We start from the raw sequence: 144179 nt of genomic DNA, 5'->3' as shown, positions 1-144179 counted from the left end.
ACAGCCGAATCGCCGTTTATGGTCGGAACAACGACGGTATGTGATCGTCTTCGAACCTCTGACTTTAATTCTTGATGAATGAAAACATGTGTCTGTCTTGCACCGGTCAAAGAAATGTACGGTGCACACGGAGGCTCATAAATGTAGTGTGAAAACGCTTCGCTTTTCCAAAACTCCTTGTTGTCCCATCAATGTACACCGTCCCTTGAAAATAAATAAAGGAAAAAGAAAGAAAGAGAAGAGAAGTAGAACTTCACAGTCACAGTGAGTGGCTGTTTTCTGGAAACGCTGCAGAACACCAAACACTCAGTCTATTGTTTTTATTGTTTAAATTTTTTATACAAAAACGGCCCAGAAAAGTTGTATATTTGTGCTCTGACAAGAAAATAACGGTGTCTTAATGTTTTTCCTATTTTCCAGAGGAGACAAGTTTCAGGTAGCAGGTCTTGGGATCAGCGGTGTTGACCCAGCTACATTAAAATTCAGTGAGATTATTTCTATTATTTGGGGGGGAATTTTATCTTTTATATTCATGTGTCAAAGCAAAAAGTGTCATTATTATTCACGTTGGTGAAAGATGAAAACAAAGTTGTCTTTTCATTTAAATATTTCAGTTCATCAGTGTTGTTTTACTTGAGTTTTCAATTTTATTGGAAAAACGACACAAAATAGTTTATTTAGAATTAATTAACAAGACTTATTCATTTTTCTTTTCTTTAGCGGATCAGTTTCCAACAAAACTTCAATGTCTCAACGATGTGTCTGTCGTTCATTGTGATGAAAAGAGTGTTAAAGGTTACAAACGTCCACGCCTACCATATGAAAATGCTTTCTGTGCCCAAACTCCAGGAAAGGACACCGCTCCAGTGAGTTGTCTTTGTTTCTAAGCCGACGTCTTCTGTTTTGCCTCGTTTCATCCCCTGAAAAATGTTGTCATCATGATCTGTATTTCTGTCTAACAGGGCGACTCTGGTGGAGGAGTACTATGGAAAAACAAGCTGTATGGTACCGTCATTGGTGGTGCTGGGGAAGCATTAGTGGCGCCATTTCATTTCTTGAGAGTCTGCAAGTACCTGAAGTTCATTGATGATACTATTAAAAAACACTGAACCTCATATTGAACATTCATAATAAAGAAGCCATGAAAGTTTTGGCTATTCAGTGAACCATATGTGATGCTGCTGTTGTTGTTTTTTGAATCAAGTTTTAATTTTCTCTCTGACACAGAAAAGTTTTAGATCTCCTCATCTTAACCAGGGTTCAACAGTCTGAGTCTCTTTCTGTCTGGAACTTGGAACAATAAAGACCACACACATACAGTACAGGAGACATTTTAAAACACAAAATGATTTTTTCATATACCTTGTGTCTTTTGCAAGAAAAACCTTTGTGTATTCATTGTGTATTTACTGTAATGAAAACACCACTGCAGTGCTCTGTATCATAACATGTGATCATCACTGCCCCCATGTGGTCACACTTGAAACATACAGTCTGATGTGGACGTAGGGTCCACATAATGCATTTTATCTTTTGGTTAAAGCAGAACAATGCAAGTCGGCCGGAAATAGCTCGCTCCTTCGTTGGTTTCTCTTTTTTTCCCTCTCCGGAGCTCCCCCACAGTTCTGGTAGGCACATGTCACTGTCGTAAAAAAAAAAAAAAAACTCGCCGCCACCACCTCCGCCCCCTACACGTGCTTGTGTTTACTGCTGTTTGCTAAGCCCTGCTAACACCGAGCTAATGCTAACACGGAGCTGACGGAGCTAATGCTAACACGGAGCTAACGCTAGCACAGCTAATACAGCCACACACAGGCACAAAGACACAGACATACACACAGATGAATAAATGTTCCAAAACGCGAAGATGTGTGTGTGTGTCATGATGTATTACATTATCTTATAAAAGACCCATGGTGTGTGTGTCTGTGTTAGCATTAGCTCCCCGTTAGCCACAAGCTGAACTTCCTCAGTACAAACATTTCATGTTTCCATGGTTTCCTCCGACTTTCCGAACTCAAACCAATCACGATTCATGACATGCATGACGTCATATGCGTTCTTATCTCGTACTGCCGTAAGGCAGTTTCTCGCGATACTTCTATCCATTGACGAGATTTGTGACACCGAGACGGACGACTGATCTTGCAAGTGCGGTTTTCAGCCAGTGGGGGGGGTGAGCGCATTGGCCTAGACACCATTCACTTCATAACAGGTCACTCAACCATCACAGTGACTCTGAGCCACAATAATTACAGCCCAAATCCTGCATAGTTCTGCTTTAATGTTTAAAGCAGATAACAGCGGCACGGCCGTTTCGGCTAATGCTGTGTTCAAGGCAGGCTTTTGAAACCGTAAGTTACAGCTTCAAGTCACAACTACGACTTGGTAGCGTTCCAGGTAACCCGTAGCTCGTGTTTTTACCGTCCTGTTGTCTGTGAAAGTTCCCTATAACGGCCACTCGTAACTTCCGACCCGTGAACTCGTACCAGATCGAACTGGTATGACTTCACAGGAAGGAAAAACACAAAGTACGAGTTTCCTTGAACGCACCATGAGTTAGCAGCCCCCGCCCTTGTCAGGCATCAATTGGTCCTCGTGCTACGTCACCACATTCACGCGCATCCCTTGGCTGCACACACAGCCCTTCATGCCGTTCTCTCCCCTCATTGGATAACACTTGTATCCCACAAGGAAAATTTTCTCCTCGGGTTACAGCAGAGCAGAGTGACGGAGAGACTCGTGTTTAGGCTGAAATACTTCATGTAAGTGATTGCTGACGGAAAATAGGACTATTTAGGACTTATATTAACAAAAACATTCCACTGATATCTGCTTTAACCAATGAATTCAATTAAATGTCTGCTATTTTTTTTTTTTTTTTTTAGAGACCCTAAACTTCAGTGGACATAAAATGCTGAATACAGTAGAGAGCAGAGTTTTTTAATCAAATGGTCACTAATTTGATTTCTTGTCTTCATGTTGAAGAGTCAGACTCTCTTTGATGTTTATACACCTGTGTGTTTGAGCACTGAAGCAGCACTGCCCCCATGTGGGCACACTAAAGCACTGCAGTCTGATCTATGAGCCACCTACCTATATGGAACTGGTTCTATCCACTGTTATATCCAGTGTGTCCACAGGAGAGCTGAAGCTGATCCCAGCTGACAGAGGGTGAGGGCCGAGTATCACAGAATTCACACATAGAAGCAAACAACATTTACAGGCAGTTTAGAGTCACAAATCAACATAATGTGTGTGTGTTTAAACACTACAGAACCCATGAGAAAAAACGGGATCAAACCCAAGATCTTATTTTCAACAAGTTATTTTCACCAAATTCGTTTTTGTCATCTACAGCATTAATCCCCAGACCAGCAACCTGAATCTCATTTCCTCTGAAAAATGAGGAAACCATCAAAGCTACGGTTGGCAACAGTTATTTAGTCATATTTGCTGGACCTGCCAATATTTTCTGGTACTACTATATGAAATGGGTAATTTAGGAAAAAATCCAACTCCTCTGAGGACAATTCTAGCCTGAACCTCAAATGTCCTCACAATAACAGTTTCAAACCATATGTCCTCACAATAACAGAGAGGCATTTACACACACACACATACTTGTCTTTCTATACTTGTGAGGACCCTGTTCAACAGTGTACCCCTTAACCCCTAACCTAATTCTAACCTCACCAACAAACCAAAAAGAGATGAGATCTTCACCTTTAGAGTGTCCTTTGACGTCATACAAGAATGCCCTTACAACAATCTAAGACTGACGTTCGTCAGTTAAATATACAAATAAACACACACACAGCCGATTAAGTGACCGATCCACCGACTGCACATGTCTTTGGACTGTGGGCGAAAGCTGGAGTATCCAAAGAGAACCAACACATATACAAACTCACAACATACAAACTACACCAAGTTAGACTCCAGAGCAGGGAATCAAACCTAAATCCTCCTTGCTGAGAAGCCACAGAGCCACACAATCTGAACTTGTTGTAGAAAGAGAAAGGGAAATCAAAACTTACACTTTAATATCAGTTTTGATCCATCTAGATCTCTAGATCCATTGCTGTACTCAATGTGACACCTGGAAGAGAAAGTGGTCCACCAGGTGAGTGTGAGTTAGAAAATAACAGTAGTGAGTGGCCACAAAAAGTCAATGAATTCATGCAGATGCACATTTAGCTCATCATCCAACCCGGAAAATGGGGAGACGATCATCGATTATCAGAGTTTAACAGTTATATTGTAGGAAGAAGTGGACGCAGCAAAGGTCCAATTTAAAGTGACACACAGAGCTGATACATTAGGCTGTAATGTTTCTGTGTGACCACATGGAGGCAGCGATGATTAAATGTTATGACAGAGACAGAGTGCAGTTGCAGTCAGTGCCCAGGCAGCAGTGGTAGCACAAATCATCCTATTAACCGTTTTCTACCACTTGAATGAGTTTAGAAACAACATTACACATCTTGAAGTTGAATGTAGTGTCCCCCAAAACTCCCCAATACACAATCCAACGACCGGTAACTCTTTATATATATATATATATATATATATATATATATATATATATATATATATATATATATATATATATATATATATATATATATATATATATACATATATATTTCTTTTATATATTTATTGGACATTTATTTTATATATTTATTGGACAGGAAAGTCGAGAGAGAGACAGGAAATGGGAGTCAGAGAGCGGGGGAATGACACGCAGGATAGGGGCGCTCGGCGCGGGATTCGAACCGGGGTCGCCTGCAATGAGGACTATAGCCTCAACACATGGGGCAGGTGCTCTACCAACTGAGCTAAAGTTTAGCTGCTAAACACCGCCCCAACAATGAATAACTCTAGGACAGGGTAGGCAGGTGATCACAGACCTCAGCTTATCACGCAAAAAAAGTCACAACAAATAGGTTTTCTGCAATGGTTTGCATAGATACGTCTTTAAAATGTGTGCAACATCTTCTCATCACAATCCATGCCATCCACACGGTCCTGACATCAGCTGTTAGTAAAACCCAACTCATCAATAACAAGATTGCAATATTGGACCACCGCTCACATCACACAACAAACCGTTAACGTGTAATCCACACTCCACAACCTAAGCAACAATGTTAACTGTACTTGTGTTTCAATAAAAGTTATGGACAAATGTGTTCTTTGTTGTGATATTGAAATAAAATAGAATAAATATTTTTTTGTCTGGTCAAATGTGTCCTTATTGTCACTTGTTTGTGTTGTGTTTCAGAAATAGAAACATATTTATCAGTTGACTCTTATGTGGAGAAAGATGTGCTAAAATGTTTATCATGAAACAAATCAGCAAATAATCATTAGAAAAATTACACAGATGATGATGATGATGATGATTAGTCTTTCATTGTGGAAAGTAAAGGACTTAGAGGTCAGAGAGGTGGATCAGCGTCACAATTGCTAATTCCCTCCAAATTTAACTAAAGGTTTTAAAAATTATTCATGCTTGTGAATGAGCAACTTTAAGATTAACAAGAAGAAATCAGAACAAAGGAGAACAAAAAACAACATACATTGCACATGTTTCACTGAAGAGCCAATGTTTAAATGGCTTATTTATTGTGAATATTCAACATGACATTCAGTTTTTAGCAGTAGATTCGATCCATGCCAGGTATTTGCAGACTCTCACAAAATAAAATGGTTCCACAAATGCATGTGTAGGATGACCACCAGCCACAATACCATATATCTTGTTGTTGAACAGTACTCCTCCACCAGAGTCACCCTGTGAGAGACAGATACAGTTCGTAAACGAATGAGAAATTCTATTTTATCTCAAACATCTTCAGATTTATGATGACAGAAGACGTCAGATTAGAAACTCACTTTAGCAGTGTCCTTTCCTGGAGTTTGGGCACAGAAAGCATTTGCAAGTGGTATGGTTGGACGATGACCTAGAATCATACTTTCAGCTGTTCCACATTTAACGACAGGCACATCCTTGATACATGGAAGCTTTGTGGGATACTTCCTCACTGAAGAAATGAAAGAAAGAAATTCTAATTAATTAAGTGTAACTGCATGGTATGTGTTATGTTTATCCAATAAAATTGAAATATGGAATTTAAAAAAAAACACAAAATCCAAAAACATATTCACTGAAATTTTTAAGGAAAACAAAATATTAATCAAAATAATAATATTTTTTTGCTGTAACTGATAATAATAACAACACAATTTGGTCAGACACGTAAACATATGTTCCAGAAACAAGAAAAAAAAAAGAAAGACTCACAAAATCGATTTTTCTTGTCAACCTCATTTCGCCCCTGACCTGCAACCTCAAACTTGTCTCCCCTGGAAAATAGCAAGAGCATTATGACACAGTTGAAGCATCAGTGTAACATTGAAAAAAAAAATCTTCTCATAAAAAAGATAATTCAACACGATGCAAATAATCATACTGCACTTTGGATATTTTTTTCATGTGTAGAGTATACAAAGCCCATATTTTTTCTTTTTTATAAAGATCAATGGAAAAATATTACACTCATCATTTATATTAATTCAAATAATGACTTGTGAGCACAAGATAGTAAGTTATTATCTTGTACAAACATGATCCATATGTGAGCACAAAAATAAAATGTTGTGCATTTGATGTTATTTTAGACTTTGGGTTTCTCTGACTGCAGATTAAATTCAGCTACTACAGATATATCGCAATAAATCATAGAACATCTGACAGAAATCTGCACTTATTGTTGACAGAGAGAGAGAGAGAGAAAGAGAGAGAGATCATAACTCACTCTTTAATATCACTTTTGCAGTCATTTGCATCTGGAATATCTATTTTATTGGTTTTTTGGGGTTTCCTGGGCAGCTTCAGTAGCATGATGTCGTGACCATTTGGTTCCTCAATGACGTCAATATCTGCGATATCCATCTCCTCTTTTTCACCACCTGGATGGACATTTACAACTACTTTCACAGTACTACAAGTAGAAGAAAAAGAGGAACAGCCCTTAAATTAATACAAAAATTGATGGTTATATCAATTATCAATTCAAGTTCATGGATTTAAGATTATTTTATGAATGAGTTACATATGTGTTACTCACTATCCTGGCTCCACACAGTGAGCTGCAGTCAGAACCCACTGGTCTCTGATCAGAGAGCCACCACAGATATACTCATTTGTTCCTTCAAATATTCTCAGCCTGACATGATAAAGACGATCGCTGTCCGGACAGTCATGACCTCCGATGATCCTCTTCTCTAGATCCATGGCTGTACTCAGTGTGACACCTGAAAGTGAAAGTCGAGTGTGAGTTAGAAAACAACAGTAGTGAGTGGCCACAAAAAGTCAATGAATTCATGGAACAGTCAAATCTTTGTGTTTGTCAAGGTCCAGGAGTTGAAAAGTCTATGTTCCTGTAGCTCCATGATCCAAACCAAACCTCCCCCCTCATCACAGCTGGACTCAGTAAATCAACACAGTGTCACAGGATCATTTCTAACTGGTTGAAACAGTAACAGTTGTTTCCTACTCACCGAGCCACAGCAGAAAGTAAAGAAGCGCTGGACGAGCCATTGCTGTTATTGACCATCTAATGACTGTTCTGCTGGTGCCACAGCCCTATATCCTCTAACTATCATCACATTAATATTACTTAACTGCCGGAGCTACAGAGGGCCATACGTTTATGCAAATGTATGATTTCTTATCAACAGTAACTGTCACATGACCTTCATAAAGTTTTAGGAGGGACTGCAACACCGAGGAGGAAAAAAGTCCGTTGACACTGACCAGGATGAATATTCTGTTTCTGTTTTAAGGTGAAACAAAATAATCATCAGTCTGACCTCTCTGCTTGGAAACATGAAAAAGATGTTGGACAACAGTGTTTTGTCCGTAAATGAGAAGAAACAAACGTCCTTCATGTTGCTCTGACCCGTTATTGTAAAGCAATTTGAATTTTGTTTCTTTATCATGACGGTCTTTACACACGGACACCTGCCCATGAAGAGGCGCTTCATTCAGCTTGCAATGTCCCAGATAAAGCTGGTTCAATAACATGGTAATGCTTTCTATCAGGTACAGGTAAAACCATTATGTTCTGCACAGTGAAGGGAACACAGTCTTTACTGTGTGTCAGTCTAGGTCCTGGGTTTAATTTGACTGAAATGAGACTCAGTTCAGTTTAAAAAAACATAACATAGGCAGCTCGAGGTAGGACTGCTCTTTAAAATGTCCCATTTTATCAGAATGAATCAATAAATGTGGAAGCAGCTTTTGTTTTGTGTGTGATGAACAATGATTAATAATACAATCACACTTCCCCATACACAATGTCATTATAACGGTCCAGTTGTCCTCTTTAAGGAACACCATGACTTAATAAGGTGACATGTAAAGTGTAAGAGATATGAGCTAAAACATGATGCCTATTACAGAAATACAGAAATATATAGCTTCAGGAGGACATCAGACTGTAGTGTTTCAGTGTGACCACATGGGGGCAGTGATGATTAAATATTATAACACAGAGCACTGCAGTAGCGATTTCCTTTATAAATGTTTTATAATCTGACCCAGGTATTTATTACATTTACTTTGTAGTGAACACAAACAAATGTGGGCATATGTAATGTTTGTAAAGTGTAATTTTTCCATTGTTTTTTTTTCTTTCTTTCTTTCTTTTTGACTATAGGGTCGATCACATGAAATACCAGAAATTATGCTTTGTAAAAAGGAAGATAGCACACAATTATAATACTTGAGGCATCTAATTACATTTTGATTTACTGAAAATTAAATCTATTTTGGTACCAACTCTTTTAACAGCTGTTTATTCATGGGACATTTTGAAAATAATTTTCTAATGTATACTTAATGCTTACTAACTAGAGGAAGAATTAGATTTACATAAAGTTATTTTATTTAATGACAACAAAGGACAACAAACATCAGTCTTGTGGCTTCTTTATTATGAATGCTCACAGATGTCATTAGTTGTCAATAGTTTTGTTAATCCACTCCAAATAGCTGCAGACTCTCAAGAAAACACATGGTTCCACAAATGCATGTGTAGAATGACCAGAACTGCGGACACCATAAATTCTGTTGTTGAACACTGCTCCTCCACCAGAGTCGCCCTGTGAGACAGATGCACTGATTAAGACAATAATTTACTTAATGAAAGATATTCTTTCATAACTCTTCAGACTTTGAGCTCAGATCAGATCAAAACCACAAAAACTCACATGGGCGGTGGCCCTTCCACCAGTTTGGGCACAGAAGTAGTTTCCCAAGGGTATGTCTGGATTGGTCATTCTCAATCTAACTCTAACAGGCCAGCAGGAAACAACAGGCATGTCAATACACTGGAGATGTGGTGGACTAATATTTACTGCCAATCAAAGGAGAAAAGGACAAAAAAGAAAAACAAGGAGAACAGAAAAGCAAAACATGAAGATTTAACTTATGTCAAGAAGCTGTGTTAATAAAACAAACAAACGACAAAGTAGAAAATATAATATTTAAAAAAGAAAAGGAAAAAATATCCTCACAGAATTCATTTTGTGGTGTCAGACCAACGTCTCCAAAACCGGCGACCCTAAACCATTCGTTTCTGCAGAATAATAAAAACATAAAAGTCACAGTTTATCAGGGGAAAGTCACTGAGCAGTCTTCACATGAAAAGATGTAGAACTGCTGCATTTCCTGCAGTTCATTAAAAGTCATTGTTTCAAACATGAAATTAATATTTCTTCTTGTCACAGTCTCAGATCACATGTTTATGTATTAGAAAGAATTAGTAGAAAAAATACAAATACAACTCACATTTTAAGATCATTTGCACACTGATCTGCAGTTGGAAAATCAAGACTATAGATGTTCCGAGGTTTCCCAGGAAGCCTCAGTAGCATGATGTCATGACCATTTGGTTCCCGATGGACATCATGAGGTGAAATCCACATTTTCTCTTCTTCATAACCTGGGTGAGCATTCACATACACCAAGATGGGCCTATAATTAGAGGGAAAAGAGGAACATAACTGCACTATATATAAAACACGTATTTGAATGTCATGGACCAGTGAACCATTATCTGTCACATGTCTGAGGTGTTTGAGTCTGGCTGATTTTCTTTTAAAACCCTTGAACAGCCAGTGGCACTTTCAGGATCCAACTGGCCCAGTATTAATTAGAAGCAACACGACCCATACGGCAGTGGGGTTGACAAAAACTACCATTTGCTGGGGGACACATCTGGTTAGATGGAGCCCTCTCCTCTCCTCTCCTCTCCTCTCCTCTCCTCTCCTCTCCTCTCCTCTCCTCTCCTCTCCTCTCCTCTCCTCTCTACCTCCCTTTCCCTGCTGTTAAACCTGCCTGCCCTCCCTCCCCATGAACAAGTCTGCCATCCAGTCCTCCCATTAAAGGGACAACGAGGAGTTTCTATTCGGTTATAAAAAAGTCTCACGTTAATGTGGATGAATCTCCGCTACCCACACTTGTTAATGGGCCCATTTTCGATAAATATATCGTTCTGTCTCTATCATTATTTTGTTATTATTAGTGGTGGTGGAGATGCTGGTCGAGCCGACCAGCGTTTCCTTCATGGCGAGTAATCAGAATAATGCAGCTGAATCGCCGTTTATGGTCGGAACTACGGTGGTATGTGAACCTCTCTGAACCTCTGACTTTAATTATTGATGAATGAAAACATGAGTCCGTCTTGCGCCCGGTCAAAGAAATGTGGAGGAGGCTCATAAATGTAGTGTGAAAACGCTTCGCTTTTCCAAAACTCCTCGTTGTCCCTTTAAAGGGATAGTTCAACATTGGCCCATTGCCATAATCCCTATAGTCATAGCAGTAGGTTTGTTACCTTTAATTGTCAGTGCAAGCTATTTTTGGAATGGCGGAGCAGAGCCGTGAGCTGCTCAGAGTTACGCTATGGAGGCTCATGGGATTTCTTGGTTTCCCCCATCAGCGGTGACAGCGGTGACAGCGGTGACGGCAACGCAGCAGAACGATAGGGGCTGTCCATGGTTACTTAACCAAAAGTCTCTTGAACTATCAAACAAACAGAACTATGGACTGTGGAAGTTTGAATAGTCAAAATACAGAAGTTATCATGACGTGAATCCTATGTTGCGGTAAAAAAATAAATTATTAAAAATGATTTGATGGAAACCTGGCTTTACAGGCGGGGGTGGGGCCCCCACGGCATGCAGGGGCCCTCCGCCTCACAGGGGCTGCAGGGGTATACTTTACGGCCCAGCTTCAGAGACAGTTTTTCGGTCCTATCCTGCGTGTCATTTCACCATCTCTGCTTCCCATTTCCTGTCTCTCTCTAAACTGTGCTATCCATTAAAGGCGAAAAAGACCCTAAAATATATTTAAAAGCAGTCTCTGTATTTACCTCAAAAACGGCTCTGTTTCGTAACGTTCTGTTATTATCTCATAGCGTGGTGAATGTGCAGGTGCTGTTGGATTGTGTATTTGATGAGTTTGATGAGTGGAAACCAAGAAATCCCATAATGAGCCTCCGTAGCGTAGCTCTGAGCAGCTCGCGGCTCTGCTGTGCCGTTCTAAAAATAGCTTGCACCGACAAATAAAGTTAACAAACCTACTGCTATGACTACAGTATAGCAATTATGGCAATGGGCCAATTTGCCAAAATGTTGAACTATCCCTTTAAGTTGGCCTGCCCTCCCTGCCTTTCCTTCCACCACAAGCTGCCTTCATCAACTCTTGTTAACATTTCCATGTATTTTCCATATTCTGTGTTATAAACTGTTTTCTTGTCTATAACAACATCTATTGCACGTCTGCCCGTCCTGGGTGAGGGATCCCTCCTCTGTTGCTCACCCTGTGGTTTCTCCAATGTTTCCCTGTTAAAAGGGTTTTCCATGGAGTTTTTCCTCAGTCGATGTGAGGGTCTAAGGGCAGAGGCTGTTGTTATGATGCCATGTAAAGCCCTTTGAGACAAATTGTTTGTAAAAATGGGCTACACAAATAAAATTGCTTTGCCTTGCCTTGCCACATGCTCAGACATAACATTTTCATTGCAGTGTTGTAGATATTCTGGACATAACATTTGGCAATTCTGTCTCAGATATAGATATTTTATTAATGGATTATGTAAATATTACTCACAGTCCAGGCACCGAGCAGTGAGCTGCAGTCAGAACCCACTGGTCTCTGATCAGAGAGCCACCACAGACACCGTTGCCTATTAACATAACATACTGCCGTTGTTCAGCGTTATCACAGTTGTGACCTCCGATGATCCTCTTCTCTAGATCCATGGCTGAAGTCAGTGTGACACCTGAAAGACAAAGTGGTCACCAGGTGAGTGTGAGTTAGAAAACAACAGTAGTGAGTGGCCACAAAAAGTCAATGAATTCATGGAACAGTCAAATCTTTGTGTTTGTCAAGGTCCAGAAGTTGAAAAGTCTTTGTTCCTGTAGCTCCATGATCCAAACCAAACCTCCCCCCTCATCACAGCTGGACTCAGTAAATCAACACAGTGTCACAGGATCATTTCTAACTCGTTGAAACAGTAACAGTTGTTTCCTACTCACCGAGCCACAGCAGGAAGTAAAGAAGCGCCGGACGAGCCATTGCTGTCATTGACCATCTGATGACTGCTCTGCTGGTGCCACAGCCCTGTCTTCTTAAATACCTTCACACCGTCCTGTCCTCCTCTGACACAACCATCATCACATTAATATTACTTAACTGCCCGAGCTCCAGAGGGTCATATGTTTATGCAAATTTAGGATTTCTTATCAACAGTAACTGTCACTGACTTCCATAAAGTTTTAGGAGGGTCTGTGACACTGAAAAAAATAATGTTGACTGTGATCAGGATGAATTCTAACCCCTTAAAGCCTAAACTATCAAATAATTGACAGAAAATTCTAAGTCTAAAACTTAAGCTTTTATTGGACCTTCTGACAGATAAAATAGGAAAGAAAATAGCTATTTGCATATTTTAAAAATGTGTCACTGACAGATGATGTGTTTATATTTTATGTTTTATAAGATTTTTAGAAGAAAAAGTGATCATGAAAGATACGAAGTGATGATTGATGATGATTACTGTAGAGGTCTCAAAAACTATTTGTATCAAATATGCTGACTTGTCAGCAGCAAGCTGACATTCCTGCACAAAATAGGACGCCCACTCCGCTAACTTGATGTGCAAATGAGCAGTCATCTAGAAAACTGGTTGGCACCCTTAATTAAACAGATTGCGCCCACTTCGCCCAAAAGCCGCATATGAACAGGGAGCCGAACAAAGTTGTATTTCAATAAAAGTTATTAGATGTAATCTTTGTTGTGATATTAAAAGGAAATAAAATAATCTTTAATGAAGTCAAATGTCTCAGAATGTGATCAGAATCAGAAGGAGGAGCACTGCAATAGTGATCTCCTTCATAAATGTTTCATAACTGACCCAGGTTTACATTTATTTTGGCAGTGAACACAAACAAATGTGGGTACATGTAATGTTTGTAAAGTGTAAATTTTCCATTTATTTTTTTTATAGGGTCAGTCACCCGAAAGACCAAAAATGATGCTTTGTAAAAAATAAAAAATAAAAAACAGCACAAAATTACTACAAAAATATTGATGAATACTTGAGACATCTAATTACACTTTGATTCACTGAAAATGTAATTCTATTTTGGTACCAAATCTTCTAACAACTGTTCATTCATGGAACAATTTGATTATCATTTTCTAATGTTATACTTGTTTAATAAATGATTAGGTTCATGCTTACTAACTAGAGGAAGAATTAGATTTACGTTAATACGTTACTAAATACGTTAATAAAAGTTATTTTATTGAATGACAACAAAGAACAACAAACATCAGTCTCGTGGCTTCTTTATTATGAATGCTCACTGTAGTTGTCAATAATTTTGTTAATCCACTTCAAATAGCTGCAGACTCTCAAGAAAACACATGGTTCCACAAATGCATGTGTAGGATGACCAGAACTGACGACACCATAAATCATGTTGTTGAACACTGCTCCTCCACCAGAGTCGCCCTGTGAGACAGATGCATTGATTAAGACAATAATTTACCTGATGAAAGATATTCTTTCATAACTCTTCAGACTTTGAGCTCAGCTCAGATTGAAACCACAAAAACTCACATGGGCGGTGTCCCTTCCACCAGTTTGGGCACAGAAGTAGTTTCCAAAGGGTGTGAATACATTCCCCATCATTCTCAATCTAACTCTAACAGGCCAGCAGGAAACAACAGGCATGTCAATGCACTGGAGACGTGGTGGATTAAGTTTCACTGCCAAACGAAGGAGGAAAGGACGAAAAAGAAAAACAAGGAGAACAGGAAAGCAAAACATGAAGATTTAACTTATTTCAAGTAAATGAAACAAACCTATCATCTTCGTTTGCTGTAAAGATATTGTCATCACATAAGGTTTGGAGAGTTTTCCAAACCTTATAAGTATAAAGTACAGTATATTATCAAAAAATGAAATAGTAATAACAACAACAATAATAATAATAAGCAAAACATGTCCTTACAGAATTTATTTTCTTGTGCCAGACCACTGTTTCCAAAACCAGCAACCCTAAACCAATTGTTTCTGCAAAATAATGAAAACATAAAAGTCACAGTTTAACAGAGGAAGGACATAAGCAATCTTCACATGAAAACATGTAGAACTGCTGCATTTCCTGCAGTTCATTAAAAGTCATTGTTTCAATAACTGCAAATGCTGAGCAGTGGTATATATTTGTATCGTCCAAACAGAGAGATATAGAGATCAAAACTTACACTTGCAGATCATCCTTCTTACATTGATCTGCAGTTGGAAGAGCAAGACTATAGATGTCCCGAGGTCTCCTAGGAAGCCTCAGTAGCATGATGTCATGACCTGGTATCTGATAGGTGCTATTAGGTGCAATAGACATTTTCTCTTCTTCATAACCTGGGTGAGCATTCACATACGCCAAGATGGGCCTATAATTAGAGGGAAAAGAGGAACATCACTGCACTATATAGAACACATTTGAATGTCATTTAAATAAATGTCGTTTGAATGTCGTTTAGGAGTCTGGCTGATTTTCTTTTAAAACTCTTGAACAGCTACTGGCACTTTCAGGGTCCAACTGCTCCAGTATTAATTAGAAGCAACACGACCCGTACGGCAGTGGGGTTGACAAAAACTACCACACACTCAGACATAAAATGCAATTTTCATTGCAGTGTTGTAGATATTCTGGACACAATATTTGGCAATTCTGTCTCAAGTGCTTCAGATATAGGTATTTTATTAACGGATTATGTAAATATTACTCACAGTCCAGACACCGAACAGTGAGCTGCAGTCAGAACCCACTGGTCTCTGATCAGAGAGCCACCACAGACATGCCCACCGACTATTAACATAACATACTGCTGTTGTTCAGCGTTATCACAGTTGTGACCTCCGATGATCCTCTTCTCTAGATTCATGGCTGAACTCAGTGTGACACCTGGAAGAGAAAGTGGTCACCAGGTGAGTGTGAGTTAGAAAACAACAGTAGTGAGTGGCCACAAAAAGTTGATGAATTCATGCAACAGTCAAATCTTTGAGTTTGTCAAGGTCCAGAAGTTGAAAAGTCTTTGTTCCTGTAGCTCCATGATCCAAACCAAACCTCCCCCCTCATCACAGCTGGACTCAGTAAATCAACACAGTGTCACAGGATCATTTCTAACTGGTTGAAACAGTAACAGTTGTTTCCTACTCACCGAGCCACAGCAGGAAGTAAAGAAGAGCTGGACGAGCCATTGCTGTCATTGACCATCTAATGACTGCTCTGCTGGTGCCACAGCTCTGTCTTCTCACACCATCCTGTCGTCCTCTGACACAACTATCAGCTCATTAATATGATTTAACTGAAAATTTAGCATAACTGCCTGAGCTACAGAGGGTCATACCTTTATGCAAATTTATGATCCGTCATCAACAGTCACAGACTTCCATAAAGTTTTAGGAGGGACTGTAACACTGAATAGAAAAAAAAAGTTCACACTGATCAAGCTGAAGGAAAGGCTGTGTGCATGCTGTAAAACAGAGAGGAGCTATGTGGCTTTTTGTTTTAAAGAGAAACATATTGAATTATGAACATTAATTGTCTGATCAGAAACATGAAGTAGTTGTTGGACAAAAAAGGAGTTTGTTTCTTTTAGATAGAAGAAAACTCTCACAGTAGCTCCAGAGTTTCTTTTTACATTGTGTCATCCTAAACAGACATATACTATTAAAAATCAATTCTGACCAAACAACAAGAACCAAACTCAAATTAGCAGCCAAACATTGTTGAAAATAATAATAATAAATCCCCACAGCTCTGCAACACGACACTACTGTGCGAGTCTTATTTAATACAGTTATGTCAGTTCATCAGTTAACCATTATTGTTGGCTCATTAAAACAATAGAGCTCAGGTCAGTAGGTCCATAAACTCACATGTTGAATGTTTTGCATCGTAAATTTGACTCACTCTGTGATAAGTTAATGGACTACAGTTCAGTCAGACAACTCACGATTAAAAAATGTTTATTGCAGCTTCATTATACATTTGAGTTTGGCGTCAAGGCTCCGACTTCATCACTCCCTGAGAATAGGATTTCTTTAAAGTATATGGGAGTGATGAGCGACTATCTTAACCCGGAGCCTACAGGTGGATGCTGGGGTGGTGGTGGGGCAGAAAATAGGTTACCGCTGAGAGATGCTGCTGTGTCATAGACGAGCAAAGAGGACGATGGGTAAGTCACCCATCTTGAATAGACTTCCAAATTGAGAGGGTGAATGAATGAATGAATGAATGAATGAATGAATGAATGAATTTATTTATTTAAAACAGGGACAATGCACAAAAAACATTAATCTTGTAAAACAAGAAGAGATGCTTTGAGCCAGGTTATAGCAACAATTGCTAATTTCCGCCTGTAGTCCCTGGGCAGGTAAAGTGGGAACAGATACAATATTAAGATTAATTGAAATAGGACATAATAACCATAATATTTAAAAAAAAATTGACAGAATGCACTAATAAAAGCAGGGAAACAGGAGCGCCAAATCATAAAGTGCACAATAGGGACTAACAGCACATACACTCTCTCTCACTCTCATCACACATTCAAACACATACACATACAATACACAGATAACAATCATCCTCCTCTAATAACCACACTCATAGCCAGACACATACACACACTCTATGATCTCATGAGAGTGATGCAGCACAGCTCGAGTTGGCTGCCTGCACTAGCTCGCAGGCTTCGCTCCATTATATGAGAGTATTTACCTGACATCTCCTGTCAATTTAGAACTTGTTAACTTTCGGGCATGTCAATTAGTCATCATCATCACACATCATCTCAATCCAATTAATACAATACACATGACCGAAAGGGAAAGCGGGAGAAGCAAAAGCTTATCTAGTCCCGCCCCCAATTACTCTCTCTGCAGTGTGTTTCTCCTCTCCCCTTCACACACTGACACATTCACATGCTCTCGTGTAGCTAAATACTCATCCAACCTTATGTCATTAAAGACAAGAGAGATGATCATTGATTATCAGAGTTGTGGAACAGGTGGATGTTGTAAGTAGTGTTTCAGTGTGACCACATGGGGGCAGTGATGATTAAATGTTATGATACAGAGCACTGCAGTGGTGAGTTCACTGAACACTCTTCATTGTTCTATTCCTCCTGGACAAGAGAGAGGACACAAAGCGATTCAGACTGTTGAACTTGGGTTGTCAGAAGATGAGAAGAATATTCAACTTAACTTTGAATGTAAAAAGTATTAGATTTCCACTAGTTCTTTGTTGTGATATTAAGATTAATCAAGTCAAACATCTCCAGAGTAAAATGTTGTGTCTTCAGAGTCGACTGTTTCTATTTTAGTGCTGTTTCTACTGATGTGCATTTTAATACCCTGTTAAAAACATCATCTATCTGAGTGTGCTTTTTTCTAAGCTCAATGCCAGAGTTATATAATAATAACTCTTGGTGCATCACTCTACCATGATATGAGTTCACTTTAGCAAAATAAGAAAAAATGAAAAGTTGGACCTTTCCATATTAACTACATAAATTAAAGAATATATTGAATTGGAGAAACAGAAAAAGACAGCAACATCAGTGCTGTGTTTTGTTTTTGTTGTTTTATTTTCTTCTGGATATAAAACACTGAACTTAATATCTGGAATTTTCTTTCTCCAAGCTGTATACCTTACTGTCCTGTGGCTATTTCGTGTAAAGTTCCAAATAATCACATATCACACCAAGTTTATTGAAGAGCCAAAATCTCATGGCTTCTTTATTATGAATGTTCAACATGAAGTTCAGGGGTTTTTGGTAGTATCTTCAATCCACTGCCGATATTTGCAGACTCTCATGAATGTGCATGGTTCTTTAAATGCATGCGTAGGATGACCACTAATGTTGATACCATAAATCTTGTTTTTGAACAGTACTCCCCCGCCAGAGTCACCCTGTGAGACAGAGATACAGATTGTGACTGTACATTTACAAAATTAAGGAATGCAGTGCTGATTTATCTCAGAAGACATGAGTTTATAAAACATGGCAACTCACTGGAGCAGTTTCCTTTTTGTGAGCTTCAGCACAGAAAGCATTGTCATACGGTAAAAGTGGATCCTCAGTTGCCATCTCATCTTTAACTGACGCGCAGGAAACTACAGGCATATCGAGACAAAGCAGCTTTGGTGGCTCCGAATCCACTAGAAAAGAAAAAAACAAACTATTCTAAGTAACAGTCCATGATGATTTGCCTCATTTCAAGGGACTGTGTTTCGTGTGTTTCCAACAATATTAAAAACAATAATATTTTAAATAAATTATGAAACAGACAAATATATAATCATCATTGTATTACTGTAAATATATGTAAACATTGTCACCACAGAAAACTGAAACAAGTATATTTTATCACATAAATATAATATGAAATTTCCAAAAACAATAAAATGTAATCTTACAAAATGTTTCATCACTGGCATCAAGTTTGTAAATCCCATGACCTGCTGTCTGAAATGTGTCGGTTCTGGAAAATAAGGGGGGGGGGGGCAGAGTTAAGGCATCGCTATGACAGAAAAAAAGGAGCCATCTTCAGATTAAAATGGATAAAGTTCATACAGAATGTGATGAAAGAGAGAGAGAGAGAGAGAGAGAGAGAGATTATAACTCACTCTTTAATATCATTTTTCATTATACAGTCATTTGCATCTGGAATATCTATTTTATGGATATGTGTGGGTTTGTCTTTCAGCTTCACTAGCATGATGTCATGTTCCTTGCTGCTCAATGTGTAGATCTTATGTTGTATGACCTCAATTTCCTGTTTTTCACCACCACCTGGATGGACATTTACAACTGCTTTCATGGTCCTATAAGTAAAGGAAAAGGAGGAACATCATGTAAATGAACACAAACATTAAAAAGTAACAGATCAGTCTGTCTATTATTCATCACAATTTTGTTATTATCAAGACAAAAACACGTACTTCAGATGTCTGTGATGTTAATGCACTCATCAAGCTCAGGAGATTCAGAATATTTCATTGATTATTGATAGCTGTGTTACTCACCCTCCTGACTTCCAGCAGTGAGCTGCAAGTCACAAGTAGCCTACAGTGTGTATTGTCCCTGACCCTTTTTGTTGATACTTGCTATTTTACGTTTTTACTTTGAAGATCCTTTTTTCTGTTCCACTCTAAGTACCTTTTTGTTGCCCGTCACTTTGAGTTTGTGTCTGCATTTGCACCCACATTCTCCCTAAACATCACAGGGGCTGAACAATGTTGTATAAAAGTTATTAACGAATGTGTTCTTTGCTATGATATTGAAATAATCGAGTCAGGTGTCTTCTTATTGTCACTTTTTGTTTGTCCCACAAATGTGATCTGAATCATGTTTTTAACAATTGGTGATTCTTATGTAGAGAGACGTATGTGATCAGCCAATGATCATGAGGAATTAAACAAAGATGATGATGAGTCCTTCATGTAGTGTCATAGAGAGTAAAGGTCTTGAGGTGAGAGTGTTGGATCACAACTGCTGATTATACTTTAGATGTCTGTGGTGTTTATGCAATCTGCATTACAACGTCATTTACATTAAGAATACATCAATTGTCAATTCAAATTCAGAAAATTCAGATTATTTTATCCATGAGTGATAGTTGTGGAACTCACCCTCCAGGCTCCCAGCAGTGAGCTGCAGTCAGGACCCACTGGTCTCTGATCAGAGAGCCACCACACACATACTTCTTTCCTGCAGTATCTTTTGGTATCAAACGAACATGATAGTGACGTTCAGCGTCTGGACATTCATGACCTCCAACAATTCTCCTCTCTAGATTCATGGCTGAACTCAGTGTGACACCTGAAAGAGAAAGTGGTCACCAGGTGAGTGTGAGTCAGAAAACAACAGTAGTGAGTTCAGTCAAATCTTTGTGTTTGTCAAGGTCCAGAAGTTGAAAAGTCTTTGTTCCTGTAGCAGCTACATATATTATTGAGCTACAGTGTAGCTCCATGATCCAAACCAAACCTCCCCCCTCATCACAGCTGGACTCAGTAAATCAACACAGTGTCACAGGATCATTTCTAACTGGTTGAAACAGTAACAGTTGTTTCCTACTCACCGAGCCACAGCAGGAAGTAAAGAAGCGCTGGACGAGCCATTGCTGTCATTGACCATCTGATGACTGCTCTGCTGGTGCCACAGCCCTGTCTTCTTAAGTAACTTCACACCGTCCTGTCCTCCTCTGACACAACTATCATCACATTAATATTTAATATTACATAACTGCCAGAACTACAGAGGTCATACGTTGATGCAAATGTATGATTTCTTATCAACAGTAACTGTCACTGACTTCCATAAAGTTTTAGGAGGGACTTCAACACTGGGGAGAAAAATAAAAGTTCACACTGACCAGGATGAATTTTCTGTTACAAAATAATTCTTCAGTCTGACCTTTCTGATTATTAGAAACATGAAGTAGATGTTGGACGACAGGAAATGAAACAAAATAAACGTCCTTCATGTTGCTGCTGACCTAGAAACACATGAGGACACTGAGGAGTCTGTTTCTCATGATGGAGGAAGACACTCTGTGGATCTAGAGTTTTGTTGACATTACTCTCTTTCATTTTTGTTGCAGCACGTCTGCAAACAGCGTTGTGGTTGCGTCACTGATCAAAGTTTATTATTGGACTGTATCTTCTTCGTGTACGTTGGTTTAGTCACCTGATGGTCAGAGTGGTGTGTGCGACCACCATGTTGGTGTGAACTAATAACGCTCAGTTGATTTAGATCGGAACAAAATCACCAATTTGAGATCCTGTACATCATGGGATATTCACTAATCGTCAGAGCCAGCGATTTGATTCCCAATTCCTGCAGTCTGCTTCTACAAAGATACAGAATCCCAATTTAGTGTATTATTACTATGTGGATGTGTACAGAGAATGGTTTAATGTGTGTGTGTGTGTGTGTGTGTGTGTGTGTATGTGTGTTCTCCATTGTAAAGAGATTTGAATGTATTTTCTTTATCGTGACGGTCTTTACACACAGACACCTGCACATGAAGAAGCACTTCATTCAGCGTCACCGCCTCCAATGTCCCAGACAGACTTGGTACAATAATATGCTAATGTTTTATATCAGATACATGTAAATCCATACAGTACATACACAGCTCTGTCTTTACTGTGTGTCATTCGAGGACCTAGGTCGACTGAAATGAGACACAGGTCACGACACCAAGAGTGTTTTATCTGATAAGAATAAGAATAAAAATAACTTTATTCATCCCAAAGGGAAATTCATTAGTTGGGCACCTCATCTATTAGAAGTATTTTTAAAAATGCATTTGATGTGTTCAGTCGGAGGCAGTTTTTAGTCACTGATAAGTTTTTGTTTTTTTCTTGGTACCTTTTACATGTATTGGTCAGGCTGCAGCAGCGGCACCATTCATCCATACTACTTTAGTGAGTTTAGAAACATTATTTTAAGCTAAAAAAAAAAAACTACATAGTGTTGCTTTAATATTTCAATATTTATTTTTTATTTTCATTATTTATTTTTTTACTTTATTCTTTTTAAGCATATTTTTTCTGTCCTTTATGAAATATACAGGTTGTTTCTAATTCACTGCCCTGTGTGAAGCTCTTTGAAGCTCAAATATGTTGTTTATAATAATATTATAATGATAAAATAAAATAAAAAGAATTAATTAATAATTAATTAATTCTAAATGGTAAGAAACAAGTATAGGTACAGCAGGACTGTGTCTTGAATTGATAAAGGGGGAAGTGATAGAGATCGTTTCATGACCTGTATTAATTAACAGGTCGATAACGTCATTAACATCATACATTGTGTGGAGGGGGAGGGCGGGGGGGGTCTTTCTCTCTCTCTCTCTCTCTCTCTGTCCTCTCAGCTCTGCATCACAACACCACCCCAGTCCAACTGGACTCTCTCTCAGCAGGTTCACAGATGCAGCTTCAGACTCAGAGGACAGAGGTGAGTTTAGCTTTTCTTTCTTCTCCGTCTTCCTCTTGTCTCTTCTCTCCTTCAGTGTTTCCATCCTCACTGTCCACTCGATATCAAACACGAGCTCAAACACTTTTTTTTCTCCTTCTTCTTTTCCTACGTTTATTGTTGCGCTTCGTTGGTCAAACATTAAACATTAACCCGTTGGCTTATCGGAAGGGAGTCGATGTAAAAGTCCATAAATTCACACGTTGGATGTTTTGCATCGTATAGATTTGCCTCCCGCTGTGACAGATAATGCGCTACGTTCACGGACTGTAGTACGGACACTCTGGAGATCAATATTCATTTACATTTCTCATTATTCTTTTATAGGCGACGACGGACTTTGTCCTCAGAGAGACTTTAACGTCTGCTCATCTAACTGACGCACTAATCTGTGTGGTGGGACAAGAATACTCCGGTTTATTAATATTTCCATATCAGGGAGCTGTTATTGTTCTAGCAGCGCTGGTGGATGTTGGTCCCCTGACAAATGCACGTGTGTTCAGGTGTAAGGTGCAGCAAGGTCGAAAGCAGACTTTAGATTTGTTTTATTTTGTTTTATGGGGGGCACAAGGATAAAAAGAAAAGTGGGGAAACCACTGGGATGGAGAGGTTGAGACACTGTGGAGAGGAGAGAGAGAGAGAAAGGGAGTAGTGACATAGAAAGTGGAGGAGATGATGAACAATACTCTGTTTAACCATGTGTTTAAACATTTATATTTTTTTTCCTTTCTTTTATTGACCTTGTACCTATTGAAATCTTGGAGTGCAGTTAAAAACAGAAAGAAAAGCAACACCTCTCATGACTGCTTTCTCTCTCTGTCTCTGTCTCTGTCTCTCTCTCTCTCTCTCTCTCTCTCTCTCTCTCTCTCTCTCTCTCTCTCTCTGTGTCTGTCTGGAAACACAGGAGCTTTTTATTTAATTGGTAAACATCCACTCTAATGTAGCTTTTAAGCCTTTTTATTCTATTCTGTTCATCTGGCCAATTTGGCCTGTAATTACTTGCATTTGTATGGACTGCGTGTGCCGCCGCGCGCTGTGTGGGAAGACTTAATTGTGGCTAATATTGTGTGTACAGAACACAAACATAACATAAACACACTCCAACACAGTTTACTTTCCTCTTTCTTTTCTCTGTGGTTAATGCAAAGTCTTTTATTTTTTTTAATCCTTCTACTTGGGGAACAATGACTCACTGCAAGGTGTGTGTGTGTGTGTGTGTGTGTGTGTGTGTGTCATGAGCACACCTGGACATAACTGTATGTGTGTGTGTGCATGTGTGTGCAAAAGGAAAACCACATTTATTAGCGTCCTGTGAGCACGTTTGTGTGTCGTGTACGTGCGTTTTGCATGTATACTGTAGGATGACAGGCTTGTGGGAGTATTGATCACGCTCACACTAATCTTTGAGCTGTTGTCAGTCTTTGTAATGAAACATGTGGGGGCAGTATTTGTGGGATGAGGGAGGGGTGAGGGGTGGGAGGTGGGAGATGGTGGGGGTGGGCTGTCACCTGGGTCCAGCCCTGTAAATCCGTTAATTGAACAGGAGGAAGTGGAATCTCTCGGGGAATAAGACTGATGGATCGCCAATTAGCTGATGGCGTAGCATCTCTCTTCCACTCACATTTTCTTGTTCTCCAGTGGAACCGTGTCGATCACCTGTCAACTAAACAAACTGCACATTCACATAATTAGTTCCCTGTGTTCCCGCGAGGAGCGTCGAGTGCATGCGACAATGCCGCGATGCTGTACAATCAGGCTGAAACGTCCTTCTGTATGATGGCGCTTTAATTGGGCGGTGTGTGTCATTATTATGGAACTTGTGATATTTTTTTGTACTTCCACCAAGAAGCGTGTCTTATCACCTGTGTCTAGGTTTGTGAATTTGTCAGCAATATAACATGAAACCTATAGTGATTCACATCAAACTTGATGAAGAACAGGCCAGTGAAGAACCCAATAGATGTTGGTTTTGATCCAGTTACAGGGAAAAAATAAGGAATACATTTTTTACAGCGTGTTCTCCTGGTGCCTGTGTGGCCTCTTTCTGGGCTCCTCCCTGAGCCCAAAGACATGCAAATTATGTTAACAGCCCTGTGATAGACTGGCCCCATCCACACGAATACGTGGCTTCACTGAACCCGATCTTTTTCTTAATCGTTTTGAAAAAAATCTCCGTAAACACGGCATCGTTTCCAGAAATATCTGCGTCCACACGGATCCAGTGAAAACGACCCAAAACGCTGTAGTACATCCTCCAGGCGTGTGTGGAGCGTGTGTGGCGCTGTAGCGCTGCCACACATAAACACTTAAAGGGATAGTTCACCCAAAATTCAAATTGCACTCATTATCTACTCACCCTCATGTCGACTAAGGGCTGGGAGAAGTTTCAGAGTTATCCGTGGCTTCTCTGAGGTATGTAATGTCCATCTTGTACTGAAGCCCCGAAATGCAAAATTGTTAAAAAAAAAATTAAATAAGTCTATTTTTCAAGCTTGTTTGTAGCGGAAGCTCCTCTTCCTGGTTCGTCCAAATTGGACGGACCAGGAAGAGGAGCTTCCGCTACAAACAAGCTTGAAATATAGACTTATTTTATTTTTTTCTGAACATTTTTGCATTTCGGGGCTTCAATACAAGACGGACATTACCTACGAGCAGCATGGAGGTATTTGGATGTTTTTTGGTGTGTCTTTTTGTTACGAAGACAGTTGGTATCCATTTGATTAAACAGGCGCGATTCAGCTGCAGCGTCTGAGAGACCCGACGGTAGTCGGTCGTTGTTGTTGTTTCGTCCATAAACTGTGTAGCTGCTGTAGCGGTGTGTGTCTCAGGTTACAGGTAGAGCGGTGGGGGATATGACATCATTGTTTCAGAAAAAATCAGTTTTGGCTGTCCAGATGAAAACACTGGGGCGGCGTTTTCAAATTTTCCCACACTGGGACCCGTTTTCAAAAAATATCATTTTCACCCCCCGAAAAGGCCGTATCCGTGTGGACGCGAGGCAGATCCGATAAAGTATATATCCGGATTAGAAAAAAACAGATTTGTGTGGACGGCCTCTGATAGGTGACCTGCATGGAGAAGCAGTACTGTAATACTGTATAGCTAATGGATGGATGGATGGATTTTCCTTTCCAGTGCAGGGTGAGGGCTTTTCTCAGCCTCAGTTTCTAGGATGATGTTTGGGTCTTGATGTGAAGAATCAGACATAATGATGTTGAGGAGTGCAGCAGGTTCAGACCCAGATAATAATCTGCCTTTATCAGATGTGTAGGATTGTTGTCTTCTCAGAGTTAAGTGACATTTTCATCAGTTTTGCAAGAAATGCTGTTTACATCTTGATGTCTAACATCATGCATATTTATGGTTATGAGTTTGTACAGTTTGTCTGGGTCCACTTAATAACGCAGATCTGGTGGAGGAAAATGATGTGTCCTTTGCTGAGTTATGTGCTCCACTTAGTGCCAGTCCAGCTGCTAATGCGTTTATGAGAAGTATTTTAACTGTTGTGGCCTGTCAGCTCTACATTAATGCATCATACACACTGAAGTGACACTAAATTAAAACAGTCTTTAAGTGCTGTTTCTTAGTTACCTTCCACCACCATCTTAAATCGATTTGCTTTGATTAGCTTTTCTGTCTGTATTACAAACTGTCTCGTCTCAGCCCTGTAATTAATGTTTAAACAGTGCTGTTCAAATGTATAAAAACAGGTGCCACTGCCTAACAAGTCTGGTTATAAGTCATGTCAAGTCATTAACAGTAAAAGGTGGTCTGGCTTTTTAAGACATTTATCAATTCTGCTGTTGTTATTGGATTATTTTTGGTCCAAGTGCTCTGTTGCTCTTTTACACAAGACACAGTTCAGTGATGGGCTCTTCCTGGTGATTAAACATATAAAAATAATACTAATAATAAACACATAACACCCTAAGTGTGAAGCTGGAGGAGCATAAACACCAGTCACAACCTGACAACACAAAAGATTCATATTAATGACTTATAATAACTGATGTTTATTTCATAACAGAGTCATTTTCTGTGGTCGCCAGCTGTCCAGCTGTATTTATATTAATTTCCTCTACAATGATAAAAAGCAATACTCTTCTCTGAGTGCAAGCAAAAAATTGTTATCAGCAGACACACCAGCAATATCTGTTCACCAAATGATACATATTCATAGATGCAGGCCGGGGTGTGTGTAGATTGTGGTTTTATGTCCTTTGGCGTCACATGGTAGTTCAGGTGGTGTATGGAGCTAAAACATGTGGAAACAAGCATGGAAAGATCTTTATCAATGTAAAGAGAAGATCTATAATGGCAGTATGGATATTGTAGGTTAATAAATTATGTGGAAGAGAGGAAATTAAAACTCAGTATTAAGTTGCAAATTTGCAAGAATCTTTCTTCTATCAAGAAAGGAAACACATCTGCAAGGTTGGACAAACACTTGTTTCACTTTTCTTCTTGCAGTGGAAGAGCCTTTCAAACCCTACAGTCCGATAAGGCAAGGATTATTATTGTTTTAACCAGTGCTCTTCCAACTCCAAAACAAGTTTTTTTTCTTGAAAAATGTGTGACGTTAAACTTGAAAATCCTGAGTTTTAAACCTATGATGGCCCAAAAACACCATCAGTTAATTAACAACTCTCTTGAATGTACTTAAATTCTGTTTGTTAAAATGTTATGCAAATACTGTATGTTTCAATGTCAAAAAAAAAAGAGAGAGGTCACCAAATGGGAACAACTTCTAATTAGAAACCAGTGACAATGCCCTAAAACACATTAATTGAAGGTAATAATGATGTTGGGGCGTTTGAATAATTAGCATGAATTAATTCCAAGGACTAAATGTCCAGCAACAGACGGACATTCGTTTTAATGGTGACCTTGTAGTCTCTCGATCACATCAGCAGGTTGTTTTGTACTAAGCGGCGGCTTGAACAATTACGAGGCAATTGCAGAGGCATCAATGGAGTTTTTCAGTGCGGAGGAAACATCCCAGTATCAACCGTGTAATCATGTAGAGACCTCTCAGACTCACTGGATTCAGAAAATTCAGCTGCTGAAATTCATTCAAAGGCCGTGTGGATGTTTGTAAAAGGATGTATTTGTATGTGTTTGCCATCTCTCTAAACGTGGTCCTTTATCTGTGTGAGAGGTTAATTGCTGTCAGTAAAGTGGCCTGTTGGAGCTCAGCTGATGCCTGTGGGGCCTCACAGCACAGAAATGTGTCATTTCTGTAAAACCGCAGCTGCAGAAGCGTCAAAAACTGATGTTAAAGGGGCGCTTCATGAAAAATATTATTCTTTAAATATCAAGTAGGCTACTCAACCCTAGGAGGCTTTAAAAAGTCATCACACTGGTTTCCTTCTGAAGCTCTGGATTCACAGTAGGTGAATAAACCAGTATTGATGTTGTTTGCTCTGTTCATTTTGCCTGTAAATCTGTAAATGCTATACACTCCCAGTGGAGCTCTGGAGTTCGGACTGACCAACATGTTGTGTAAGTGGTGGTGTATTCACAAAACAAAGACTGGCTGGAACACAATGAACATAATTAAATCAATGGCGGGGAAGTGGATCATACTGCAGGAGTGGCAGCATATGGCCCCCCAAGTGGATCTTTTAAAGAGGCAATAACTGTTGAGTGAGCATGAATAGAAAGGTTCAGTGTCACTTAATTAGCCTAAATATTCAAATCAAATCAAATATGAACAAACACTTGCTTTGCTTCAATTAAGTGAAACACAAACCCTGTTTTATTTGCTTTGAGCAGAGTTCAGAGTTCTCTGGCAAAACAGAGACTTCACTAGATTGTTGTGACCAAAGCAATTTAGGTTAATAATATCATTAAGATATCAATAGATGATTAAAAATATACATTGTTGGTCAGATTAATTTTTAACTTGGATTATTGTATGTTTTGTCTATTTTTTTTGCCAAATGAATTTATTGAAACCATATCTGTACAAAAGCAAGCAAAGGACGAAAGAAGAGAAGTTCATCTCAGATCATCGCTCAATCAGTCTTGAATCATGGTCAGACATGTTTGACATTTTTTCTGTGTTAGTCGAACGAAGATTTGACGACTTGTACTTTGCACAGAAAACACACATTAAGGGAAAATCATTGCCAAGAGTAAAGACGTATGTTGTCTTGTTACCTCACTCTCCTCGATCCTGGTGATCAATAGCCTACTGCCAACAATCACACTAAGTAGCAAGAAAATGACTCACACGTGCATCAATCTGTCCGTCCTCTATTTAGGTTGTTTGTGTGCAGTTTGCAGTTATGTATGAATGTAAACGTGCCCGTCATGAGTCATGTGTGATACTACAGTACTCTCCTGTCCGCAGGTGTTTACATTGTTCATAAAAAAACACATGTTGGTGTGAGGCACGAGTTGAGTTACAAATCAAATGCTAATTCAAACGCACCGGTTTGAAGTTGCTCTCAGAAATATTCTATTGTTGAAAGCCCTCGAAACGTGAATTAATTACCAGCTATAATAGCGTGGTTGCCATTGTTTCCACTCATGTGAGTGGGTGTGTGTCAGCGTGGCTGAGGTCACCTGCTGCTGTGGGAACTGACACAGAGGTTGCACTGAGTATTTTTGCACAGCTTTAGCTGTATAAAATCAATGGGTGGGATCCTATCACTAAATATTTTCTACTCGCTAGTGACATCGCCTCGCTGTGGCAAATCTGCAATTTGTGTGATCGTCTCGAGGCTAAATTAGCATTTGCATTAAAGTATTAAAGTAATATTCATTCTCCCCACAAAATATCTGGTTTATTAGCTGGGTGTTTCTTCAGTGCACTTTGGGTTGTCTGATTTTGGAAAAAAAAAAGAAAAAACTTTCAAGCCCATGACAATGACTCAATCTCCTAGCAGTGTTTTTTGTTACAGGGGAATGTTACGGGGTTGAAGATTGGCTAAAAGTAGCCATAAGTCCATAATTAGCCAACATTTTTCAACATTGTTGTTTGTTTTTTCCTAAATGGTTAAGTGTCATAAATTGGAGTTTAAAGGTTGAGCCTGATGATGTCAATCTCTCAATAAAAACAATGAAATAGCCTAGAAGCAGCTCTGCTAAATGTATAAGAGCTATGAATGCACATGTACAGTTGTTCTCTCTGTAAGCAGCTGCCAGTTGCAGCTAGATATGAAGGTAAGAAAAGTGCAACAGAAAAGTGAAGGTCATGTTGCTACAGTAGCAAACATTGCTTAACAGTAGATAGTTTGTTATTAAAACAGAAATGTTGAGAAGAGCGGATTTAAGGTCGTATAAACTTGTTTCAGCAGCGTCACAGAGTTCTGGAAGAAAATCTTGTCATAATACTAAATAAAACAAGACCTTTCTAATGCTGAGGCGTCAATTAAATTGGTATATTAGTTTTAAAATGTTCCCTCCCACACTGTCAGAAATGGCATCTGCTTTGTTCAGGTTCATGCTGTTCTCTGTAGTGTCATTTCACCGAGGAAGAATAATAACTCCCACTCTGTCTGCTACCTTTCAAATCAACCTTTGAGCTTCATTTCTCTTGCGTGATGATGAGAGATGTCTGGTTGTGCAAATTTATCTAAAAAGTCTTTTTCGTAAATGTTTTTTGTATCAGATCTGAATGTTTGGCTTTCATGTTGTAGTAATGGTTGTAAACCACTCTAGTAGTGAATGTCCCAATTTAGCCTCTGACTCAAATATGCAAATGCAGAATTTTAATGTGCATCAACAGAAACAGAAAAACATTCAGTTACATTTCCTGGAATTAACCCTTTAAATAATGTGAAACTGGCAACATCAAACTTTCCCTGACACCTCTAAATCTGCATTATCTGCACTCAGCAGACGTACAACTGAGGACACTTTTCATCACACACTCACATCTGTCCACTGTCGCACAATGCTCGGTCTACGGTATGTCACTGTTTCCTTTGTACCTGAATGCAAAGAGCGGCCGGAGGCTCTTCAATCAGCATTCATTTGGACTCCCTTGTTTATCTCTTTCACTTCCTCAATACAGAGCCTTTTTCGGGGGGCCTTGTTGTGATCATCTGTCACCATGGCAACCTCTCCCAGGAAGTTTCCCTTCGACCTGGTCACATAATGATGGACAAAAGGGGGTGATGCCTTCTGGAAAGACAGATTGTCTGTCTGTGCTTATTGTGTGAATCAGAGATTAGGGTGGGAGGTTGCTGGGAGGGTGAAGTGTGTGATTATGTGAGGCGGCCAGTGTGCGAGGGAGTTCTCATCTGAGTAGGAGGACATTCAGTGGAAAAAACATAACTTTATTGTATGGTGTTTTGAATAGAAAATCCTGGTTGTATATCTGGATTCACATATGATTTAGAAAAATAAATAAATTAATGTTGGACTGTCCATCTCCATATGTACAGAATGTTCCTGAATAATTTACCCATTGCAGATTAAAACAGCTGGTCCCAGGATTCAGGTATTCTAGAGATAAACCTGTCTCTCTATCCTCCAGGCAGGCATTCTCATGATTTATGATCAGCAGAAACCATGCATGCAGCGACTCGCTTTGCATTTTCTATACGTTCCTTTTATCATGCATTTACTCTGTTACAAATTAGGTTTTAATGGAATTTTTTTTCCCCATTATCATCACTGCAGCACTGTCGAGTATGCATGTGGTGTTTCGATGGTATGGTTTTCAATTCGCCTTATTTTTATGGACAGTAGTTGAGGGTTGGATTATTTTAGGTCTCTGGCAATGCATCAAACAAAAGTAATAAAAATGCTTTCATATTAACCAATTCTATTAATCTTGCAGGAAAAATTAAATTCCTTACATAACATAAAAAGTGTATCAGGTCATCTCCCACCTGCACAGCTTTTACCAATTTACATTACATTTACATTTTATAATCATAGCCCTGATTATAGGTACAGTATTACCACTTACATTCAGCCTTGAAAGAAAATATGCAGAAGCTGATGGTAATCAAACATGTAATATTTGATCAAGATATGAAGGGAAAACATGAAAAGCCTCTCCAAACATAGTAATTATTTAACAGAACAAGGTGTATAACATTCCCTTTTATTTGCTCATGTTGATATTCTTTATTTTATCCCTCACAATTTAAGTTCCTGTAGCAATGTTGCTATACTTTTGTTTTTAAATTCTTCTTTTCACTTAATCCTCACACCATCATTAATTCTGTTAAGTCAAGGTTGTTGAGAACATTATTTTTTCCTTCCATAGGTCAGTGCGTATTGTTCCCAACACAGCGCCAATTATTAGCCATCGCTGTGAGGAGTGAAGGTGTGCCGTCGTGCGACCCGGTGGTTATTAAGAAGCCAGTATGGCTTCATAAACAAGTCTTGTACTAATAGAACTAAATGCGTTATGTTTCTGTTCTGGTGAAGGCTTGTTTTTGTTGTGATGGAAAGAAGGTTGTCAAGTTGATTAGTGGTTTAGTATTCTACAAGCCACTGGGCCGAGGTAAAACCAAACTTCTTACAGTTTGTGTGCACCTAATTTTCTATTCCACTTTGTCCTTTTCACTTTTTTTAATCTGTCATTTTTTAGGTCTAATATTGTATTGTTTAGTTCATGTTGTTGAATGAATAGTTTAATTAGATTCAATTTATTGCAACTGTAAGATGAGAAGATGGGTTCTGCTCTTGTGTTTGTTTGGAGGTGGATCCACAAGGCTGTAAGCCTAGCTAGGCTGCTAGCTTGGACTGCAAAAAGTGCACAAATTATCAGGTTATATCTCATTTTATCCACTTAGAAACTGAAATGTTATGTTTAAGGGGAGTCAGAGTTTACCTACAGTAAGAGTTGACAGTATGGAGATGACAGAAAATGAGAGAAGAGAAACAATATCTGATTCTAGAAACCCTGTGGTTCCTAGCTGATGCTTTCAAGCCGTCTTTGGTTGATACATGTAGACCACCACGCTGCTTCCCAACCATAACTTCCAGGTGATATCTGCTGCTATTTAGCCTACATGAAGTTCCCAGTTAAGAAAATGGTCCAGCACATAAACTCCTATTAAGCCATGACTTGTTGCATTAACGTATTGATTTTCTACACGATATTGAACAGATTTACCTGTAGGCTATTACAGGCTTTTTTTAATTTTTTTTTTACCTGTTTCCAGCTAAGCTAAGCTAAACTAATTTAAGACAACAGACCAGACTGCTATCTTAAAACAGAAATAAGAGATTAACCAAGCAAAATACAGCTTGTGCACTGTTAAGGGATAGACTTAAGGGACTTTACTGTGCAGTGTATGGGCCAAAATTTCAAGATGTCAATGTAAAGCAAATTAGTTTTGTTTTTAATTGAAGTGAGCTACATTCATTAATTTGGTTTTGTCTTTCAGGGATATTTACCAGTCACTGATGGGATCTCCCCGACTTCTGTTGCCTCGTACCCCATAACGCCTCCATGGAGATCATCCAGGCCACACAGGTTTCCTTGCTGCCTCAGGAAACACCTCCAGTCACCTGGAGCAACAACTCTGTGGCCCCTTACTCACATTTCCTGCTGCTCTCCACTCCCTCTGAACCGGTTCTCAGCTTCACGCCAACCACCAACGGCTCCTTCCTCCTCAACACTTGTCAGAACTGCACCAAACCTGAACATGGGTCGCTCCCGGGTTTGGCCGGTATCTTCATTCCTCTAATCTATGGGATAGTGTGTGTCGTTGGCCTGCTGGGGAACACTCTGGTCATCCATGTTATAGTCAACTACACCAAGAATGAATCAGTCACCAACATCTACATCCTCAACTTGGCCATCGCGGATGAGCTCTTCATGCTGGGTCTGCCCTTCTTGGCGGTGCAGAACGCTCTGCTCTCTTGGCCTTTCGGCTCTTTAATGTGCCGCGTGGTCATGACGGTGGACGCCATCAACCAGTTTACCAGCATCTTCTGCCTGACGGTGATGTCGGTGGACCGCTACTTGGCCGTGGTGCACCCCATCCGCTCCACCTGGTGGCGGCGTCCCCACGTGGCCAAGGCCATCAGCACCACGGTCTGGGCCGGGTCCTTCGTGGTGGTGCTGCCGGTGGTGGTATTTGCCGACGTGCTGAAGGATGATGGGAACTGCAGCATCGTGTGGCCTGAACCCGCAGAAGTCTGGAAGACGTCGTTCATCGTGTACACGTGCACCGTTGGTTTCTTCTGCCCCTTGCTGGTCATCTGCTTGTGCTACCTGCTGATCGTCATTAAGGTAAAGCTTTTACCCTAACCCAGATGTTTAGATTTGTTTACAGGGAGTTGTGAAGTGGGAGGAAATGTTTTTTTTCTTTTCTTTTTTCTTTAAAAATAGCCTCTTACTTTACATGAAGCAGAGGAAAAGGAGCAATGTAGTATAAAGAGCCACAAAAGCCATGTCAGGATGTGAGGTCAGGGTGGAGAGATGGTTAGACAGGAGACCGGTTTACAATCCAATGCCGAGGAAGCGTAGTGGTTCCTAAAGCAAATCAAGTAGTTTTTCTGCCCCTACCAAGTCATGACCATGTTATAGTAACCATGGTGACAAAGATATATAAGCCATTGACAGCACAGTCTACATGTTTATTACTGTAATCGTGACTACTGAGGTCTGGCAAGGGCTCTATTTCAGGAGAAAGGGTCTTTGGTTCAAGTTGGAGGACTTGTTGCTATGGACACGAAGCAGTGGTAGTTGTACCAAAAGTCAATTTCAGGTTCATATTGTTCCAGCAACCAAGTTTTTTTTTTCTTTTCTTTTCTTTTTTCTTTAATTAAATAAAGCTGGAGATGTGCCTCAACCGTGAGCCACCAGTCAGATATTGTCAATAGGAAAAAGAAATGAAACAGCTCCTCCTACTTTGCAATACCATTGTATAATATTATTTTTCGGTCTACTAGCAAAGGAAATCAGTGCAGAAAAGCCTTTTTAATACAACCGCTTTCATCACAAACACATGGGTAAACACTAATATGTTTTCTAAGTGGACCATTATCTCTCGAGATTACTAATTATGATGGAGGACACTTACACTGTTGCAATATTTGCAGAGAAAATGGAAAAGCACACTGTGCCCTCATCAGTAGGTTATCACTCTGTGGGTAAACATTAAGCGCTCATTACAAACTCAGGCTAAGCTCAACATAGGATTACGTTTTTTTATTACATAAAGAAGCATCGATGCTATCAGTCTCTCGAGCTGTTTACTTTAATATTTTAGGGATCAGACATTTTCTCTCCCTAATCCCCGCTGATATTTAGTGATTTAAATTTTTATTGTATCAGCGTGACACAGCAGCATTGAGATGAGAACCAAAAAATATCTCGTTTTTCTTTCCAAGGTGCGAAGCGTTGGAAAGCGAGCACAGGCCTCGTCCTCTCGACGCAGGAAGTCAGAGCGTAAAATCACCAGGATGGTGGTGGTGGTGGTGGCCGTGTTTGTCCTCTGCTGGCTACCGTTCTACGCTCTGAACATCGTCAACCTCCTGGTGGTCCTGCCGGGGGACTTCAGGGGGCTCTACTTTTTCGTCGTCGTGCTCTCGTACGCCAACAGCTGCGCCAACCCCATACTGTACGGCTTTCTGTCCGACAACTTCAAGAGGGGCTTCAGGAAGGCCCTGTGTCGCACCTCGCGCAGGATAAAGAGCAACGACAGGGCCGTCACCGAGCTGCAGCGGCCCACAGAGGAGTGGGGCGGCATCGTGCTTCAAATGCAAAAATGTGGAGGGGTTGCCAATGCACATAGAGAAGACTGTGGTGAAAATAATGAAGATGAAGAGGAAATAAACGGGAGAGAAGGGGCCGTGCAGATGAGCGAAATACGCAAAATGTCTGAAAATGGAAACAGCGCCTCGAGGACAGGGGGTAAGCCTGAGTCGGAGGATTCTGGCCAGAGCGCCAAACGACTGTCTGGAAAAAGCTTCGATCCGGCCGAGGCAACGTCCTCTCTCAGCAGGAAACGTAGGAACAGCAGGTCACAACCTGAAGAGTTATTGGACAAAAACTCTGTGCTTGAAATCAGCTATCTGTAAAAAAAAAAAAAAAAACACGAATCTGTGTCCAGTAGGTTAAAACGTTTCTTCGAGACGTGAATTTTTCAGATTTGAATCTGACAAACAAGCACCATTTGTGACAGTAAAAGCTGTTTTGCAAGGGAAATTGCTCTGGAAAATCGCCTCAGTGTTAAGAAGATCAATGTGCACTTATCTTTACAAATAGTCTAAAACATGAAGAATCTGTGGTATTGATACTGACAATTTTGTCATTGACATTTACGTGTTTTTTCTTGATGTTTTTGTCTCGAGTCCTCAGAGTATTGTTGTGTAAAACTTGGACTGATAAAAGCCCAGTTTTTTTTTTTTTTACTTGAAGAGACATCAGATTGACGTGGGCGGTCCGGCTTTTCGTGACTTTTCTGAACAAGCTCCAACAGGAAAGATCATCATTAATGTATTTATTGCCGTCATGTTGAAGACGACAGCCTTGTTTTTTTTCTTCTCTCAAAGACAAAGAACATCTTGAAGTGAAACGGCTAATGCACTGTGTGAATCATGTTCCAATGGGAGACGCCACAACCCTTGAAATGAAAAAACGTCAGCTATGTTAACCTTTTACTTTTACTGCAGTGGGTTTTACAGCAGCCCACAAAAGGTAGATTGTAGATGACTTATTTCCACAGAGACATTTCTGAATCTGTTGCTTAAGTGGTTTTTGTGATTTTTCTTCCTCATTGCAAGGTTAACTTGCTTTAGCTCGCTACACAATATGTGCAATGGTAACAAAAAAAAATTGTGTCATATATCTTCATAATAGGTGGTTTCAAGAGGAGGTATGCAGATCAAGAACAACATTTCTGTTTTTTCTCCCAGGTTTAATGAGTTGACATTGAAGGTCTGACTTTTTCTACATGCATGAAACGTGAAGAAATGTAGTTGTGTTGTTGCGCATTTCTGATTTGTTTCAAGACAGGTGTGCCATTGACTGGTGATAGTAAAAGGACACTTAAAATGTGTGGTTTATTATGAAAAAAAAAACCTTTATTAGGCACTGAACTAGACACACACTAGGGGTTTTTGCGGGCAGAGTGAAGGATCTTGGATTAGAGATAATAAAGTGTGATATAGCTCTTTGTATGGGGCTGATCAGGTTGAACTTTGCGCCGCTACTCATCAATAGCTGTTCACTCACAGATCCAGATCAACCACAACATGCTCAGTGGATGTGTCTGTTTGGTTGCCACAGCTGGGATGTTTTAAGCTTCCAGGGATTGTGTAGTACATCACTCAGCAACATGAGGCGAGGTGCAGCAGACAATGGGCCTTGTCACAGTACATCTGCATGTGTGAAGTGTATTTTTATTTAACCTCATGAAAAAATAAGAGGGAAAACAAATGTTTATTTTATATTTTTCTTTGGTTAGTGCAAAGTCTTAGTTTTTATGTGTTACATTTCGATTTTGAATGTTTGCTCTATTTAGTTTCTTTCAATTAAATCTAAAATATGGTGCAAACTACACACCTACACATCTTGTTTAAATGTATGTATTTTGATCAAATATTTAAGGAAATGAGGAAAAAATAAAGATGAAGGTAATATAACGGATTTAAACCCTGACACACTAGACACTGTAGTGTGTGGTGAACTCAGTATTTTATGTCTAATTAAATCCCAGATCGACACATTATAATACAAGGCCACACTGCCTCGTAATTCCCTTTGAATGAGTGTTTGTATTGTGATGTTGTGTTTTCAGCCATGTTGGTCAAGCACTGAAGCAAAGAGTGGTGTGTTCAGAGTGGACTAAATGAATGTTTACAGATGATATTGCTATGTAAATACTTTGTACTTGAGTATAATCTGATGTTGCCTTCGTGTCACTTGAACTCCTGCACATTGTATGAGCATGTACTGTATGCAGTGTGAAATGTCTTCATTAACATCATGCATATTAACTGTGTTATTTGTCATTTTGACCTCAGCTGTATGTTTTTACCAACAAAGACTAAATCCCAATGAAAAATAATCCTTCACTTTATTTCAAAATGCTACTTTTGGTTTAAGACATCAAAGATCTGACCAATGTTGGTGTGATTGTTCAATTTTAACACTCAAGTCTGTTTATTCTCCACCTTGTTAACTAAATACCAATGCTGCCCTCTGGAGGCTAGAAGTGGTAGTAGTACAGAAAAAACTAAAGTTCTCACTGTTGAGTAAAGCAAAATAGGAAATCCTTTATAAAATACAAGTTTTATTCATTTCAAAAAAACAAATTTGTGTCTTTGTAGTGTCCTGGCCCTAAGCACTCAATAACACCGTTACAGATGTGGATGGTGGCGTCTAACCTTGTTGAAGAACTGTGTTTGTCTTTGAAACGGAGGAAATTTCACATTATTTCAGATTCATTTTGACACACATCCATTAATTCTTCTCCTCGTCCACCGGCGCCGCCTCATTCTGGTACGACTTCTCCTATCCACTTCAGGTAGGGCGGGTTGCCCTGGTCGATGGGCAGGCTGATGACCTCGGCCACCTCGTACGGATGGTTGGAGCTGTGGGAAGGACAACCAGCGGTTATGAGTCGACCGAGTGCACGGAACGGAGAAACGGCAGTAATTAAAAGGCGCGCTCTCGGACTGTGTGAGTCACAGCAGGTAATGGAAGAAATGATGAACGCGGTGTTCCTGTGAGACGGAGAGTGTGGTGGCTTACCGCACGTATTCAGCCAGAGCAGGCACTTTGGAACTTCTTGTTTTAATCATCTAAATGAGGAGAGAGACACAAAGTGATCAGACGTGGAGGGTAAAATGCTGAAAAACAACCTTCTTCTCATTTTCTTTTTGTTTTGTCTCTACAAAATGCTCAGCCTGAATATTAAAAACACGTAAATGTCATATCTGATGCTTAAATATGTCTCCACCTAGTGCACACATGTTAAGATGTAACAGAGTGAAACAGACGAGATATAACCCCTAAACACCAGCGTAATTAGACTAAGAAATAATCCAGTTAACTGAAGCAAAAAATTAAAAAAAAAAAAAAAAAAAGGCTGTTTTTAATAAGCAGAAACTAAATAAAAACTACAGCAGCCAATTCAAAACTAACTTTAAACTAAACTGAACTGCAGATTAAATTAGCTTGGTTTGTGTTTTAGTAGAAATGGCCAAAGTTGCAGGAAGCCCATTATTCAGACATAGCTGAATACTGGCACTGTTATTCATTATGACCCCCAGGTAGATGAAGGTAAATGTATCATGATGAGGACTAATGAGAACATGTGGGACCGAACTTATAAGTTTGGCAGAGGTTCATAAAGGGACCTGACGGAGTATTGTCTTGAAATTTCCGACCAAGTCGCAGGGTTTACTTTCACTTTCATCAACTTACCAACTGGAGCTTTAAAGGGAAAAAAACGCCACAAATTTGCAATGTTCATCTTCAGAGCTCTGACTGGGAAGCTTCTACAAATCAAGGCTGTCCTCCTGATAAAACTGTAAAACAAAGACTAAAACTGAACTGAAATAAAAAAGCAAACTGAAAAACCAATTAAAAAATAAAAACTATTGAACATTTTGTAATAACCTTGCTTCACACCCAGTGGATTGTGTTGCTTCTATTACCGTGTTAAAGGGTTAAGAGGGATTTGAAATTAGGGATCATCTAATTTGTATTTCCCACATCAAAGTTGACATCATAGACTGAGCTCTGGCAAGAAAGTCGCCTAACAGCCCACACAGTAACAGGGACATTAACTTCTGACTGATTTAAATATTTAAATCAATCTACAAGAGGTTTTTCTTCCCCAGCTAATCGTTTTTTCACAGTTTTGTTTACATGACTTGAGCAAAGAGTTACACCACCTCTGTTTTTTTTCTGTCTTTCATTGTTTTTAAAGGTTAACTATGTTGAAACTGTTGAATTATGTGTAATTATTGTTTGTTTTTCACACAAAGTTGAAGTAAACACAACATTTTAATTAGAGCGCTCTGAAGAGGTTTGTTAATGAGCAGCATTGACATCCTAACTATACCTGTACGTGCTGCTGGAGCCACTTATTGTTGGTGTAAGCGCTGCTGTGCTCGTGTACATTTGAACGCAGCGTTGCAGAGGTGGAAATCAAAGAACACTGACTGAGCAACATTTAACTCAAACAACAGCTTTTAAAACTTCTCCAGGAAGCAGAGGTCACTCTGAAGAGAACCAGATATTTGATTTAATCAGAGTTGACCATCAAAGCCTCTATCGGTCTGTTACTTCAGCACCACGGACAGCGCCATGGCTTTAATCAACACACAGCACAGTGGGGAGACAGTGGTCTTGACATGTCTATGATTTCACTAAAAAAAACAATCAAACCAGCAGGTTTCTTTAATAAATACACTCACATACACTCCATAAAACTACAAATGGTCTCATTAATTTGAATAAAAAGTAGGGCCCGACCGATTTATCGGCGAGCCGATTAAATCGGCCGATTATAGCCCATTTGAGGATAATCGGTAATCGGCCAAAACACGCCGATTGTCGCCGATATTTTCAGAAATAAAATGCAGGGAATAAGACTTGGTTTTACTTTGAAAATGTTCCCCCATTTAAAAAGATCCCCCGACATTAGGCTATTTATCCTGTAGAGGGCGCATCCTCTCTCTCCACTATCCACCTCACAGCACAGCAGAGTGACTGAGCAGGACATGCTTTCCTTTTCTTTTCTTTTTGCCGCGGTCGGGTGAATTAATTAATGCTCGTGACTCCGGCCGTTTGGGGTCCGAGATTCAACAAGGCGGTCGGGCTTTACCGTAGGCTAATTACCGGCAGTATGCCCGTTTATCACCAATAAACACAGTAAATTTAATACCTAAATGAGGTGGGTGAGTGACTGAGCTGACTGAGGTTGTAACACGGGGGGAGGAGGGGCGGCAGTGCGGGTCTCTGACTGCAGCGGGACTATCATGTCTCTGCTCCGTGAGTCTGACCGCCTGTGAGCGCTGTGGAACCGGGGCTCGCGGCAGCACCCGCTAATGGTTGAAAACAGCGGTGATACGTGCTTCCACGTCGGAGTCAACAAACCAGAAACGTCTGGAACAACATTGGAAAAAGTCGCTAAAAAAAAAAAAAGAGAGAGATAGAGAGAGAGAGACCGCCGTGCCGTGTAAAAACAACAACAAAAAAGTGTCACGTGTCATGACTTCCTGTATCTGGCCCTTCAAATTAAAAGCCCTATAGCCTTTCACAGTTCAGTCATATTGATTTTGACTTAATTTTGACAAGACAGGGCTCCAAATGTTGTTGTTTTTTCCTGCAACCAATTGACCAAGGAAATTTTGGCAGCCCTAATTTATATATTATATAATTTATGTAGATATATTACTTAAATTAATACAATTTTAAAACTTTATATAAAAAAAAAAAAATCGGCCGATTAATCGGTTATCGGATTTTTTCCCCCCTGATAATCGTAATCGGCATCGGCCCCAAAAAATCCATATCGGTCGGGCCCTAATAAAAAGACAAGAAATTAGTCAGAAGGAGGTTTTGATATATAACCTGCGTTATTGTGTTGTCCATAGCTGTTAATTCAACCATCATTACTTTAACTTCCTGTTGTTCTTGCAGCAGATTTACTAACTGACACTAAGCTGTAAAAGTTTCAGCTGCATTTAAAGTGACAGCGCGCACACATGTTAGCAAACCACAAGGCACTCACCAGCAACACCTCACTGTCCTCCTCAATCTTCCCCTGCCACTCGTATCTGAAGGAAGGAGACAAAATGATTTTCATTATTAGTAACTATTATTATTAATAACTATGTAATAAAGCACTGATAGCTGAAGAAAATAATTAGGGATGTATGATAACTCTTTTTCCAATAGTTTATATTCACACCAGAGGTTGAGAAAGGCTAAGATGTAGTGAGTAAAGATGAATTCAACATTGAAACTCTGCCTCTGTATTTTTGTTTCAAATCAACTTAGGACTGAAAATGAGCAAAATCAAGGCAACGTTGACTAATTATAATTGGCTCTAGTAAAGTCATTATCAGACTTATCTGTGTATACTGGCCGATAATTATCAGCCAATATCGGGCCAATAATTATCTGTATCGATAGTTATCGAGCATCCATAACAATAATCATTTTGGTAAAGTCAAAAGCTGCCAGTAGAAACAGACGTCCCAGTCTGGACAACAGTGAAAAAGCAGCCGTCTCTGAACTTACACAGATTTGATGGCTGGGACGATGTTGACACAAGCTGCTAATTTCTTCTCCACAATCCCCCTGAGAGACGGAAGCAGAGAAGGATTCAGACACAAGTGGAAACACATTAAAGAACCGGAGACAATCATGATGTCTGGATGGGATAAATGACAATCCACAGTCCATTAACAAAGAGCTCAGACGCCCTTCAACTTCTCCCTCATCCATCTACAATCAATACGCTATAAAGACAAAGTGAAAGAAGGTGAAGAAAAGCTGATATATCACAAGAGACACTTTGCTCTGACACCTCGACTGTAGCTCAAGTGTCCCACAGTTCTTCTTTGTCATCTTTGAAGTGTTTCTACTCTTTGACTGTGTAGATTCATTTAGCCATGAGGAGGAAGGAACTGCACCTTCCTACAGAGATGGGAGGAACTTGAAGGGGTCTGAACACTTTCAGAACGCAATGCACATTTTTTGTTTTGCTGCATACGAGCTAAAAGTCCATTTGCCCATTTTCATTTTGCCCAGTAAGAGAGAGAATGGGCATCAACAATATAGACTTTGCACTGACTTACGCTTTATTCAATACTAATGTTAAAGGTCCAGTGTGTAAAATGGGGGTAAAACCGTGATGTCTAGCGTTCAGATTCTAGTTTGCAGCACTCACTCACTATTTCAGGAGCATGGAGCGATGAGGTGAAGATCTAAACCATTTTACAATATGTCTGCTGTTTCTTACTCCTTCTTCTTTCCTCCCGCCTTCTTCCTCGTTTGTTTATTTATGAACGTGAACTGTTCAAACATGGCGGCGCAAGATGGCGACACTCTCTAAAGCAAGACCCTTGCTATATGTACCGGTATAAATAAAAGAATAATTATAAGGCTACAAAAACCAACAAATTTTATATTATAGCAATTGTGCACTTACTCAAATATATTCATGGGTTGTATATTCAGATTTTGCCAATTATTACACACTGGACCTTTAACAAGACAAAACACAATTACTTCTTGTATCACCTGGCCAAGTCTCTCGCCACCGTGTCGTTGGGACAGGTGACGAAAGCGGCCGAGTGTGTGCCCGACGTGTACGTCTCAGATGCCATGGAGAACGCCCTCAGTCCAACCGTCCTCAGCAGCTGGAACATAAACACACTGAGGAGCGCCGTCTGAGAGAAAAGGAAACACAGGAGGAGGATGAAATGGAAATCCAACCACATGGCAGCAATGTGTGCAAAATAGAGATGTCATGATTACTTGTTTTCACAATTAATCGTGGTATTAAACGCCACAATTAATTTAATATACAAATTCCTAAATACTGTCACTTTCCAAAAATGATGTCAGAGCCATATAGGCAGATTTGCACCAAAGTAAAAGTAAATGCACAGATACTGGTCTGTTTACCTAATGTAGCTTTGAATTGGTGGGAATTTAAATGTTAGCGTGTCATTTGTAATAAATAAATTAAAAAAAAATTAAAATAAAGTTAAACATTTGATATAGATGACAATTAATGATTTTAAGATTTCAAACACTTCCCCTGGGAGATCGACAATTGGTCCTATATTAACAGATACTTAAAGCAGAAGTAAGTGATATATTTGTGTTAATATAAGTCTTAAATAGTTATATCTTCCGACAGCAATCACTTACGTAGAGTGTTTGGTCTGAAACACGGGTCTGTCAGTCACTCTGCTCTGCTCTGAGCCGAGGAGAAAACATTTATCGTATCCTACAGTTTTTATCCAATGAGGAGAGAGAACGGCATGCAGGGCTGTGTGTGCAGCCAAGGGACGCCGTGAATGTGGTGACGTAGGGACGAGGACTGTTATGGTGCGTTCAAGGAAACTCGTAACTCGTGTTTTTCCGACCTGTGAAGTCGTACCAGTTCGATCTGGTACGACTTCACGGGTCGGAAGTTACGAGTGGCCGTTATAGTGACTTTCACAGGTAAAACAGGAAGGAAAAACACGAGTGGGTTGCCCAACCGCTACAAAGTCGTAAGTTGTGACTTGAAGCTGTAATTTACGGTTTCAAAAGCCTACCTGGAACGCAGCATTAGCCAAAACGACCGGATCGCTTACTTCTGCTTTAAAATATTTTGTGTAAATGATGAGTAATGTAATTATATTTTGACTATATTTGATTTTACACATTCATAGTGTTGTGAAATTAATCCATGCATAATAATCGTGGAAATCGTAATACCGTGATTATTTCTCTGACAATAATCGTACCAAGAAAATCTATAATCGTGACATCACTAGTGCAAAATACATCAGAGCAAAAGCAAGGAGGCAGAAACCGCCCCTGGTGGCCGTGTGGTTGTGATGCGTTAGAGACACCTGCATGCAACGCACACTCACCAGAACCACAACTTTAAAGGATCCACCTTGCAGAGTCTCTGCACTGGGCAGTCCAATCCGCATTCCCTGAGCAGGTCGGACACACAATGGTTAGCACTGACCGCACACACAAACACAAAAATATTGCATTACACCCACAAAGCCGCAATATACTGTATTTCAGCTGCATGCAGGGAAAACATTTCACTGTGCTGACACATTATTCTTCTATTCTACTCTTTGAAAGCAGGTGTTTCAATGTTATGTTTAGTAAAAAATGGGACGAGGGCACCGGGGTGAGTTCAGGCAGATGTTTGGATTTTCATCGATCAGGCGACAGTGACCTCAAATCCACTGCCAGACTCGTCTTTAACCATTTCTTTCTTTCCACACAGAGCATCAATCTCAGCACCACGGAGTCCGTTAGGATCACTAAAAGACAGATAAGACACTGGCAGAGCTTACATCCACTCGTTATAATAAAAAAATCCCTACCTATTTGAATACCATAAAAATGCAAAGTAAAATCATTTGTTTGTGTATGAAAGGTTTGGACTTTGCATGTACAGCACTGTGCATGGATTTAGGCCATTCAAATGAAAGCTGTTACATTCAGGGTGTCTTTACAGTTTTGCACTTGAACAAAACTACAAAATAACATCAAGTCAGTATTTGGCCTTCTACATTTATATTTAAAAACAGCACCACTTCTCATCTATTCACTTTCAAAGCCTCAGGTCTGAAACAAACTCCTCCTTCTGTCTCTTCATCTGATCCCAGACCAGGAAAATCTTGGGGCGCACACTGTAAATCAACTTGCAAAGCCAATATTTACATTTCCTTTTCATTCATGACCCTCACACACATCGGCCTGACACCTTTGATGACAGATACCAGATTCTTTGAGTGGCCTCTTCCACGTTTTACCAAAAAAAGGCAAATTTACTGGTTGCACATGTGCAAGTTGACAAAATATTTACTTGCACTGTCTAAAATTTTAGGTGCAAAATGGAGCTCCTGCTTCCTCTCATCTCATAACCCTGACTGTGTGTTAGTTTGCACAACGATGAGGAAATGGCTGTGTGATTTCTAAGCTGTGTTTATGCAGCAGCTCCTGCTTTGCATGTGTAAACACGGTGGTTTCACTCTGTCATAAAACCATGCTTACATCCATTTAGTCTATCACATTACAGTATAAAGTCAGTGTCTGATAAGTTAATTAAATCAACTCAGCAGCACGATAAAGACTCCAAACATACAACCAGAGTTTAGGCCTATACATTATATAAAACTAATGAGCTTGTGAGGAAGGGGGCGGACGTGCAGACATGCTAACTTACAGCTTAGCAAACAAAACACATGTTAACTGTTGTTCAGTCGGGTTCAACAACAACACTGACGACTCCACAGCTGCAGCGGCGACGAGTTAAAACTGTAGACAACGATTATTTTTGATACGTGCATGAAAACAACAGCAGCTGTTCGGGTTTGTGTGTAGTTTTGTAGCAGTTGTGTAGCTGACTGTAACGTTACCTTCTGCTGTCAGACCAGATGAGACGCTCTGCTCTTCTCCTTCTGCTGTGGTTTTATCAGCGGGTCGCAACACCGCCGCCTACTGTCTGGAGTCTGTAGTACCATGGTTTAAATAATAGAAATTATGAATAAACGAACAAATAGTAATAGTAATATTAACAACAAACGAAATAATTAACATTATAATTATTTATCGTTTATTATGCAATTGTTTATTACTTGACATTGCTCACAGAGACTGGTTAGATTGGTCTTTACACCCATACAAACATTAAAAATTGTGGGCCTTATTTGTTGGTTAATAGGTTCATCTTTTTATTCTGTTTTTCATTGTTAATAATACTAATAATAAAAAAATACTACTACTACTACTACTACTAATAATAATAATAACATTTGATCATATTAAATGGTGTGTCAAGGAAGAAACCGAGAATGCACTTCAAATTGATTTATTTTTAACTTGGCCTTATTACATAATAATTGTACTCGGATGATTGTTTTTGTTTTATCATTGCTATTGTTTTATTGTCTATCACTGTGTTTTATTACTTTCTGATTCTTGATTAATATTGGCATCAATTGTTTGATTTTTGTTTAAAGCACATTTTATGTAAGAAAGGCACTATAAAATTATTATTATTACTACTTCACCTTGATGTTGTATAAGTTCTACCTCTTGACCACTTAATCAGCGCACAAGGGCCCGTCACTGGGTTGCAACACAGTGACAGACCAGTAGAGGACCCCACAGACCTCTAACATCCTCACATTTGTGTGTTAAAGGGGTTTGATTCCTGGCCAAAGCAAATCTGAACTCTAAACACACAAGCACACGCACATGCACACCCAGCATGCCATTATGACCGTGTTACAGATAAGCAAGATACTCCAAGAGTTTATTGGTCGTACAGCATTTAAAGCAGAGTATACCAGTCGTTTTGTGCACATGAGATGCATGTCATGTGCACAGCGCGCGCACACTCACACACACACAAACACACACACACACACACACACACACACACTGATTTTTCACTATTTTGTCACCAACTCTTTGCCCTGATTGAACAGTGCAGTGGCAGTGGACAACCATATGATGGCAGCTTTAATACAGGAGACAAGACAAGAATAGGTTTTATGATAAGCACTGGTAGGCCAGTTATAACACACACACACACACACACACACATGCATTAAATCAGTTCCTGTCACCAGGGTAGCAGCAATGTGTTTGATAGTCTGTCTGCACGCAAATGATGCTGCTTACCCTGTGTGTGTGTGTGTGTGTGTGTGTGTGTGTGTGTGTGTGTGTGTGTGTGTGTGTGTGTTTGTGTGTGTTATTTCAGTGCACGAGACAGAAATCCACTTTGTTTGATAACATCCACCACCTCCCTCATACCACACTCCCCCCTCTCTCTCTCTCTGTCCACCCTCACCCTTGATTAAAGAATCAGACAAGCATGTCACACATACAAATATGCATGACACACACATACACACACACACACACACACACACACACACACACACACACACTTGCGCACACTTGACACGTGCACTCAGAGCAAGACAGATTGAGCTGTAGCTGATGTGAGAGCTCTACCAGGAATGCACGCGGGCACACAGAAAGACGCAGCGAAGACGTATTAGCGGAGCTTGTCAAGCTTTTTGCAAGAGCAATGAGGAGCGATGGAAGGAGGAGGAGGAGGAGGAGGAGGAGGGATGTGGTGGTGGAGGAGGAGGAGGAGGAGGAGGAGGATGGAAGGGGGGGTGGAGGGGCTTGTTCCCATGGAAACTGTGCAGTCAGCACATCTGTACGTGTTATGCGCTGTCCTCTCTCATCGGCATCCCGCGGCCTCTCCCCACCGCGGCTGGACATGACAGCACGCGGCGCTCGCCTCCCTCGCTCAGATGTAGCTACACAACACAGAGGAGCTGCTGGATGGATGGATGCGCATGATGCCATGCACTCGCACGCAAATGCGCACAAACAAACCCGCTTGTCCTGACCCCGTTGCCGTGGTGACCATAGCCCCCCTGAACCCATGGGATGTTATCTTGGAATATGAAACAATGCATATGTGTGTGTGTGTGTGTGTGTGAGAGAGAGAGAGAGACAGAGGCCAAGCATATACACACAAGTTGCTGCTGGCACTGCATGGGCAACTGTCTTGCCCTCTTCTGTTTCTTCACCAGATATCTATCCTCCTCCTCCCTCGTTTCACTCCCCTCCTCCCTCTTTTCCTTCTTTCTTTCCATCTTTCTTTCTCCCCCCATGTCTTTCTTCTTCTCTTCCCTCCGTCTCTCGCCCCCTCTCCCTCCGAGCATGAGGAGAATCAATATGTTTTCAATTTGCAGCAGAGCCTTCCTCCTCTGCATTCTAATCAGGCTCCACTGGCCCTTTAACTCTCACAGAGAGAGAGAGAGAGAGAGGGAGAGAGGGAGGAAGAAACAGAGAGAGAGAAGAAGAAGAAGAAGAAGGTGGGTGAAGAAGACGGACCTCAACCACCACCACCACAGGACATTTCAATATGCAGTAAAAGTGTCAACCTCAGGGTCAGTGGAGCGTGGTGGTGGTGGTGGCCCTGGAGAACATTTTCTGCAGTTTCACCACAGGATGCACCACCGCCATGATGAGGAAGAAGACGACACAGAGAGCACACGTTATGACGTCATGTCCTGTCCAGCAGACGTGATCCCAAAATGTGTCCACGGGGTCCAGGGTTCAGCCATATCCTAAATCTGAAGTGTTTCTAAGATAAATAAATACTAATGCTGATATTCAAGCAGCAACACATCTCAGCATGTGTCATGTATGATTATATTCACTATGTGATGTGAAGGTTGAAAACTGTGTTGAGAGTGTTTAACTATCCATAAAGGAAGACAAGACATGCAGACCATGTGCACTTAGTCCTACAGTACATAGGTTTGAGTCTGACCCAAAGTCCTTTGCTGCAGGTTGTCCACTTCTTCCAAATGAATCTGCTGCTTACTGTATCTGTGCAGGTTGCCAGTCGTATCATATAGAGACAAACAATGTCACACACTCACATTCACACCTAAGGGTCACTAGTTCACCTGTTGTGCATCTGAGATTCAAACCCAAAAGGAGCTTTTTGCTGAAAGGTGAGAGTGAACACTGCTGCACCCCCCACATAAAGGCATAAATGCTCCAAAAAAAAGTTATTTTAATCATCAAATTGTTGTTACAACCAGGAAATGGAAATTTATTTAACACCCCCAATGTGTCTATGTGGCCTTCACTGATAAGGTATTGCCGAAAAAACAAGCGTGCATAGACGTTTACACCAGGACACAGCTCATCCTCAAATTAATTCTGTTATAAAGGTAATTATTATTATTTCTACTAATTTTATTGTCTTTATTATAAAAAAAACAACTCTCATATAATGAGAGCAGAGCTGCAGTGTGTCATGTCTGTGGCAGATGGCATTCAAAGGTATTAAAAACAGGAGTATGAGATTAATAACAGCATCATGTCCCGTCTCTTTTCATCTCTGTCTACAATAATAAAGTGACTCATACGATATTGTGAAGCACAGTCCTGCTCCAGAGTTGCATATTTAGTCATTCACTTCACTACGACACTTCTGAAACAACATCTGGAAGTCTGGCTCCATATTGTAGCTACATACAGTATTTTTTCTGTGACATTACAGTGTCGAAGACGGCGGCAGCTTTTAACATCCTCCGATTTGACAGTTTTTCTCTTTTATGTACATTCCCAGTCTTTATGGACTCCTGTTGCTGTTTGCTGCACTAATGAATAGGTTTCCCCGCAGGGGTCCGTCATTATCATCCCGTCGTCTCGTGCTCGTGGGGCAAATAAAGTCGTCCTCGTTCATTACGATGATATTATGTCTGAATCTCTTTTAATAGTGGTGTAATCTGGTTCTTTCATTATTCAAAAATTCTGTGTGTGCAGAGTAGACATGGCGGGGGTCGAGGGCTTGAGGCCTCTGATTGGTGCAGTGAGTTCTTTACGAGATGCACTTAACAGAGGTTTGCATCAACTTTACTTTTTCCCCAGAGTGTCACCCCTCTGTCCACGACTGACTTGTAATACAGAAGGCCAAAGTTATACACTGGAAAAAACACAAACTGATAATTTAGGAAACTCTTTGGTGCTACGTAGTGGAAATTGCACCTCCTTATGTAGTGGAGGTCTGTGGGTATCCACCTTTTTCCGAACGTCAAAAACGTAAGCCGGTTTTGCTCTTCCGGTGGAATTCATTTCAATTGACGTTCGGAAAAAAGTGGATAGCCACAGTCACAAGGTACCAGTGAGGAGAAGTGACGACGTGTGGCGGTTAGCGGTACTGAAGTTAAACTCACTCACCAATAAAAGACGTGCTAACCCACTTGCCAAGTGGTCATTGACCTCTTGGGGAAACGGTTTGCATCGTCGCCCATTCGAAACCCACTCAGGGCAGACCAGACAACATCCATCACACTTATACAAAGAGAGCTAAGACAAGTGTATTTGTTGAATAATGAGATATCATCTGTGCCAGTTTGACATTTTGGTCTTGAGGCTGCATAGAAAGGCTCAGTCTTGCCCATTATGGTTTAAACATATTTTTGTGTGCAAGTTGAGGTTTTGACCTGGCGGTGGTATTAAGAAGGAAGGTCAGAGGCTCATTAAAACATTAGGGCTCATCCTCCAGGGACCAGGAATATCAAGAAGGGAACTTTACGAGAACCCTGACCATCGGTTTTCAAGGTAAACTGTCACTTTATGTGTTAATGAAGTGGAAATTTTGACCTGATAGTTGCACTTAATTAAATGTCAAGAACTTTTGGCTTCTCCTCTGGAGACCATGAACACTCAAACTTGCCTTTAATTGACCAAACTGTTGTGATTTGTCTTTCTAAGTTCTTACTAGTTGATTTTTTTTTTTTTTAACTTTGTTTTAAAGTTAAAGCAGAAGTAAGCGGAATGTTTGCGTTAATATAAGTCTTAAATAGTTATATCTTCCGACAGCAATCACTTACATAGAGTGTTTGGTCCGAAACACAGGTCTGTCAGTCACTCTGCTCTGCTGTAAGCTGAGGAGAAAACGTCTTGTATACTTCCTTGTATCCTACAACCTTTATCCAATGAGGAGAGAGAACGGCATGAAGGGCTGTGTGTGCAGCCAAGGGATGCGCGTGAATATGGTGACGTAGGGACCAATAGATCCATGACGAGGGCGGGGACTGCTACTGTAACTCCATCGGCTGACAAGAAGTTAGCCAAAACGTCCGGATCGCTTACTTCTGCTTTAACACAACATAGAAATGTGTCTACCCCTTAGATAAGATACCAATCCTACAGGTTTATATAATGCAGCATTTCAACCATCAGTTTGAGAATGTAAATGTCCATTATGTGACTGGTTTCCAAAGCCAAGAACCACATATATCCACATTTCTATTTCTATTTCTGTTGTTTTCCGCTGCTAATCATTTACATCAGGACAGTCCAAGGTGCTCCCACTGTCGGTCACCTCACATTGTCTACGCAGGTGAAATAAAGGCCTGAAAATAAATTTGAATTTTTTTTCTTTTCCTCCAGAACCACCATCAGCCCAAAATAACAGCCCACTTTGCAGCGCTACATGAAACAGGCGTCCTCTGACTAATCGCGCTATACTTGCACTGCGAATACACAATAACTGTAATTAATCTAATGTAGAATAATGACGTGCAGGTGACAGCGGATCAGGTGGGCACTGTGTGGGCTTGCTGTTCTCGGATCTGATGCGTCAGTCCAGTATATTGTCCACACGCACGCTGTGAAAAAACCACATTAGAATTGAAAAGAGAGAGAAAGAAAATGGAAAAAAGCAGAGAGAGACGAACTCTTGATTGAGCTCCTGCCTTTCTCTCCCTCCTCTTGTTCTCCTCTGCCCCCATTAACACTGACTTCTGAGGAGGGAGGAGCGCCCTGGGACCTCCCTCCTTCACCCAGGAGAGGAGAGGAGAGAAAAGTTCACCTCTGTAACAGCAGGGTCTGGGAGACAATACCTCTGAGGACTGAAAATCCACAGCAATTAGCTCGTCTCTCCCTCTTTCCCTTCATTGCACTCATTCCTGCACTTATCTGCTTATTTAAATTATACCCATGGCTTAAGGAAGGAGGCACACATATTGTTCGGTGATTAGCTCTCTGACCTATGGCCTCGACCTCGAGTACGACGGCTTTCTATAGGTGACTAGTCGCTCAGCTGTAAAACTGCTGATCAAGCAGTTACACAGCATTTTAATTATACCTGTGTTTTTTTTGTGTGTTTTTTTTTAGCCTGAAGTCAAAAGAGTCTGCAAGATTTTATAAAATCTTGAAGGATGGTACATGTAAACTAAATAAACTCCCCTAAAACCTTTATACTGGGTTATACATGTTGGTTTTAAGTTAACAGCACACAACCATAGACTACAATGTGATATGAGTTGCTTATGTCCAACAAGAAAAATGAAATGGGCCTATAAGATAAAAATAAATATATGTGTTGCAGGGATGATGTGTACTCTACTGTCCTCTTTTAAAGGGATAGTTCAACATTTTGGCAAATTGGCACATTGCCACAATCCCTATAGCAGTAGGTCTGTTATCTTTATTTGTCGGTGCAAGCTATTTTTAGAACGGTGGAGCAGAGCTGCGAGCTGTGAGCTGCTCAGAGCTACGCTACGGAGGCTCATCGGATTTCTTGTTTTACCTCATCAAACTCATCAAATACTCCATCTCGTAACGTTCCGTTATTATCTCATAGCGTGGTGAATGTGCAGGTCACAACTTGTCCACCAGAGCGTTTTGGAGTTGTTGGATTGTGTATTTGATGAGTTTGATGAGGTAAAACAAGAAATCCGATGAGCCTCCGTAGCGTAGCTCTGAGCAGCTCGCAGCTCTGCTCCGCCGTTCTAAAAATAGCTTGCATCGACAATTAAAGGTAACGAACCTACTGGCGTTCCCTTGACAAAAAAGCTATTTTACAATGGCATTTATATCATTGCAAAAAAAGAGATCACTGTTAAAGCAGAAGTAAGCGGAATGTTTGTGTTAATACAGTATAAGTCTTAAATAGTTATATCTTCCGACAGCAATCACTTATATAGAGTGTTTGGTCTGAAACACGGGTCTGTCAGTCACTCTGCTCTGCTGTAAGCCGAGGAGAAAACTTTTCTTGTATCCTACAACCTTTATCCAATGAGGAGAGAGAACGGCATAAAGGGGCGGTCCTCTCTGTGTGTGCAGCCAAGGGATGCGCGTGAATGTGGTGAAGTAGGGACGAGGGCGGGGGCTGCTAACTCCATTGGCTGACAAGAAGTTAGCCAAAACGACCGGATCGCTTACTTCTGCTTTAATCAGGAAAATAATAAAAACTACAGAACAATTGCATGACTTTAACATCACCATTAACTTCTTCCATTTGGTTCAGTTTAGCTCTTGGTAATAAAAGTGCGAGTACAAGGTTGCACTAGTGAGTAGATCAGTTTTTGTGTTATTAAAATTAAAAAGCCATGGAGACTCATTGGGCTGCTGGTTAGCAACAAGCCTCTTAAAGACATATCTTATCTTTAAAAAATCATGACTGGGGTTTTTACTGACATAGTTTAAGTTGTAAAATAAAACCCACAGATTAAAATGAAACCCACAGGTGCTATAAATGCTAAGTGAATTCCAAGATTTAGGACTCATTCCTCCAGCGCTGTGGAGCTGGAACAGACAAATGTAACATGTACATTTATCATTCAGTGTTATTGTCAACATGTTGGCCTTTCAATATTTTAATAAATCTGTCTTTTGTTTTCCCCCCCTAAATGTCTTGAGGTGAATTTCCTCCCAGCTCCTCTTCAGTCTGATCTTTGTTTGGATGTGCTACAGAGGAGCCAACATCTTGACACTGAGAAAGAACACAAAGGAGTGAGCTATGAGAAGAACAGAGGACTCAAAGTACTGGCACATACAGTAGTACTGTAGGTGCATGCCATCGCCATGCTGAGCATAAACATGAGGACAGAGCAACAACAAAAGCAACAAAAAACACACATTTCCACTCCAGTTAAATAATCTGATGATTAAACAAGTGTGCAGTTTGTGCATTGAGAAAATGCATCTGTGCCTTTTTCATTTTTATCATTTTATATTTTGCTACATGCTTGTAAGGATTGGGATAACTCTACTACAAATGCTGGGCGTGAGTGCATTGATGTATTATTTATTCAATGCAAGTGATTCCTGAGAGAAGGTTTGAAAACAGCAACAACAACAACATCAACAAACAAACAAAATCCTATAGTTGTGACAGGAAAGGTTCTTCTTACCAATAAAGATAAAAAAAACAAAAAAAAACTAATACATGTGCTACCAGAAATAATGTATAGGCTCTTAAAATCCACATTTCCCTTTGACTCCTTTTTGTAAGTGCAGTGAGCAGGTTGCTGTTTATCCTGTGAAGAACCGTGAAGATGTATTTGTCAGCTGATGCGAACACTGGATACTGGATAAAATAAACTGAATCTGCAGAAGAATAATAACAGATCCAGGTTTTGTGCAACACAGTAATAAAGCAGATTCAACATCAACTTCGACCTGTGTTTAATTCAGCCTGTCGTCTCAGTGCCGGTCTAATTTGCTGAGGGGAAATTATAGTGATGTCTGAAAATGAATGTGGACATGATTTATTCAAGTGATTCCATTGTAAATAAGAAAGAAAGCAAAAACAACAGGGAAGTGGAACAACAACTGAGTCCGAATTTCACTTCAGGTCTTTTCCTCCCCCCAATAAAAAAAAAAAGAGTTTGAAAATGAAAGACGAGTGAGAGAACAGCTGGACAAACAGATGTGGCTGCGTCCTGAAAGGCTTTTCAATGTCTGGTTTGTCTTCCATCGCTACAGCAGCAGCAGCAGATCAAAATCTGGGAAAATCCAGAACAGAAAAGCCCGCAGCCCCTCACATCAACGCCTGGCAGGAAATTTCCCATTGTTCTCCCACTACAAAAAAAAAAAACACAAGACAATGAACATCTCGTCCTCTATGAAGTACTGCCACAATGTGAACGCGGGATTGAAGTGCATTCAAAAAAAAATATAGTAGCCTATATTCAAATCTCCACACTTTTCTCCCTTTGCTCCGCTCTTATCTCCCTCCACATTGCTAATTCACCAGCCCACCACCCTCTTTTCTGTCTGGCTGTGACTTTGCTGGTGGCGCTAGTGCAGAAGAGGAGCAGGGGTGGAACTTTCGAAGTAGGCCAGGTTGCAGCAGGTAACGCAGAGTCATTCATGCAGAGTGGAGGCTCGCAATGAGAGCGAGAGGAACAGGACACCCTGGCTCACCCTCAGGCAACAAGGGGGAGAGTGAGAAGAGAGAGGAAGAAAGAGGGAGGGGGGGTGTTGTAAAGGGAGGAGGAGATAGAAAAGGACTTGGGATTATGACAGAGAAAGAAAGAAAGACAGGAATAGTGAGAAAGAGAGCAAAGACAGATAGCAAGAGGGAAGATGAGAAAGAGCCTAAATTAGTACATGTACAAATGGGATGTTTGCGTATTTGAATGGACTGTGTGTGCCTTTAAAGATCTGCTGGTGAAATAATCACAGATCCTCCAGTTTGTTAAAAACCCACAGTAGCTACACACACACATACCTGCTGTGCATGCACACCACTCACACGACACAGCGAGGACCACTTCAACGCCAACATTACTCGCTTCATTTGAAAGGAACAGCTGTGGTTAGTGCATTTTGCTCCCTGCTGCAAAGTTACAGTTGATCTCTTAAAAAAAACACACACACACACACAACTTTGACACATTTATTAATGGTTACTCTGAAGATGTGGAGCATAAAAGATGAAAGTGACCCTTACGAAATGAAAATATATCACAAATTACTGGAATTTATATTGTTATATATTACATAATATGGGAAACTTGCTCTTATATTTCACAATATATGGATGGAGCATCTATTGTGAAATACACTGCAGAGCAAACAAAAACTACATTAGCCTACATTATTGCATATTGAAACATATGTGTTTGTATGAGTTAAGCAAACTGCATCAAAAATAGTGCAAATCTCATTTTGCATAGCACATTTGCTGGGGCCTGCATGATCTGTAAAAAAAACTTCTATCATGTGATCATCTTAAGTGGACACAGAGGAATATATATCCAGTAGCCTAAATATCGAGCAGCATTAACATTCATTTGGAGTTGTGTCTCCTGATATAAGTCCAAAAAATCTGGGGGGAAAAAAAGAAAAGAAATTGTGGCTCACTAACCGCTAAATGGGCCATTTTCCTTACAAATGAATCACTATTTGTCCGTCTCCTGTCTGACGCTGGGCAGTGTCTTTGGAGCACTTTTCTCCTTGATGAGAACAGTGAGACAGAGCCTGAGCGATACAAGTTTTGTTGTGTGTAAAACCAAAACAACGAGCTGAAAGTGCTGAAACTGCTTCACTGAGCTGAAGGGCCTGAACTTTTGTCACTATGAGGACAAAACAGTCCAATGATTGACTGTTGAAGGTGTGAAGTTTTCTCTGCTGGTTGCTCACCAAGAGCTTCAACCATCATTTAGTTTAGAGGACTGGAGGTTGGGCCGGGAACGCACTGCAAGCATCTTGTGGATGGTGGTGGCCGCACAATGTCTTGTCAACGTCATGCATGTATACATCTCCCAGCAAAAATAGACCATAAAAAAAGATTACGTTTAATGATAGAGACATGCAACATGCATGGAGACAGTGCCATCTTGGAAACAAAACAATTTTCTTATGAAAGGAGACCAAGCAGACACCGTACACTTTACACAAACATTGGAGCATTCACTTCACTCAGGACGACTTCTTCATCCTCTCATGCTGGACGAAGGTCAGACTGGACAAGTAAATGATTCACTACCTCAAATGGTATTGGCTGGGGATAGCCAGTTAGCATGCTAACTTTAGCAGAAGAAAATAAGTAAGAAAGTGTATAAGAAGTAGTAGAATAATAAGTAAGAAATAGATGTAAAGCAATGATAAGTGGACTTACTACACTAATATAGCACTTTTCTAGTCTGTAGGACCACTCAAAGTGCTTTCCACTGTTTATTCACCCATTCACACATACACACAGCTAATTTGTACTTGATCTAAGCATCCACACACACATTCACTCACCAATTATAAATTGAGGGCAAGTGTGGGTTCAGTATCTTGCCCAATACACTTCGACATGTGGACTGGAGGAGCCGCGGATCAAACAATCAACCTTCTGGTTAGTGGACGGCCCACTCTACCTCCTGATCCACATGAAGTTCATTAAACACTTGAGTTTAATTAAGTTTCCTCTAGACTGTAAACAGCTAATGATCATGTTGATTATGTATCTATCGCAAAAACCTTTCCCATTTAGCACCTTGAACAGAAAAATATTTATCAATGCAACAGACAATTATTTATGATCAGGCCTGACCTGACAATCTAACAGCCTTTGTGTCTGATCTTGTGTAGTCGAGGCACACGAACCCCCAAACAGATTGCATTTCCATTGAGATGAACCACAAAGGCTATTCTAATTTGATTTGCAGACTGTGAGATGAGGATCAGCAGATTTCGAATGAGTGTCCACATAAAGAAACAAAACAGTTTCATGTTTTTTTTTTTTCTTTTTTCTCCATTTGAAACACTTGATATTTGTTGCTGCACTGAATAATTTCTTGACAAACTTGGATTGGTAAAAGATGAAGTTAAAAGACTTCTGAACGCTGAAAACTGCAACTTGTGCCATCCATCGCTTGCAGCAGAACGACCATAGGCTACATAACGTGCAGCTGCATGCACACAACAATGCAGTAACAATGCCACACTGGTCATGATTAAGGGATTTTCTGTGCCTCTCCTCTCGTCTCTGGCCATCAGTAACCAGAGTGCAGCAGGGACTTGAGGCTGTGGCTGGATGAGAGGAGAGGAGGAGGAGTAGAGTAGAATGTTAAACATGTCCTCTAGACCCCAGAGGAGGAGGAGGGAGGGCGGCCAACATGGCAGACTGTTCTCGCTCTGCCTCCCTCCTCTTCTCTATGGCTCTGTCTCTTCTTTTTTTTTTTTTTTTTTGCGTCTTCTTCTATCTTTTCCTCTCACTTTCTTCCTCCCACTCTATCTGCTCTAGCTTCGTCTCTTCTGCTGTGGAGATCTTTTGTGTCTTTCGTTTTTTTTGGAAACTGTTTTCCACATTTCTCATTCTGTGCGTGTCTTTAGGATTTCTTTTTTTTTTTAGTTTTGTCGCTGTAATTGTAATGCACTTGGTGTATGAAATGTTATTAAGCTAAAGGATTTACGTCACTAAATGAGGTAACGCTCATTTGAAAGATGTAGAATCTGCTCGTTCAGAATGATTGATAGCGCAATATCATAATACCTTGCCGTACTTTTAGAAATTATTCAGGAAACTCAGGCGCTCCCCTCTTAAACAAATCACATCGTTTTGGTGCTCACTCGATCATCATACTTTTTGAGCTATTACCTTTGTCATTGCCTTCCAAAATGACCATATGAGCATTATCTGATATGGTGGCCCTAATCAGCAGGCCAGCATCATTTATTACTGCCCTCCAAGAGGCAAAACAGAATATTTCAACCTGCTTTTTTTCAAAAATGAAAAAAAGGTTTGACTTCAAATAAATATGGTCAGTCAAAGTGAGGAAAAGATTAGGCTATAGTTGTGGCTAAAATAACCAAACGTTGTGTTAGAAGAATGTGCAAATTAGTCCCAGGTGTCTTTTTCTACACCAAAACCTCTTCCAAGGGGTTGTTTGTAGTATCTTAATGTTTCTTCCAGATGTACCTATGGTACAAAACAGCAGTCACCTGTGTAGTTATTTAGGTTTTGCTACTGCTACATAGCCAATGTTAGCATTAAATTAACAGTCTAGAAGACGATGTTAGTTTCAAACATCAAGAGTTGTCTCTAGTGATGTAAAGCAAAAATCTTTTCTGCTTCTATTTTTTCTTTTGTTCTTCTGGTGTTAGAGCTCCAGCCACACTGCATTGGCTTATAAATTTCCAGTAGCAACTGAGACTCTGTGGTGTCCATTCGGCCCTGAACAGGTAGCGTGGAGGCGTGTTTCTTGTCAAAGTCATGATGGCTGAAGCTCTTGGCCGGTAATTAACTCAGTTATGTTGCAATAGCAAAACTTTCTTGCTATAATATAGCAAGAAATATAATAGTATATACTGTATCAACACTGCTCTTTTCTGTGGTGAGGAAACTATGAGGCACTTAAGCCATATTTACACAACAAGACTTTAGCTAGTTAGCTGACAAGATTGATATCTAACCCTGTTTTGTCAATGTAGTTAGCAGCTGGTTAGCTTAGCATAAAGACGGGAAACAAGGGAAACTCTTTATCTTGTTGGTTTAATCCATACAAACTAAGTGTAAAAGCACATTATTGATGTGAGGTTGCTATGTGTAACCAGTGAGACTCCAGGAGCCAGGCTTGGCTCCACTCATCTAAACTTTCTATGGCTGGATGAGAGGAAAAAAATCTAGGCCTATTATGTATAAAATTTAAAAATTGCATTTTCAGCAGTAAGATGTAGAGGCAACTTTGTCTATCCAGGACAGAAGGAAAATTTAGAACAGAGGGGTTTAAGTACGTATAAAAACAACAACCCAGAAAAATCAAACAACCAAACTCCAGCAGTGTCACTACGCTCCATGCATATCGAAGCTCCATGTATCAACATGGACCAATAACAAGGAAAGAAGTGCACTGTAGCTACATATCATTATCCGTAAATAGTACAGCAGAGCCTCCCTCATTACATCCAGATCAAACTAGCGCTGCAGCAGTTATGGCCTTTCAGAGTTTGAAGTTTTGACATTTAATTATAGCATCCCCAACAGGCAACTTAGTGTAATTTGAAAGTGCTGGAACAATCCATTGTTCCAAGTTTCTTCAACAGTAGATGTCTCAGGCATCATCTGACACATGCGAGATGGATGGATGGATGGATGGATGGATGGATGGATGGATGGATGGATGGATGGATGGATGGATAGATGGATGGATGAACTGACAGGCTGATCCAGCTGCCTCTCGGTTTATATATTCACCCCTGCTCTCCTGAACTGCTCTTTCAGGCCTTTCAGGCTGAAGCTGCAGCGAGCAACTTTGCATATCAGAGGCTGCAAATGGCAGCAAGAGATAAGTGTGAAAAATCTGAACTTTGGTACCTAGAAATTGTGAAATACTGTGTAAGAAAGGCACCTCCTCTGTGAGGTAGCCTTTGTACTATAGCCCACAGCTACACTGCTGCTACTGCTGCTGCTGCTGCTGTATATGCAGGATGTTAACTCCATGAAGAGTCATAAACATCTATTTCTTGGTGCCTCGATCCAATCACTCTCTCTAAATGATCATCTTTGCCATTATCATTCAACGTTTCCAAGATTGTGTTAGTAGATGGTTTATGGTATGTTCTACACTTGTGATCTTGGAAGTATTACCATTATAAGTTTTAGTCTTATATTTATTTATATGACGGGAATCTAGTATCTATCCTATAATGATAATTCCATCTTGCTTGCTGCTGTTTCAATGACAGTTTGGTATTTCAGTACCAAAATTTGGATTAATAACTTCCTGCATGTTTCAGCAGACTTTATTTTGTTCAAGCAGTGCAAAGCTCTCATCCAATAATTTCCTCTGTAACAGATTCCAGATTTGTGGCGGAATAACTAGGATTAATATTTTGGGATGTGAGATTGTTTCTGTTGGCAAACCCACCAAGAGTTGTCCGCAATATTTGTTGGCTTGTAAAACAATAGACTATCTGAGATAAAACAATCCAGAATTGCTAGACTTTGGTGCAGTAAACATTTTTCTTTATCCTGTCGATTGTCTCATGAATCCTATAGGACATCCACAACAGTCTACACTCACGTGTACCAGATGTTTCAATTCATATTCATCCCAGTCTACGATCAGACTGACTCTATGATCTATACCTTTAAAGAGCAGGATGTGCAAAGCAAGAATGGAGATTAGCTTGTTTATTTGTTTTTGAAACTATCACTTTACTTTCTTCACCTAAAAATGTTGCACAGTTACATTTACTCATTGATCTAATGTGATACCGATCTCTGTCTCTTTATGCTTGACAGTCACCTTAGTTGAGAGTGATTTGGAGGTGGATATTTTCCTAAAAAAACATTTTTACCTGGCTTGTCCTGTGTAAGAATTTTAAAAAGCCAAGGAGAGAAGAGAAGCAGTCAGGGAAAGAAAAACATCTCAAGCACTTGAGGACAGTGACCTGATGCGTTCACAAACACCACATCATTATCAAACCTCGGCTCCTCTTCACATGACATCGAGTGGGAAATTATAGACTGTGTTTCTCTTTCCACTAGCCAGGCCTGCTGCACTGAGTATCTCTGTGTGTTTGTGTGTGTATGTGTATGTGTGTGCGTGCGTGCATCTGTGTCTATATCCCTGGCAAAACCTCATGAAAATACCATGTGGCTACAGAGCAGCCTATCACAAGAGGGAGACAGTTGCCGTGCTTCTGGATCCAGAGAGGGAGCTGTCCATTTCAGCACCGCAAAGAGGCAGCAGTAACCATGGTGCACCGGGAGGATGAACAGGATGTGACTAATAACAACATAAACAAACAAACTTCTGAATACATTTTTGAGGGGGAAGCTGAAAATATATGGAAAATACATCACATGTGTGCAGATATACGCATTCCTTTTATTGCACGTGACTATTTCCGGCTATACGGCGGCTGACATCGACGTATACACCTACTTTATAAAGTGTGTACAGTATATCAATATTAATTAATGTCTGTGGTAGACGCTTTAATAACCTGTGGAGCAAAGGCCTAAATATAATAAGAAATATATTCCAGTGGTTATGACAGTATGGGAATCATTGTCTTCCCTGTGAGGCGAGGGGATATGAAACATATGACAGAGTCAAACATACAGGCCACGGATCACTGAGCTTTACAGCCTAACCCATCTATTCCTGCCGAAGCCATCCGAGCCCATAACTGCCCGCTGAGGTGTTTTACACTCACCCCTTTCATCATTTGTGTCCCACATCTCTCCCCCCGCCCCTCCCCATCCCCCTGCACCCCCCTCTTCGCCAGGAAATTAAAATACACCGTCAGTCTGTTGGAAAATAATAACCCCCCAGTTGATGGTAATAATGTGACACCTTATTGATCCCTGTCAGAAAATTATCTTTTTTTCACCCCCCCTTCTTCTGTCAAGAGGTCGGAGATCAGAGGTCAGCCGCAGAGCAGTATCCCACAGGCAGGTATGGGGCTGAGTGTAGCGGTGCCTCGCTGCCAAGTGGACTTGAACTTGGGTTAGTGTACTCTGTCAGCATTAGACACATCTGCCTCTCTCTCAAACAAATGAGTAAAATAATAAAATAACGGCCGCCTGAATAAGTCATCTGTTCTAGATTCAGGTCACTGAGGTCGGGGGCTGTGAGGGGTTTAACAACCATGGGGGGAAGCTACACCTCACAGTTAAATGAAAAGATGGACGATTCTTTTTATGCTTATCCCAGATTTATTTTTTAGACGTTGAAGGGGACATATTATGGAAATATCACTTTTTGAAGGCTCTTTAACATGTATTTTGATGTTTGTCTTTCCTTCCGACCCCTTAAGTGTGAGAATTGACAAAAAAAAATCAATAATTTTCAGGCTCCCGAGGTTAAAATCCATGTGGTTTTACGAGCTATTGCCTCAATTGTAGTATTAGTTTTCGGATTTGCATAATACCGCCCCTACCTGTGGGTACTGGTAGAGGGGGCGGGGCCAGGTGAGCAGTGGCTCATTTACATTTAAAGGGACAGGCACTGAAACCAGCCGTTCTGAACAGGGCTGTTTTGAGCAGATGAAAAGAGCTGTGATGTTTGATCCTTGGGGTATTTTGACCGAAGCATGTCACAGACATGTCTTTAAGACACCTGGGAACTATTTTAATTTGTGGAAAAGGGGCAGAATATGTTTCCTTTAACATGTGATTTTAAGATAACTGAAAAAAACAAAGACAGTTTAGAACTAGGACGCCCCACGACGAGTCAGTTTCCTGTGTCTGGGTCATGACGTGGGATTTCGATACCACCGCCCCTTTAGGAGACTAGCAGCAGGTCTTGAGTCTGTTGACTCCAATGGGAGAAGTGAACGTGAGCACAGATTATGGTCGATTCCTTCGCCCCATAGTCACCAAAGCAAATATGTGGTGTTTTTCACAAGCCACATCTCTTCTGAATATTTTGACACAGAAATGGCAAATTTGAGACAGACAGATCAGGAGGAAATTAACTTTTATCAAAACGTGTCTCTGTCTCAGCATCACACTCCCGCGAAATCTGCCACAGATCTCCTAGGAAACGTCAACTAACGCTTGCGAACACCCACCAACGCTAAAAAATTTCCGTAATGCTGGACTGTTAGCTGTGTACATTTAATGTTTTTATAAGAAAATATAAACAGCTCACTTTCCTCTGTTGACAACTTTTATCCATCCACACACCAGGTGGGGGTATGGGTGACCACGCCCACTTAGGAGAAGTGTAAACCAGTTCATATCATTGGTGCAGCTTGTAATGAGCCATCATAGTAGAGTATCTCTGAATAAAAGCAGGGAGGAGGTTTTTCATACTGTATCTTTAACTGGGAAATAAAATCCTCACCTCTTTTTTTTTTTGTAGAGGTCTGTAGTTTCCAGAGAATAACTGAGCGATTATAGCAATTTAATGGAAAACAGAGAATATTCTTAGACAGTTATTAAAGAATAGCTGTCGATTTCCTCTTCCACCTGTTTCAGCTCATTTTAAATGCAACAAAAAAAGATGTAATTGAACAGCTCACTCAATTAATAAAATATGAAATGTTAAATATTTCAAACATTTTTGAGAAGCTATTCTTAGTGTATGGGGGATAATGTTTCTGAATTTTTCTTTTACTTATCTTTTTTTAAGGAGTATTGAATGGGAGGAAATGGACAATTTAACTTGCTTTGAGACAGCTTGTATTTTATCTCATGTTATTCATTTTTATGCCAATTTATTCTGTGTTATTGTATTTTAATACTGTTGTCAATGCATTTTTCCACCTCATGTGTTGTGTTTGAGTTGTTTTATCTTCAATATAAGGTAATAAATAAAGAAAAAACACAAGTTAGATCAAATTAGAGAAGAAAAAAATAGTGGGATCAATTCACCAGGCTGCACGTTTTGTTATTGTTTTGACATTCAGCCATGGATGAACTTACTTGTTGAAAAAAAATGTTGTTGTTTTTTGCAGTGCGCTTGTTTTTGCGTAAAGTGCGGCTGCTGCTGCGCACGGAACATCTCCCTCTCTCTCTCTACCTCGCTCTCTCTCTCTCCTCCTCGCTCTCTGTTGGTTGTGTCGATTTTTTTTCGTCCTCTGCTTCCAACCATCATCCACCCCCTCCTCCTCCTCCTCCTCCTCCTCTCCTCTCTCCACTTCTATCTCAGCTCCGCGAGGAAGAAAAACGAGGAAACCAAGGATTGGTGTGTTGCTCGACTTGAAATTTTATATATATATATTTTTTGCGCACATTACGCCCCCTCCTCCTCTTCTTCCTCCTTCTCCTCCTCCTCTTCCTCCTCTCTCCCCCCCTCGACCACGTCTGACAGCCTTTTGCCAAAGAAAATCATTGCTTTTGGTGATCTCTGATGATTTTTTTTTTTTTTTTTTCCCCCTCTCTGTCTGTGTGTGTGATGACAGTAAACGGCTGTGTGCGTCTGTGTGCGCTCGGCGTGCTCTCCTCCTCCCCGGTTGGCCGTGATATAACCGTCTAGGATCGGTTTTGGATGCCGGAGGAAGAGGCTCTGACTCTCCGGGAAGCTTCGTCCATCCCTCCGTGTCCTCCTCCTCCTCCTCCTCATTCCTGCGACCGGCTGCATGACCGGTGATGCTCGGCCTCTTCGCCTGGATGCGCCTCTCCTCTCTCCGCGGTCTGCCGTCGCTGCCGCTGCCTGTATCCCCCCATAGCAGATTTCCTCTGTCGCCGGAGAAAGGTCTAGGGACCACATATGGAAACTGGGGACCAGAATTTTAGGAAAAAGGAAAACTAAGCAGGCTGTCGTTTGATTTTCACAACTTAATCTTTTTCCTCCTCTCTTTTGGCTTGATTTTTTTTTTCCTTTGGAAAAAAGGGGGTTGATCGTCCCTGGTTGGTTTATTATTTCCCTTCATCTCTAAAGGAATGGCTGGTTTTCATGGCAGTCATGGTACCAGCTGATTATTTGGCATTATTTATCACTCTGTCCTTGATTTTTTGGGGGAGCGCTTGATTCTGCCGGTTTGAATCTGTTCTTTCATTTCTTTCAGCACATCCAGTCCTTATTTTTTTCCTCTCTCTCTCTCCTTCTCTCCCTCTCTCTTTCTCTCTCTCTCTCTCCCCACATATCCTGGGCCCTGCCTGCCTGTCTGTCTTGCCTGTCTCCCGTCACCCTCTTCCCACAGAATACATGTGATAGCCTGATTCCTCAGGAAAAAAGAAAAAAAAAGCCTGAGATGAGCCTCCATAATTCACTGATCCACTGTGTTGCATCAAGGTAGTCACATCTCATCCTGAATTGTGTCATCATCTGTTGGAGGTCTCTTCTTCTTCCTCTTCTTCTTCTTCCTTTGCCTTTCTTTCCTTTCCTTTCTGTCTCTTTCTCTCTCTCTCTCCTTTATTTTTTTTTCTCATTTTGGGGCCATTTTAAAGAAATCAGGCCGCCAACTGTGTTAGTCTTAACCACTCTCTCCGCCCCCACACCCCCGTGTTTCTCCATCCCTTTTCAGTATGAATTAATTCACACTGCATGCATGCGTGTGCTTGTCCATGTACAGGTGTGTGCGGGTGAAAGTTTGGTTCCGTGAGCAAGTGTGTGCACGTCTGTTTGTGTGCGTGTGTGTTTCTGTGTGTGTGTGTGTTTGGGTGTGATTGACAGTGTAGGTTGTATGTGACGGCCTGTGTTGGGGGGACAAGAAGAAGGAGAAGTAGAAGAAAAACAGAAAATCAAGCGCTACGTGCACATCATTCCATACATCACCGTCAAAGCTGTGAGGATTGTAATACATGTAACTGCTGTAGTCAGCTCCGAGAAGCCAAATTCAGGCCTGAGACAACCACAGAGAGACGGAGCAACATCCTCCATCTTCTCATTATCTCTCTGCCTTTTTTTCAGAGTTTGACGTTTAGAGGCCTTCCAACTCAACAAAGTAGGCCTAGATCCCAGACCAGGTCTCTTGAGGGATCTGCTAGAAGCCTGTGTTTTTAGGTCAACATTTTTTTTTTTTTTTTCCAGAGCAGGGCAACTTACTGCCACTTGAGGACTAGAAATTAGGAACCTTTGTAGCTGAGGGTTTCTGTCGTCCTCGCCAAAGTCTGTTTGACCCGTCTGCCGGGGGCCAAACAGCTTCTTATCCTTCACCCTCGCCATCTTTATTTTTCACCTCTTTGTTGGGAACCCCCCCCAAAACCAACCATACGATTTCCCCCGAGCTCCCCTAACTCCCCCGCCCCCCCAGCGGCCCCCCGCTACCGTCGTCCGCCCGACGCCGCCCACCCCCCGTTTTCCGAGCTGGCGTGGCGACGCAAACTCACAAATATTTACTTCCTGTACATCAAGAGGAAAGGGGGCCCCCCTTTCGTGGAATGCGGCAACATGGGCGTGTTTGACCGCGGAGTTCAGATGCTGCTGACCACGGTGGGGGCCTTCGCCGCCTTCAGCCTCATGACCATCGCCGTGGGGACAGACTACTGGCTGTACTCGCGCGGCGTCTGCAAGATCAAGAGCACCAACGAGAACGAGACCAGCAAGAAGAACGAGGAGGTGATGACGCACTCGGGCCTCTGGAGGACCTGCTGCCTGGAAGGTGAGCCGGGGATGCTCCGGACAAAACACACACACACACACACACACTCATAGATACACTGACGGCACACGGGCTGATCGATTCCTACATGCCCACACACACACACACAAACACACTGTCCTGCATTTGCACTCACATGCCTACACATATGCTCACATGCCCACACTGTTCTGTATGTACTGCACCCATTTCCACACATGCAAACCTGCACTGTCTCTAACCTACACTCACACCTCTCACATCTATCTATCTATCTATCTATCTATCTATCTATCTATCTATCTATCTATCTATCTATCTATCTATCTATCTATCTATCTATCTATCTACACCTGTAACCTCTGACATCGTCTTTATGTTCCCCAAGAGCGACTGTGTTCCTGCACATTTCCAAAATGGTACCCTTCATTGACAAATTGCCGCATCCTTCATCCCTCTTCTGTTTTTTTTTTTAGTAAAGAGTAGAAAGACTTAACTACATGTTCAGATGTTGAGTGATGATCACAGCTTCCTCCTAAGAGGTGATGTGGAAGAAGGGCCTTCTGGTTGCCCCCTCTCGTCCAGGGTTGCAGATGTCGTTCATCTCTGCAGATTGGTCTATTTTTATTTATTTTTTTGAATTGTCCCAGCAGAGAGCAGCTGAGCTCACTTTGAATCCCCCACAGGATGCATGAGATCCATGCCAGGTATTCAGCTGCTGTGCTCACCCACCACCCGTCCTGCTAGGAGCTTGTTGTAATTGTTGTCGTTTTACACGTCGTTGAAAGGAAAAGGTGGATAACACTCAGCTATCTTCAAGACCGGCTGATGAACACAAAATCCAGATGTTTGAATCTCCAGCAGGCTGTTATTGGATTGATGATTGATGAGACTGTTGATTTTATGTTCCTTGACTGGTCTGTCCCTTAACCTCAGTAATTCATCCTCCTGTCCCTATTAGCCTTTGCGGCGTTAGCTAACCTCTGCAGCTTTAAATGACGGACAAAATCCATGGTTTGGATTGAAAATGGAACTAAATCCATCCTTGTTTGGTGCATCTGTGTTGGTACAGTGTGTACTTTGTACTGTTTCCAGTGATAAAACCAAAGACGGTAACGGCAAACACCTAGAAGTTGGTAACTTAACAGTTAGTCTGGTTGAATTATCATTTGAGATTCACGCCTGAGTGTGTTGTGAGGGAGGGGGGAAGGATTAGAGACCCTGAACACAACACTGTCTGACTGCACCACGTACAGTTTCCTGCTCAGATTCAATGCCCGACTTTTCATATTCCACCTTCGACTTCATGCATCATCTGATTTTTTCTGTTAAAATCTAGAAATGCAGCCACACAGAGTTTGAAATGCTCATTACGAAAGGGCCAAGACGCTGGTGTACGGGTCTGTCGGTGAGCTGAGGCTTCGTCCCACATAACGTGTCTTTCAAATTTAAATGAGAAAAAAAAAAAGAAGAGTGTTGGGTGCATCGGAGCATATCCGAGAGAAAACACAAAAGCAAAACATGATGTAGTGTGTGATGCAGTGTTTTAGTGCTGTGGAGAGGGGAAAAAAACTGTCAAGTGTCTCTTTAAGTGTGAAAACAAATTTGGAGCTTTGTTAAGATCTTGTAATCGGAGCCCATTCAAGGCCTGAACCCCCAAAAAATCTCTTAACGTCAGCCCTTTGGCCTGTTTTAAAGTCTAACTCGAGCCTCAAGGCCTCAAAGTCCGAGCACACACACACACACGTTGTATAAAGACAACACACACACATCCTTACACCATGCATCTTCATCCTGAATCACACAATAGCCTGCCCCAGATTCACCTGAATCAGAGGACAAAGCCATGTTGCTGCTGCTGCTGCTGCTGATGACGACGATGACACAGATTCAGAGCTTTTGCAGGATTTCTCTAATGATTCATTCACTCTTCATCTCTGATTGCCGCCATAATGGCCACTGTCATTACAGAGAGATGACCTCACTTGTATGTACTGTACACTACTGTGCTCTAACGCCCGTGGTCATGGTTAAATGGATACCTGGAAAAAAAAAAAAAGAAAAGAATATCTAACGAACTAACGATGACGAGGAATGACTCTGGGTTTGATGTACTGTAGGTCACAGCGAGCACCTTCATATTACTCACGGTCTGCGTTTGTGCAGCCATGCGCGTCCAGCCACGGCGTGGACGCTGTGACGTCAATCCTCCGGTCTCTCCGTCCAATCCTGTCACACACCTGGTGTAACATTCAATTCAATTCAATTCAAAGGACTTTATTTTTCCATTAGGAACTTCATCTGTGAAGAGCGACAGTGCATAATAAACAAAATAAATACAAATAGATAAATACAAATGTTAAAATGTTAAAAAAATACAAATACAAATCCAGCACAAGAAAAAAAAAAAAAAACGTAACCTCACCTCAACTCAGTGATCGATCCCTGAACGCAACAGTAGCATGTGTAGCAGGAGTCTCGCCTCATGTTGTTATCTTCATCTGATCTGCATCAGCACTGCAGACGGCTCTTCTTTTTTTTTTCTTTTCTTTTTTTTAAACCTCATGCAGAAGTGGAGCAGTGTGATGCTTAACAGCATGCTAGCTACATTTCCTGGCTCTGACATTAGCACAGAAAATGAGCGAAAAAGTTGGAGCTGCTTGAGTAAAGAACATGACATTTTGAAATCTGCATCTTAATCAACAGGAACCATGGTGTCAAAGTGATGTCAGTTCGCTCGTCTGAAAACGCTGTCTAACCCCATTAACTGGTGCAAAAAAAGAAAAAAAAAATGCTGATCCTGAAGCCTGGGAGGTTCCTCTGGCAGCGGCTCCTCCATCCTGCCAGTTGACTTCATGTCATTAACCTCGGCTTTAACGTGCGTTCTTGCTGCTTCACCATGTTTGATTCCAAGCCGGGTTAAACTATCCTTTTTTTCTGATCGGTGATGTTCGGCAGATGTTGCAGCACGCCGCCGAAGCTTGAGACATTGCAGCAGACAGACAGCTGTAAATCTCAAATTACATCAGTGTGCTCAGTAACCCGTCACTCTTCGCCGCCCCAGAAAAAGGTACATTTACTCTGCTTTCCTAAGTACTAAATCTTGGCCTCCTTCCCTTTGCTACATTACTTATTCTGCTACGGTAGCTAACTCAATTTTTAATACAAGGCTACAACCCCAGAACAGATTGAAACACACCGTGTGTCTTTGCTCTTTCCTGCAAATTCTGCATGACTATTATCATTCACCAGACTTACAGAAGCACATAAGTCACTTTTATCACCCAATGCATTGCACAGTTTTAATATGTTGAGGTTTCAAATCAACATGGAGAAGCGAGGGGACCTGGTTTCATTCGTTCCCATCGGTTTTACAATTGATTTTTTACATTTTTTGTTGGTGCTGCTTAAGCTTTTGTCCCAGTCTTGCCTCTGGCTACATCTTAAACCTCTTGACCCTTTATGGGGTGAAAAGGTCAGGCCTGGGACAGGGTTATCTCAGCTTCTCTCTCTTCTGTGTCTAAGGAAAAAAATATATAGTTTGTCCGATCGTCACCCTGTGAAGTTACTGACTGGCCAATATGATCAGTTCTGTCTGTGTCAAACTCTGCCGCTATTAAATCACAGTGTGTTGTTGTGTTGCAGTCACAGTAATCCACATCAAACTGTGACAAATTAAATGTGATATTAATTTAGATTCTACATTAATGGGAAAACAAGTCAAATATGGCCTTGACATTTGCAAAGGCACGAGAGGTCCTGATTGTTCTGATGATCGACGCGCTCCCAGTTTTCAGCCTACGGTGACAAACCTGGTTAAAACAAAGCTTCAAACTACATAACACCTCGAAATCCCCTCAGTCTGATACACACACGTTGATCATTGACGCAGATAAGTGGGTTGTAACAGAGAGTTACAAATGCAACTGTGGCTCTGTTAACTCTGGATGACCTTCAGAGACCCTCGCTGGCAGCGATGAGACCGTTTTTAGTGGAAAACTCCAACCTCTGCAAGGCTGATCAGGGATAAAACATATAAAAAACCCAAAATGATAATACCTGACACCAACAAGAACAGCCCCAATGTCTGGGTGCTCCATATAAAATGCCTAAGCATCATAAACACACACTGCTGCTGAGCCTCTAGAGGACAAAACTGTAGCTCCGACCAATCGGCTACGATGCTGCTGCCGCAAAAATAGCTAAAGCTAGCTCACGCCTGTGCACATAAGAGTTTGGTATCAGGCTCCTTTTTCAGCTTCTTACATCACCCAGAATGAAAGTGAAATACTGATCACGATTTTTAATGAGAAAGAAAAGGGGAAAAAAAACTTTTTGTGAAGCCCATACTTGTTTTGCACTTGCTACGTCGGTGCAGGTGTAATGAGAGTTAGCGTACACCATGTGTTATATTAAAAGGGAATAAATTTGCTGTCGCTGCAAGTTTTCGGAGCGACTTGGTCGGCCGATCGGTCGGTCAGTCAGTCGGTCGTGAGTTTGAAGTCAAAATGTATTTATTTATTTACGCAAATCTTGGCAGAGGTTGCCAAATTGTGTCAAATCACCAACACATTTGTCGACGTGAACGCATGCCACGCCAACTCACTCCATGTGATATGCTTATTTTCCCTCGCTAAGTGGCTTTACTTTTCACACTCCTCAAGCTCGCTCGGTGTCCTTGGCACCGGAGGATTTTTTTTGAAATGGTTAAGAGCGGAGAGAGAGAAAGAGAGAGAGAGAGAGAGGGAATCTGAGAGGGATCCAGCTCTTCTCTCACTCGCTCTCCTCCTTGTGTGCTTTCGCCTTCAGAGCTACAGTTGCTTTAGAGCTGCGTGGTGCAGAGGAGAGAGGAAGAGAGAAATTGGGAGGTGTTGAGAAAGAGAAAAAAAAAAGAGGGAGAAAAAAAAAAGAACAAGAGAGAGAAAGAGCAGGCAGCCCTGGTTTGCTGTCACACCCCCTCAGGCGTCCTGTGCTATCTTTAACACACAGGCCTACGTTCTATCTAACCTATCTTGCCCCGGCTTTTAACATAATACGTCACGGTGTATGCTTTTATTTTAATGCTCGAGACATGATGTACATTATTTTTTTTTAGATAACAGTGACTGACTGATTGTTGCACCTTTGTCATCATCATCATCATCACAGCGAGACGTTCGAGTCCCAGAGCAGGAGAGATCACACGTGACAGAGCAGATTTGATAATGTTTCTGCTGTCATGGTCGGGCTTGTATACAGATGTAAGGGTGTTTGAGTGTGTGTGTGTGTGTGTGTGTGTGTGAGGCCGGCTGTCTCAGAATTGGACTGCATTACGGCGATGACATTAATTATGCTAATAGCCATCAGCTCCGTTAGCTTTGCGGCGCTGATCGTCAACAGAGCCTCTCTCCACGCTGCCTCTTTATCTAAAGCTCCAGCCAGCGATATACGCCAGGACAGGGAGTAACTAATTACATGGAATCAGATTACAAAAATAATCTGCTTACACAAAGAAAGAAAGAAAAAAAAAAGAGTGAGAAAAGGACCATCTCTTTATCTGGAGCTCCAGTTTAAAAGGTTTTAGTGAATGGGGAGTACAAATGGTATGTAATCTGATTCCTAAAGTAATCTGGTTATAGGTAATGATGGTAATGAAATCGCATGTAATCTGATTGCACACAAAACACACACTGGCAGTTTATCTGAGCCGTCACTGCTGCATGTGACGTGTTGGGAAGTGTTGATTACAAGCAGATTAATTCAAAAGTCGTCTGATGATGTGTGAGCTGGGATGTGAAAGCTGCCAGACAGAGAGGGGGAAAAAATAAAAAGGAGAAATTAAAAGATGATAATTTTGCAAATTCAAATCGCCTTGAGACAAATAATCACCTTGCGGCGGCGTTTTTTAAATTTGCTTGGTCAGATACTGCGACACCTGTGAAAATGTATTTCTTATTTGGCCATAGTGTATTATCCTATATGTTTTCTGAAAATTGTGATTATACTGGAGGATGCTGAAATTCATGGCAGGTGTTTCCTACATTCACCCCAGGTAATTGTGTCTCACGGCTGTTTTAGTAAGTCTGAACTCCTCTGTGCACTAAGGTGTTAGAATGAAATTAACATTTTGGACTGAATACACAGGATGCTGGTGGATTATAATGCTGGGTAAAGGAAATAAGAGCCATTCTTCTCTCCTCTGCTTATTGAGGCTGGAGAAACAGTCAGCATCCAGCGGCGCTCTGTGGGCGGGCTGTTGTTGATACTGTAATAGAAGTGACTGACAGGTCACGGCAGCTGTCAAACCTCAGCCATCAGCTCGCTGCAACCACCCAAGTCCTGGAGACTTCTTCTCCTTCTTCTTCTTGGCAGAGCAACACAACAACCTATTTCTTATTATTTTTAACCTCATAACTTATTTAAATGGAAATTCCAGTTTATTTTATTCTTCCCGGTTGTATAAGGTCCAAGACCACCAGTGTGGTTTTTGGGTCAGAAGCTATCACCAGTTCTCATAGTGCACATCCATGTGATCTGTCCATCCATCCTTCCATCCATCCCTTCATCCATCCATCCCTCATCCATACATCCATCTATCATCATCCATCCATTCATCCATCCCTTCATCCATCCATCCATCCATCCATCCATCCATCCATCCATCCCTTGGACTCTTGGTGGCCAAAGGTCAACATCACTGTGACCTGGGCCATAACTCAAGAACCGATATGTTAATTACGACACAATTCAACACAAATGTCTATTAGTATGAAATTTTAAAGGGATGACATTTTATATCCAAAAGGTCAAAGGTCAACTTCGCTGTGGCATTATAATGTTCTCGCCCATTATTCAACGATATCACTCATATTTCCTGCATCTTATTATCTGATTCTTGTTTTTTCTCACATTGTTCCACGTGTTGTATCTGGAATGGCTCTTATCATTAACCCCTTAATGTACAGCTTCCTCATTTCTGCCCCTTGACACAGAGATAAGTCATCGGATCCAGAATCAGAATAAAGATATATTAATGTCCTGCAGGAAATTGTTATAAAAATAATATAAATATTAAAAATATACCCTGTTAATAACGTTAATGTCCCACACAGTATCGACATATCAATGTTGATACTGTGTGGGACAGTCGTGACGTGATGTTTACACTACGTGAAATATTTGAGGTGGGTATTCTTGTGCATCATTGTGAATTAAACTCTCCAAAACGGAGCTGATGAATCTGGGATTTTTGACAACGTTGGTTGTGTTGAGCTCGATATGCGAGTGTGTGATGATGGACACACTGACTGGTCAGTCTTTGAAGGGTTAGACTGTAAAACAGTTTTGCCGACATGACGAGCGTCGCCAGCAGACACAACTTCCATGTTTTAGCATTAGATGCTAAAAACAGTTAATGAAATGATCAGATAGAAAAAGAAAATGTTACATTAACGCCAACACAGTTGTGTTGTTTTATCACACGTTCTAGTATCTAACTTTAGCTGCTAAGTTCAGCCTTCAACCATTTAATATCAAAGGAAAATGAAATAACTTTTCAACAAGCATAGCTGCTAAATTGGTCATTAACGTAATATCAAGTAAAACATTTTTTTAAAAAGCTGCTAATTTCATCACAATAGACGAATGAAACAATTGGAAGGCCCCATGTTGCGTTAGCTGGTTTTTAACTATCCAATGTCAAGGGCAAACAAAATAAATGTTGTAACAGTAGCTGCTAAAATGGCCATTAATTATCACATTTAGTTGAAATATAATATTTTCAGTAACATTAGCTGCTAATTTGATCAAAGATCTAATAAAATGATTAGATAGCGACTCTGGACTAGACTGACAATTGGACCATCACATTCACAGTAGTGGAGCTGTGGCGAACATGTGGTTCAAGCAACATGTGCACAGCAAAACATCCCAGTTGGCAGCTGAACTCCACATCATACACACATGCACCATTAAACATACAGTGGCCCTCATTTATCAAACTTGCGCAGGATCTGGTGTAGATTCTGGTGTAAATATCAGTGTACGCCAAGTGTCACGTGTGATTTACTAAAAGTGTGTACGCTGCTGATTTCGGCGTAGAACCGGCGTGGTGGTGATGAATCCGGCGGCTGAAAACGAGCGTCATTTAAATGTCACGCCCCGATATATTCCTGCTTTAGAGGCGTCGCCCTGCCCCTTTTACGACAGGGAGACACGGAAGACGGCCAAGAAGAGGGACTTTACTGGCGTTACCGCGTTGAACAGGGAGAGGGCGGCAACATTAAATATCTGGACATTGATAGATTGATAGTTTTTGTGATTGATAAGCGTCATCCCGATGGATGGAGGCTGCAGACGCACGTGTCACCGACCACGTCAGGAAACCCAGCGATCTCATGAAATGCTCCTGCAGTTTACTAAACACAAGTGACTGAGGAGAAATCATATGGGCATATTACTGCTGCGAACGCTACTTTATAACCATCAGCACCGCTGGCATGGTTCGGCTGATGGAGGGATGTGAAACACCGGCCCGATCTCCCGCTGTCAGGTCCCGGTGACTGGGGGAAAAAAAAAAAACACTCCGCCGCGGAGATCAGCTGGACCTGGACAGGTAGTGCCCCCCCCCCCCCCTCCCCCGCCGGCTCCGGTGTCCGGCAGAGAGAGACTGAGGAGCCGTCCGGTCATGCTCTGGTGCTGCAGATGTTGGAAGTTTGTGTGTGTGATCTAACAATAACAGGTCTGTCTGTCATTGACTGTTTCTGTTTAGACAGCTGATTAACGAGCATCTGTCACGTCGTGGTTTTTAATTCATCTCAGTTGCTCAAAATAAAAGTCGAGTTAAATTTTCAACACGGACTTGGTTGTAGCGTTTCTCTTTTTTGGCTACTTTTTAACTTTTTATCAATATAAACAACAACAACATGTGATCCACATCGCTGCGTTATTAGACTATGGTTTAATAATCATTTTGACACAGCGGCACTCCTTCCTGCATGTTCTACGCTGGTTCCAAATGTGCGTACACCTGGTCAGAGCTGGCGTGAGATTTGTGCGTACCGTACGCTCACGCTCAGATTAATAAATGCCGATCCTTGCGGTGAATTTGGTGTACACCCATTTTTTTGGTGTACGCAAGTTTCATAAATGAGGGCCATTATGTGTACATTTGTGCTTATAACAGCATGCACTTCTGAGGATACACACACACACACACATCTCAGCCCTCCCGATATCCACACATCCCATCACACAACCCCGGCCCACACACACACACACACACACACTCCTCCATCCAGCAGCAGCTATCGAGCCCGCTCCAGTTGGATTCACTCAGTGGGCCTGTCAGCCTGGACGGATGGCCCCCGTGTCGGTGGTCCAGCTGTGGAGGCTGCGGCTCCAGAGATCCAGCCTGTCGTGGACTTTTCATGATGGATCTTGCCCCAGGACAGTCTCCCCGTTCCTAGGCACAGACCGGAGCTGCCCTGGGGGGGCCCCCAGCCTTGACAGGTGGAGCTCAGCAGGCTTTAAATGCTGCTATTAATCTCCATCACGGCGGGTTTGAGAGCGAGCGAGGTGCGTGTGACAGGAGATATGTTTCTGGGAATGAGGTGTGAGTGTGTCTGAGAGCGTGCGCTGCGCTGTGTGTATGTGTTTGTAACCGGCATTCAATTTTAGCTTTCATCCCACTCAAAATGATTTTGTTAGTGAAGACATCTGAACCCTCTGAACCTGTGAAAACCTCACCAGCTTTAGTAATTCCCATCTAAGCAGCACTGACCTGGTTTGACAAAACACAAGGTCCTTCATGATTTGAAAAAATGACCTTTGGGCTTAGGAGTACTTAAAAAAAAAAAAAAAAAAGCTAAACTGCCAATTTAAGATCAGTGCACGTTTTTCTAAGCTCTGACAGGGACACGTTGTGAGGTTTGATCCCGACGGTGTAAAGATGAAGTTTCAGCGGTTGTTATTCCACGGAGGTGATGCTGCTGTAATTGGTAGAAAAATATGCACATTTGTTTATGGTGTGTCATATATACAGTACTGTATGTTGTGTGTAATTGTCATTCACCTCCTAATTAGAGCAGATAAGGAGTTTTTTGTTTTGTTTTACTAATTCAGGATTAATTAAAATGTAAGTTGATATACAGTATGTTGCCTTGCTACTTCTCGTAAATTCAAAAGGTGTTGAATTGAAGGTCAGAACAGCCACAATTAAAGTAATAAGGTTGAAAAAAAAAGTGGATTTTCATGAATTAAACTTCAGCATAGTGTGTTTGAGTGTGAATAATGGGAGCATACTGTGTCCATGTGTACATTATTTAAGCTTTGGCGGCGTGATGTTGAGTTAAAATCAGGCGCTCATCTCATCATGTTTGGAAATATTATAGAATTAAGTACGAAAAGTGTGTGTATGTGTTTGTGTGAGGTTTAACTGGTTCCTTGTTGGTTGCATACACGCTTGTGCACATTCAGTGTGTATGTGCATGTGGTATATGATGGTATACATAAATAGCTTCCTGGAAAGCTGTATATATATATATAACATACTACATGAACATACATATACATAACATACACATGTCTTTGCTGCTTCTGCACTTTGCACTTTCATATTGCACTTTATAATTACATCACAATATCATAGGCCATTGTCTTTTCTTGTCTGTCTGTCTGCATATCTGTGCTTATTTTTAAATATCGTTGATGTCTGCGTTCATTTTTATGTGGTAAATGTTGAATGTTAATTGCACATTGGAATTTGGGGAAACGTAATTTCGATCCCCTGTGTAACTGACAGTTACATAGTGTGATTGACAATAAAGTTCACTAACTAACTAACTTAATATCTTTTCGTGATGATTTATGAGACAAACTTTTTGAATTCTTCTCTCAGGTAAATAGACAGAAGAAATCTTTCCATAATATTCATCTTAAACATCATATTTCCTGTTTTTATATTGGGAAGCAAAGACAACACAACACATTATGAACCCAACAGGTGGTCGTCCCACATGAATCACAACTGCAGGACAAATATCTCACTTTTCAGTTGTGTTGTTAACACACATCCTGTCATTATGTAGCTGGACCAACTTTTCTGCACTTATTATTATTTCCACACTTTATAATTTTATCTGACGTATCTGTTCTTGGTTGGTTTTGTATTTAATTCATATCATGTTGTATTGTGAAATATGAACTGTATTTTCAGCCCCTAGTTGTGCTGTAAAATCTGATGGAGTTGTATGAGAAACCATACGACATCAGTCAGCGTAGCGAACATCAATTTAATCATTGAACATGTGATCCTACATTTTTATCCGGTATGTTTTTACTGTATATATACATCATTTTTATTATGCTCTATTACCCACTGGTGGTTAAATCTCTCATTAACTAATTAATGCAGTCACCAACCCCCTCCCCCACCCCCTCCACCTTCCCCCACTTTGCAGCAGCAGCTCTCTCTCCTCTCGTGGCATCTACGTACGGCCACGCGGCGCTGCGTAACTATGGCGATTCAGCGGCTCCATTGGCAGCACAAGGCCGCCTGTCAGGCATCACGGCCTCTCAATCAAAAAGACTGTTTACGAGCACTCGCACACACACACACACACACACCACCTGGGACTGACACACACTCCGCTCCGCACCACAGGAGGGACATCAATCTCTCTCTCTCACACACACACACACACACACGCATATGGATACAGGTGTAGTGGAGACACAAGGACACACTGAGCTAACACACATCAGGCATTTACAACACGTTTAATATAAAGAAATGTGACAACTTGGATGTGAGCTCAGCACAATGTGTTGCATGCTTGTTTATCACTGTACTGCGCTGTATGTGTGTAATGATCCTGGTCCAGGTGCAGCTTAAACATTTATGAGCTTGTTCTATTATTAACACTAAAAAAAGAAGATTGTGCTTTCTAGTCAACTCCCTCAGTGTTAACTAGAAAGCACTAAACTAAACGCTGGAAACAGATGCTGGATCTAAAACCCTTTTTTTTGTTTTTTAAAACTACATTGTGTCCCATCTAGCATTGCGGTTGTATATTGCAAGCAACTCAATTGTATTTTTCATGCTGCATTCACGTGAAATTAGGCAGACGGCAGACGGACGACAGCCGCTGCACGTAACGGCATAAACGAGCCTCTATGTAAGCAAGTGGTCCGTCAGCACGAGGCAAAACAATACACGTGGCAATATGTTGTCATGGCGATGTAGTATTGTTTCCATGACCCACGTTTTACCGGCTTTCTCTCGACTTCTGTGTCTAAAATGACATCTGGTTTGTTACCGACGGCCGTCTGTCCGACTGCACCTGAATGCAGCATCAGTGTAACGCTCCATTCCTCCTCACTGCGTTACCGCGGTGACTTTTCACAGACGCCACCTCCACCTGAGCCGACAGCTCCGGTGTCTCCGCTGAGTTTCCGTGGTTTCCTACCGTCACGCTGCCACTGAACGTAAAAACATGGCGACACGGCATGGCAGCCAGCACCGAGCTTACCCGCTCCATGGAGATATGAATGATATGAACGGCTAATTCAGAGCTGAAAGGAGCACTTCAGTTTGTTGATGGGGGGGGATTACTGACAAATGAAAAACATACTTCTGAATGAAATAATCAATTTCCGTGAATAGATAAGAGGAGAACTTACACAATGTCCCTTTAAATCCAACTTTGATGTCGTTATATATCATTAAGTTTTTAAGGGTTTTGCCCTTTACTCTCCTCCTACAGAAGTGATACATACTTTATAGTGTAGGGGCTCAGGAAGAAGGTGCTGAACAGCAAATACAACATGAAATTTAATATTTTTCAAAACTATTTCAAGTCCCATAAGTACATTTGGTAGGAGGCCAGTATCCAGCGCCAGAACAACCAATAAGGACACTGAGGGCATGTCCTCGGTATACCTGTTTGCAGTTTACACTCTCAAACAGGATGTTGACACCTCCAGTGCCAACAGAATAATACATTCATAAACACGTCCTTATGGCTAAAGTCAAATGTACTCCAGGTTTATTCATTCAATAGAGGCGATGACATTCAACATGGTTTCAATACAAAGCATGAAACTGATCTGTGGTACAGAGGTTGTAGCTGTTGCTAATTTTCCACTCTAAGCTTGTTTATTTTATTTATTTTTTTATGTGCACCGTGTAATTAAAAGAGTCGGTGTTCATTATAAACCAGCAACATAGGCCTATGCAAATAGAGTCAAATACTATATTGAAATGGAATTATTGAGATGTAAAACAACAAACGGAAATAAAACAAAAATAATAAATATCAAAGAGATTCAGTAAGGCAACTAATCAAAATGCAAAAAAAAAAAAATCCAAATGATTAAAAGCATTATATTTCTTACATCATGGATTTGAACATTACATTATTTGTTTATTTGGATCCCAATTAGTCATTACTCATTGTAGGAGTAATGGCTATTTTTTCTGGGGTCACCCACATTCAATTATATAGTAAAACTATACAACAACCTTAAACCACATTACGCATTAAAAAAATCAGGATACCAGAAGAAATAAACAGTTAAACAGTTTTAATGTTTTGCAAATATACGCAACAATAACCAGGCTTATGAAATGCAACAAAAAACGAACAAAAAAACTAAACAAAAAGGAGCCAAGAAGTCATCCTGTTCTTATATAATCCTTATATATATACAGTATACCTATGTAATCTTGGCTCTGGTCCTACTGGTACACATACACCATTTTATTCTGCTGACAGTCAGCAAATCTCACAGTTTATACAGTGATGTGTTCTGTTGTCATAATGTACGTTGTAAATCTTAATTTGTGTGTTTGTGTGCGTGCGTGCGTGCGTGCGTGCGCAGGGTATCAGAAGCCTCCAGTGTTAATCTTAAAATTGCCTTCGGAGGCCGCGGCGGTGTGTCCACTCGTGTGTTTGTTCTGCTGCAGATGCTCAAGTGTTTCACTAACAGGGTTACGCAACAGGACAGAGCTGTTGGCGGTCTGTGGTGTGACAGGAGGCAAGTGTGCCAGAGTGGTGGAGTAGCTACGTATAGCTGGTCGCCCACTGACTGCATACCATGACAACAGTGTCAACAAGCAATGGAAACCCCCCAACACCACCACCACCCTCCTCGAACCCCCACCTACCCCATTGATTATGTACTGTGAGGTTCCCTTGAAACAACAGCTCGTTGTTGAGCTTCTCTCATTGTGGTCCCTTTTTTTTTAAATGCATTGTTTCATGAAAGGTTGACAGTTTTATTTCAAGAGCTAATTGGATGAACACACACTGACTGGCCCTTTTGCTTTCAGTGTTTAAACTGGGAAAACTATGGCAGCTGTTTTCCACCAAAGTTGGTCTTTGAGGCTGGAAATAGGTCATGTGGGTTGGCACCCAGCTCGGGGGGGCCACATGAGAAATCTGCAGGGTTGGAACACAATGACAGAAAATAAGAAAAACAAATGTTTTCTCTTCATCTGTGCTTTTTTTTTCTTTTTTTTTCCCAGGCTGATTTGAAAATGAAAAAAAAAGTCACTCTTGAGTTGAGCTACTTATCACAAATATAGACACACTGAACATAAAGAGCAGTGGTTTCATTGGAAGGGGTCATAAGCAAATATGTTGGATTTACTGAACTTGATCAAAATGTTTTACAGTGAGGTGGTTGTGTAATTATGGTGCAGTTCATTTACATTGTAAGTCGGAAGTCAGAGCTCGGAAATGATGTCACCTCTAAGTTAAGCGATTTCTAGTTCAAAAACAAATACAGAAGTCGGAAAAATGGACAGTTAATATTACGAAACAAAAGTATAACAATATGTCTTACTTGTAAATGTTATATTTCAATGCAAACAATTCATAATTGCTGCATTTTTTAAAAGCCGTACAAACTTACAACAAACACATATAATGCACCAAACAAACGGGCTGGTTTTTACACTTCCAAACAGCATAAATGTCCAGGTACAAGAATTAAACGGTACTATGTACCTGGCTGACTTTAATGTGTTAAACTATTAGGCTATAAATGAAACAAACAGTAGAACTACAGCGTTGATCCGTGTTAGCCTCGTAAACCAGCCTCTCGCGGAAATGCATTTCATTTCATTTCTCGGGAGAGTCTGGCCTCATCCCCCCTGCAAGCGTTTGGGGTGGGCAGGAGCTGGGCGGGAGTAGTAGCAAAGACGGTTTAATATCTTTGGTAGTAGCGTTGACAGACAACCCCATTCAGCCAATCAGCAAGTTGGTGTAGTGACGGGGCTTTGCACCAGTCGGTCCCTGATTGGCCAACGTGCTGTGTCAATCACAGCGGGCGACGCTGATTGGCTCGGCCTTCTGAGGGTTTCAGTCCAAACGCTTAGAATGGGGATGAGGCCAGACTCTCCCTCGGAATGAAATGAAATGCACTTCCGCGAGAGGCTGGTTTACGAGGCTAGATCCGTGTAGCAGCCACCTTGAATTCTTATGTCGGGGCTTGTGCGATTCGTCCAACTTTCCGAGACAGAGATCCGACCTCAGTGAGCGTTCAAGATTAAAACTACAACCTGAGTTCTGATTTCCGAGTACTGTACAACTTGAACGCACCATTAGTCCAGTGTTTTACAGTATAAGAAGAGCAGGTCAGAGACAGGGCTGTGCATGAGGAGGTCACAAGATTTCTGGACAAATGAGACTGGTGTAACTATTTCCCACCAATTCAAGACCAACAAGGTGAATCCTGACTTTAACCAGGCTCAACAAGCCAACAACTTAAAAAGGTTGGGATGGGGGTGTTCTGATTTGTGAGGACAGCGAACACCAAAAATCAATTAATAATGACTGTTTACTATATTTACTTTCTCCTCAGAGATCATTTTGATTTATATTAGTAAATAATAAATTACTTGTGATATTTTTGAGGATGTTTGGAGGTATAATGGGGTATACACTAGTAAGAAAGTAAGAAAACAAATCCCTAGTTTATTTTATCTCTAATTATCTTGGCACTCTCTTTATAATATTTGTTAAAGTGGAGCTCCAGCGTCTAACGGCGTATAGCTGCATTGTGTAGTAGTACGTGATTTCTGCTACAATAATAACAATATGTCATGTGCTGTGTTTCACAGTGGAGTCCGGCGTTTTTACAGTAGTAACAATATGTCACGTTCTTTGTTTTACAGTATAGTAGGCTGAGCGTGGTGAGGCAGGGAGCTGTTGGCACCTCCACACAGTCTGTTTAACGCCTGGTGGGAGAGGTGCTGACAGGCCGACTGCTCCCTAATCCTACAGACATCAGGAGCCAAAGGGAATGACCAGGGAGCTCAGTGTGTGTGTGTCTGTGTGTGTGTGTGTGGGAGCATCATGTATGCTCAGTGTGTGTCCTTCTACACAGATAGACACGCTGATAATTGCCTTGCTGCTCTTGAGCTTAAGTCACTTTGTTTAAATACTCGTGGTGTGCGGTCGGTCGTCTTAAGATGAGGACATACACACACACACACACCAGCCGTGTTTGTATACTGTAGATGGTGTGTTAGCTAATCAATGGATAGATACATGATGTCATCAGAGCCAGTTTCTACGGTGGCCCTGAGGTGCAAATCACAACAGCAAATCAGAAAACACAACATAGCAAAAGAGAAAACACAACGGAAAAAGAGAAAACACAACGATACATTTTCTCTTTTGCTGTTGTGTTTTCTCTTTTGCTGTTGTGTTTTCTCTTTTGCTGTTGTGTTTTCTCTTTTGCTGTTGTGTTTTCTCTTTTACTGTTGTGTTTTCTCTTTTGCCGTTGTGTTTTCTCTTTTGCCGTTGTGTTTTCTCTTCTGTTGTTGTGTATTCTGATTTGCTGTTGTGATTGGCACCTCAGGGCCACCGTAAGTTGGCCCCACCCACCCTTCAGTCGGAGGAGATGAGGGACAAATCGGTGGTGTGAACGCAGGGTAAAAAGCCGCCGCCACTCTATTATAGAGTTTGTATTGGTGGTAACATATGGTCGAACTGATGGAGCAACAATGCTGTCATCTGTAAGCTATGTGAGTCATAAATGTAGAGTGTGTGTGTGTGTGTGTGTGTGTGTGTGTGTGTGTGTGTGTGTGTATTTCCCCAGTCTCATTTGCCTGTGTGTGAAACATTAGCCCATTGATTAATTGATATGCATTAGAGAAAGAGTAAAATACACTTGCACACTCACACATACACCGTTTCAAAACACAATTATGTGCACACACTTACATACTGATGAGGTGGTAGCAATTTTAATTTTACTATCCAACTGTTATGAAAATAAATACACACACTCACACACATTCACACACACACAAGTGCTTTGATTCACTCTGCTTCTCTACTCTCATGTGTTCAGATGTGGTGGATGACCTGTCACTAAAAAGGTCAAAGGTCAGAGGTGAAAAGTCAAAACACAAAAGCATCAATCGCTGACCTCCTATAGATAAAGCATCATCTGATTATTTAATGTATTTATTGAGCATTGAAATCCGAGTTAATGTCCGTATAAACTGTCTTGTCTCTTGTTTTTTACCATTTTGTCAACGATGGAAGTTTAATATCAGTGGTTGGATCAATGAATGACACCATTTTTCATACTGAAAATAAGTTTGTCTATTAATCAATACACAAAAATAATGAAACAATAAACACAGACAGAGGCTGTAAATTAAAACACTACACCACCACCCAGAGCCCTGTAACCTAAACCACCTGGCAGCCGACAGAGGCACATCTAACACCCTGATGTTTCACTATGGTTTTGGAAATTGAGACTGTGTTTGCACATATAGATCTAATTCATACTGAATACTGAATGATATAATGTAGCCTGATGAACAGGTGTTGTGTTTCATTGGTGTTTTTAATCTCCCTGTCCCTGTGTCTGTTTTGTTTTTTTAACCCTTTATCAACCTCGTTTATCTTATTTAGACTTCAGAAGTGTGTAGAAGCATCTTATTTCAGATTTGACTGTGCAGCTTAAAATGGAAAATGTATTTGGCCAGCTTTAATCATGTAAATTCATGTCTTTGAATATTTTTACACTGAAAATGAAGAATTCTCCCATCCAGTAAAACAGATCCAGACGTTTGATGACTCATCCTGCACTCGTGGGCAGTCCTAATCTTGCATACAATTAAAATCAAGTTTCTCAAATGTTTATGTCCTACAACTTTAAATTATCCCAGTCACCGTTTTCGCAACCTCGACACAAGATCTGCTAAATAGTTTGAGAGTATGGAGCTGATGCTGTATTTTCGGTTGTACGGGAAATCACGCCTTCACTGTTCTCTGTCGTCAAACACCACCGTGAAGAATCAGCATCACTGTTAACTTCAGCTACAGGTTCAAGCCTCAAGGATACATGGTATTTCTCCAGAAACATTTCCTGCATCGATATCATCATATCAAGATGTCTGTTACTGTCATATCTCACAGGTGGTGCTTGATGTACAGTCCATGCTATTGGCTACTGTAGATGTCAGTCAATATCAGCAACAAGTTCCTCCCTACCAGCGTGCTTTTATTGAAAAAATGTGATTATTAAGAACTGAATGGCATTCAGAGAGTGATTATCATAACAGTTATTATTATTATACTGCAATAATGCAGACATAGCAATAGCAGATAAACCAGTTTGTCTCTAACTGCTCAAGCATTACAATCCTATAATAGTGTGTGTATGAGTGTGTTTCTAATGTGTTTCAATCACTGGACCAGCAGAGACTCCAGTCACTGTCCGATCCGATGAGACAGACTCTAACCTGGTTGGTGGCTGCTTGTGTATGTGTGTGTTTATGTGTGTGGCATCCAGATGTCTTCATGACACAAAGTGAAAGCCAGCGAGGTGTCGGGTTATGATTCATCATCATCACATTTTTATGGTCGGTGGAATGAGTTTACAGCTACACGACAGATGTGGCTTCCTCACGTTAACGGTAATGGTGCAGCATTAAGCAGGCCATGATGAACTCTGGTGTCTGCGTTTTATGACTCGTGGTCTGCAGTAAATCCTCCGTGTGTTTATGTACTGGTGGTATGTATGTGTAAGTGTGCATGTGTGTGGTATGTATGTTTGAAGATGAACGTGAGACCTTGAAATTGAAAATATTGATACTGTTTGGCTGCTGTCAAATATTATAACATACCTGAAACATGGACTGAGCTTGTTGCATTGTGGTCACAGTGCAACAGTGTGTTTCATTAATTTAACATATTCTCTGAACAATCAGAGAAAAAGAGACAAACATTTTCTCACAACTCTTATTTTGAAAAGGCTGTACAGACCATAGACATTGTTTGCTATTAAAAACAAATCAGGAAGCACTGAGCTATCAAGCGCTCCGTGCGAACGAAGCTCCACACAAAAGTACGGCTGCATTAACAAAGTCGTCACATTAGCTTGTGTAAAACGACTTCTGACATTTCAATATATGTTTATTTCTGAGCAGATTCAAACTGACATTCACTCCAGACACGCTGTATAGGTACACACAGAGGAGTGTGACAACGCAGGCGACAGCGGTTTGATGTTATTTCTGTTGTGATAAAATGTTCCTTCTTACATGTTGGTCCTGTGGGAATAATAATCATTTTGAAGTGACAGAACTATAAATTGTATAGAAGCAGTCTTATGATGCAAGGTTGCATATTTGACCTTTTTCTATCATTAGTGTCGTTGCCATCATCAGTTCTCACTTGAATGTTTTTTTTTTCACATGCAGAGGCGCACCATCAGGAGAGAGAAACCAGGCTAATGCTTAGGGCCCCCGACGGCCCTTATATTGGCATATTTTGCAATGACAACTATTAAATCAAATTAAACCTCCCATAAAGACACTACAGTGGACTGCTGTTCCCCCCAAAACCCCACTAAGTGTTAATGTGCGGCCATCTACCATTAGCCTGCATGTGAGGCATTCACAGAACATCTGTCGATTCTAGTGTCAACCAATAACCTGCATGTGAGGCCTTCAAGGGGCTATCTATAAATGGTCAAATCTGGCACTATGTGTAAGTTATAGCAGCTACATATTGTGTGAATCCGAGGCATTCATGGGACAATTTTAAATAGTAGCATCAGTGAATAGCCTATCCTATAGCGTTTGGTGCCAGTCAAATGTTCAAAATCTTAAACAAAAGCGATTATTTTCAGAGTTGTAACCACAAAGCAGAATGTGCAAAAATATCCCACACCAGAATAACAGCAATAGAAAAAGTTCAATTCAGTCAACAGGAAGTTCATTTCAACATAGTCCGTTAAAAAACAAACAAACAAACCTCCAAGTGACCCCTCTCGCTCAACAAAACGCCTTTGGGTCAGGTACCCCCCTTTTTTTTCCCACCCGAGTAACTCCTCTTCCCAAAAGAAATGCTTAGAGGATCTCTGCGCTAACAACAACATTTTAGTTACGGGACTTACCTGAAACCGGCCGCCAGGCTCCGATAATCCGGTGTGAGTCCAGACTTTACAATCCACAGAACGAGGGCGAAACTCCTCCGACCCGACTCGACCACGGACTTTATTCAAAAGCCAGAGATAGGTTCGGTGTTACAGGGATGGACGCTCCTGCTCCAACACGGTGAGCCGCCATCTTGCTTCTTGTGGCACCATTTTTTTAAAAACAGGTGCGTCGGCGTTCGGAGTGACGTCGCACCTGTTGTCCCGTTCCAGTTGAAAAACAAACGCGGAAGTCGGAAAAATTGACGATGAGTATAGGCTACAAATAAATTAACAATTTAATATTTGTACATGTTAGATTTACAAACAATATACTATATTTACTTTATTTCTTTACCTTTTATTTATCTGTTAAAAGCAGTAGGGGGCATAGCCTAGTTAGTTGTAAGCTACTCAGAAGTGAGATTTTCCTTGTGCATAGGAATTTTATTCTGGAACGCATTTCCAACAGCTCGTTAAATGTTTTTGCTGAAGTTTGTATGGCTTAATTTCAGTTAAATCTTCATTTTTTCTTATTTATGTGTTTGTTCTTCAACTGGAAAGCACTCAACTCGAAGGTGATGATAGTGCCAAGTCATGAGTGTCTTCTTGTGAGGTGTTTGGGGTAGCCTGCTTCTGTAAATTGCAGTGTAAATTGTGCTTCTGCCAGTAGTTCTTCTCTTTGTGGCCGAGCTAGATGTAACGTTCACTGTTGCTCGTTCATTTCCCTGTCCAGTTGTGACTCTGTCCACACTGGCCGCCTCACCTCTCAGCAGGGTGTTAACACCTTAAAGAGAGGAGAGGGCGAGGGTGATTACTGTAATTAGCAGGTGAGTGTTTCCCTGAATTAATCCTCGGTATCCTCCAGCCTTTCTGAGTGCGGTGCACGAGCTTGTGCACGAGAAGGAAATGGTGCAATGGTGGAAATTTATATATAGGAAACTGAGCCCGAAGAGATTAAAATAGATCATTATTCCGATTTTGTGCTTTGCATGAATTAGCTTTCGGATGTTCTTTCACAAAACAGTTACTGTGGCGTAGCCTTTTGGGCATGTACAGTGATCTCAGGTGTAGCTTCTGATAACTTCATTTGCATTTACAGTAGGAGATGAAAAGTGAGTCGGTGCGACTCGGGGAAATTTATTCCGAGCAAGAAACAACTGCAGATAATTTGGGTGACACGAACCATGTCGTGGAGGGAAGCAAAACTGTGGATGTACTGAAGATAATTATAATTACAAAGTTTAAAATTCTGCAGCACCGCTCAGCCCTGCAGGACTCAACCAGAGAGTCACAGAGAGACTGAACAGGAAGCAGCTGTGGACTGAGTCACTTACTGAGACTTTTCACCAAGTATTGATCTAGTGTAGCTGCTAAAAGACCCAGTAAAAGACTGGGCAGGTGTGTGTGTGTGTGTGTGTGTCAACATATTGTGTGCTTATCCATTAAAGGGATAGTTCAACATTTTTGGCAAATTGGCCCATTGCCATAATCCCTATAGTCATAGCAGTAGGTTATTTACCTTTAATTGTTGGTGCAAGCTATTTTTAGAACGGCGGAGCAGAGCCGCGAGCTGCTCAGAGCTACGCTACGGAGGCCAATGGGATTTCTTGATTTCCCTCATCAAATACACAACCCAACAAACGCTCTGGTGGACAAGTTGTGACCTGCACATTCACCACGCTATGAGATAATAACGGTACGTTACCAGATGGAGTTGTTTTCGAGGTACGTAAATGCAGAGACTGCTTGCTGAAAAACTGTCCCTGAAGGCAACGCGCATCAGCGGTTTTGCATGAATTTACCTCTAAAACAACTCTGTCTCGTAACGTTCCGTTATTATCTCATAGCGTGGTGAATGTGCAGGTCACAACTTGTCCACCAGAGTGTTTTTTGGATTGTGTATTTGATGAGTTTGATGAGGGAAACCAAGAAATCCCATTAGCCTCCGTAGCGTAGCTCTGAGCAGCTTGCGGCTCTGCTCCGCCGTTCTAAAAATAGCTTGCACCGACAATTAAAGGTAACGAACCTACTGCTATGAATATAGGGATTATGGCAATGGGCCAATTTGCCAAAATGTTGAACTATCCCTTTAATAGATGAGCATAGTTATAATTTACAGAGAAAAAAAGAAGAGTTTTTCCACACTTACAATTACCTGCTGTGAAGTTAAATGGAAGCTTACGGGACAAAAAAACCTGACCTTTGACCTGTTGCACATTCTGTTGCAAGGAGAGATTGGCAGTTTTTATTTTGAGCAAACTAAAAATACTTTATTTGCATCCACTTTTGGAAATGTCACTCAAAATTAAAAGTTGTGTCCCACTTGTCAACACTAAATCACTAGACAAGAGCAACAGCAAGGAGGGAAGTAAAGCACTGTTTCATTCAAGCTACAGTATACGTGTCCTCAGCTGCCGTTTCAGTTCACGTAGAGCGGTTTGCACTCGGCCGAGGATGCGGTCGCTGCTGCGTGGAGGGGTCAAGGAGCTTCTCCCCTGCAGCAGGTACTGTAGCGCACGAGTTGAGTCAGAATAAAGCGAAAACGATTCAGCAGTTTCCTGAAGCCGGCTCTCGGAGTCCAGGTCAGTGCAGTGACAGCAGCATGTGGACACAAAATGGCCTCCAGCGGGTCGGCCTGTTTGTTGTTTTGTAACTCTAGCTGCTGACAGGCAGGTGACACACGCAAAAAAATAAAATAAAACAACAACTCTGATTTTATTCAGCGCACACTCATGTGTTGATTATATGTGTGTGTGTGTGCGTCAACTCTCTCTACATCACATTCTGCATCCCAGTGTGTGTTTGCTCTTCTCTCTTACACATGTCAGAGCTTTTCTATAGCCACTGAGTCATTTAAAAGTAATTTTAAACGCCGCGAAGGACACGACAGTTTGCACAGAGACAACGAGCTCCGTCGCAGGGACAGAAAGATGATTCAGAAGAAACACAATACAGTACAGCAGCAGGAAGTCTAGAGTTCTGCTGCTGCTATTCAGAAACACCTGCGATCGTGGCTTTTAGCCCCAGATGTAGGAGAGACTTTGGGAGGCTTTGGTCTCGGTGCCGTGCAGCGCCAGCTCAGTCTTCGCTCTTCGGGTTACAAACTCCAGGCTGATTGCAGTATTTTTAGACGCAGGATATTCAAATGTGACGAGGTGGAGAAAAAAATAAATGAATAGATAAGTAAAAAGGGTTCTGTATTCTTCATGTCATTCTCCACCAGAGTTTTTTTTATTCCTGATGGCGTGAAGAAGACTTTAATAGAGCGTTTAGACCTCTGTATTAGGAGGATCAAATGCTTACTTATGAACTTTTATAGGAACTTAATACAAAGATAAATTTAAGATTAATTCAATCACAGATTAGTTGATTGACTTCAGATTTCCAAGCATGTGACTTTAGAAGATTTCCTCATTCGATAAGAAACATGTGCACGTGTTGATTTGTCTCTTTTCTACGACGGAGTATTAGGGCCACATTGAGAAAAAAACAAAACAAAACACAGACTTCGAGAATAAAGTCGTAAATTACGAGAATAAAGTCGTACATTTACGTTTTGTTTGTGAGTTTTGTGATTTTTTGTTTGTGATTTTGTGATTTTTTTATTTGTCAATGTGGCCCTAATACTCCGTCGTACTTTTCCCAGATAATTAAAGCAGAAGTGAGTGATCCGGTCGTTTTCGCTAATGCTGCGTTCCAGGCAGGCTTTTGAAATCATAAATTACAGCTGCAAGTCACAACTTACGACTTTGTAGCGTTCCAGGCAACCCACTCGTGTTTTTCCGACCTGTTTTACCGGTGAAAGTCACTATAACGGCCACTCATAACTTCCGACCGGTGAACTCGTACCAGTACGTCTTTTTGTACAGTCTATGTACCAGATCGAACTGGTACGACTTCACAGGTCGGAAAAAAACGAGTTTCCTTGAACGCACCATAACAGTCCTCGTCCCTACGTCGCCACATTCACGGCATCCCTTGGCTGCACACACAGCCCTGCATGCCGTTCTCTCTCCTCATTGGATAAAAATTGTAGGATACGATAAATGTTTTCTCCTCGGCTCAGAGCAGAGCAGAGTGACTGACAGACCCGTGTTTCGGTCCAAACACTCTATGTAAGTGATTGCTGTCGGAAGATATAACTATTTAAGACTTACATTAAAGCAGATATCAGTGGAATGTTTTTGTTAATATAAGTCCTAAATAGTCCTATTTTCCGTCAGCAATCACTTACATGAAGTATTTCAGCCTAAACACGAGTCTCTCCGTCACTCTGCTCTGCTGTAACCCGAGGAGAAAATTTTCCTTGTGGGATACAAGTGTTATCCAATGAGGGGAGAGAACGGCATGAAGGGCTGTGTGTGCAGCCAAGGGATGCGCGTGAATGTGGTGACGTAGCACGAGGACCAATTGATGCCTGACAAGGGCGGGGGCTGCTAACTCATGGTGCGTTCAAGGAAACTCGTACTTTGTGTTTTTCCTTCCTGTGAAGTCATACCAGTTCGATCTGGTACGAGTTCACGGGTCGGAAGTTACGAGTGGCCGTTATAGGGAACTTTCACAGACAACAGGACGGTAAAAACACGAGCTACGGGTTACCTGGAACGCTACCAAGTCGTAGTTGTGACTTGAAGCTGTAACTTACGGTTTCAAAAGCCTGCCTTGAACACAGCATTAGCCGAAACGGCCGTGCCGCTGTTATCTGCTTTAACACAAATATATCACTTACTTCTGCTTTAAACATCTAGAAAAATTCAAAAATTTTAAAGTTCCCCCTGAGCGGTGTGACTTTACAACGGACAACTTTATACAGTCTGTTCTTCTTCAAAGGTTTCCCTGCACTCAGCCAAAGTGATGACACATAAAGAAACTTGTCGTACAAATCCGTTTTCCTTTTAATTCTTTCATTCAAATGAACATTTTTCTTCATATCATAACATAGCCTATATCTTATTGTCTTAAAGCAATTATGTTTCTGGGAGGTCTATCAAACACTCCTTCAGTGCAAGAGGGGAGTGGTAATAGGTGTAAACCAAACTTCTTTAATACAAATGCACAGAAAAGGAATAAATATACAAAGTTTAAATACACTGATAGTAAACCAGCGAGTAGTCCGTGTGACGTTTGAAATAATAATAAGTTACTAACAGATCGTCCTGCTGACATCGCATCAAAAAGTGTGTGACTTTCAGTGTTGCAGTGACGCGTTACTGTAATCTCATTTCTGTTTTAGTAATGGAGTAATGTAACGTGTTTTCATTTCTAAAATAGTAATTAGATAATTAAAGCCGCAAGCGGCGATGATCGGCCCTCGCTCGACCCATGCGACCGCGGGGGCCTGAGGCGTGCGGGGGCCGTGGCGCGAAGCGAGAATGGCGAAAAAGCGCTGCGGGAGCGGAAAAACGCAACGTGCGGTTCGTCCACTAGGTGGCGCTACGAAGCCAGAAGCGGGTAGCGGCGTTCAGGAGCTGACCGGGATCAAGCCCCTGACGTTTGATGTGAATCGGACAATGTAAATGTAAAACAGGTCACTTCCTGTTACCACCAGGGGGCGCATTTGTATGAATCCAGATGTGGGTAGGTGTGATCAGGGGCTGACCAGGATCACACATGTCAGGTTTGAAGTTAATCGGACAATGTAAATGTAAAACAGGTCACTTCCTGTTACCACCAGGGGGCGCATTTGTATGAACCCAGATGTGGGTAGGTGTGTTTAGGGGCAGTGGCTCATCAAATATGTAAAATTTGAAGTCGATCGGACAAGTTAAGTGTAAACCAGGTCACTTCCTGTTACCACCGGGGGGCGCATTGAGTAAAGTGGGCGTGCCATTCAGCGGAACGTTCAGGGTGGAGCCATCATCATCTTCAGCAAGTTTGAAGCTGATAGGATGAAGTATGTGGGCGTTAGAGCTGTTAGAAGGTGAAATGGCGAGGAAACATGAAGTCGCCAAAAATTGGCAAGGCCGCAGAAGCCACGCCCTTTGACGTAGAGACCTATGGAGCACAAGGTTGGATCAGCATGGCATCTCGATAACCTGTAGGCAATTTGAAGTAGATCGGGCGAAATTAGTGGGAGGAGTTAAAGATTTTAATGTAAAAAATGGTCACTTCCTGTTACCACCGGGGGGCGCTTTGAGTAAAGTGAGATATTGATATATCGGGCGAATCAGTGACTCACCCCCATAATTTCCTTCAAGTTTGAAGTTGATAGGATAAAGCATGTGGGCGTGACAGCCAACCGAATGTTGGTGGCGATCGAGCCTATGTTTGGCGCCCATTGGAAGCCACGCCCTTTGACGTATTGACCTACGGAGCACAAGCTGAACTCAGCTAGGTCTGAAGATGTTGTCTATCAAATTTGGAGCGTGTCGTGCGAACCGTTTCGGACGAGTTAATTTGGCGCCAAAAACGACCAATTCAAAATGGCCGACTTCCTGTTGACATTTCACCATGACATTAAGAGGCTTTTTTGTATATCTGGGTATGGTACATATGTGTACCGAATTTTGTAGGTCTACGCCAAAGTAAGCAAAATTGTCTATGGGACTTTTCAAAATTTGTAGGGGGCGCTATTTCGCCATGTCGCGTCGGACATGTGCGACCACCACATATATCGAATTTCGGATCAGGCCGGACGTCCGGGCAAAAGTTCACGCATTTTCGAAGTCGGGAAAGGGGCCAAATTGGGGCATTTAGGTGACGGAATAATAAGAATAATTAAAGCCGCAAGCGGCGATGGCGGGCCCTCGCTCGCCCATGCCACCGCGGGGCCTGAGGCACGCCGGGGCCGTGGCGCGGAGCAGAAATGGAGAAAAAACCTGGAAGGAGGCCAAAAATGCAATGTTTCGTTCATCCACCAGGGGGCAGTCACCGTATGTGGTCTGGTGCGTTCAGGGGCCGCCCCTCATCACTCATGTGAAGTTTGGAGTGAATCGGACAAAGCATGAGGGAGTTATGAGCAGTTAAAGGTTCGTCCACTAGGGGGCAGTAATGGTATGCGTGCAGGTGTGTTCAGGGTCAGTCCCTCATCACACATGTGAAGTTTCGTGGAAATCGGACAAAGCATGAGGGAGTTATGAGCTGTTAAAGGTTCGTCCACTAGGGGGCAGTAATGGGATGTGTGCAGGTGCGTTCAGGGTCAGTCCCTCATCACACATGTGAAGTTTCGTGGAAATCGGACAATGTTGATGCAAAAAATGGCACTTGCGGTTTCCACTAGGGGGCCACATGAGCGACACCCCTATGAGATGGAAGAGGTCTCCACCCTGGACCTGTCTATCAATTTTCATGATGATACGAGTTCATTAAAGCCATCAAAAAGCCAAACGTATTTTCATGGCGAGGAATTGATGGTAGCCACGCCCCCACAGGGACGCCATTACTCGTAGCTTCACAGTCTTCATAATGTAGCTTCACCAACTGGTTTTGCATGTTTTAGAAGTGGAATGAAGTTGATGGGATCAACTATGTATTTTTAATGAATTTTAGTTCACTTCCTGTTACCACCGGGGGGCGCTTTGAGTTACGTGGGAAGTTAATATATCGGGACGTTCAGGGCGGAGCCATCGTCATGTCCAGCAAGTTTGAAGTTGATTGGATGAAGTATGTGGGCGTGAGAGCCAATCGTATTACATGGCGAGCACGCCAAAGTGAATTGAGCGCTGGCAGCCACGCCCTTTGACCTACGGACTCACGGAGCACAAGATAAGCTCAGCTAGGTCTGACGATGTTGCGTACCTAATTTGAACTTGATCGGGCGAATGCTGTGGGAGGAGTTAAGTTTAGGCGGGAAAAATCAAAACCAAAATGGCCGACTTCCTGTTGGGTTGAGGTCATGAGGTCAAGAGGCTTTTTTGCATATCTGGATACAATACATATGTGTACCAAATTTTGTGAGCATAGGACAAAGTGACCCGACTTCCCTATGGGGATTTTGAAAGTTTGTAGGGGGCGCTATTTCGGCATTTCGCGTCGACCGTGTGCGACCACCCCAAAATATCGAATTTCGGATCAGGCTGGACGTCCGTGCAAAAGTAGACAACTTTTCCAGTTGGGGAAAGGGGCGAAATTGGGGCATGAAGTCGGGCAAGAATAATAATAATAATAATAATAATAATAATAAACAGCGCGATTTCAATAGGGCTTTCGCTGGGCGACTTGCAGTCGCCGCTCGGGCCCTAAAAACAGCGCGATTTCAATAGGCCTTCGCCGGGCGAGTGCTACTCGCCGCTCGGGCCTAATTATGTTTTACCATCACCAGTCTCTCTGCTGCTCTCACCCACACTTAAGCACCCATCCTACTGCTTTTAACTAATTACTTTTGTAATAAACTAACCAGTAGCCTACAGTAGTTTGATTACTTTTAAAAGGAGGAATAAGTAATTTGATAACTTTTCCAGAGTAACTTGCCCAACACTGACTTTATAATTGATGTATTCATAAGGATGTGGAGTTGGTCTTGGACTGTGATGATGTCAGTATAGTCTACTGTATAATGTTCAGGTGTAAACTGTGTTTATCATGTGATAAATTCCACTGAAAATATTTTTCTCCAGCTGCTGCTCTTTCCTGAATAGGTTCCACATATTAAAACAAAAACAGGTTGATATCTGAGTTTTAAAATAAACCCTTTGCTGCGGAACGAGCCGGTGTTTTAATATGCTCCTTGTGATATTAAATGAGAATTATTCTGCACATTTTCCAGCGCCGGCGTTGAATTAGAAAGTGTTTTGAAGTTGTAGTGAGACACTGACGCTGAAGGCTGGCCTCTTGGTTTCAAGATATTTATGGAACTAAATAGTTTATGAACTATAGGAGGGGCAAATATTTTTGTTTTTGTTTTCTAAGCACTTCACTTCACCCTCCACCCCTCTCTCCCTCGTTCTCTCCCTCCTTCACGCTGTCTCTGCCCTCCGGTTCCTTCCTGCTTGTGAAAACGCTCGGGCATTTGTTGAATATTCACAGATAATTTAGACGGCAGAGGACACAGGGGGTGAGGCAGAGACAAGAGGGGAGGAGAAAAGGGAGGATGGATGGATGGATGGATGGATGGGTGGATGGATGGATGGATGGATGGATGTGATCTGGTGGATCCAAACTCTGCACCCATTGGCTTTTTTCTTAAACGAAGGACCGGAGGCGAGAAAAGAGCTGCAGCGAGGCGCTACTCAGAATACTGGATGCTCCGTCCTCCCTCCTCCTTCTCTCTCTCTCCTCCTCTCCTCCTCTCCTCCTCTCCCTCCTCTCTCTCTCTCTTTCAATCCCTCCCACATTCTCAAGGAATCAATAGTCGCAAATTAATCATTCTGCCCAGAGCACTTTGAGAGAGAGGGAGAACCAGAGAAAGAGAGAAAGAGAGAGATGGTTTTCATAAAGATAGCGAAGCAGCAGCAGCAGCAGCAGCAGCAGCAGTGTGCATAATCACACCTTCAGTGCTTTGAGCCTGATTAGATGTTATTCATTGTTGTTTCACTTGTTTGGGGATGAGTAATCATTGTTGTCATGGCGATTGTTGTGGCGCCCCCCTTAGACGTTCTTTATAGCTTCATCTTTTTTTTATGCTAATGCTAACAGGAAGTGATGCATGATAAAATGTCTAAAGGACAAACAAACACTTTCCCCTCAGTTGACATTTCTGTTTTTTTACTCTTTTACTACTTTTAAAGTGAAGACACTTTAGTTAAAGGTGTAGTTCGACACTTTCACTTTCTTCTTCTTCTCCTTGATGCAGCTCTGACATCACAGGAGGCTATGCTAGCAGCAGGTTAGCTTAGCTTCGTCAATGAAATAAACAAAGCGGATATAATGACAGATAATAATATTGATAATAATCATCTATACTAGCTGTGTGCATGGATCTAGTCACTTCCTGGCTTCTGGTTCTGCACTTTCTCATCATCCACACTCTCCAACATGCTGTCGAGAGTTTTTCTTTCTTCTTTTACCCACAATGCATCATCTTCTGTCTCTCTGTGTTTTATTTATGTTCATTTGTATTTTTTTGCTGATGGTCAGCACCCATTTCAAGGCTGATTAATCTATTGATCGCTCAATCAATCTTTCCGTCTATAGAATGTCAGAAATAACGACAAACACATCACACGCAACAGACGCCCAAAAGTGATGTCTTACTCACGATCAGCATGGACAGATATTTACCTCGCAAGTGTGTGTTTGTATTTTATAAATGACTGAAAATAATATCTAATCAATTTAAATAAAGACAAAAAATATCACACATTTTAAAATCTTAAAATCTTCTTAGAAGAGGAAAAGTTTGCATGGTGCCATTTTAGAAAAGGAACATCCTCTTTATTTGTATTTAGGCTGTTCCTAAAAAAAACGATCCCCTAGCTCGTTTGTGCAGTAGCTTTTTATTAAAGATTCAAGATCTTTATTGTCATTATACAAAAACATTTGCTGCTACTCAGAGACTGGCTCGTTAACTCATTGAGTGCCGCGCTGTTTTCCAAAGCTTTAATCCTGGTGCCAGCAATTTAGACCATTGTTGACAATTTTTGTAGAGCCATAGGGTATTCTATATTATAGCTATGGACACATGCTATGGTTCTTTGGAAGGTGAAACTTTCTGCTTCCAATGGGGACAAACTGTTTATTTCTACATGCCTCTGTTCCTGAGCAATCCCAAGCTAAACAGTGGCTGGTTTTCATCAAAATCCCTGCTTGTTTTCTAGAAATGGAGATAAAGCGTCTTTAATGTGTAACGGAGGTCCGTGGGTATAGCCACTAACAGTCACGAGGGACCAGTGAGGTGAAGTGATGACTTGACTTTTTCTCAGATATTTTGCATAAAAACACACACACAAATGATGTCAGGATTGAAGCTGAATATGTTCGCTAACTGGTACCAAGCCGTAACAGTAGATTTTATTCAGCAATGTTTGGCGCCCAGAGGGTTGCATGCGCCACTGATTTGACCCATCAAAAACCGAATTATGATCAAATGTCCAGATCGTGAGTTTTCATGAGTTTTCAATCGATGTTCATCACAGAGTTCCCAAATTTACACATGAGGTGTGTTAGAGTGTCAATTTTTGTAATAAAAACAAACAAACAAAAATACATTTTTGGCATTCAATAAGTTAAAATATGCATTAAAAATAATTATAAAAAACAAACAAACAAACATTTTAAACATTCAGACTACCGGGACAAGACATAGGTACACTCTTGCCAACGTGTGTTTGAAAGAAAAGAGTCTGTGTTCTGCTCATAGTGTTATGTAATAGTGGGTTATTACATATTAATGTAGTGTGTTTGAGGGGTGTGTGCTTTCAGGTCAGAGTTCAGTTTGGGATAGAAACTGTTCATAAACCTTGTGGTTGTGTGTTTTGATGGAGCTGCAGCGTTTCCTGGAGGGCAGCAGGTTAAACCGGGGATGGACGGAGTGGGTTGAGTCTTTGAGGATGTTCTCTGTCTTCTGTAGGCAGCAGGAGGAGAAGATGTCTCATTATATGGCCCATAGTTACGTTTCTTTTGGTTTGGTAACATCTAATAGTGTTGTTTTTATCATCACCATGTCAACAAAGATTGATGACATTGATGAGGTATTTCTTTTAACCCAAATCACATTGGTAACACTTTATAATAAATACACACTATTAAGCATTAGTTAAGCATTAAAAAATACTGAATTATTCATTTATAACGCATGAATACTCATTAGTATGTAGTTTATAAACACAGTTATCAATGATGAGTAAAACATTTTTAACTGTGTTTATAAACTACATACTAATGAGTATCCATGTGTTATAAATGATGTATGCTTAACTAATGCTTAATAGTGTGTACTTATCATGTGTTACCATCACATTTTTAGCCAATCCATAGGCATAATTGTAGTAACTATGGCAACTGCATCCCAAATGTCTGCTACTGTCACAAAAAAAAACAACCTATATATGGTTGTTCAGGTTGTTTGTTCTCCTTTTATTTCGATTTTTTACATTAATGGTGTCACCAAACCTTCAGGGTTTGGTTGTGTCTTCGATTCATCGCAGCGGGTTTTCTGGTTCTCACATACATACACGCACATACACACACACACATGTCTGAGCAACAGCAACATTTTGTGCTCGGACCAGAACTCAAACCAGCAGCCTGGAACCCCTCAGGAAAATCATCTTCAAACACGAGCATTAAGTTGAGGCCGGGGTATAAACATATATACACCCACACACACACATACTTGCACACTCTTATTTTCAACCCTGCACAGCTCTCTGCGCCACACACACTTACACACACACTTCCCCAGCTTGCGTGACAGTATGTGTTACTCTTTTTATCCAGGCTCTAAACATATGACTGTGACAACCCTCCCCCTCCCTCCAGCCCAAAACAACAAGTACTTTTTTTTTGCCTCAGGACACTTTTCAGTTTCATTATCTCTGCAGGAGAGATTGTCTCTGTCCAGAAAACATCTGAGAGAGAGAGAGAAAGAGGAGTGGAGGACGAGGGGTGAGGATGGAGGAGAGAAGCATGGAAACACAGGAGACGGAGAGGTTGAACATGTGGGAGAGGGAGGAAAAGAAGGAAGGAACGAGGGGTGGAGAGAGGAAGGAAGCTTGGGAGAGGAGAGCAGATGGAGAGACAAACAGAGGAGAGAGAAGGTGCAGCATGAGACGGAGCGGCGGGGACGGGGAGGGAGAGAGAGCAGGGACGGGCAGACATGTGCCAAACAACATCTGCGAAGGTGGGAGGACGAGGGGGGAGGGAGGGGAGGGGAGGGGAGCCGTGGATGTGTGCGGGGCGAAAGCCTTCCAAACAACATCTGTAATGAGAGCAACATCTGTAATGAGATGGAGGGAGGAGAGGGAGAGGGGAAGAGAGGATCTTAAACCCAAAAGTGTGGCGAGGTGACGACTGTGAGCGATTCTTAGTCAGAGTTGATGTTGTTGACACAGCGAGCAAGAAATCCTGACACAGGGAAGAAGCTTGATTCACGTTTTGGTGACCACGGAAACACCGGCCGATAGTGACCGACTGCTTTCATCTTGTTTACTCCTCTGCTGGTTTGAGGGTTGGTGGGGGTAAATGGGCTTTTTGGGAAACATCATCCATCACCTCGCTGCGCTATTTCTCCCATCTGTCACTATCAATGTGCTGCAGCTCTTCGGCCGCCATTGCGCATCAGTAGAGGAGCTTTTTTCTGCTGAGACCTGTGTCATTTTAAAGTTTAAAGAGACCAGAAGAAAAAAAAAGAAAAAGAAAAAGAGGAAGAATCAAGTTTTTGTGGAAAAGATAAAACAAGAACGAGAGGAGGGTAGTTTCTCATCAGCAACAGGCTGGAGACAGAAATAATCTGGCAGGTAACCGAGGCCCAGTGTTTCTGCTGAGGGAACTCATTAGGAGGATTTTGGAAGTAAAATCTTCACGTTTATCGGCCGTTGGCTTCGTCTGTACTCGACAGTGATTATGAGGATATTAAAAAATGAACCAAAACAGTGAAACTATGAGCTGCGAAACTGAAAACAATTTAGAACATGCGTTGTCATTTGATTGGAAAAAAGCAGCTTTAGGATCGGCTTCATTGATTTTTGGTTAAAGGTTCAGTGTGAAATCCATCACGGGAAAATGTTTTAAAGTAGAACCAATCACCACCGAGGAATAGATGGACATTGTACATGAGATTTATGTCGTAGAAAGGTGTCATTTTCCTATATGAAGAAAATGTTTTATGGGATCTGGACCAAATGGGCTGAGAATGTAAAACCTGTTAGATCTGATTTCATTTGGATGTATTTGCACTTTCAGTGGTTTGGTTTAGTTTGGCTTATAAGATCCCCATTAGCGTTTGCAGGGCAGCAGCTATTCTTCCTGGGGTCTTTTCATATTCAAAAGTGACAATACAAACCATCTGCAAACGACACAAAGAGAACAAAAATGCATACAGAAGACACATACTTAATACATACACATACACATACACATACAAAGACAAACACCAAACATAAACATTACCAGCTCCTACATTGAATCCTTACAAAACATTTACTATGTATCCTGTCACACAAGGATGCCATGACCCAATTTACAGATTTACACTAATGGTCAAAATTATGATCCAAATAATAATCTCTTAGTTTCATTTTAAAACGAACCATGTTTCTTTGTTGTATAACATAATTCGGAAGGGCATTCCATTCCTTCATAGCTCTTTATAATACTGTACGTTGAGGGCCTACACCCTCTTCTCTTTTCATGTGATGGTTAGATGGTCATAGGTGGTGCGTGCTCCCCTGTCCTGTTGTTCATAACTAATAACAAATGATTCATAATAGAAAATCTCAGAAAAGCAAATATGGACAAAAAAACACATGGACTTTCTGCATCTACCCTTCATTATTTCAATAGGATAAAAAAAGAGGGACAAAAAATGTACTGTGGACTAAAGAACGTCTAAAGTGTTGTAATTTCGGATAAAAATGAAATAAATAATAATACATTTTTAAAAAAGAACGGACAGTGCGGATCATGTGAAGTAGCATGTGGTGCGTGGTGTATTACCTGCAGTATAGTGCTCGACCAGTGCAATGTTTAACCATGTAAAAGCAGGTCCACAGGAAAAAGCCAATATCAATTTCACCGTGCGCTTTATTTTAAAAATTTTCACCTCTGTATTTTGCCGTCACACAGCTGGATTTATTCCTGCACACAGTCGCACCGAGGCTCAGCTGTGTCTGCGTGAAACTGCAGCATCACACACTTCCCTTCTGCATAAGAAAGAATCACATCACCTGAACTATCGCTCTAATGTTTGGGCTTGCGCACGCACACACAAACACACAAAAAAAAGAAAAGCTTGACATGAGATCAGTCATGTGTACATGTGTCTACTTGACAAACCTGCAAAAACTGTGCACAGGGATCATTTCCTGGGTCCCTCTGACCTGTTAATGGAGTGTTTATAACCCAACTACACTATCAGCACTGGTTGCTATGGACCTATATGAGCTTTTGCACAGTCGTTGCTATGCAGAGAGAGAGAGAGAGAGAATGAGCGAGCGAGTTAGAGAGCCAGAGGCCCATGCAGTGGATGAGTCATAGCCCCCCCCAGCCCTCCCTCCCCTCACACTCATATCCCCTGCCTTCCTTCCACTGACTCAATGGGACCTCACACACACAAACACACACATAGTTGGGCGTATACATGCATGTGTGCGAACGCGGCAACAAACACACACACACACTCACACACACACACACACACACACACACACAGAGCTCCTGGTGGTTACTTACCAATCCTCTCAGTGGTAGCCAAACCTGTTAACATGTCTCCCCTGTGGATAACACTTAATGGCTCATATTCATTTGCATGCATGCAGGCACACACACACACATGCACATACAAATTCCCAGATGCACACATACAGATGTGGCCATGCTCATGTAAATGCACACACATACACATTTGCTTCCTGTATGCATGCACACATTTCATGCACACATAGGTACATGCATGGACGCAGCAGCAGATACACTTCACACATATGCATTTACCGGCTCGACTCGGCTCGGCTCTGGTACCAGGTGCTGTTCTAGAGAGCATTTCCTTTACAGGATAGCACCACCTTTAGAGTAGGCGGTCGACATTTAACTAGACTTATCTGTTAATTTAAAAACATTTATCGATGTAAATGTGGTGATTTCTGTACACACTGAGCCCCGAGGCAGCGCTGCTCTTCTGTCCGGTTCACACCTGAAGCTTCACTTTACATTCAAACAAACTAATGTGGCTGATACAGTTGTTTGTAGAAGAGCAACATTTACGGATCTGTCAGAAGAAGCAGTAAATCTCCAGAGAGCTACTGGTAATTTCATCACATCGCTTTCTCCCCGCGATGACGACGGAGGTTGACCGGCCGATCATCTCAGGAGATGACCGGCTTGGTGACGACTCTCTGACCAATCAGCGGTCTGCAGTGTTTACACGGCACATTTTAGTACCTCTTCACCTGTTTTGGAACCGCGGCCAGGCCGGTACTAAAACAGTAATACCGTGTACCAGATTCCAAGTACTTTTACTTAATGGAAACGCAAAAATATCGAGTCGAGTTGAGCCAGTACCACGTAGTGGAAACGCTGCAATACACACACACATACACACAGAGATGCACTGTATATTCTGTTTTAAAGGAGACATATTCTGCCCCTTTTCCAAAAATTTAAATAGTTCCCAGGTGTCTTAAAGACATGTCTGTGATATGCTTTGGTCAAAATACCACAAGGATCGGGGCGGTGTTTGGCTCGGTTGGTGGAGCGCCCGCCCCATGTGTTGAGGCTGTGGTCCTCGCTGCAGGTTGCCCCGGTTCGGGTCGCGCGTCGGGCGGCCCTGTCCTGCGTGTCATTCCCCCGCTCTCTGCCTCCCGTTTCCTGTCGTGCTCTCGGCTGTCCTATCTAATGAAGGCATGAAAAGCCAAAAAATATTAAAAAAATAAATAAAAAAAAAATACCACAAGGATCAAACATCACAGCTCTTTTCATCCTCTCAAAACAGCCCTGTTCAGAACGGCTGGTTTCAGTGCCTGTCCCTTTAAATGCAAAGGAACCACTGCTTGCCCCGCCCCTTCTCCCTGCACATTACAGATTTTTTTGTCAATTCTTGCATTTTAGGGGCCGGAAGGCAAGACAAACACCCAGATATAGTAGGTTAAAGAGCCTTCAAAAAGTGATATTTCCATAATATGTCCCCTTTAAATACAAACACACACACACTCTGCCCTCAATAACCACTGCTGAGGTGTTGTTTCAGGGGAAGTATTTGACCTCGTGGCTGCATATTGAAGGACTGTGGGTGAACTTTGAAGCTCTGAGGTGTGAATGTGTGTAACCGACTGAACAGACACATGACAGCTCATCAGGCAGGTGTTCGCATCATTTTAAACACCCAACAATACGTCGGTGGTGTCAGATATGTGGTACTTGTGGAGTTCTTATGGGGTCACAGATGAACTGAGAGGGTGAGGATGAGGATAGAGGGATCCATGTAGGACACAAGGACGGATGATGGATGTTTAAAAGAGGAGAGACACAGACTTAAGTGCAGCTATGCATGGACAAAACCAACAGCAGGATGAATAAGTGACAATGATGAAATGAAGTGGGATGGAGGAGAAAACATTCAGCAATGTAGTTCAGAGCAGGACAGAGGGAGGCATGTGGGACAAGAAACAAAAAAAAACCCAACAACTATCCATTGTGTGAGTGCTGCACACAGCAGCAAGGATTAAAAGTTTTGTGTTTAAAGTTGGAGAGCGGCTGAAAACTGGTGCCGGCATGCAACGTGACAAATTAAAAGCTGCAGTTCCTCAAATGGCCACTCGAGGCCAGTCCCCAAAGACTACAGCAAAGACACTTGTTTTCAACCTTCTACAAACATGTGGATTTTGGTTTCTACGGCCTTTTTCCTCCTTCATAACTTAATAACTGTGAATATTAGGCTATATAACAAACCGTTTTATACAATATTCTTTTGGGGGTATTTTTGCCTTTATTGGACAGTGGTGATATGATAAAGAACATGGAGAGAGAATAGGGGAAGAGATAGCAGTAAATGATCATCTGGTTGGGAATCGAACCGGCAATCTCCTGCATAAAGGGCCTGAACCCACATGGGACGTTCTCTCTAACCACTTACTACCAGAGCAACCCCACTAAAGTCCGTGTTTCTGGCGGCTGATGAATTTTCATTTTGAAATCTAGAAAATCAAAATCAGGAAACAGCGGATTTCCCAATAACCAAATAGAAATACTTTTGGGGTGTACACAGCTTTTAGTGTGAGCTGGAGGAAGTTCGCTGCTGCTATTGGCTGACCGGCTACTGCAAAAGTTCTATTCATCAAGCTTGGCCCATCGTCCTCAGTGAGCTAGCGAGGCTAACGACTGATTTACATATTCAAATTGATATAGTACTCAGTCACCTATAGGCCCACTAAAAGTAACAAAATAAACCAATAGACAATGCATATACAGTTCTGTTTTTGGTTTTAAATAAACTGCAACAGCAATGTGCAACAACAATTAAAGTTTTTTATAATTACGCAGAATTGACCCTTTGTTGGCCTTCTGATTGGTCTGCTGTTCCACCAATCAGAGCGCTTCTCCCCATGTCACGTGTTGCGCAACATTCTAAGGTTGGACAACCCTGGAATGAAACCCTATGAAACAAGATAGGTAGACAGCAACTTTTGGGCAAAAACTTCTTTATAATTTTTCAATATGGTTAAAATGTGCCTGGGGTTCCTGCAATAGCAACTCACAATATCTGGAACGTATTGGAGTCATTTTTATCCCATTCCCTAAACACAAGACATCAATAAACATACTTAGCCTAACATATAATATTACTTTAAGCTTCTGTTACGTATTTAATTGAGCTTAATAATAGGGTTTGGGGGTGGTCCACTAGGGGGAGCTGTAGGCATAGGTCAGGGGTTAACTGCAAAGTTTTGTTTGTTGTTGTTCCCCGTTTTCCCTGGCTGTACTGTGCTAAGTGCTAAGCTCATTCATTCTCTAGTCCACTCTCTGGTCGTGTTCATAGACAGAGAAGATCTAATACCTTCAAAGTTATCTAGCAAACGTAACATTACCGCCACTAATGTCTTTTTAACTTTGTGAAGTTTTACGAGGAGAAACGGGAGATCGGCGGAGATTAGCTTGTAGCTAACGTTAGCTAGCGCCGTTAGCTACTAGCTAGTGAGTGAGTGACCAAAACAATGATTTTCCCCCCATTTTTCGGAAAAGTCGGGTAATGCCCGTTCAATCGCTCTTTAGCCACGTCTGTCTTCTATCACGGACACCATTTTTCTGATATGTAAGTTAATTCAAATTTCCCTTACTAGCAATTTAAATCTTCCTAATTTTCAATGGTTTCCAATGGGAGTTAACCCTTCCGTGACCATTGTTTGTCCAACCTAGCAACAGTAACCGTGGGGGGCGGGGCCTTGACAAAGGGTCAATTTCTCTATGGGTCGACAGACGTTAAACACTACAGCTTTAAAACGTTAATTGCCCTTTGGGGGGCCCCAGTGGTCACGGGGCCCTAAGCAGGTGCTTAGTTCTCTTATGCCTTTGGGCCGGCCCTGGCTAAGACACATTGGTCCCAATGCACAAACTGACCCATTATTTTCACTTGTACTGTGCCAGCCAATAAAACGCGACTTCAACAACTATGTACTATAGCACCAACTTACTGAGGCTTAATGGGACAGAGTGTTTGTTGTTGTTCAAGATCGAACAAAAATAAACATGCCAGATTAATCTGCAAATAAATCACAAGCTTTTCGAAATTCATGTTGACTCCATCCTATGGAACAAGGAAGCGCAGAGAGAGGGAAACATTATCTGAACGTGGGGAGGAAAAGTGGGATGCTAGAAAGATGTGGGGAAGGATGGAGTGAGAGAAAGAGGGGAAGAGAGAGAGGACCAGTGTTGCTGCTAGTATCTTGGTTATTTATAGTTTAAATGTCCTGGCTCTTTTTGCCTGAATTCATTGTCTGCCCCTCTCTGTCTCTTTCCCCCTCTCCCCCTCTAGCCCTCTCTTTCTCTCTGTCTCTCCCTCTCATTTTTTACTCCCTCTCTCTCTCTCCTTTTCTGTCTCCGTTCTTCCCATCCCTCGTCTCTCGTCTGACTTCACCTCTGCCCCATCTCCATCTCGTGTCGTTCTTTATCTCCCTTTTTCCTCCCTTCCCCTTCATCTCTCTTCTCTTTCATTAGATATTGGGTCAGTGCTCTCTGTTCAACCCCCTCCCCTCCTCCCCACCACCACCTCCACTCCCACACCCACTCCCCCCACTCCCTCCCATCCTCCCCTTCCCCCTCCCCCCAACCCCACTGATGCTGATGCTCACTGGTGTGGTGTTTCTTTAGTAATGTTACGCAATGGCCATCACAGACACACTGGGGGGCATGGGAGGGTGGGAGAAAGAGAGATAGAGGGAGAGAGAGTTGGATGGGGAGGAAAGACGGAGGATGAGCAACATTCAAGCAGAAGAGAGCTAGAGAGATAGAGAGAGAGCTCCTCATTGCTCATTGACCCACTATCTTGCCTGGTCTCGTGGTCGCATCAGTCAAATCTCAACCTTCCTGACCTAATGGCTGATTCTTTCTGACCCATTTTTTATACTCGCCGTTTTCCACTGGACCGTGAATGTATTTTAATTTTAATGTGGTGTAATGTGTGACATTATCACCACAAACATCTTTTTTTTTCATTCATCTTCTTTTTCCCTACACTTCAAATCTCACATTGTAACAACACGGCCTGTTTGAGTGCATGTGTATTTGTGCTGCTGTGCATAATAATGATCACATTTTAATTGCGCTACAGCAGCTGTAGAGTTACTCTGTGTTGCGCTGAAAGTAAGACCTCTCCTTAAATCATTTATTAGATCAATAGGCCACTTCATCTAATATGCAAAGGCACCAGAATATTCTAGGACACATGAAGAGGATTGCTTTAACATTTTCAACAAATCAACATTGAAACATTTGAGAAAGAAAAATCAATGACGACGCTGCTCTCAGAACGCGATTATGCAGAGATAGGATGACTCAGGAGTCGTAAGTGGGGTTAATTAAATGCCAACAATATTTTTGTAAGGGCGGTGTAATCTTCTGAGTCTGAATATCTTACCAGTGTAAACTGGAACAATCATTTCCTTCAGCTGAAACACATTTGAATAAAATCTGTGTAGTTAATAACTGCAGCGCTGATACAGTATTGTATGAGATGATATAGTATATGCAATAACACCAGTAAAACACTGTAAGTCCTCAAATTTGTCCTGTGCCCTCAGGGGTGAATCTTTTCCCCTCCTGTTAAATATCCACTTCTGGTACAGATCATATTTTATGATTTTATGAACGACGCGTTAAATCTCAGAGGAGCCCTGTAAATATATTTCATGTGATGTTGAGCCCATTTGAATGTTGCTGCGTGCTTTTATTGTGAAATATCGCTACCGAATTTACACACATTGTAGAAACTGAGGTAGAATAAGAACATGATTAAGAGAAGATATGATTGGTCCTGCAGTATAAACTTACTGTAAGTGCACATTAATATTTCCATCAATTCAATTTACACGAAAATATCTTTATTCATAAATTATGACTTTCATATTGCTATTATTATAAATGTGTTGCTACTGCATTTAAAGAGTAATGTTAAATGAAAAGTTTATGCAAATCTACTCAATTGGATGGTGAACTACAGAAATATGTGCAGAAATGATAAAAACAACATTTAATTCATTTCCTTTTGATTGAATATTGCTATTCAGATTCATGTTATATTTGGGCATTTAGTGACTAAACTGACTCAGTGGCACAACAATATAAATCCTAACCTGAGCTCACGTCGTATAGCGAAGCTCTGCTGCCCAACATGTGGTAACAGAGAGGATTTTGGGAGGATGTAATGTAGAACTGCAGAATGAGGCCAGGTAGCTGTTCCACATATAGCAGCCCGGTGTAACTTTACACAGGACCAAACATCTTTCCCCTCATTTATCAATAAAATCAGCTTCGGTAGGAACAAACGTCAGCTTTGTGAGTCTCTCACATTTCTGTCACCTCTCTGTCTCTCACATCTCGTCTCTTTCCCTCTCCTCCCTACACGCTCTCTCACTCTCTTCATTGCCTCGTCCTCCTCCTCTCTCTCTCTCTCCTGTGCCAAAGGAAACCATCAGAGTGGGAGGAGGGGGAGGAAAACATTGCAGAAAGTTTCACTAAACAAAACTAGGATAGAGGAGTGAAGGGACCAGAGAGAGAGAGAGAGAGAAAGAGCCGAGGGAATTCTCAAAAGGGGGACAGTGTGGTTGTTTGCAGGATTGTTTAATTGTTTGACCCCGTGCTGTTCTGAATACAGTCTACAAATACATGCAAGCGTGCACCTATAGACGGAGGCCCAAAACTGTCTTCTGATCACATGATATACTTGTTGAACATTGTTTTTATATATTCTACAGTGTATGCACAACAGTTTCAAAGCAGCATTTACACCAAAACAAGCCGCATTTTATTGCTGTGAACCGATGCAACTGCTACTGGTAAATTTGCAAACTTCTTTGACACTGTTGACCCATGTGGGAACAGAACAAAATGGAGAAACTAACAAATAAACTAAATGATCTCACACCATCTAACTTTATATGACCCGGGTCATTGTTGTTTGCATTAATTTTGCACATACATTTCCATGAATTACCTCAATGACCAGCAGCACTTACACTTTTTTCCGTCTTTTTCCAGCATGCCCGGATGAACTGAGTCAGATTATGTGTGTGGGTCTGTTTGTGTGTGTGTAACCAGATGCTTAAATCTTAATAGCCACCCTGTTTTCAAAAAACGCATTTGTTGTCTGATGCATTTTACCTTGGAAAGTGTTGTATTTCCAGCTACATCTGGTCCTGTCAGATTGCTGTTGTGAGGATTAGCGAGGTGGTTTAATGTGCTCTGAAGATCTGCGCCTGTTGTTCAAGAATAGTGTGCACTCAAGTTGTACCACTCTCGTCCTGAGAGTGCTACACGCCGCTGACACACTGCTACTTTCAACAGCTGAGAAAGAGATACAGTTTTGTCCCCCGACCCCCCCTCAAAAAAAAAAAAAGTGTTGCTCTTTTTCCAGCTTTGTGACAAGAATTAAAATGACATTTTATGCATTTTAAAGAGGATCCCTATAATGTAGGAGCTGCATAGAGCGAGATATATGCAGCTATATGGTGGATACATGAAGAATGCATGATGGGTACTTAGCGGATGCATTAACAGTGATGCTAACATGCTTTTACATTATATATGTCCCTAGCTTGGGATCTAAGTGGCCTTTCTTTTGCGACAAGGCGCTTTTCACATGTTCGGCTTGTAAGATTCAGCAGTTTGCTGTCGGCAGCAACACGACTAAAGCCTGGAAAGAGCCAACGCTGAGACGCCACGTTGAGCAGGTTTACTTGTTGTGTTCACTGGTTCCTGTTGACAAGAAACACAGTCGATATCTCACTGTGGGGGACACCTGTATGCCACCAAGCCCTTCAAGTTCTACATAGGCCTGTTTCATTTGTGGTGTACATACTGCGTATAGCCTATAGTATGTTACTGAGCCTCTATTTGAAATAAGCATGAATGTGTTTTGATAAAGCAATCCATCTAGAATCATATTTCTCCAGCTTTTATGTCTAATGCAATTATTAGGGACCATAAATTCATTGATGTCATTGATAATGACAGTATCAGTGGAGCTCGGTGGAGTAAGATGACATTAGTTCACATTGTGTATTATGTATTTTAGTTACCCAGCCTTAACCACAGTATCAGTGATGTTTATAGATGTTGCCAAAAAAGAAACTGTTAAAACATTTTACATGATCCAGAGGTTTGCAGAATCATTACTATTTGTCTTGCATATTAGTCTAAAGGAGCAAATTTACATTTTAGGTAATGCATTCAATATGAAGCTATGGTCAACAGCAGGTTTAGCTAGTGTGACGTGTAAGGTTAATTAAACTGGCAAATCCAACGATTGTTAGCAGCTAATTAGCCAAGATAACGTGCTACATGAGTGCAGACACAGATACCTGCTAACTAGTGCTGATATATGAATAAAATAATCCCACAGTTTTGCTAACCTTAAAAAAAGACAGACACCACAAACATGGCTGAGCAGTCAACCTACGTTCTCTGTCTTTGGACTATGGAAGGAAGCCAGTCAGCCAGAGAATTTGAGGAAACCTATGCGGACACAGGCCTAGAGACAAACCTTCTTGTTGTGAGTTGACAAATGATTCAAAAAAGTTGGCTAAAGAGGAGAAAATAGTTTTGTATCAGGTTATAAACAGGTTTTTCAGCTGTAGAGTCGTACATTTCAACCTGTGAGCCTGTGCGGACTGACTCACTTTTGGAGCAGACCTCAAGTGGCCATGCAAGGAACTGCAGATTTTGGTGCTTCTACGTTAGCTTGATTTTTAGGCCCTGGAGGTTTGCAGCTTGCTCCTACAGCATCGTCCACTCTGTAGGACCTATTTTTGTTAAAAACACTGCGCAGCCCTACCGTGTCATGTTTAGTACTTTTTCACCAGTCTGAAGCATTTTAGCCCGGTTCATTTATTTCAAACACTATGGGACATTTGGGCAGTGATGAACACATTTGGACTGAATGTCTGAACACCTGGCGATGGGACGGTCTCTGACCACCTGGCCTCTGCGGCGCCCTCCACCCCACCACTCATATCGTGCCAAATTACAATTAACCAGCCATTAGCTCCTCTCTGTTGTCTGCCACATGACAAAACACTGCTCCATTTCCCTCAACAATAAAACACAGGATGGAGGATTTTTCTTTTTCAGTTGCAAACTCCTGCAGTTTTCTTTCTTTGTCAACTCCACATCAAACTAATTTATGTGTTGTATGTGTGCACACATGTGCGTGCCTGCTGATAGAAAAAGTAATTGCTTACTCTAAATTGGTTAGAGCAAATAGGCTGAGAATCTAATTCTGCACTTATTACAATTATCTTTAATAGGTCTCTCCATTGTCGAATGTGTTCTGAAATTGTGCGGAAATGAATTGGGCTGTCCGGGTTCAAAGATTAAAATGAAATACAGCTCACAATGAAGTTGTTTAATGAAGTGAATGTTTTTTTTTTTCCAGTCAGCTCTGTTCCTCCATTTTTTTGGTGCAATATAACAAACTCATGTCATGAGTTTTTAATCTGTGTAAATATGTGTTTACAGAAAAGAGTTATTCTGAAAGTTTTTTGTTTTGTTTGTTGAATGTTCGTTTATCCCCAATTTTTACTTGACTTTGTGATGATTCTCAGGGTGTATTCAGACATGTGGCTCAGATCTGATTCAGGGTGTCGTGGAAATTTTGGTCCTGCCGGTGGCGAGTCAAAGAGCAAGACAGGAGAGGTAGCATGCACCCAAGTTTATTCTCCATTCTCCACAGAGAACGGGAGAAGGGGACAGAACACAGAACTACGTGGCAGGTAGCAGTTCAGAGTAGTGCCCCACGAACAGAGATTGCAGTCCCTTCTTATACCCCACTTTATGACTCTGGTTACTTCATTCCCAGACAATAAACCAAGTCAACAGATGTGTTACTCAACGAATGGCTACCCCAGTTGTTGTTGTACCTGTAGGAATTTACAACCTAGATCAGTTAGTAAACAAGGTTGTACATGGGTCATCCTAGTGTCCTTCCTCTGCCCCCAGGTTCATTGTAGTCAGTACACAAATGTCTCCACTAATGGAGTTAACAGGATTGCTACAAGATTTTACTACAACATTTCAAAGACTACCCTACCACTTATTACAAGGAGAATACCAATGGCAGCAATTTTCCACCACAAGGGGTTAAAATATAAAAAAATAGAGTGTTGCATTTTTCTTTTGGGTCTTTGGGTTCACATGGTGACAGTGTAAACAAATGCCATGCGCGAACCAATTGTTCTCTCATTGGTCAGAAGGAGAGAGGGTTACCCCGGAAAAACAAAAACCATGAAAGGTCTCAACGGGCCTGAAACCCAACCCGGCCTGACCCATGCTTGAATCCTGGACCCAACCCATCCCAAGTCATTCGAAGCCTATATATTGGCCCGGTGGGAACCATGGAATATCAGCACACTAGATTACACAAACAACACACAGTACATGACAGTACATACAACAGAAATCTTAAAATACTTTCAAATCGCTCAGGTCGTTAAACCATGAAAACTTATTTTATGTTTTTTTTTTTTTTCCAGTGTGAATCTGCTGTGTTCACTTTATACATGAATGAATCAGCCTCAGCTCAGTGCTGCTGGTTGATTGTAAACAGAAACCATTGGCATCAGCTGTTGGACATAGGCTTCCTGTACCGCCGTGGTCCAACTCAGCACAAAGCTGCCACTCTGTCTCCTTCCTCCAGCTCAGCTCCTTTTGCAATAACTGTGAGAGAGTTGGCAGCTTCACTGTAAAAAGCTGCAACAGCCTCCTCCTCCTCCTCCTGCACCACCTGTTTGCTGCTCGCGCTCTCGTCGGCCTAGCGCTGCTCACACACCTGAGTCCACACCCGCTGTGACCCAAAAGCCTGTAGCTACAGAAAGTAAAAGATTGTTATCAAAGTTGAATGTCACTTATAAAAGATGCAAAACATCAGTGAGTCTTAGCAGCAGACCCTTATAGGCAGCGGTACCCAGGGTCCATAGGTGGAATTGTTGTTTTATTCTCTCCTTTTTCAAGAATAAAGCAATAAGCTGAAGTTCATTTCAGATGCCAGTTTATATTCAATACAGATGGGGATGCTACAGAATACAAAGACATGTTTATAAATGCATGAAAGGAGTTTGGGGGGGAAAGGAGCATCACTCGTGAGAAAACGCTCTCCTGGATGAATTAACATTACCACATCAAGAAAAGAAAAGGAAACACATTTTCTGTGCATCACACACTTGTAGTCGACTGAACGGAGCCAATAGCCATCTTTACTGCGCAACGCGTTCCCCTTTTAGGTCTCTGATCTTCATCCACCTTTGCGGTTGAGGGATTACTTTAATGGCATTTTAGCATACAGATAGACTGAGCCTCCATTAGCATAAAGAATAAAGACACAATGGCAAAATATATTTGCATAACACAAAGCGCTGGTTCAGGGAAGGGCATTCGTACTTTACATTACATCTCCTATTGTGACACACACTTTGTGCTGCATCTCAGCGAGTGGGTTAGGATGTTAATACTTCATAAAAAGGACGTCGGCTAGTGTTTCATCACACTAACAGCCATGAGATCAGTCGACAAGCAGCCCTCTGATTGGCTTGTGACAGTAGGGGAGGTCAAGCGGGTCCTCTTCTTATTGGTATAAATCATCCGCAGAGAGTCACCCAGGCCCCCTCTCGCTGTGAGGGTAAGTGGGTGATGGATCCACCGTGACCCCTGAGGTGCAGGTTGGTCTCAGAATAATAGTATCTGTTCCATGTTTAAGCGCGATGTATAATTTAACAGGGCCAATTTGGAAGAGTGACACCTCATTATTACGACTGCAGAGACAGAACGGGCAGTGGAAGAAGGAAGGCAGTTTCTCAGATGGGACCCTTTATTCAGTTAGACACTTTGGTTTTCTCCTTCACAAGTTAAGGAGTGGTTTATGTTACGATAAACTACAGGAAAGAACATGCAAGCAAACACATGATAGCTGTTCAAGTGAATTACTGTATAGTTGGACACACAGATTTATCTGGTTCGTATTCCTTGTCCTTGTATTTAACCCTCAAATCAACTACGAAACAAAAGCCAGTTATTAGTATAATATTATTTTCTCCTTGTCATTAGCTACCCAGACTTAAATAGTTGCTCAAAACAGATTTAACCTTACAATTTTGTTTTTTAAGGCATAATTTAGATATTGGTGTATGTTTGTGCAAAGACCGGATGCATTTACATTTGTTTTTTGCACTGAATGTAATACTAGGACATTATTTCAACACAAATAAGGTAATGTTATCCGATGGTCGACCTAAACCAGACCCAAACCCAAAGTGAGTATAAATCCAAAGCACTAACAAGTAGTGTGGTGACTGTAATTGATCGACAGCTCCTTCTCTTCTCTCTCAGGGTGGCTGCTACACCCATTAGGGCAGGATAACTTTTTCATTTATGGCTCTTGTGATGTGTAGTGGCTGCATTACTGTGAAGATGTATCTTTCTGTCTTAAATCTGCCTCCGTTATTAACACCTTCAAACCCAAAGAAGAATAAAATGCTCTCACTGTTGCGCTCACACAACCTTTTAAAGGAGGATGTGTATATTTTTCAGTTTTTTTCTACTCTACCACTTTTCTATTCCTACACTGAAAATAATTTGGTTGAAAAAGAACACTTTTTTTTTATTGAAGTTAGTGCGCTTATCAAGCAGCTTCAGCCTGACTCATCTGACCAAGTGACAATGACCACTATCTGCTTCTGTGACAAAGAAAATCTTCCAGTGAGAACTTTAAATCAACCCTTACACAGTTTCTTTAGTGCAGTGTTCAACTTTGCGTGTATCTTTGGTCTGTGTGGTCAGCTAGGAAATATGGCATTTTGAAGTCTGGGAGATGATCGTATGAAGTCTGGTTGTGACTTATCTAAACATATTATAATCAAATCTACTGGACGTATCCAACACAGATGTAAGACCCATCTGATAACAACAGAGAATATTAGCCTCTACATTACAGTGTGTGTGCAGCTCTCAGATAATTGAGAATAAATGTCAAATAATTGAGACTCATACCTGAATAATAATTAAAAAACAAACAAACAGATATTTCAGATCCCCCATTTGATTTGCTTTGGTTTCTGGCCATCTGTTAGTGTCAGTATTATCACTGAATCTCAGATGATGACATAATCTAATGCTCAGGCTGCACAGGTTTCTTTCTTCACAGTCGAGACAATAAAGTGTGTTCTTCATTTGAATTGCAGAAAGACTAAGGGAGGAGAGGAGAGGAGAGGAGAGGAGAGGAGAGGAGGGCTGAGCTGCCAGCTCAGTTCAAATGGGAATCTGGTCCTCAGGGTGCATGCACATGTATGTATGTGAGAGACGGAGAGAGGGAGGGCTGTGTGAGATAGCAAAGAGAGGGAAGGGAAAATGCAATTCCAGATTACATGTGCTTGTGCTGCAGCGTGGGTGGGCATGTGTTGGAGGGAGAGAGGGAGAGTGTGAAAGAGAGAAAGAAAGAAAGAAAGAGAGAGCAGTGATGGAGGAAGACAGCGAAGATGATGGAGTTTCCGGTCATGTGTATGGATGTGTTTGACATTATGTGGGATTGTCATATGGAGACAGCAGCGTTCAGAACAATAAATTCAAAAAAACAAACACAGATACAAAGAAGTGTTATTATTAAAGTTGGGGGAGTCATGGTACAGCACTGTATTCCTCTTTACACATCTCCTAGCAACCACAGCAGACACCATTTTGAATGTTTTATGATACTGTAGTTACATATATGTTGGATGGTTCAGAAAACAAGCACATCACAAACCGAATTTTACAGAAATGCAAAAAAAAGATGGGATTTTAAACTCTGAGCTGGTGTGTTAGCATATGCAAATCACAGACAGGAAGACTGAGCACAACCCACAGAGACACATCACACATAACGAGAGACATCCTGTAACTGCCAGGTTGAACCTGCTGATTTCACCCCGTGTCCGTGCTGTGAGGTCTGTCGGAGCAACACACAATGTAAACAGACCTGTCACCTGTGCAGCTCAGGCCTGTAAGCACAGAAACACTATGGCTACACTGCAATCTGGGATGAGAGGGTGAACGCAGCCCTGGAATAAGTTTCAGAAACACACTATCAAGAATCAACGTCCCTCTTGCTGTATATTATGAAATTGTACCCTCTTTGTAATTTGCAGATTCACCTTTATAAGGTGTTTAAACAGCTTTCCCTAAACAATCTTTCCCTTAAACATAGCATTGTTTCAAGAAACATCTGCATGCATGCAATATATGCCAGGCCTGTATGAGTCACTGTAATGCTGCCACCGAAATTCATCAAAAAAGGAGAAGAAGATGTGGAGCATGTACATAAAGCTTCCCGTCCAAACTCCAAACACAAGAAGAAGTGTACAATGTTGTCCATGACCATTTGCTGCTCACTGTAGTTTTAGAGGAAGGCCCTGATATGCTTCTGCAGCACAAACACAAGCCTGTATCGTTGTTCCATGATGTTTAGCTGTGTGGCTGAGGTTAGAGAGGGGGTCATCCCTATGTTACAACATAGAAACCTTTTTTCTAAAAAAGGGTCCTATGTTACCGGCTTTTCCCCAACATGCAATTTTTGTACCCATATCTGGAAGTGGAGTTGTGACTTTGCAGATTTTTGCCTATATTTGAGTGAGAAGTGGAGTTGTCCCATTGGTTAGGTTTAGGCAATGAAGAAAGGAGTTGGTTGAGTTTAGTAAAAAGACCAGGTAGAGGCTAGACAGGCCAGATAGAGAGAGCAAGTCCATCAACCAGCAACAGCGGGGAACATAGGACCCTTTTTCAAAAAGATCGTCCTATGTTCCCCGATCATAGATACATCCCCGTTAGAGAGTGGGCCTACGACGTCATCATTTCACAAAATGTACGCATTTGTTGTACAGTATATGTGAAAACGCAAGGGTGGCTTGTTCATTCTGAGACCCGTTTTCCCAAACTCCGATATGATACAAAACTTTTTCAGATACTCCGTCCCATCTCCAAGTGTCAGGATTAAATGCAGAGAAAGAACAGCTCCAGTCATAGTTGAGCTCAGCCCATGTTTACATTATCCAAGTGTGCAACCTAATCGCAACGCAAATTTTAGCTGGTCTGAGGTGAAAGTTGACAAAAATAAGGGAAGCAATTCTTTGTTTGATAAATAAACTTTTATTTAGAGTTTTGATGACTAAGGACAGTCTCTGAAATTTAGGTCTCACAATTCTCACAATGTTATGCAGTGGCACGTTTACAAAGCTGCCAATCAGAGTAACGCTATGCTAATGCTAATGCAACTTCTGTTCTGTGTGTCTGGATAATGACACTCCCAGATGCATCATTGCTACGATATTAATAGTATTAAGTGTCATGCTTGCAGCATTGAACAACTGGAGATATCCTGTTACTCACTCTAAGACAAAGCCAATAAGAGCTTACAGTAATAAAACTCCAACTGAACAAATAGTGATGTAATGATTCTGATACGAAGGGCTCAGCCTTTTATAAATACACAGAGCTCCTTCATTTCTACTGGAGGGCAAACTACACCACCAGAGAGACCTCTGCTCAACAACACTTTGAACATTTATTTCTATACTCACTTCAATTAAATAACTCTTCATTACACATGACGTGATTCAAGTTTAACTTTGTAGTATCCCTCACATTTGCATAACAAATAGACATTGTAAGTAAGTGAGACAAGAGGCCGTATGAATGCGAGGCTCCTGAAACACGGCGCTTTTGTTCATCGCAGCTCCCCCCCCCCGTGGAACCAAAAAAGGATTTCAACACACAGCTCTACACACAGTTCACATTGAAAATTATGAAATGATGAAAGCATTTTTTTTTTTTTTTTTGCGGGATGCTGAAAGATTTTCCAAGCCGCTTCCTTGGTGAAGTATCTTTAATGTATCTATCAAAGTCAGGCTGATGAAAAACACTTTGTTCGTCTGAGTGTTTGCTGAGGTGTGTTAAAGATATGTAAATATGAAACAGGGCTTGTGGTAGAGTCCTGTCATGATTATTTTCTTTTTGGTATTTTTTGTACTTTTATGTCTCAGGCTTTGGTATAAAATTGTTCTTTTTTTCTCTCTCTGTGGCCATGATGAAAATGCAAAACATCTGAAAACTTAGCCGTAAGTGCTGCTCGCACCATGATGAGTGAGGAAGCCAACGAGACTCTTGACAATAAGGCTGATGCTACAGTATGCGAATGTGTGTGTGTGTGTGTGCCTGCTAGTGCGAGACTTTGGGAGTGTGAGTGCGTGTGTGTGTGTGTGTGTGTGTGTGTAACTGATGCCCATTTGAAAGCCGGGAACTAGTCTTTCGTCCTTCAAACGCCAATTAACAAGGGCCCATTTAATTGCAGTGGTTTGGGAGGGCATACAATTACCACTGGAGCTGAACCAAGCTAAACAGCCTCACACTCACACACACACATACACACACACACACACACACACACATTCCTACCTTATAAACAGTGGACTGTAATGCTGCAGTGATGAAGTGTAGATGGCTGTTATTTAAGGTCCTCTACCATGTAAGTGTAAAACTGAACGGGTCTATCATACAAACAGGGGACTGTAGCCAGAAGTGGAGCTGTGGGGACCGTAGACTGGAACATGACAACTACATTATTTCTTAACATTTGAACACCTTCCTTCTTGTAAGATATTTGCACTATATGCAGGGTTCCTACTTCCTACACAAGTACGGAAAGTATGGAATTTGATTTGATACATTTCCAGGTCTGTAAAGTATGGAAAATGGAAGCTATTGTATGGAAATATATTTGTCTCTTAATACTAATCTGGGTTTGGTCTTATCTTAAGTTATTTGAGTTAATTCTGCATGCACTATTGTATAGCTACAATCTCCTGGAAATTATTTGGTGACATAATGGCATATAAATTCAGAATAATGAAAACCAATAAATAAAATAAAAATAAAATAAATTGCATAATTTATTTACATGATATACATCTAATTACCCAAATGTCACAAAATATTTGAATTTTTTTTACCGAGAAGTCTGGAAACTAGGGTCTGGAAAAAATTTAAAATATGTAGGAACCCTGTATATAACACAAGAGCCTGGTCAACTAATATAAAACTAACTACTTAAGTACGGGTCTTTTTTTATTAAATGAAAGCAGCCTAAGTTTTGATGCTAAAGATGACCTGACACACTAACACTGGGGTCTTTAACTAACCCTTTACCCTCCCAGCTGCACTTGAAGCTTTTGTCTGACCACTTTCCAGTCTTTGCATTCAGTGTTAGATAGTCAGCATCCAACATGTCCCCTGTTGGGGAATGTCCACAGTTGGATAGATATGCAAACACCACAGAGATAATCTTAATGAGCGGCGGTGTCAGCTCTTCTTTCTACGTCTCTTATTTGCATTTTTTCCTGTCCCCTCATGCCACCTCTTCCTCCTCCTCATGCCTGCACTAACAAGGTGTTTATATCGAACTCCTCCCATCTTCTTCTTCTTCCTCCTCTGTCTGTCACTCTCTGTGATGTGTTTCCTTCAAAGATGTTGACAAATCTCTGTACCTCTAATTGGAGTCATTGTCTCAACTTTGCATCAAAGCTTCTACACCTTGCCTTTCCTAATCACTTTCTTTAAATCCGTCTTTAGCTCCTCTTTCTTTTCTCCCCCTCTTCACCTTTCTCTGACTCATTTCTTGGATGACATTTCCCCTGTCCTTCTGTGTCTCTTTTTTTCTACCTTTCATCTGTCATTATCTTTATTTTACTGCAATGGAAGTGTTGAGTGGGCACGGAAATGTGAGAAGCGCAAACATTGACACATTATTATTTGTCTTGTCATTGCAGTGAATGTTTACATTGAAATTATAGTGCAAATGTAAATTCTAACTCTCCTCTCATCCCTTTTTCTTTTCTTTCTTTTTTTCTATTGATCTCAAACAGGTTCCTTTAAAGGCATGTGTAAGCAGATAGATCACTTCCCGGAGGATGCTGACTATGAGGCAGATGCTTCTGAGTACTTCCTACGTAAGTCTGTCCATCCATTCATGTTTTGTATTTCTTGTCCTAATGATACTTCATGTTTTATATATGTGCACTGCTTCTGAACAGGTTTTATGCATGTCTTTCCAGAGCTGTTAAGGAAATCAAACCCTTTGCCATATCATGATACTGAAATTATAACAACTCTAATGACTAGTTTTTGCAAATATGTCCTGGTTTCTGGCACCATGTAACATTTTGGTGAAAATCCCAAGGTTTCCAAATGGGTGAAACATGTCTATGTATAGAAATGTGTGATAGAGTTTCAGTGATGTTTTGTAACAGGTAGAAAATGTCCCAAATCAGTGGGATCGCTCAAGTTTGAGCGTTATAAAGTATCTGGGAGATAAGAATATGTCAGCGTCAACTGTGCCGCCTAAAACCTCTCACCTGTTTTAAGCTTGATGTGAGACGGAGAGACAAAGGGAAGGTATAGGAGAATAGCAGGAAGCAGTTTGACGAAAAGGGGGAATGAAGGGAGACAACAAGAGTTAGAAGTGGAGGGTAGGAGTCGGAGAGTTGCACAAAAGCTGAAGAAGAGAAACTGGGGAGGACGGTGTAAAGTTAGAGGAGGGAGGAGAGGTGTAGGAGGTGAAGAGGTGGTCATGGGTATGAAGGAGGAAGAGGGATGAGTACGGTACTCGGAGGAGGGCACAAAAGGAGAGGAGGACGAGGCGGCACACGAGGGCGAAAGACAAGGAGAAGGGAAGGTTAAGGAGGTGAAGGACAAGGAGTAGGGTACCAGTGCAGCGCTGTTGCTTTCCCAGCGGCTTGCCAATTAGGACACTTTCTTCTATAAATACTCCGGGCTCCGCTATGTGGGTCACACCTCTCCCTCTCCTCCTTCTTCCGTCCATCCATCCACCCATCCATCCATCCATCTATCCCTTGCTTCCTCCTCCTTCTTGCTTTCCATCCATCTGTCTGTCCATCTCCACCGAGGCCCTTGCACGCCTGTCTGACAGCTGGTGGTGGGGAAACATGGGGGTGATGGTGGGGGGGAAGAGGACAGGCAGGGAGCTGGAGCTGGTTTTTAGTTTTGGGGTCTACTTGAAGTGACTTTTCACAATGTTTCTAAAAGTTTAAAAGTTTAGTTTGGCGAGAAGAAAAGGGTTACAACACATTTTCTCTCTAAAACTCCAAAGGTGGCACATTTCTAAGGAGTTTTTTTCAAAAAGCTATTCAAAGACTTGATCTCGTTGGCTTTTCAGGGCTGAACAGCATTTTCACATCCCCCTTTTGTTGGGTAAAAGGTGGAAGCAGCATCCATGCCAAAAAATGTACCCGGTCTGATAAATAATCCCTGACACAGATACAGTAAGACATGAATTGATTGGTGCTCTGGTATCATTTACACTGGCGCGGCCTCAGAAACAGTGGTTTGCCAGTTTTCGGACTGGAAGACCGAGAGCCTGCTACTTGTTTTGAATTGACTGTACTTGGCCCAGATGAACCACTGATCTCGCAGAGCTCCCTCTCCTGCTGTGCGTCACCGTGGCAACTGAAATATCTGTGTAGGTTTTGAGTCATCAATTGGGAGGATTGGAGTATACTCCATCAGCTGATTCCTCTGGTCTTCTACTCTTTATCATATTTTTAATATATGTTATACAGTCTGATGATGACTGAGGAGTGCATTCAAAATGGATTCACTTCGTTCACATTTTATTCTGATATATTATTTAAAACCATTTTCCCTTGTTTCCAGTAAAATAAAGCAAAATAGCACCCTAAGAGTTTGATTAAAAGACAAAAACTGAAATGTCCTGTTGACTTAAATATTCAAATCTTTAAATGCAGCCACCGAAAGTGTATTCCAGGTTGGATAGCTACACACAGCAAACATTTGATGTATAATGCCAGCTAACATTGCTGTGCCACATCCTTAATTGTATATGACTATGACCATTTGCAGAAATTGACCTTCTGTTCCTCCTCTGAGCGCCACTTTTATGGATTGCCGGCTGTAACATTGCTCTAACGCACTGACTCTTTGCACTCTTTGCTTTTGGTCTCCTGTATTCCCCACTGATGTGGTAATCAAAGCCGATCCTACCGCTGCACTCGCTCTAAGTCACTCTGACTAACGGTGTCAGCTAAATTACTGGAATGACAATGTAAAGTGTAGACGATGACACGTTCTGACAGATGGAAATGATGCAACACTTGTTTATAAGCGTCACCCTGCTTCACACTCACTTTATCATACACATTCCCACCTGTATGCTTCCCAGTAGAACTGTAAGCTCCTGCTAATGATCCCTGAGCAGCTTTACTGGAACAGCTGGATTCCTTGCTCTATATAACATCAGCTAGGAGAGAAGAGACAATTCCCGTTCCCTTAAACCCATACCAACCTGAAATAGTCCAGATCAGCGGTACATTGAATCTCTTTTGTAATGTTTATACTGTCTGTTGCTTAGAAAGCCTGCAATAATGAATTTAGCAAGATGAGCCAAGGACGCGCCGTGAAACAGCAGCCGTTTGTTGACGAAGGCTCCAGATATCCTCAGTGCAATCTGTCTACCCCGAACAGCTAGAGTTATTAAAAGGAGGGCCAGGTCCAAAAACCTGTGAGCTTCATACCTAATCTCCAAAATAGGCACGCTTCAAAATGAAACATATTCACAGTCAGGATTTAAGTATATGAACATTTTTCTGACCTGCCACAGAGCTGGTTAAGTTTGGTTTGGGAAAATATCACTAACTATGTTTAAAAGCACCCACATTGACCAGGAGTAGGAAGAAAACATCTGTCCCAGAGGTTGAATTACACCCAAGAAACCACTACAATCTCTGTCATCATATTCTAGTTTATTGGGGTGAACACCGTGTCTGATTAGCCAATCATCTGTCAAGGCGTTATGTCTCAAAGTCTTGTAATAACCTGGCTGAAAGACAGGACAGACTAGAGGTTGGAGTCCGGCCAATCACAGCGTGCCATCTTTTTGTGACTTGTGTGACATAAATATGTATAATATGTATGTGATGAGTGCTAGGCCTGACTTCACCAATCAACCTAATATAACAGACAAGGCATATTAATGATTTTAATCAGAAGAGAGGCTCACAGCCTGTTGTTACAGCTACAGCAGAAGCCTGAAAGTGGAGACGTAAAACAACATTGGACATTCAAATCCACAATTATATGTTTGTGACATTACGTTACACTGGAAAGGTGTAAAATATAGACCCTTTAAAGGGATACTTCACCCAAAATCAATAATTCACCAATTTTCTACTCACCATCATGCCAAGGAAGGGTTTGGAGAACTTTCAGAGTCATCAAAACGCTTTAGGAGTTCCAGGGGGGGTCCGGCTGGCAACAGGGTTTCATATAAGGGCGGTGGATAGAGTTCACTTTTGAATCATCCAAAACACACACTATGAAACATCCAGATACCTCCATACTGCTCGTCCGTACTGACCCAAGTGTCCTGAAGCCGCCACATGAAAAAGTTGTTTGGAAAAAAAATAACTTGATCTCTGTTTTAAGCCTTGTTGTAGTAGTAGCTCCCACTACTCTCCAAACCCTTCCTTGGCATGACGGTGAGTAGACAATTGGTGAATTATTGATTTTGGGTGAAGTATCCCTTTAAGACATAACGATGCATCCCTGATGCTCAGTTGTCTTCAGCTAGGACCTACAGTAACACCTGCTGCAACAAGACGAATTTGAGTTGTGTTCACAGAATAGTGCAGTGCAGCAGCTGTTTCTGGACATGTCTTATTAGTGTGGATTCGCCCTTTAAACCGCTTCAATCAAACTGATTTGAGAGTGCAAAGGAATGCCGTAGCTTGTCAGTTTTTAGTGGTAAAATCCTCAAATGGAGATGACTCAATCCATCTCTGTAATAAATGTCATCATTTGCGAACACGCTGCCACTATTTACACCATTTGTGGCGACTAAAACAGTAGTAGACGTTGAACAACATTAAACAACGGATGGATGTTGTCATTCATCTTGGATTCTTTACGCTCTTTTTCCCATTGTCAGTCTCTCTCTCTCTCTCTGTTTACCCAAGGGTCTTTTCAATCTCTCTGCCTGAGTCTCTTGCTCTCGCTCTCCGAGCCACCCCCCCGCCCCCACCCCCACCCACCGCTCTCTGGGTGAATTTGTACATGTGGTTATGTAAGGGCGAGCAGTCAGCCTTCCTCCTGCAGCAGTTGTACTATCAGCCGCAGCCACAGAGAGAGAGAGAGAGAGAGAGAGAGAGAGAGACGACAGAGCCACCACCCCAGTCCTCCACTACAGCATAATATAGAGGACAGCATTTACAGGTTACCTTGACGATGTATCCATCCAAACCAAGGAGCATCTGAAAACTGAGTGCCTGAATTAATACTAATGACCCATCCTCTGCGTGTTAGCATGTCTAACATCTGAGTGGGGATCATAGCAGCGGTGTAGCATCAGCAATGATCACATGCAAATTCACAATTGGAATATTTTAAGAAATCAGTAGCTGATGTGAAAGATTTATGTAATTAAATTACTTCTTCTTTGTGATTCACCAATAATAAAATGGTTAAGAAATGATTATCTTCTCTCTAATGATATATTGTGAGTGCAGCGAGTGAAAATAGGACCCTCAGTTATGCATACAGTACAGTATAAATTAGTCTGTGAGGCATATAAACTAATTATTTTTTGGAGTTTGTTTTTTATGAATTTATATTCATTCTTATTCTTATTATTATTATTATTATTATATTGCTGCTCTTGACCACGGTTGCTTGTTAATTGATAGCGCTTCATGCTGGTGCCAGTGTTCGTGTTTTATCTCTGTTAGGGGCTTTTGGAGTCAGTCACATTGCGGATCAGGTCTAATTTTGCTCAGGTCCCCTTCAGGGTCTTTTTCTTTTGAAAAGTAATTTATGCATGTGGTGTTGGGGTAGACTGTGTACCGGTTAAATGTTGAAAGCGGTCCAACAAATTTGAGCAAGGAGACCTCTACTTCATATTCTTAGGATATAGAGAGACATTGACACTGGAGAATTGTCCAGTGCATGACTGTCTTGTATTGGTCTGAAGGGGAGCATTTGAGAATTACTACCTGCAACGTTTACAAAAAAAAAAGAAGCATGTTTTGAGTTATAAATTCTCAAAGACACTGTCAGAGTTTTGATATTGGACAATTTTACAAAAAGAGCCCACTGATCGTTGGTGCAGCTGTAAATTATGACCCAAAGTTCATTATTTTGTAAGGTGACACCTAGTGGCCACAGTCATCATGACAGGAGGTTGTGCCAATGAGACACAGGTACCACAACCAAATTCTTACTCTTGTAACCACAACAACGGAAATCCAAATTCAACCCAAACCCTTGTGTTTTCTTAAAGGGATAGTTCACCCTAGAATGATATTTCGCTCATTATCTACTCACCCTCATGTTGACTAAGGGCTGGAAGAAGTTTCAGATTCCTCCGTGGCTTCTCTGAGTTACAGGGGGTCTCGGCATAGCAGTGCATGTCCATATAACGGTTGCAAAGGGACACCGGAGCTCTTCGTAAAAAAACACACACAAAAAAACATCCAAATACCTCCATGCTGCTCGTATGTAATGTCCGTCTTGTGCTGAAGCCCCAAATTGCGTAATTGTCCCGAAAAAAATTAAATAAGTCTATATTTTAAGCTTGTTTGTAGCGGAAGCTTCTCGAAGCTCCTCTTCCTGGTCCGTCCAAATCTCGCGTGATTTGCGCCGGCGTCAGCATGCGTCAGTGCGGTTACTGCGAATCACGCGAGATTTGGACGGACCAGGAAGAGGAGCTTCGAGAAGCTTCCGCTACAAACAAGCTTAAAATATAGACTTATTTAATTTTTTTCGGGACAATTACGCAATTTGGGGCTTCAGCACAAGACGGACATTACATACGAGCAGCATGGAGGTATTTGGATGTTTTTTTGTGTGTTTTTTTACGAAGAGCTCCGGTGTCCCTTTGCAACCGTTATATGGACATGCACTGCTATGCCGAGACCCCCTGTAACTCAGAGAAGCCACGGAGGAATCTGAAACTTCTTCCAGCCCTTAGTCAACATGAGGGTGAGTAGATAATGAGCGAAATATCATTCTAGGGTGAACTATCCCTTTAAACTTTGTCGGCCTACCAAGTAATTTTTGTGCCCAAAACCCAAGTCATAAAGACCCCCATAGCTGCAAGCTTGTTATTTCAATGGTCTGCTATGCCACTTTCAGTACACACCACATACATTGTAACTATGACAACCAGAGTCCAGTGTACCTGCTGCTGTGTTTCAGGAGACACTCCTGTGGTTCGTGTTAGATGGTCATTCAGGTTGAAGGACATGCTGGTTTCATGACACTCAGAGAAAGATCCACCTCCTGATTAGTTATTTTCTAACAGCAACAATGACTAGTTACTGCCATACGCTTTCCAATGGTATTGCACCAAAAAATGCAAGCCTCTCAAGTTAATTAATTTTAGACCATTAATTTCAATGAAATCGGGATGACATTCAACTAAAGTCACAAGTTGTCCTGAAAACAAAAATGATAGGAGGACATAGCATTCACTCCAGCCTGCTGAGATTCTGTGTTGGCCTACATAAGCCAGTTTCTGATGTATAGGCCAATGTGTTTCTGCTGTTATTGTAGTACGTGGACCTGAAACCTGTGCTGGTATTTGTTCAATCGCAGATTGGGGTGGCAGGAGGAACACCTGTTCATTAGCTGCACTCAGGCAAAAAGAGATTCAGAGATTCACTAATTCTGACTAATAGCTATTTAATCTATTTGCTTCCAATCTTAATGAGACAGAGTGTATGTTTTGGCTTTACACCTGAGGAGATATGACTATCTGCATGTGGCTGCTGTGTTTGTTGAAATGTTAAAAAAAGGGAGTTTTGACTTGGATAGCATGTGCGTGCCCAAATAAATGTACAATTCTATAGGAACAGTGTGTTTGTGGAGTGAGTGTAACTGGAAACAGTGCAAGTGTGTGTTTTTGTATGTGTCAATATATAGGTGTGTGTGTGTGTGTGTGTGTGTGTGTGTGTGTGTGTGTGTGTGTGTGTGTGAGAGAGAGAGAGAGAGAGACAGAGAGAGAGCAAGTGTGTGGGGTGTCTATGTGCGTTGTCACGCATGGACCCCTTGAATGGGATTAGATGTGGCCAACAGCTCAGCTCTGGGCCCTAAGTGGCTTGAACAATGCACAGGCATACACATGTGTGCACCTCACTGATATAATGGATTCTCTAGACCTTTACCAAAACTGTGCATAAGTGTTGATCAATCATGAGCGAGGCATGTCACTCTCAGTCACTGTCAACCTCCCTGTGTAGGAGCTATTTATTTGTTGTTAGGAAGTAAGTCATTTTGTCTGATTATACCAAATATTTGATTTCATTATGATTAGATTTTAGTAGTATATATAGTATCTACAGTAGTATCTTTTAGTGGTTTATTTTATTTAACCATACTGTGGGCACCAAAGATTGATTTGTATTTCATGGCCAGTATATCCCATATGTGCCCAATTTTCATGTAGATATACCGTACCGTTACTTGCAACACTTTTGTTTTCCTATACTACCACCGGTATAGTACCGAAGTATGAAAGTCCAAAATCTAGTGGCTTCAGCAAAAGTATCAATACCACAAAGTACAAAAAGTAGCTGAATGCATATAAGTATCAAAAGTAAAAGTGTTAAATTTGGACAATTACAAATTTAGCTGATTGAGGCGGAGCAATTTTAATACTACAGATTCATGAGGTAAAATATGTAATGTGTTGTGTAATTCTCTCAGAAATGTAAAAAAAAAGAAAAAAAAAAGAAAGTAATGGAAGCTGTTATTTGTATGAATACAGATGTTTAACGACAATATCTTCAAAGTGGCACTTGAGAGCGATATTTTTGTAATGATAGATCTTAATTGTGTCTTTTTCTTAACCCACAAACAGGTGTTTCAAATAAACGAGGATCAGGCAAAAAGGTCCTCATTCATAAGGTTTAAGCTGCGGTCCTCATATAGATAGAAATACAAGAACACAAACACACACACACATAGAGTCCTGATTTGCTCTGAACACTGAAGTGGAAGCAGCGCGCAGTCTTGTTGCTGTTGCTATAATTAGACGGCTGGATCCTCGTACATAATGCTAATACTCCGGATCGGGTTTGCTAGGAGACACGTGACGTCACCCGCTTAGTGACATCATCATCCGACCCGCTGATGTCACGCGGCTATTTTTGGTGGGGAGCAAAGTTGTGACATGAAGGCATATCACGATTTACATGAGTAATACGGTGGCATAGCAGGCAGGCAGGCGGCACTGGCAGCTTTAATACGCAAACACACACTCACACAGGCACGTGCGCAAAACACACATCTGTCTGCTGCTGGTGTGTGTGTGTGTGTGTGTGTGTGGTTGTGTGTATGTGTGTGTGTAGCCTATATGTGTATGTGGGGGTTTGGTTCATGCTTGGAGTTTTCTTCTTCCCCCTAAATAAGATCTCTTCATTTTCTAAAAACAACTCTACCGGTGAACATGTTTGATAATCTTGTATGGACACGCACGCACACACGCACAGACACACACACACACACACACACACACACACACACACACACACACACATCATGCACTATTAGTTATTCCCCTGAAGCTGTTTTGCCCAGTTCCCACTGCCAGGTTCTTTGCTGCTGGGTTCTCCCACGTGGGCGAAATGTGTGTGTGCGTTTGTGTGTGCGCGAGCTCTAAGTTTTGATGAGTGCATGCGTGTGTGTGTGTGTGTGTGTGTGTGTGTGTGTGCGTGTGTGTGAAAGAGCAAGCGAATCATTCCTGCGTGGGTAGTGTACAGTGTGTACGGGAAACACCCCACTTTGGAGCGGGAGAGAGAGCAAGTGAGGGGGCGGGAGGCTGATCGATGAGTGTGTTCACTTTGTTGCTTGTTGAGCGAGTCTGTACAAAGTAATGCTGTAGTTTGTGTGTGTGTGTGTGCGCGCATAGATAGGTGTGTATAGGTGTGTGTCTGTGTGTGTGTATGTGTGTGTGTGAACCCAGGGTGCTCCCATGGTGGTGTCCACCCCCACCTCTATAATTCAGCCACAATTACTGGGCTCTCCTCTGCTGCAGCTAATGAAACCATACGTCAGCCAGAGACACACACACAACACACACATACAGTATGAACACAACACACTCTGCCGCAGCAGAACTAACCAAGCAGTGGGAGAAATGAAGGAAAGGTGAAAGTGTAAAAAAAAGAGGGAATGAAAAACAGGAGGTTTTTAGAGAAGGAGGATAATTGTCTGAGTTTGTGCAGTCGTGATATAAAACCTCCCCATCTCTCTCTTCTCATTTAAAATAGCATCACTAAACTAATAACCCTGTACGATCCAACAGGGAAACATAGAAACAATATTACAAATCACGTACATGCTGATGAGCAGGAGACGTGTGACCTTTGCCCAAAGGGATAGTTCAACATTTTGGCAATAATTTGCCATAATCCCTATAGTTTTAGCAGTAGGTTCGTTACCTTTATTTGTCGGTGCAAGCTATTTTTAGAACGGCGGACCAGAGCCGTGAGCTGCTCAGAGCTACGTTACAGAGGCTAATGGGATTTCCTGGTTTCCCTCATCAAACTCATCAAATACACAATCCAACAACTCCAAAACGCTCTTGTGGACAAGTTGTGACCTGCACATTCACCACACTATGAGACAATAACAGAACGTTACGAGAAAGAGTTGTTTTCGAGGTAAATTCATGCAAAACCGCTGATGCGTGTTGCCTTCAGGGACAGTTTCTCAGCAGTCTCTGAATTTACCTCTAAAACAACTCCGTCTCGTAACGTTCCATTATTATCTCATAGTGTGGTGAATGTGCAGGTCACAACTTGTCCACAAAAGCGTTTTGGAGTTGTTGGATTGTGTATTTGATGAGTTTGATGAAAGAAACCAAGAAATCCCATTAGCCTCCGTCGCGTAGCTCTGAGCAGCTCACGGCTCTGCTCCGCCGTTCTAAAAATAGCTTGCACCGACAATTAAAGGTAACGAACCTACTGCTATGACTATAGGGATTATGGCAAATTATTGCCAAAATGTTGAACTATCCCTTTAATGCCCAACATAAACTGGGATAAACTTCATCCACCAGACGACTGTACATGAAACATATGGCCTGAGATTTTAAAAAAGAAAAAGAAAAAAAGAAAAAAAAACCTGATGGACACAGGTAATCAACTTTTGATTCTGCTTTGAAATTTCATAATTATCTCTTAACACAATAATATCAAACACACTATTAAATCTGACTGAGCTAATCTGGAGTGGAGTTGTAACAGTTTTAGTTGAAACATCATAACCGAGGCAGTAAAAGCTTGATTTAAAGTGAAATTCCGGCGTAAGTGTAAACCATGGTCAAACACACCGTAACACCGAGTTAGACCCCCCCTCGAGAGATCAATTTGCCCGACCGCTACATTCACGAGATCCACCAACTTCAGCAAATACCGCAATATCGCCACACACGGCGCTGTCCGGATCCACTGTCTGACCGCAACCAAAACGCCACCATTTGCCCAAAATAATGCTCAGAACTGCACCAAATGTCATCAATAGTACACACAGGGTCCCAGCACGTAGTACGAGTTGTCAAACATCTGCTAGCTTTGCCTGTTTTCTTTAGCAAGGAGATGCAACTCAACTCACCTACTTCTCCTCCGGGAGCCGCTTGTTGGTGAGGAAGCCCTGACGAGTCGATCACCGAGTGCACCGGAGTTCCGCAGCTCAATCAACAATTACCTCATGGAAATACAATCAGAGTTTTTTTTTTTTATATCTTGCATATCACTTTATAACTATTATTATCGAGTGCTGGCCACGATATAGGCGCAAATGAGCATTTTTAAGAGCTGCGGAACTCCGGTGCACTCGGTGATCGACTCGTCAGGGCTTCCTCACGAACGAGCGGCTCCCGGAGGAGAAGTAGGTGAGTTGAGTTGCATCTCCTTGCTAAAGAAAACAGGCAAAGCTAGCAGATGTTTGACAACTCGTACTACGTGCTGGGACCCTGTGTGTACTATTGATGACATTTGGTGCAGTTCTGAGCATTATTTTGGGCAAATGGTGGCGTTTTGGTTGCGGTCAGACAGTGGATCCGGACAGCGCCGTGTGTGGCGATATTGCGGTATTTGCTGAAGTTGGTGGATCTCGTGAATGTAGCGGTCGGGCAAATTGATCTCTCGAGGGGGGGTCTAACTCGGTGTTACGGTGTGTTTGACCATGGTTTACACTTACGCCGGAATTTCACTTTAATAGTTATGAGCTGAGGGGATGTGCCATACCTGTGCTCACAGGCTCCGAGGTTACGCTGCAGGCAACCCCAAAGCTGGTGTGCTGGGTTATCAAAAATTTAACTACACACTGGGGCAACAGTGAAGATGAAAAATACCCCCATGGAGAAGGTGAGAGCTGTGATTGGCTGCCTGTGTTTTTTTTTTTTCCCTTCCCCTTTTCGTGATTCTGTCACCGGTGGAGTTTGCCGAGAGTGAAGACAACATGAAACTAAACGACTTTCTGCTCTGTATGAATGAATTAATGAATGAATGAGAAACGGAAAAATAGTGTGGATGTAACTCCAGGTCAACAAGTAACTGTAGGGAATACGAAGCGTGATATGATGTGTTATATGTCATGTAGTGAAAATGGCATCAACAGATGAATCAGACTCTTAACGACTGAACAGCGGCGGCTCTCTGGCTCTCTCTTTCATTAACCCTTTGTGGCAGTGATGAATTCAGCTGAGGTCTGAAAAATCTAATTAATCAGTTGCCACTATCTGCTGCTTGAGAAACACACACCCGGCTAATTGTTTTGACCCTTACATATGGCGGGGGCAGTGACATCCATCAGTTAATACATCTGTGGAAATAATTGGAGAAACTCCCAAAGCTGTAAGAGGTCACGATGTGCAAAGACTACTTTAGAGTCTATTTCACGGAGAAACAACAAAAAGTCAATCAAGAGTCTTTTGATGGAAAAACTACATTTTAAAGACGCCCTGGAACATCTCTCTGATGCCGTTCACTCCCACATGATTAGATTTTTCCAGTTAAAACACACTCGTCATGGATTTTGATTGACATCTACAGTAGCCAGTAGCGTGGAATATCAAGCAACACCTGTGGGATTAGACAGCAACAGACATCACTGTATTGTTTGAAAAGTTTGTGAAAGTAGGCTACAGCTTCAGCCCCATACTCTCAAACTAGCTAGTAGGGCTGTCACTTTTTATTTCAATAAACGAATATTCGTTCGAACGTGGGGTGAAAGGTTCATATTCGAGCGGTGATGACCTGCTCGAAATGTAGGCTGCAGTGCCTGCATAGCACCGAGGATCGTCCACCGGACGCGGAAGTGCCGCGAATAGCCGCAAAGCGCCAAGAAGCGGTGCCAGTTTCCTTTCAGCGGCCATATTAACCACTGGTGTCATGTCGCGCAATTGTGTGCAGGGGGGTATTATAATTTATCCGTACAAATTATGGGTCATTTGATATTCGTTCAAACCTAATTTTTCTAAAAAGTGACAGCCCTACTAGCTAGCAGGTCCAGCACTTAGGTCGCCATGCTGACTGACAGAATTTATAAGCTGTATCCCTTCGGAGGACGCAACCTGTACGCGGTCTACGGAGGCGACAGCTTTGGAGGCATCTCCAACGGCCGCATCAACTGTTGGCCAATGGGACGGTTTAGCCTTCAGAGCATTTCCTGATTGCGCCAGAACGCAATCAACGTCCTAAGGTCAAACATTTGAAAGTCGCAGCTTTTTCACGCTTTTTCCAACGGCTACTCAGCTCCTCACATCGACCACACCACCAAGCTAGCCACAAAGTGGGGTTACCATTGCTACAGCATGGAGCTGCAGCCACATTCCAATGGCTGGCATGCTAGGATGCTAATTCAGATTCAAAATCTGAATGCTAATAATTACTGTCGCGCGCTAAGAGTTTCGTTTTAGGTGTGATGCATCCTCCTAGAACAGGCGAAAGAAGATTGGATTTGGAGGAGCCTTCAAATTGGGACAGGCCTTATCGCGATTATGTGATGTAATCAACCTTCAAATGCATCGTGCGAAGGATGAAGCCCCCAAATTGAGACACAGCTATAGTGTGAGGGGGCGCATGACGTCTGTCCAACTACCCATTTCTCCGACCATACATTTCTTTATTTTTGCGTCCATTAGTCCGACCTCCCACTTCTCCGACTTAAGTAGCCCTAACCCTTAACCTTACCCTAAACCTAACCTTAACACTGTAGAATGGGTAGTCGGAGAAATGAGCCGTCGGACTTTTGGGCAGTCGGACTGTCGTATGCTCCCCAGTGTGAGGAGGAAACTAAACATTCCAGAAATTGATTTTAATTGGTTGCAAAATTAAAATTCATCAAACATCTGAATTTGCTTTACAGAAAGAGGACATTTTACATCAATCTTGATGTAAAAAAAAAAATACTTAAATAATATTTTTCGACTTGAATTTGGTTAAGGCTATATCAAGAGATAAATCCACTATTAACATTTCCAGGTTTATAGCTGGACAAATACATTTTTCATTTCATGGCGTCTTAAACTGGAGATGCTACAAGAAACTACAAGCTAGTAGTTGCAAAGCCTCAGGATAAGCAAAGACTCAAACAAAACGTCAAGGGGTCAGTTGATTTATTTTTGCCATAGTCCTGTATACAGCAGACATACAGTTGATGTTTGTGAAAAGTTTGACTTGGCAAGATGCCGTTTGGGCGTGATGGATGATGTGTGCAGCGCGGTGCGATGAGGCAAGGATGGCCTGCAGTGCACAGAGATCATCTCACAAGCAGAAAAGTCAGAGGTTCAGTCCCCAGTGCAGCCTGAAGCGTCCTCAAACCAAACTGAAGACATACTGCAGACATCGTCTCCACACACAGTACACTGCTGCTGCTGCTGCTGCTGCTGCTGCTGCTGCTGGAGCTCCTTCACTCTCAGCTCACCTCCTTCTCTGTCTCTGCGCTGCGATGCGCTTGGTGGCGGGGTGCGCCTGGAGGCCGGCGCATTTGGTTAAAATTCCTTCCTTTTAAACTCCCTGCCTTCTGCTTGGAGCGAAAAGTGCAGGGAGGGAAGGAGAGAGAGAGGGAAAGAGAGAGCGACAGAGATTGCTCGCGGCAAAGCAGCTTCACAGAGAAGTGAAGGCCTGCAGTCTTCTCGCTTCTCCTCTTGTCTCGTCTTCTTTTCTCTGCTCTGTTTTCACTTCTTCTTCTTCTTTTCCATCCTTTTTTTTTTTTTTACATTCTTTTCCCCCTTACTAGTTTCCTTTTAATGTATTGTCCTGCATTTCTATCACTTCTTTAAATCCTGACATCCAGGCTGGTTTCAGCCTCAACACCTTGATATGATCTCATTGAACAATTCTTCTATCAATGTTTTTGAAAAAGTGAAATATGTTCTCAGGCATTTCTTGAGTACATTAATACACTTGTTCGAAAATGAATGTACTTGTTTCTTTCATATCCAAGATACACGTCGCTGCTTTGTTATTACACTGATATGTTTCACTAAATACAGCTTTCTGTATACATACTGTATAAATACAGCATTCTTCAACTATGTGCCAGTATTGAATTATCTGACACATATTTTGAGAAATACTTTGATATGTTTTATTTGTCTATCATGTGTAGAAACACATTCTGATGAACTTATTTAGATAATATACAGTATAATTATTCCTCATTTTAAGTAAACATTCAGAGGAAAGCATCATTTCGATCACACATCAAAATTATTATGAACATAACCTGCCTTTTCAAAACATGTGGGGACAGAGTCAACAGTGTGACAGGAAAATACTGAAGATTTTCAGGATTTTGAAGCTATTGTTTAGATAAAAAACGCATTTTAACTGTTTTACTTCAATCTTTCAGTCAAGTTCTTACATGGAACAATCTTGAGTTTTCCAATCCCAGAAATGAAATGTTACCACGGCTGCATCGTTTATAAAACTGCAAGTTATTATACTGTATGTGTCATTTCTTTAAGACTAACAGGGTTTTGTTTTCAAGTTACCTGGAAGCGCAAAATAATAAGTTATCACACCCAGTTTTAGCTAAATCTGTCAGCAACTTTAATGTAAGCATTAACTTATGTACTATACTCAGCTTATTATCTCTTTTTTCACTGAAATACGTGCATATTGTTTCAAAAATGTAAACTGCAGATGTTGCGTTCACTCAACATGTGGAACAACAGTAGCTAAAGCAGCTCGAGCTTGGCAGACATTCAATAGAAATGAGATTTGAGAAGACAACCTCGCCGCTGCCATACTGTGGTCGTATGTGTGTATCTGTGTTTGTGTGTGTCTCTTAACATCGTAAAGAGTCTCAGCCAGCAGCGGTGTGTGTTCACCCCCCAGTATGTGGTAAATCAAGTGTAGTACAGGTGTATGGATGTGTGTGAGTGTGTATGTGACGGGACAGGATGCATTTCCGCTTACTCTGGGAAAAAAAGATAAGTGTGTGTGTGTTTGTGTGTGTGCATATAGTATCTGGCTGGTGTGAGGGGCTTTCCACCTTGAAGAAAATTTGCCCTGACAGCACATGTCAATGAAGAAGAGGAGATGGGGTTAAAACAAATAGGATGGAGGAGGTGGAGGAGGAGGAGGAGGAGAAGGAGGAGGAAGCTTGGTGCAGTGCCAACTCTGAGGTCACCTTAATATTTGATCTGCTTCAGTGAATGGAGCCATCACAGTGCAGCTCTATGAGAGAGAGAGGGAGGGAGAGAAATACATGGACGGAGAGAAGAAATTAAGGAAGAAAGGGGGAAGGAAAAGGAGATGGAGAGTCATCACCAAACAAGATCAAGGACAAGCCTGAGCGACACGCCCTTTCTCCGTTTAACAGCCATCTTTAGGCGCCCTTGAGCAAGGCAATAAAAGCTCATTCTGATTTATTACAACCTTATTTTGCTGGTTTTAACCCTCGTCTCTATTGGTCAGGAGCACGTCGTTGTCTCTGGGAGCTGCCTATCAGATTTCTTTTTATTGGTTTGTGTTCTCCAATCTCACCAATAAATGTAGTGAGTAAAAAAAGGGATACAAGACAAAATTACAAATAAACAACATCTGAAAGTATTTAAAAAAATGACCAAAAAGTAGTTTCTACTTAAAAATGATGGTTCGTAATCACATTTTTATCAACTGAACATGGATAAATATATTATATAGTTGAGCGATACAGATAAAAATCAGTTGATTTCAAGGTTTTAGTGTTAGACTAGACATAATGGTGTATAAATTAAAAAAAAACACATTAACTTACTTGTCCCTTTGTGTCCTTGAAGAACGAGGAACAAGGGACTGATGAGGGGGGCGTGAAAACTGCCCAAAGTTCAGGAATGTGACTTTTTTGCGCCAGATCGCGCTCTGTGACACCGAGGCAGCGCCATGACAACCCCGAAGCCAATCAGCCAATCAGCCACGCAGAGGGCAAGCAGTCGGACAGCTGATGGACAGACCCGATAGGAGAGGGAGAGAGGACAGAGACAGATGGAGGAGAGAGGTTTAGAGAGATGGAGCGATAGAGCGACAGAGAAGGGGGAGGACAGACACTTTGTCCATCGGAGGAGAGATCTGCAGGACAGATACAAAAGGAGGGACAAGTCTTTTGCACTAAATATAATAATAATAATCCTCCTCATACCTACATCACCTGAGAACAATCATTTATTCCAGTCTGATTCCTGCTGAAGCCGTAGTAACGTGGCAGCGTAATGCTTCAGACAGGCTTTCAAAACCGCTCCCTGTCGAGCTGTTCAAGTGGCGGTGTCACGCTGGGAGTCGGCTGTCAACCGGCAACAACCAGCCATTAAAGTTCACATTATACTTTTCCAAAACGCTTGTCGACCGACCGTCCTCTGGGGGCAACGCAGCTCACAAAACGGCTAAAGAAGTTTCCGAAACAGCCTCCGTAAGGACATTTTCTGGTTACGGCGCCAACATCTGCTACTGTAAAAACTTGTTCATCTATGTGATCCATGTCATGCTACTGCAAAAACTCAAAATCTTTCCAAGAATATTTGTCTTGTTCCTTGTCAAAGTGTCTCATTTTTAGTCAAAACTATTTTTTTCCACTTAAAATAAGACTTATCACCTAAACATTTACTTGTTTTTAGATCATTTTCACTTGTTTCAAACAAATTTTCACGTGAAATAAGTAGAAAAATCTGCCAGTGAAAGCAAGTTTTTTGTGCTTGTAATAAGGAAGAAAAACTTGCTCCACAATCAGATTTTTCTACTTATTTCAAGTGAAAATATGCTTGAAAGAAGTAAAAAGTGTCTAAAAACAAGCTACTTTTTAATGTGATGAGTCTTATTTTAAGTATAATGAGATTTGTTTTGACTAGAAATAAGACAAATATTCTTGGTAAGATATTTGAGTTTTTGCAGCTTTTTTCCCCCCGATGTCTTTCAGCTCTACACAACAGCCCTAATAACACCTATGGTGACAATGACAACTATATTTGCCTCCCTGTGTGTGTGTCTGTGTGTGTGTCTAGGCGCTGTCCGAGCCTCCAGTATCTTCCCCATCCTGAGTGTGATCCTGCTCTTCATGGGGGGGCTGTGCATCGCCGCCAGCGAGTTTTACAAGTCACGCCACAACATCATCCTCAGCGCTGGCATCCTCTTCGTCTCCGCAGGTACGATTCAAAGAACACAGAGTTTAATTATTATTTTATCAGAGTGATCCAGTTACTCGTTTAACAAATGCAGCTAAACTCTACCGATCACAAAAGCAAGAACAGAGTGGATTTCTTTGTGTATTTTAGTTTTTATCTCTTTATAAGTGACGACTCACACTCCTTTATCATCACTGAGGAGGATAGTTTGAACAGATTTTGGGGAAACTTTGTAGGTAAAGTACGTTGTCAGCCCAGCGTGCTGCAGCCTAAACAAACACTTGCAAATAAACAAAACCCAAACAAATACAGGAAACAGCTTCATCAGTTTGAAGACACATATCTACAGCAAACACACACATAATAAGAGGAAGTGTTTCAAGGAGGAGACAAAAACCTGTCGAACGCACCTAAAATACACTGTAGTGGACTTACGGAATCCCACAATGCATTGTGTGACAGGTAGTGTAGAACTGATGGTCCCCTGGCTAAGAAATATACGTATCCCATCATGCATTGTGCTGGAAGAAACAAAAGAAAGATCGTAGAGAGAAAACGACCCAGGATGTGTCCCAAAGAGGGGGGGGTGGGGGTTCAGACGCAACCTGAGTGCGTCTCAGCCCAGTTTGTCTTTTTTTAAATGTGTCCCCTGCATACAATTGTGGTGTTGTGTGTGTGTGTGTGGTTGTCATCTTTGGTTGTTGGTTGTGTGCATGAAGATGGAGATGTTTTCTGTTTACATGAGTCGCGTAATGTGTGTTTAGTTCTCACTGTAGGAGAGTTAGAGCAAATACAAAGTCAGGTTCTTCTTCTGTTGTGATGCAGATCTGTTTCTAGAAACATTTTCAATACTTTAATTTACCCGAATAACAGGTTTTTAACAGTTTTACATTTCTTTTTATTTTAATGACCCAGAATTAGTCGCAGGATGTTTTCCAGCCAAAATACATACATTTGAGAGATAGTCAGATGTGTGTAATCTGTCTATTTAAAGAACAACCAGTAGCACTTTATAATAACTACACACTATTAAGCATTAGTTAAGCATTAATAAATACTGAATTCATTATTTATAACACATGAATACTCATTAGTATGTAGTTTATAAACACAGTTGAAAATGTTTTGTTCAGAACGGAACTGGGCAAAAAGGCTTTTAAATTTTCTGCCCTGTCTACCTGGAACGATGTGCAGCAGGACTTGAAATCGACACATCTCTGGGGGAATTCAAGTCAATTATAAAAGACAGGGAAATGAGCTCAATCGGATCTTGTGATTGCATTGTCTAACCATGTAATCCCACTTTTTCCTGAAATATGTGATTGTATTTTATTCGTGTCTTGTGTGTTTGGTGTAACTATTCTGCTTTTGTGCTGCCAGGTCACTCTTGGAAAAGAGGTTTTAAATCTCAATGAGTTTTTACCTGGTTAAGTAAAGGATATTGATTGTTTTACTCATCATTGATACTGTATTTAACTGTATAAACTACATACTAATGAGTATTCATGTGTTATAAATGAAGAATTCAGTATTTATTAATGCTTAATAGTGTTTACTTATTATTATAAAGTGTTACCGAATAATCTTATCTTATCTTACAAAATAAACACTATAAAGAATATAAACAGTGAGAGAACACTCTTGAGACACAAATAAAGAGGTGAAGGAGAGAAGAAAATACACGCACAACGTCCCGTCTGGGAGGCGGCGGCCATGACGGCGCTCGCTGACCACCAGGTGACGTGTTGCGTGGCGTTTGACGTGTGTGTAGCGTACAACAGACGCCTCAGGTTGGACAAGGAGGGGGACAGAGACAGCACAGGTTGCCATTTTGCCTTTTTTTTTTTTTTTCCTGCATGTGTGTATGTTTTCGTGCGTGTGCATACATGTGTGTGTTTGTACTCTGGTTCTAGGCCATGGCCTACTGCGCTGCACTAGATAACTAGTTCCCCTCCAAGTCAAAAGTGAGAGATGCAGTTCTCTCCGTTTCACTCTCTCTCGCTCTCTCTTTCCCACTGTCTGTGTCTGTCTCTCTCGCCCTGTTGCTAGGCTAAGAGGAGGCCACTGGGATTACACTCTAAAAATAAGGTGTCCCTGATACTCTTCTGCTCTGATCCATCTCAATCAGGCCCTCACAGTCCTCACACCTCCGTCTCTTTATGCATTATTGTTATTATCACCGCTTGAATCTGCATATTTATCTGTCTGCCCGTCCTCGTGTCTAATCTGTGTGTGTGTGTTTACGGATGCACACGACCAGAGAGACGTGACGTACGACAAGAGGAACAGACGATCAAAATAAAGAGCGGAAGGAGAGGAGAGGAGAGGAGAGGAGAGACAGATGAGATTGACAGGAGGATGTGAATCTGAGCGGTGGTGGAGGTGGGAGAGGCGGGAGAGATAAAGAGGAAGATATTCAAATAGAATACAAGAAACAAGTGTAAGAGCGAATCTGCCCCAGTTTGGATCTCCAAAAAGGGAAAGAGGAGGATCTAGGGGAAGACGGAGAGAACATGAGAGAGAGAGAAAAGTGTTTGAAATCTGTGTGGTGTGTTCACAACAACAGATTCTTCTCATGTTTTTGCTGCGGACACTCAGATCTAATAGGTCGCTTGTTTATCAGAGGCAGATTTCAGTTCTCCTCATCGATCATCTGTCTTCATCTTCTCCGTGACCGACGTCTATTCGGCCACTCGGCTCGGCGGACGACAGAAATGACTCCAATGTAAACAAATGGTTTAAAAATAATGAATTTTGCTTTTCTGCTCAACAGCTTCACCACGAAAAGGTTGAATGGACTATTTGCATTCAAGCTATTGCTTAAATCTGTCAAAGACACACACACACATACCATGGGGAGTAATTTGGGGATTCAATGTCAACTTGTGGACGATGTGGGATTGGGCTAAAATTAGCTCAAAGTCGAGCCAACACGACATTTAAAGAGAACAATTCAACAACCAATTCTCACATTGGAGCAAACTGATTCATTGTTAGAGGTTACATGCAGGCCTTTCACTTCATTCATAATAGCTGCAGCACCCAGAGGGACCACAGTGGTAAAGGTTGATCCAAAAATTGTTGTGTCCTGTCTGTGGTAGCACACGGTTGATGAATAAAGCATTTTTTTTTCAGCTGTGTGGTCTTCGTTTGTTGAATGTGTGGGTTTTATTTGAGCATCACTTTGGCTGCGTTTTATCTTTTATCTAATCTCCCTCCGTCTCTTCTCGTCCCAGGCCTGAGCAACATCATAGGAATCATTGTGTACATATCAGCCAACGCTGGGGACCCTTCCAAGAGCGACTCCAAGAAGAACAGCTACTCCTATGGCTGGTCCTTCTACTTCGGCGCCCTCTCCTTCATCATGGCCGAAATGGTGGGCGTGCTGGCCGTGCACATGTTCATCGACCGCCATCGGGAGTTGCGCGTGGGGGCGCGAGCCGCTGACTACCTCCAAGGTGCGGCCATCACACGCATCCCGAGCTACCGCTACCGCTATCGACGCCGCTCACGCTCTTCATCCCGCTCCACCGATCCCTCGCACTCCCGCGAGGCATCGCCGGTGGGCCTGAAGGCCTTCGGGACGCTGCCGTCCACCGAGCTGTCCATGTACACGCTGCCCAAGGGCCAATCGGGCACCCCGACAGCCACCTATAACTCCACGGAGAGGGACCACAACTTCCTGCAGGTCCACAACTGCATCCAGAAGGACCTGAAAGACTCAGGCGGCCACAGCAACACCGCCAACCGACGCACCACACCCGTATGAAACTGACAGAGCGCCCTCGGACACTTAAAAAAAACAAAAAAACAGAGGGGAATTTTGGGGGGAGGCGGCAAAAAGACAGATCACGGTGTAAGGAAACGGAAAGAGGAAGAGAAAAGGGGGGGCTTGACGGCGGAGTGAGGGGGTTAGGCAACAGGAGGGAAAGGTCTGAGCGCTCCACAGCACCTCAGATGATCAGAGTTTAAAAAAAAGAAACAGAAAAAATGCATAAAAAAAGAAACATGCATGATTTTCCCATCTACCATTGTTTAACGAGTTTTGAACATGTTTATAAAGATTTGAGAGGGGGGGATGGGGAAAGAGGAGTCGGGAGGAGGGGTGGCCGGTGGTTGTCTGTCTCGGGGCTGTGGAGCCATGGTGTGGTGGTGGTGGGCTTGGCCAGACTGCCCGTTTAAAGAAGTGAACTTTATATTTTTTACTCTTCCTCAGTCTGATGAAAAGGGGCGTAGTTTGCCCTTCGGCCCCGCCTATGATCCCGCCCTCGCACTACCAACCCACAAGCCCCCCCCTCCCCCCAGCACACACACACACACACACACCCTAACCTCTCTTACAACCCACTCCTTTCTTTAGTTGCTGTATCTTCTTGATTTCATTCTTTATTCGCATTAATACTGTGAACCATTGCGGTGTGGTATTTTAGCAGGGAGCAATTCAGGCCGCAAAAAAAAAAAAAGTCAAAAAAAGAAAAAAAAACACATAAGTTAATATATGTATTGATTATATATAAATATATGAATATATATGTTAATAAATCATGACTAGACTTCCCTGGTGCAAAAATATCAACAAGAGGAATAAAAAAAAGAAAAAGAAAACAAAGTAACTCACAAGTGAAACTAAATCAAGTCGTCATGGAAACCAAACCAAGACGGAGGATTCATCGTGACTGGCTCCTTTGACAGGCGAAAGGCATCAGCCTACTTGACAAACTGATACTGGTTAGTATTAGACACATTATCACATTCTTTTACAATGACGAAAAAAAAACAAAAAATCTTTTGGCCTTCGGGCCGAAACCTTGGCAGCCATCTTTGTTTAGGGTCAAACTAGAGGTGAAAACTTGACCCCACTTCTTTCTTTTTTTTTTCTCTCTTTTTTTTTCTTCCTTTTTCCTTGCTCCACAAACGGGGCGGAGTGAAGGGAGAACTCTGGGTAATGGAGATCTCTCTGCAAACTTGAAGATGACTGTGGACTATGAAAACGTCACTACTGCCAAAGACACAAAGTAGTGTACGTGAGAGAACAATGGCTACCAGCGAGGTGAAGCTAAGTGACTCCAAAAAATTAAGAATTTACATGCATGCTAATCAAAAATCATCTGATCTGCTTTTAAGTAACCTATGTTTTGAACAATTGAACAATGATACCATGTAAGGGCAGTGGGAGTGACAAAGTAGAAATTAATATTACAGTACTGTGTCTATTTCAATTTTTCTTTTTCTTTTTTGAGTGGTTAATTTGGGGGCGGGGCTTCATTACGCTTGAAACAAAAAGAACAAACTTTGGAGAACGTATCGAGGCTTTTTTTCTTTTCTTTTTAAACAGAAGAAGATCTTCTTGCCTTTTGATTTTGTTTTATTTTCTCGGTTCCTTTGAACTCTCACACAGCCTTAGTCTCTTTTTCTTTGTCTCATTTTTCTTGTTCTTTGGTTTTTGCGTTGTGTTGTTGTAAATGAGAATTTAAAAAAAGCGTAATGTCTTTCAAGGTGCCAAAACTGAATGATTCTGAACTTGGATGCATCAATCCTGATGACGAATAAAAATTGAACCCCCCGTAGGGAACAGAACAAATCACTGTTGTATCGTGTCTGGTTCAAGAACTCAAGTTTAGCATGAAAAAGACAGAGAAAGACCAGAAAGAAAGAGAGAAACAGAAATTTCCAAATGATAAAGTCAGGGAAAGACAATAGCTGGGTTTCCATTTAATTGTAATGCAACATTTTACCTTTTTTTTTTAATTTGCTAAGAGAAAACGCAAATTTATGTGTGTTTTCATCCTCTGCTGGAATGACATACAAGTCACATGATTTCTAAATATCATCATTTATTCACAAAATCTGTTTCCATTGCACTTTTTTTGATTTTACCCTTTGCCAATACACCACCTTTCCCACCTCCTCCAAGTGTTTTTACAATATTTTGGGAAAATTATGTTTCCATACAGGTATTTCTATGTGCAAATGAATAATGTTCATAAAAAGGCTGATGGAAACCCAGCTAGTGCCAGAGTCATGTTGGTAATTTTAAAGGTAAAGGTCTCATGGTTAAGACCTGTGGTCAATGTGGTGCAACACAAAACAAAGGTCTCCTCTTACTTTTGTTTGCTTGGAAGCTCAATTCTGTTTTGGCAAAAGAACATAATGCAGTTCTAAGGCAGGTTTTTGTTTGTAAGTTTGCATAGGATAAGATCATCATTGTA

At 41.5% G+C, this 144179-nt stretch overlaps 6 protein-coding genes and 1 long non-coding RNA gene across 8 annotated transcripts; 2 read left to right on the top strand and 5 right to left on the bottom strand.

Moving 5' to 3' along the window:
* Positions 1-5954: 5954 nt before the first annotated feature.
* Positions 5955-6963, bottom strand: LOC146992318 (uncharacterized). Its single transcript, XR_015037222.1, has 3 exons — positions 6828-6963; positions 6314-6375; positions 5955-6053 (listed from the first exon to the last, which is right to left on the bottom strand). It is a non-coding gene; the product is annotated as an uncharacterized LOC146992318 (long non-coding RNA).
* Positions 6964-9030: 2067 nt separating this feature from the next.
* On the bottom strand, positions 9031-12756 carry LOC146992317 (anionic trypsin-like). Its single transcript, XM_085790347.1, has 4 exons — positions 12613-12756; positions 12185-12356; positions 9286-9367; positions 9031-9177 (listed from the first exon to the last, which is right to left on the bottom strand). Exons 1-4 carry the CDS (start codon positions 12659-12661, stop codon positions 9031-9033), a joined length of 450 nt encoding a protein of 149 aa, XP_085646473.1. The 5' UTR covers positions 12662-12756.
* A 1175-nt stretch (positions 12757-13931) lies between these two features.
* Positions 13932-15845, bottom strand: LOC146992316 (trypsin-3-like). The gene is made up of 4 exons (XM_085790339.1): positions 15806-15845; positions 15451-15549; positions 14202-14350; positions 13932-14093 (listed from the first exon to the last, which is right to left on the bottom strand). Exons 1-4 carry the CDS (start codon positions 15843-15845, stop codon positions 13932-13934), a joined length of 450 nt encoding a protein of 149 aa, XP_085646465.1.
* A 2569-nt stretch (positions 15846-18414) lies between these two features.
* LOC146992315 (trypsin-4-like) lies at positions 18415-21015 on the bottom strand. Its single transcript, XM_085790327.1, has 4 exons — positions 20736-21015; positions 20287-20476; positions 19368-19479; positions 18415-18564 (listed from the first exon to the last, which is right to left on the bottom strand). The coding sequence occupies exons 1-4, from the start codon at positions 20782-20784 to the stop codon at positions 18415-18417; spliced, it is 501 nt and encodes a 166-aa protein (XP_085646453.1). The 5' UTR covers positions 20785-21015.
* An 11986-nt stretch (positions 21016-33001) lies between these two features.
* Positions 33002-35694, top strand: sstr3b (somatostatin receptor 3b). The gene is made up of 2 exons (XM_085785593.1): positions 33002-33848; positions 34952-35694. Exons 1-2 carry the CDS (start codon positions 33063-33065, stop codon positions 35639-35641), a joined length of 1476 nt encoding a protein of 491 aa, XP_085641719.1. The 5' UTR covers positions 33002-33062; the 3' UTR covers positions 35642-35694.
* Positions 35695-38011: 2317 nt separating this feature from the next.
* LOC146992313 (protein CutA homolog) lies at positions 38012-45750 on the bottom strand. Its single transcript, XM_085785598.1, has 7 exons — positions 45689-45750; positions 44177-44242; positions 42828-42976; positions 41823-41882; positions 41311-41356; positions 38319-38368; positions 38012-38158 (listed from the first exon to the last, which is right to left on the bottom strand). Exons 2-7 carry the CDS (start codon positions 44237-44239, stop codon positions 38059-38061), a joined length of 468 nt encoding a protein of 155 aa, XP_085641724.1. The 5' UTR covers positions 44240-44242; positions 45689-45750; the 3' UTR covers positions 38012-38058.
* Positions 45751-64146: 18396 nt separating this feature from the next.
* Positions 64147-141815, top strand: cacng2b (calcium channel, voltage-dependent, gamma subunit 2b). 2 transcript variants are annotated; one of them, XM_085785575.1, is made up of 5 exons: positions 64147-64246; positions 64464-66605; positions 120197-120280; positions 137851-137991; positions 141207-141815. In XM_085785575.1, exons 2-5 carry the CDS (start codon positions 66395-66397, stop codon positions 141737-141739), a joined length of 969 nt encoding a protein of 322 aa, XP_085641701.1. In that variant the 5' UTR covers positions 64147-64246; positions 64464-66394; the 3' UTR covers positions 141740-141815. The 2 variants fall into 2 exon arrangements, with proteins under 2 accessions (XP_085641701.1, XP_085641708.1); XM_085785582.1 differs by lacking the exon at positions 64147-64246 and having other exon boundaries at positions 64320-66605.
* Positions 141816-144179: the final 2364 nt, after the last annotated feature.

The sequence above is a fragment of the Trachurus japonicus genome, chromosome 1 (assembly GCF_045865225.1).
Source record: "Trachurus japonicus isolate A0001 chromosome 1, Traja_1.0".
In the NCBI taxonomy this organism is placed as follows: Eukaryota; Metazoa; Chordata; class Actinopteri; order Carangiformes; family Carangidae; genus Trachurus; species Trachurus japonicus.
This window is presented reverse-complemented; position numbering and strand designations above follow the sequence as displayed.

Coding starts and splice junctions, on each gene's coding strand:
- LOC146992313 (XM_085785598.1), bottom strand. CDS start 44,239: ATGCGGATTGGACTGCCCAGTGCAGAGACTCTGCAAGGTGGATCCTTT. Junction 42,977..44,176: donor CCTTTAAAGTTGTGGTTCTG/GTGAGTGTGCGT, acceptor CTTTTCTCTCAG/ACGGCGCTCCTCAGTGTGTT. Junction 38,369..41,310: donor AGGACAGTGAGGTGTTGCTG/GTGAGTGCCTTG, acceptor CTCCTCATTTAG/ATGATTAAAACAAGAAGTTC.
- LOC146992316 (XM_085790339.1), bottom strand. CDS start 15,845: ATGGCTCGTCCAGCTCTTCTTTACTTCCTGCTGTGGCTCG. Junction 14,351..15,450: donor GTATGTTATGTTAATAGTCG/GTGGGCATGTCT, acceptor TTCGTTTGGCAG/TGAAACTTAATCCACCACGT. Junction 14,094..14,201: donor GTGGAAGGGACACCGCCCAT/GTGAGTTTTTGT, acceptor TCTGTCTCACAG/GGCGACTCTGGTGGAGGAGC.
- LOC146992317 (XM_085790347.1), bottom strand. CDS start 12,661: ATGACAGCAATGGCTCGTCCGGCGCTTCTTTACTTCCTGCTGTGGCTC. Junction 9,368..12,184: donor CACTGCTCGGTGCCTGGACT/GTGAGTAATATT, acceptor CTGGCCTGTTAG/AGTTAGATTGAGAATGACCA. Junction 9,178..9,285: donor GTGGAAGGGCCACCGCCCAT/GTGAGTTTTTGT, acceptor TCTGTCTCACAG/GGCGACTCTGGTGGAGGAGC.
- LOC146992315 (XM_085790327.1), bottom strand. CDS start 20,784: ATGACAGCAATGGCTCGTCCAGCGCTTCTTTACTTCCTGCTGTGGCTC. Junction 20,477..20,735: donor TTACTTCCTGCTGTGGCTCG/GTGAGTAGGAAA, acceptor TTTCTCTTTCAG/GTGTCACACTGAGTTCAGCC. Junction 19,480..20,286: donor CACTGCTGGGAGCCTGGAGG/GTGAGTTCCACA, acceptor CTTTACTTATAG/GACCATGAAAGCAGTTGTAA.
- sstr3b (XM_085785593.1), top strand. CDS start 33,063: ATGGAGATCATCCAGGCCACACAGGTTTCCTTGCTGCCTCAGGAAACA. Junction 33,849..34,951: donor ACCTGCTGATCGTCATTAAG/GTAAAGCTTTTA, acceptor TTTCTTTCCAAG/GTGCGAAGCGTTGGAAAGCG.
- cacng2b (XM_085785575.1), top strand. CDS start 66,395: ATGGGCGTGTTTGACCGCGGAGTTCAGATGCTGCTGACCACGGTGGGG. Junction 120,281..137,850: donor TGCTTCTGAGTACTTCCTAC/GTAAGTCTGTCC, acceptor GTGTGTGTCTAG/GCGCTGTCCGAGCCTCCAGT. Junction 137,992..141,206: donor CATCCTCTTCGTCTCCGCAG/GTACGATTCAAA, acceptor TTCTCGTCCCAG/GCCTGAGCAACATCATAGGA.